The sequence below is a fragment of the Coregonus clupeaformis genome, chromosome 18, assembly GCF_020615455.1.
Source record: "Coregonus clupeaformis isolate EN_2021a chromosome 18, ASM2061545v1, whole genome shotgun sequence".
Classification (NCBI taxonomy): Eukaryota; Metazoa; Chordata; class Actinopteri; order Salmoniformes; family Salmonidae; genus Coregonus; species Coregonus clupeaformis.
This window is the reverse complement of record NC_059209.1, coordinates 34,376,574-34,511,573: the sequence shown is the minus strand read 5'-3', so window position 1 is coordinate 34,511,573 and position 135,000 is coordinate 34,376,574. Positions and strand designations below refer to the sequence as shown.

At 44.6% G+C, this 135,000-nt stretch overlaps 3 protein-coding genes and 1 non-coding gene across 7 annotated transcripts; 1 reads left to right on the top strand and 3 right to left on the bottom strand.

The window, feature by feature from the left end:
* Positions 1–30,305: 30,305 nt before the first annotated feature.
* LOC121530726 (beta-1,3-galactosyl-O-glycosyl-glycoprotein beta-1,6-N-acetylglucosaminyltransferase 4-like) lies at positions 30,306–38,910 on the bottom strand. 2 transcript variants are annotated; one of them, XM_041835922.2, is made up of 7 exons: positions 38,805–38,910; positions 38,140–38,212; positions 33,161–33,383; positions 32,935–33,020; positions 32,589–32,754; positions 32,160–32,362; positions 30,306–31,745 (listed from the first exon to the last, which is right to left on the bottom strand). In XM_041835922.2, exons 3-7 carry the CDS (start codon positions 33,380–33,382, stop codon positions 31,121–31,123), a joined length of 1,302 nt encoding a protein of 433 aa, XP_041691856.1. In that variant the 5' UTR covers position 33,383; positions 38,140–38,212; positions 38,805–38,910; the 3' UTR covers positions 30,306–31,120. The 2 variants fall into 2 exon arrangements, with proteins under 2 accessions (XP_041691856.1, XP_041691857.1); XM_041835923.2 differs by lacking the exon at positions 38,140–38,212 and having other exon boundaries at positions 38,805–38,908.
* A 1,484-nt stretch (positions 38,911–40,394) lies between these two features.
* On the bottom strand, positions 40,395–103,636 carry LOC121530725 (ankyrin repeat domain-containing protein 31). 3 transcript variants are annotated; one of them, XM_041835919.2, is made up of 26 exons: positions 103,476–103,636; positions 102,950–103,029; positions 102,753–102,829; positions 101,222–101,244; positions 101,001–101,065; positions 98,991–99,280; positions 98,188–98,590; positions 86,004–86,183; positions 82,239–82,381; positions 81,990–82,134; positions 81,827–81,863; positions 79,057–79,268; positions 73,662–73,804; positions 72,361–72,505; positions 71,734–72,153; positions 65,075–67,633; positions 64,695–64,853; positions 63,774–63,916; positions 62,612–62,744; positions 60,444–60,703; positions 59,896–59,992; positions 56,809–56,905; positions 54,953–55,667; positions 54,604–54,747; positions 44,740–44,896; positions 40,395–40,911 (listed from the first exon to the last, which is right to left on the bottom strand). In XM_041835919.2, the coding sequence occupies exons 1-26, from the start codon at positions 103,568–103,570 to the stop codon at positions 40,772–40,774; spliced, it is 7,062 nt and encodes a 2,353-aa protein (XP_041691853.2). In that variant the 5' UTR covers positions 103,571–103,636; the 3' UTR covers positions 40,395–40,771. The 3 variants fall into 3 exon arrangements, with proteins under 3 accessions (XP_041691853.2, XP_041691854.2, XP_041691855.2); XM_041835920.2 differs by having other exon boundaries at positions 103,456–103,563; XM_041835921.2 differs by lacking the exons at positions 64,695–64,853; positions 65,075–67,633.
* On the bottom strand, positions 81,655–81,731 carry trnas-uga. The gene has a single exon. It is a non-coding gene; the product is annotated as a tRNA-Ser (tRNA).
* Positions 103,637–105,242: 1,606 nt separating the features above from the next.
* Positions 105,243–126,439, top strand: hmgcra (3-hydroxy-3-methylglutaryl-CoA reductase a). Its single transcript, XM_041835918.2, has 20 exons — positions 105,243–105,509; positions 109,790–109,985; positions 110,874–110,985; positions 111,530–111,617; positions 111,972–112,056; positions 112,576–112,681; positions 112,990–113,096; positions 113,785–113,904; positions 114,715–114,878; positions 115,085–115,359; positions 116,252–116,451; positions 117,710–117,904; positions 118,096–118,254; positions 118,458–118,615; positions 118,895–119,000; positions 120,488–120,658; positions 121,521–121,661; positions 122,029–122,187; positions 124,002–124,156; positions 124,332–126,439. Exons 2-20 carry the CDS (start codon positions 109,821–109,823, stop codon positions 124,387–124,389), a joined length of 2,724 nt encoding a protein of 907 aa, XP_041691852.2. The 5' UTR covers positions 105,243–105,509; positions 109,790–109,820; the 3' UTR covers positions 124,390–126,439.
* The last annotated feature ends 8,561 nt before the right edge of the window (positions 126,440–135,000 follow it).

The following is a 135,000-nucleotide window of genomic DNA, read 5'->3' as shown; positions in this document are numbered from 1 at the left end:
TACTGTCTGTTAGGATACTGTCTGTTAGGATACTGCCTGTTAGGATACTGCCTGTTAGGATACTGTCTGTTAGGATACTGCCTGTTAGGATACTGTCTGTTAGGATACTGCCTGTTAGGATACTGTCTGTTAGGATACGCCTGTAGGATACTGTCTGTTAGGATACTGTCTGTTAGGATACTGTCTGTTAGGATACTGCCTGTTAGGATACTGTCTGTTGGCTGCCTGTTAGGATACTGCCTGTTATGATACTGTCTGTTAGGATACTGTCTGTTAGGATACTGCCTGTTAGGATACTGTCTGTTAGGATACTGCCTGTTAGGATACTGTCTGTTAGGATACTGTCTGTTAGGATACTGCCTGTTAGGATACTGTCTGTTAGGATACTGCCTGTTAGGATACTGCCTGTTAGGATACTGTCTGTTAGGATACTGCCTGTTAGGATACTGTCTGTTAGGATACTGCCTGTTAGGATACTGCCTGTTAGGATACTGTCTGTTAGGATACTGTCTGTTAGGATACTGCCTGTTAGGATACTGCCTGTTAGGATACTGTCTGTTAGGATACTGCCTGTTAGGATACTGTCTGTTAGGATAGCTGCCTGTTAGGATACTGCCTGTTAGGATACTGCCTGTTAGGATACTGCCTGTTAGGATACTGTCTGTTAGGATACTGTCTGTTAGGATACTGCCTGTTAGGATACTGTCTGTTAGGATACTGCCTGTTAGGATACTGTCTGTTCTGCCTGTTAGGATACTGCCTGTTAGGATACTGCCTGTTAGGATACTGTCTGTTAGGATACTGTCTGTTAGGATACTGCCTGTTAGGATACTGCCTGTTAGGATACTGCCTGTTAGGATACTGTCTGTTAGGATACTGCCTGTTAGGATACTGTCTGTTAGGATACTGTCTGTTAGGATACTGCCTGTTAGGATACTGTCTGTTAGGATACTGTCTGTTAGGATACTGCCTGTTAGGATACTGTCTGTTAGGATACTGCCTGTTAGGATACTGCCTGTTAGGATACTGTCTGTTCTGCCTGTTAGGATACTGCCTGTTAGGATACTGCCTGTTAGGATACTGCCTGTTAGGATACTGTCTGTTAGGATACTGTCTGTTAGGATACTGTCTGTTAGGATACTGTCTGTTCTGCCTGTTAGGATACTGCCTGTTAGGATACTGTCTGTTCTGCCTGTTAGGATACTGCCTGTTAGGATACTGCCTGTTAGGATACTGCCTGTTAGGATACTGCCTGTTAGGATACTGCCTGTTAGGATACTGCCTGTTAGGATACTGCCTGTTAGGATACTGTCTGTTAGGATACTGCCTGTTAGGATACTGCCTGTTAGGATACTGCCTGTTAGGATACTGCCTGTTAGGATACTGTCTGTTAGGATACTGTCTGTTAGGATACTGTCTGTTAGGATACTAGGATACTGTCTGTTAGGATACTGTCTGTTAGGATACTGTCTGTTAGGATACTGCCTGTTAGGATACTGTCTGTTCTGCCTGTTAGGATACTGCCTGTTATGATACTGTCTGTTAGGATACTGCCTGTTAGGATACTGCCTGTTAGGATACTGTCTGTTAGGATACTGCCTGTTAGGATACTGCCTGTTAGGATACTGCCTGTTAGGATACTGTCTGTTAGGCTACTGCCTGTTAGGATACTGCCTGTTAGGCTACTGTCTGTTAGGATACTGCCTGTTAGGATACTGCCTGTTAGGATACTGCCTGTTAGGCTACTGCCTGTTAGGATACTGCCTGTTAGGATACTGCCTGTTAGGATACTGCCTGATAGGATACTGTCTGTTAGGATACTGCCTGTTAGGCTACTGCCTGTTAGGATACTGTCTGTTAGGATACTGCCTGTTAGGATACTGCCTGTTAGGATACTGTCTGTTAGGATACTGTCTGTTAGGATACTGTCTGTTAGGATACTGCCTGTTAGGATACTGCCTGTTAGGATACTGCCTGTTAGGATACTGTCTGTTAGGATACTGCCTGTTAGGATACTGTCTGTTCTGCCTGTTAGGATACTGCCTGTTAGGATACTGCCTGTTAGGATACTGTCTGTTAGGATACTGTCTGTTCTGCCTGTTAGGATACTGCCTGTTAGGATACTGTCTGTTAGGATACTGTCTGTTAGGATACTGCCTGTTAGGATACTGTCTGTTAGGATACTGTCTGTTAGGATACTGTCTGTTAGGATACTGTCTGTTAGGATACTGCCTGTTAGGCTACTGCCTGTTAGGATACTGTCTGTTAGGATACTGCCTGTTAGGATACTGTCTGTTAGGATACTGTCTGTTAGGATACTGCCTGTTAGGATACTGTCTGTTAGGATACTGTCTGTTAGGATACTGCCTGTTAGGCTACTGCCTGTTAGGATACTGCCTGTTAGGATACTGCCTGTTAGGATACTGTCTGTTAGGATACTGCCTGTTAGGATACTGCCTGTTAGGATACTGCCTGTTAGGATACTGCCTGTTAGGATACTGCCTGTTAGGATACTGTCTGTTAGGATACTGTCTGTTCTGCCTGTTAGGATACTGCCTGTTAGGATACTGTCTGTTAGGATACTGTCTGTTAGGATACTGTCTGTTCTGCCTGTTAGGATACTGTCTGTTAGGATACTGTCTGTTAGGATACTGCCTGTTAGGATACTGCCTGTTAGGATACTGCCTGTTAGGATACTGTCTGTTAGGATACTGCCTGTTAGGATACTGCCTGTTAGGATACTGTCTGTTAGGATACTGTCTGTTAGGATACTGCCTGTTAGGATACTGTCTGTTAGGATACTGCCTGTTAGGATACTGTCTGTTAGGATACTGCCTGTTAGGATACTGCCTGTTAGGATACTGCCTGTTAGGATACTGTCTGTTAGGATACTGTCTGTTAGGATACTGTCTGTTAGGATACTGCCTGTTAGGATACTGTCTGTTAGGATACTGCCTGTTAGGATACTGTCTGTTCTGCCTGTTAGGATACTGCCTGTTAGGATACTGCCTGTTAGGATACTGTCTGTTAGGATACTGTCTGTTAGGATACTGCCTGTTAGGATACTGTCTGTTAGGATACTGCCTGTTAGGATACTGCCTGTTAGGAACTGCCTGTTAGGATACTGTCTGTTAGGATACTGTCTGTTAGGATACTGCCTGTTAGGATACTGTCTGTTAGGATACTGTCTGTTAGGATACTGTCTGTTCTGCCTGTTAGGATACTGCCTGTTAGGATACTGTCTGTTCTGCCTGTTAGGATACTGCCTGTTAGGATACTGTCTGTTCTGCCTGTTAGGATACTGCCTGTTAGGATACTGCCTGTTAGGATACTGCCTGTTAGGATACTGTCTGTTAGGATACTGTCTGTTAGGATACTGTCTGTTAGGATACTGTCTGTTCTGCCTGTTAGGATACTGCCTGTTAGGATACTGTCTGTTCTGCCTGTTAGGATACTGCCTGTTAGGATACTGCCTGTTAGGATACTGCCTGTTAGGATACTGCCTGTTAGGATACTGCCTGTTAGGATACTGCCTGTTAGGATACTGTCTGTTAGGATACTGCCTGTTAGGATACTGCCTGTTAGGATACTGCCTGTTAGGATACTGCCTGTTAGGATACTGTCTGTTAGGATACTGCCTGTTAGGATACTGTCTGTTAGGATACTAGGATACTGTCTGTTAGGATACTGTCTGTTAGGATACTGTCTGTTAGGATACTGCCTGTTAGGATACTGTCTGTTCTGCCTGTTAGGATACTGCCTGTTATGATACTGTCTGTTAGGATACTGTCTGTTAGGATACTGCCTGTTAGGATACTGTCTGTTAGGATACTGCCTGTTAGGATACTGTCTGTTAGGATACTGTCTGTTAGGATACTGCCTGTTAGGATACTGTCTGTTAGGATACTGCCTGTTAGGATACTGCCTGTTAGGATACTGTCTGTTAGGATACTGCCTGTTAGGATACTGTCTGTTAGGATACTGCCTGTTAGGATACTGCCTGTTAGGATACTGTCTGTTAGGATACTGTCTGTTAGGATACTGCCTGTTAGGATACTGCCTGTTAGGATACTGTCTGTTAGGATACTGCCTGTTAGGATACTGTCTGTTAGGATACTGCCTGTTAGGATACTGCCTGTTAGGATACTGCCTGTTAGGATACTGCCTGTTAGGATACTGTCTGTTAGGATACTGTCTGTTAGGATACTGCCTGTTAGGATACTGTCTGTTAGGATACTGCCTGTTAGGATACTGTCTGTTCTGCCTGTTAGGATACTGCCTGTTAGGATACTGCCTGTTAGGATACTGCCTGTTAGGATACTGTCTGTTAGGATACTGCCTGTTAGGATACTGCCTGTTAGGATACTGCCTGTTAGGATACTGCCTGTTAGGATACTGCCTGTTAGGATACTGCCTGTTAGGATACTGTCTGTTAGGATACTGTCTGTTAGGATACTGCCTGTTAGGATACTGTCTGTTAGGATACTGTCTGTTAGGATACTGTCTGTTCTGCCTGTTAGGATACTGCCTGTTAGGATACTGTCTGTTCTGCCTGTTAGGATACTGCCTGTTAGGATACTGTCTGTTCTGCCTGTTAGGATACTGCCTGTTAGGATACTGCCTGTTAGGATACTGCCTGTTAGGATACTATCTGTTAGGATACTGTCTGTTAGGATACTGTCTGTTAGGATACTGTCTGTTCTGCCTGTTAGGATACTGCCTGTTAGGATACTGTCTGTTCTGCCTGTTAGGATACTGCCTGTTAGGATACTGCCTGTTAGGATACTGCCTGTTAGGATACTGCCTGTTAGGATACTGCCTGTTAGGATACTGCCTGTTAGGATACTGCCTGTTAGGATACTGTCTGTTCTGCCTGTTAGGATACTGCCTGTTATGATACTGTCTGTTAGGATACTGTCTGTTAGGATACTGCCTGTTAGGATACTGTCTGTTAGGATACTGCCTGTTAGGATACTGTCTGTTATGATACTGTCTGTTAGGATACTGCCTGTTAGGATACTGTCTGTTAGGATACTGCCTGTTAGGATACTGCCTGTTAGGATACTGTCTGTTAGGATACTGCCTGTTAGGATACTGTCTGTTAGGATACTGCCTGTTAGGATACTGCCTGTTAGGATACTGTCTGTTAGGATACTGCCTGTTAGGATACTAGGATACTGCCTGTTAGGATACTGTCTGTTAGGATACTGTCTGTTAGGATACTGTCTGTTAGGATACTGTCTGTTAGGATACTGCCTGTTAGGATACTGCCTGTTAGGATACTGTCTGTTAGGATACTGCCTGTTAGGATACTGCCTGTTAGGATACTGCCTGTTAGGATACTGTCTGTTAGGCTACTGCCTGTTAGGATACTGCCTGTTAGGCTACTGTCTGTTAGGATACTGCCTGTTAGGATACTGCCTGTTAGGATACTGCCTGTTAGGATACTGTCTGTTAGGATACTGCCTGTTAGGATACTGTCTGTTAGGATACTGCCTGTTAGGATACTGCCTGTTAGGATACTGCCTGTTAGGATACTGTCTGTTAGGATACTGCCTGTTAGGATACTGCCTGTTAGGATACTGCCTGTTAGGCTACTGTCTGTTAGGATACTGCCTGTTAGGATACTGCCTGTTAGGATACTGCCTGTTAGGATACTGTCTGTTAGGATACTGCCTGTTAGGATACTGTCTGTTCTGCCTGTTAGGATACTGCCTGTTAGGATACTGCCTGTTAGGATACTGTCTGTTAGGATACTGTCTGTTCTGCCTGTTAGGATACTGCCTGTTAGGATACTGTCTGTTAGGATACTGTCTGTTAGGATACTGCCTGTTAGGATACTGTCTGTTAGGATACTGTCTGTTAGGATACTGTCTGTTAGGATACTGTCTGTTAGGATACTGCCTGTTAGGCTACTGCCTGTTAGGATACTGTCTGTTAGGATACTGCCTGTTAGGATACTGTCTGTTAGGATACTGTCTGTTAGGATACTGCCTGTTAGGATACTGTCTGTTAGGATACTGTCTGTTAGGATACTGCCTGTTAGGCTACTGCCTGTTAGGATACTGCCTGTTAGGATACTGCCTGTTAGGATACTGTCTGTTAGGATACTGCCTGTTAGGATACTGCCTGTTAGGATACTGCCTGTTAGGATACTGCCTGTTAGGATACTGCCTGTTAGGATACTGTCTGTTAGGATACTGTCTGTTCTGCCTGTTAGGATACTGCCTGTTAGGATACTGTCTGTTAGGATACTGTCTGTTAGGATACTGTCTGTTCTGCCTGTTAGGATACTGTCTGTTAGGATACTGTCTGTTAGGATACTGCCTGTTAGGATACTGCCTGTTAGGATACTGTCTGTTAGGATACTGCCTGTTAGGATACTGCCTGTTAGGCTACTGCCTGTTAGGATACTGCCTGTTAGGATACTGCCTGTGCTCACGCCTCTCAACTCACACCGCCAGAGACAGACAAACAAACAGACAGACAGACAGACAGACAGACAGACAGGCACACAGACACACACTCACTGCTTTTGAATGGAACCCCCACATGAACATACTTAATTGGTTGGTGAGTGGGGGAAGCAGAGAGAGATAGGTAGATAGAGAGAGAGAGGGGGGGGGGGGGGGGGGGGGGGGGGACAGCACACAAGACTTACAATCAATTATTGAACTGAAACCCTGCCAGCCTGTTGAATAAATGAATGTAGTAAGTCGGCAGACAATATCCTATAATTACCCACTGGACTGACTACATAGAGAGACTGGGGATGCATCTCAAGTGGTACCCTATTCCCCATAGTGCACTACGTTCTGGTCAAAAGAAGGGCACCATGTAGGGAATATGGTGCCGTTTGGGACAGAGACATAATGAAAATGGAGAGTACGCTACTTTTCATCAACAATCGCTGCAGTGTGTTAGGGAGAGGAAGACAGGCTGCCCTCAGCGGCTCCTCAATGGTGGTATCAAGATGAATGGAGTTATAGCTTTGAAGTAGTGATGTATTGGCCCTCTTCAAACAATGCCCTTACTCAAAGTGTGTTTACCAACCATGACATGAGTGAATGGGATCCTTTCCCACCCTGGGCTGTGGTGTGTTACCACAATCCAGACATTCCAGACCTCCGGCGACATTCTTTGTGTTGCCTTTGCTAAGTTTTATCATAAAGAATGCCTCTCCCTGGCCATCAGTATGTCATGTTCATAATGCCGCACTGCAGTGGTCTTAACACAAGTATAACACAATGTAGATTATAAACTCAGCAATAACATTTTTACGAATTATCTTTGAAAAACAGGGTCCTGAAAAAGGGATGTTTCTTTTTTTTTGCTGAGTTTAGTATAACACAGTGTAGACTATATAGTATAATACAGTGTAGACTATATAGTATAATACAGTGTAGACTATATAGTATAATACAGTGTAGACCAGGGGTGTCAAACGTACGGCCCGCGGGCCGGATCAGGCCCGCAAACGGGTTTAATCCGGCCCGCGAGATGATTTAAAAATTGTAAAGTATAAAAATGCGCTGCAATTTTTCTATAAAATAAACTGCTGTTCCAATTGCGTCCACTGGATGGCGCAATAGCAATTGTGTTAAGCAAGCAAACTGTTTATACCGGGGCAGAGCAAGTAGGTCAAGCACGTGCAGCCAATGAGCTACTTTGTTTTGCCCGCGATATTTATTACGGCTTCTACTTTTAACATTATGTGCTTTGGCACCCTCATTGCCCCAATATGTCTCTGTCAAAAAAGAGAAAAGTGGACGCAGAGTGCAGAGTGTTCCAAGAAAAATGGTCATCCTATTTAATCACGGAATTGAATGGGAAAGCTGTATGTTTGGTGTGTTCAGAGCATGTTGCAGTGCTGAAAGAATATAACCTTCGTCGCCACTATGTGAGTCTTCATGCCGACAAATATGACAACTTTCAAGGACAGCGGAGATGAGAGAAGGTGAATGAACTGTTGGTGGGTCTGAAGAAACAGCAGTCTGTGTTTACTCACAGCCGAGTCATCAGTGACGCTGCAGTGAAAGCTAGCTACCTCATTGCTAATGAAATCGCAGTGGCTTCAAAACCATTTAGTGAGGGTGAATTTGTAAAAACATGCATGATGAAGGCAGCGGAGATTGTGTGCCCTGAAAAGCGGCAGGCTTTTGCAAATATCAGCCTGACAAGAAACACAGTTGCAGACAGGATTTCCGATATTTCAGTGGATTTGGACAGCCAGTTGAAGCAAAAAGTAAAGTCATTTATTGCGTTTTCGGTTGCAATTGATGAAAGCACGGACATTACAGATGTTGCACAACTGGCCATTTTTTCATCCGCGGAGTTGATGAAACATTGACCGTCACCGAGGAGTTCGTGGAGTTGGTGCCGATGACAGATACAACGACAGCAGCTGATATTTTTACCACACTCGTCGGCGCGCTGGACAGGGTCGGAGTGGACTGGTCCCGCGCTGTCAGCCTGGCTACAGATGGTGCGCCCTCAATGATTGGGAAAAAAGCAGGCGTTGTGACAAAGTTCAGAGAGAAAGTGCAATCTGCAAATGGAGGACGTGATTTTGTGACTTTTCACTGTATTTTGCACCAGGAGGCTTTGTGTTGCAAGTCATTAAAGATGGATAACGTCATGAAGGTGGTCATCCAAACTGTTAATTTCATCCGATCCAGAAGCCTGAATCACCGTCAGTTTGACAGCCTTCTCAGAGAGAAAGACCACATCTATGGCCTGCCATACCACACTGAGGTAAGATGGTTAAGCCGAGGTGCTGTGCTGAGGCGTTTCTTTGATTTACGAGAAGAAATTGAACAGTTCATGGAAGAAAAGGGCAAACCAGTGTTAGAATTTCATTCCGCAGAATGGATGCCGGACTTTGCATTTATGGTGGATGTTACAGAGCACCTGAATAACTTGAACAAACAGCTGCAAGGGCGCAACAAAGTTGTCACGCAGTATTATGACAGCATACGTTCTTTCAAGTTGAAGCTGTCATTGTGGGAGACGCAACTTGCCGGTGGTGATGCAGCTCACTTCCCCTGTCTGAAAAATGTGTGCGTGACCCAACATGTGGCAACATGTGAAGCGGTTCAAAGATAAAATAACGGGACTGTTACGGGAGTTTGAGCAACGCTTTCAGATTTATGTTTATATGTTTTTATGTTGATGTGCTATTGTTTTTAATTGATTTTATTTTATTTGTATATTTAACCTATTCTTGACTCTGTGGTTCTTGCACTTGTTTGGGGAACAGGATTTCATTATTTTTATCTACATTTCTGCCTGAGAAATGACACCCTGATATAGTTCTGTGATCTGTGATATACTTCTGTGAATCACTGAGGCATTGTGTGTTTGTGTGTTCTTTGTCCTCAGAACTTTCAAATAACTTGAGGTGTTTTATGATTAATAGTGATGTTGTGCTTTTGGACACTGTCCTCAGGCTCCAGCTTTATGTTTATATGTTTTTATGTTGATGTGCTATTGTTTTTAATTGATTTTATTTTATTTGTATATTTAACCTATTCTTGACTCTGTGGTTCTTGCACTTGTTTGGGGAACAGGATTTCATTATTTTTATCTACATTTCTGCCTGAGAAATGACACCCTGATATAGTTCTTTGATCTGTGAAACAGTTCTGTTAATCACTGAGGCATTGTGTGTTTGTGTGTTCTTTTTCTTTAGAATTTTCAAATAAACTTGACGTGTTTTATGATTAATAGTGATGTTGTGCTTGTACTATTTTGGACACACTGTCCTCAGGCTCCAGCTTTATGTTGTATGTTGATCGTATTAAAACAAAGAAAACAATCTGAAGTTGTTGTTTTTAAGTTATATATACCATGATTTTTCCGGTCCGGCCCACTTGGGAATAGATTTTCCTCCATGTGGCCCCTGAGCTAAAATGAGTTTGACACCCCTGGTGTAGACTATATCGTATAATACAGTGTAGACTATATAGTATAATACAGTGTAGACTATATAGTATAATACAGTGTAGACTATATAGTATAATACAGTGTAGACTATATAGTATAACACAGTGTAGACCATATAGTATAACACAGTGTAGACTATATAGTTTAACAGTGTAGACTATATAGTATAATACAGTGTAGACTATATAGTATAATACAGTGTAGACTATATAGTATAATACAGTGTAGACTATATAGTATAACACAGTGTAGACCATATAGTATAACACAGTGTAGACTATATAGTTTAACAGTGTAGACTATATAGTATAATACAGTGTAGACTATATAGTATAATACAGTGTAGACTATATAGTATAATACAGTGTAGACTATATAGTATAACACAGTGTAGACCATATAGTATAACACAGTGTAGACCATAACAGCATGTTAATGAGCACACAGAGCCATCAGGACAAATTAGAGATACATTACTATAGCAAGTTGAGGCTGAGAGTAGACACAGACAGACAGACAGACAGACAGACAGACAGACAGACAGACACACACACACACACACACACACACACACACACACACACACACACACACACACACACAGACACACACACACACAGACAGACACTCACACACACACACACAGACACACACACACACACACACAGACAGACAGACACACATACACACACACACACACACACACACACACACACTCACACACACACATACACACACAGAGAGAAGACAGATCCAGTCTCCTCCTTCCCCTCTTCCCCTCAGCCTTAAAGAAGAGCAGCGTAAGGCCCTCAGAGTGGGGAGTATATTTAATTCATGTATATTTAGATCTGGATGTACGCCCAGTGCATTAATGACAAAGGCACTAAGACAGGTTATTGAGGCCAGACAGTGTGGGAAACCAGAAAAGAGGATAGCTTCCCTGGGGTTAGAGCTAGATCACAAGTGGTAAAGCGAAGGAAGATGCTGATTGGCTGTGTGAGAACCAATCAGATGACGACTGTTTACTCCTGTACCTCCAACCCATGTGATCTAGCACACTAACCCTTTCCTATGGACATATGAATGGGGAAATTGACTAGCGGGAGAGGCATAATGGTAGGGTGGGGATAGACGGGGGGGGGCATAATCCTTTTGACTGTGTCGTTGAAATCCATTTGGGGAGATATGATATCACTAATACACCTTCTGTCATATCTGGCATTGGTTCATATAATACCACAACATCAGATCTGTCTGGATAAGGCTGTGTTATGTTTATTTGGTGAGGTGTGTGTGGCTGGTTATATAGTTGATTGAGCACGATCCTTCCTGTGTCTGTGTTGTTTTGCACCTTGAACCATCAAGTTAAGTACACATCAGCCAGTAAGACATCACTGAGATTTATTCTCTAATCTTTTCTAACCTTCATGTTGGATATGATGAAGGCAAATCATTGAGAAACACAAGGGCTTTTCAAACTACTAAGCTGAATTGGGGCAAGCCAAAAGACCTGAGCCAGCACAGTTTGGTTCAGGTTGGCCGAATAGTGTGAAATAGGTATAAAAGTCTCTGTCCCTGACGTGTCTCTCCATCTCTCCATCTCCCTCTCTGTCTGTCTCCGTCTCTGTTCTCAATTCAATTCAATGGGGCTTTATTGGCATGGGAAACGTGTTTACATTGCCAAAGCAAGTGAAATAAACAATAAACAAAAGTGAGAAGACACAAAACAACATAAACAAAAAACTATTAGAATTGAACAGTAAACACAGTAAACACAGTAAACATTGCACCAACAAAGGTTTCAAAATGATAGACATTTCAAGTGTTATATTATCAGCTATGTACAGTGTTTTAGCAATGAGCAAATAGTTGTAGTACGAATAGTAGGGGAAGATAAATAAACAGATAAATATTGGTGGTATTTACAATGTTGTTTGTGCTCCACTGGTTGCCCTTTTTTCATGGCAACGGGCCACAAATCTTGTTTGCTATGAATGCACACTGCGGTATTTCGCCTAACAGTTATGGGAGTTTTGTTTTCTAATTCTTTGTGGGTCTGTGTGAGCTACAGGAAATATGTGACTGGTTTCAGGAAACGATGTGATGAGGTGTGAATGACGGAGTCAGGCGCAGGAGGTAAAACACCGAAATCCAGAGTTTATTCAGTGTTACATTAATAAAGCGCAGCAAGCGTCAAAACGAAACTAGCACAAGGGGAAAAAAATCAAACCGAGCTACTTACTCTCACAATGAACAATCACTCACAAAGGACAAGGGGGCAGAGGGAACACTTATACACAGACTAATGAGGGAATGAGTACCAGGTGTGTGTGATTGACAAGACAAGACAAATGGAGTGATGGTAAATGGAGCGGTAGTGGCTAGTAAGCCGGTGACGACGAACACCGAAACCTGCCCGAGCAAGGAGGAGGGGCAGCCTCGGCTGAATTCGTGACAAACTAGGCGTGTGTCGCGCGTCACTACTTCACAGGAGAGATATTGGAATGTAAAACAATGTGCCTTAATCACAAACTTTTATGCCATCTGGAAATACGAAAAAAATTGTTATATTACGAGCCTAGTTGGTTTAGCCACGGGAAAAGAAAGGAACCTTCCCGCTAGCCATGATTGGCTGAGATAATGGGTGGGCTGAACATGCTGAGAGATGAGTTCAGATTGGTCTGCCATGTAGCACGCTTCTGTATATAACACGACCTGCTCAGTATGTGTAGGTAATCCTTTCTAACGCGGCTTTTTTGATATCACGAAGAACTGCAAAAGTGTTGCTAAGGCTCTCCACTTTCTGGAGGACCGCGTTTTGAAATCAGTGGAATGTCCGGTGGAAGCAGACTATGATAGCTAAGGAGATGGAGAAAATGCAGGCTTTTGATTGCAAAGATGCACAGAAGGCTGTTGAATAAAACACCTGTCTCCGGATTACATCTTCAAACTAAGGGCAACCATGGCATCCGTGACAGAGATATTATATGTTTTTAATTTGGTCAGAAAGTTAGCTAACTAGCTAATGTTAGCTGACTGGCTAGCTAACGTTACGTGTATGATTTGTGTATTAATGTTGTTAGTATCTCAGAGCAATTTGCTATGCTAGTTACAGCCTAATGTTAGCTAGCTAGCTAACATTGAACCTTGTTGGTTAGCTTTAGATTCATGCAGGGTGGTAACGTTATAAATTGGGGTTATGGTTAATTGTTTAGCTAGCTAGCTAGCTATATGTCTAAACAAAAGTCTCCACTATGCAAGTAATCATATCCTGTGCATGTGACAAATAAACTTTTATTTTATTTAGTGTGTGTTACCAAAGACAGTAATGTGAAGAACAACATGACCTGCACCAAAGTCAAATCAGGATATAACATTAGGCCAATGAGACAGAGTCCAAGTTCTAAAATTCTCCGGTAGAATTCCCTGCTTTTATTTAATCACACTCACAACCGTAAGCTATTGTCTGTAATTAGCTCACCATTAACTTGTAAATAATGATCTTGTTGTGAGTTTATTTTCCTGTAATAATGAATACAAATTAGCTAAAGCTAACAATGGAATGAAATGGAATGATAATGTAGGTTATACCAACTGAAGGGAACTAACAGTACATTGTCAGTGTAATATGTGTTGTTATTAGGCCTAATGACGGTTGCTACTGATAGTGGCTAATGTTTAACATGATAGAAATAGGAAACAGAGAAAGTCGGCATACCCTATAATTAAGATATTCTAGACTGCCCATGCCAGCAAGTGAAAAGGCCGTACAATTGAAATTCTGCACAATGGCACAGCATTTCATAAACAGCATTACCTAGCTCTTACCAATAACTCTTATCAAGTTGTAAATTACAGTACATGGAGAATGGTGTTGTTTCTATCAGAAAAAAATTAAGAAGATGCTTTTTCCACCTTATTCATGATTTCCTTGCGCGTGAAGATGGTGGAATTATGAGGGAATTAAGTCAAGGTCAGAATACTGCGTATCTGTAGACACACCTCCACCACACCTTCATTTATTTGATATCCACCCAAAATGAATCGGGCCCATACGGTCAGGTCTGAATCGGGCCCATACGGTCAGGTCTGAATCGGGCCCATACGGTCAGGTCTGAATCGGGCCCATACGGTCAGGTCTGAATCGGGCCCATACGGTCAGGTCTGAATCGGGCCCATACGGTCAGGTCTGAATCGGGCCCATACGGTCAGGTCTGAATCGGGCCCATACGGTCAGGTCTGAATCGGGCCCATACGGTCAGGTCTGAATCGGGCCCATACGGTCAGGTCTGAATCGGGCCCATACGGTCAGGTCTGAATCAGGCCCATACGGTCAGGTCTGAATCGGGCCCATACGGTCAGGTCTGAATCGGGCCCATACGGTCAGGTCTGAATCGGGCCCATATGGTCAGGTCTGAATCGGGCCCATACGGTCAGGTCTGAATCGGGCCCATACGGTCAGGTCTGAATCGGGCCCATATGGTCAGGTCTGAATCGGCCCATACAGTCAGGTCGGAATCGGCCCATACAGTCAGGTCGGAATCGGGTCATACAGCATAGCGGGCTAGTTGCCAGCTTGCCTGATATGTATTTATACCTATCCTAAAAGATACTAAACTAGGAAAAATACCAGAGTGTGGCAAATCAAAAAATATGGAAACAGGAATGTTCTTCAACAGAAGTTTCTGACTGGACCATAACCTTAGTAAAAACAACTTATACTGTGCTCTTAGGGAAGTTAGAAGAGAAACAGGCAAGACTCACGCTTTTCATGTTTTTGGCTACACCTCGTCTCATGTTGGTGGAGGGGTTGTTGTCTACTCCCCTCCTTTTAGACAAGTTGAACAGCTACAGAAATGACTACATGTAAATGGGTGATATATGACATTGTTGTAATGTAACATTTACAAAAGCATAACTGTCCATAACGTACTAAAATATGTATTTTCTGTATCATGTTCTCTGAGAGATTTTGGACTTTGAATTGAATCAGAGAATTATTAGAAGAACAGTGAGAGTGAGGCAGTTGGTTAGTAACGTCTCTCCTTATAAAGAGTTACTTCACATTCTGAGGTGTTGGTTTGAACGAGAGGCTGTCTGCTCACTCCGCTGCTCGGACAAGGCTCCCATTGTGCACAGAGAGAGGCTCGACTGCCAGCTTCTGAAAAGTGAGTAGTAATAAAACTGGCTTTTCAGCGAAGATGAAAACATGACGTTTACACCAGTCTGAGTCGGAGCAGTAGCTGTTAAAAGAGACTTCAGTCTGAGTAATGCACAATCACAGTTTCAAAGTGAACAGAGTCTCACAGGAACAGAGTCTCACTGGAACAGAGTCTTACTGGAACAGTCTCACTGGAACAGAGTCTCATTGGAACAGAGTCTCACTGGAACAGTCTCACTGGAACAGAGTCTCACTGGAACAGAGTCTCACTGGAACAGAGTCTCACTGGAACAGAGTCTCACTGGAACAGAGTCTCATTGGAACAGAGTCTCACTGGAACAGTCTCACTGGAACAGAGTCTCACTGGAACAGTCTCACTGGAACAGAGTCTCACTGGAACAGTCTCACTGGAACAGAGTCTCACTGGAACAGTCTCACTGGAACAGAGTCTCACTGGAACAGAGTCTCACTGGAACAGTCTCACAGGAACAGAGTCTCACAGGAACAGAGTCTCACTGGAACATAGTCTTAATGGAACAGAGTCTCACTGGAACAGTCTCACAGGAACAGAGTCTCACTGGAACAGTGTCTCACTGGAACAGAGTCTCACAGGAACAGAGTCTCACTGGAACAGAGTCTCACTGGAACAGAGTCTCACAGGAACAGAGTCTCACTGGAACAGAGTCTCACAGGAACAAAGTCTCACTGGAACAGAGTCTCACTGGAACAGAGTCTCACTGGAACAGTCTCACAGGAACAGAGTCTCACAGGAACAGAGTCTCACTGGAACAGAGTCTCACTGGAACAAAGTCTCACTGGAACAGAGTCTCACTGGAACAGAGTCTCACTGGAACAGAGTCTCACTGGAACAGAGTCTCACTGGAACAGTCTCACAGGAACAGAGTCTCACAGGAACAGAGTCTCACTGGAACAGAGTCTCACTGGAACAAAGTCTCACTGGAACAGAGTCTCACTGAAACAGTCTCACAGGAACAGAGTCTCACTGGAACAGTGTCTCACTGGAACAGAGTCTCACAGGAACAGAGTCTCACTGGAACAGAATCTCACTGGAACAGAGTCTCACAGGAACAAAGTCTCACTGGAACAGTCTCACAGGAACATAGTCTCACTGGAACAGAGTCTCACAGGAACAGAGTCTCACTGGAACAGAGTCTCACTGGAACAGTCTCATTGGAACAGAGTCTCACAGGAACAGAGTCTCACTGGAACAGAGTCTCACTGGAACAGTCTCACTGGAACAGAGTCTCACAGGAACAGAGTCTCACAGGAACAGAGTCTCACTGGAACAGAGTCTCACAGGAACAGAGTCTCACAGGAACAGAGTCTCACAGGAACAGAGTCTCACTGGAACAGAGTCTCACTGGAACAGAGTCTCATTGGAACAGAGTCTCACTGGAACAGTCTCACTGGAACAGAGTCTCACTGGAACAGTCTCACTGGAACAGAGTCTCACTGGAACAGAGTCTCACTGGAACAGAGTCTTACTGGAACAGTCTCACTGGAACAGAGTCTCATTGGAACAGAGTCTCACTGGAACAGTCTCACTGGAACAGAGTCTCACTGGAACAGAGTCTCACTGGAACAGAGTCTCACTGGAACAGAGTCTCACTGGAACAGAGTCTCACAGGAACAGAGTCTCACTTGAACAGTCTCAGAGTCTCAGGCAATTAAGAGGCAGAGCTGACTGGCAGAAAGAGAAGCGCTAGGGAGAGGAGGAGAAGTGATGAGAGAGAAAGAGAGAGAGAGACCAATTAGGATCTGCCAAAAAATACTTGAATCAGTTATAGAACCCATTGCCCTTTATGGTTGTGAGGTCTGGGGTCCGCTCACCAACCAAGAATTTACAGAATGGGACATACACCAAATTGAGACTGCATGCAGAATTCTGTTAAATTATCCTCTGTGTACAACATGAAACACCAAGTAATGCATGCAGAGCAGAGTTAGGCCAATATCTGCTAATTATCAAAATCCAGAAAAGAGCCGTCAAATTCTACAACCACCTAAATGGAAGCAATTCCCAAACCTTCCATAACAATCACCTAGAGAGACATGAACTTGGAGAAGAGTCCCCTAAGCAAGCTGTTCCTGGGGCTCTGTTCACAAACACAAACAGACCCCACAGAGCCCCATGACAGCAACAACAACACAATTAGACCCAACCAAATCATGAGAAAACAAAAAAGATAATTACTTGACGCATTGGAAAGAATAAAATAAAAAAAACTGCGCAAACTAGAATGCTATTTGTCCCTAAACAGATAGTACACAGTGGCACCGTGGTACACCCGACCACTGTGACTGAGCCAAAATTAAGGAAAGCTTTGACTGTGTACAGACTCAGTAAGCATAGCCTTGCTATTGAGAAAGGCCGCCGTAGGCAGACCTGGCTTTCAAGAGAAGACAGGCTATGTGCACTGCCCACAAAATGAGGTGGAAACTGAGCTGCACTTCCTAACCTCCTGCCAAATGTATGACCATATTAGAGACACATATTTCCCTCAGATTACACAGACCCGCAAAGATTTTGAAAACAAATCCAGTTTTGATAAACTCCCATATTTATTGGATGAAATACCACAGTGTGCAATCACAGCAGCAATATTTGTGACCTGTTGCCACAAGAAAAGGGCAACCAATGAAGAACAAACACCATTGTAAATACAACCGATATTTATGTTTATTTATTTTCCCTTTTGTACTTTAACTATTTGCACATCGTTATAACACTGTATATAGACATAATATGACATTTGAAATGTCTTTATTATTTTGGAACTTTTGTGTCATGTTTACTGTTAATTAGTTATTGTTTATTTCACTTTTGTTTATTATCTATTTCACTGGCTTTGGCAATGTAAACATATGTTTCCCATGCCAATAAAGCCAGTTGAATTGAATTGAGAGAGAGAGAGAGAGGGAGAAAAAATGGGTGAAACCAAGCATGAGCTAAGGTAAGATGAGGCTTATTACAAAACAGAAGCTTTGACCAGGATGTCAGAAGTAAAGGGAGGTGGTATAGTATGTTATGGCCGTCTAGGCCCTCTCCCCACTACCCACGTCCCCACTACCCACGTCCCCCTGCCCCCCCTCTCCCTGTCTCCACTACCCCTGCCCCCCTCTCCCTGTCTCCACTACCCTGCCCCCCTCTCCCTGTCTACACTACCCCTGCCCCCTCTCCCTGTCTCCACTACCCCTGCCCCCCTCTCCCTGTCTCCACTACCCCTGCCCCCCTCTCCCTGTCTCCACTACCCCTGCCCCCCTCTCCTGTCTCCACTACCCCTGCCCCCCCTCTCCCTGTCTCCACTACCCCTGCCCCCTCTCCCTGTCTCCACTACCCCTGCCCCCCTCTCCCTGTCTACACTACCCCTGCCCCCCTCTCCCTGTCTCCACTACCCCTGCCCCCCCTCTCCCTGTCTCCACTACCCCTGCCCCCCTCTCCCTGTCTCCACTACCCCTGCCCCCCTCTCCTGTCTACACTACCCCTGCCCCCCTCTCCCTGTCTCCACTACCCCTGCCCCCCTCTCCCTGTCTCCACTACCCCTGCCCCTCTCCCTGTCTCCACTACCCCTGCCCCCCTCTCCCTGTCTCCACTACCCCTGCCCCCCTCTCCCTGTCTCCACTACCCCCTGCCCCCCCTCTCCCTCTCTCCACTACCCCTGCCCCCTCTCCCTGTCTCCACTACCCCTGCCCCCCCTCTCCCTGTCTCCACTACCCCTGCCCCCCTCTCCCTGTCTCCACTACCCCTGCCCCCCTCTCCCTGTCTCCACTACCCCTGCCCCCCTCTCCCTGTCTCCACTACCCCTGCCCCCCCTCTCCCTGTCTCCACTACCCCTGCCCCCCTCTCCCTGTCTCCACTACCCCTGCCCCCCTCTCCCTGTCTCCACTACCCCTGCCCCCCTCTCCCTGTCTCCACTACCCCTGCCCCCCCTCTCCCTGTCTCCACTACCCCTGCCCCCCTCTCCTGTCTCCACTACCCCTGCCCCCCTCTCCCTGTCTCCACTACCCCTGCCCCCCTCTCCCTGTCTCCACTACCCCTGCCCCCCCCTCTCCCTGTCTCCACTACCCCTGCCCCCCTCTCCCTGTCTCCACTACCCCTGCCCCCCCCTCTCCCTGTCTCCACTCCCCCTGCCCCCCTCTCCCTGTCTCCACTACCCCTGCCCCCCTCTCCCTGTCTCCACTACCCCTGCCCCCCTCTCCCTGTCTCCACTACCCCTGCCCCCCTCTCCCTGTCTCCACTACCCCTGCCCCCCTCTCCCTGTCTCCACTACCCCCTGCCCCCTCTCCCTGTCTCCACTACCCCTGCCCCCTCTCCCTGTCTCCACTACCCCTGCCCCCCCTCTCCCTGTCTCCACTACCCCTGCCCCCCTCTCCCTGTCTCCACTACCCCCTGCCCCCCTCTCCCTGTCTCCACTACCCCCTGCCCCCTCTCCTGTCTCCACTACCCCTGCCCCCCCTCTCCCTGTCTCCACTACCCCTGCCCCCCTCTCCCTGTCTCCACTACCCCTGCCCCCCTCTCCCTGTCTCCACTACCCCTGCCCCCCTCTCCCTGTCTCCACTACCCCTGCCCCCCTCTCCCTGTCTCCACTACCCCTGCCCCCTCTCCTGTCTCCACTACCCCTGCCCCCCTCTCCCTGTCTCCACTACCCCTGCCCCCTCCCTGTCTCCACTACCCCTGCCCCCCCCTCTCCCTGTCTCCACTACCCCTGCCCCTCTCCTGTCTCCACTACCCCTGCCCCCCTCTCCCTGTCTCCACTACCCCTGCCCCCCTCTCCCTGTCTCCACTACCCCTGCCCCTCTCCCTGTCTCCACTACCCCTGCCCCCTCTCCCTGTCTCCACTACCCCTGCCCCCCTCTCCCTGTCTCCACTACCCCTGCCCCCCCCTCTCCCTGTCTCCACTACCCCTGCCCCCCTCTCCCTGTCTCCACTACCCCTGCCCCCCTCTCCCTGTCTCCACTACCCCTGCCCCCCTCTCCCTGTCTCCACTACCCCTGCCCCCCCTCTCCCTGTCTCCACTACCCCTGCCCCCCTCTCCCTGTCTCCACTACCCCTGCCCCCCTCTCCCTGTCTCCACTACCCCTGCCCCCCTCTCCCTGTCTCCACTACCCCTGCCCCCCTCTCCCTGTCTCCACTACCCCTGCCCCCCTCTCCCTGTCTCCACTACCCCTGCCCCCCTCTCCCTGTCTCCACTACCCCTGCCCCCCTCTCCCTGTCTCCACTACCCCTGCCCCCCTCTCCCTGTCTCCACTACCCCTGCCCCCCTCTCCCTGTCTCCACTACCCCTGCCCCCCTCTCCCTGTCTCCACTACCCCTGCCCCCCTCTCCCTGTCTCCACTACCCCTGCCCCCCCTCTCCTGTCTCCACTACCCCTGCCCCCCTCTCCCTGTCTCCACTACCCCTGCCCCCCTCTCCCTGTCTCCACTACCCCTGCCCCCCCTCTCCCTGTCTCCACTACCCCTGCCCCCCTCTCCCTGTCTCCACTACCCCTGCCCCCCCTCTCCCTGTCTCCACTACCCTGCCCCCCTCTCCCTGTCTCCACTACCCCTGCCCCCCCTCTCCCTGTCTCCACTACCCCTGCCCCCCCTCTCCCTGTCTCCACTACCCCTGCCCCCCTCTCCTGTCTCCACTACCCCTGCCCCCCTCTCCCTGTCTCCACTACCCCTGCCCCCCTCTCCCTGTCTCCACTACCCCTGCCCCCCTCTCCTGTCTCCACTACCCCTGCCCCCCCTCTCCCTGTCTCCACTACCCCTGCCCCCTCTCCCTGTCTCCACTACCCCTGCCCCCCTCTCCCTGTCTCCACTACCCCTGCCCCCCTCTCCCTGTCTCCACTACCCCCTGCCCCCTCTCCCTGTCTCCACTACCCCTGCCCCCCCCTCTCCCTGTCTCCACTACCCCTGCCCCCCTCTCCCTGTCTCCACTACCCCCTGCCCCCCTCTCCCTGTCTCCACTACCCCTGCCCCCCTCTCCCTGTCTCCACTACCCCTGCCCCCCTCTCCCTGTCTCCACTACCCCTGCCCCCCTCTCCCTGTCTCCACTACCCCTGCCCCCCTCTCCCTGTCTCCACTACCCCTGCCCCCCTCTCCCTGTCTCCACTCACCCCTGCCCCTCTCCCTGTCTCCACTACCCCTGCCCCCCTCTCCCTGTCTCCACTACCCCTGCCCCCCCCTCTCCTGTCTCCACTACCCCTGCCCCCCCTCTCCCTGTCTCCACTACCCCTGCCCCCCTCTCCTGTCTCTCACTACCCCCTGCCCCCTCTCCCTGTCTCCCACTACCCCTGCCCCCCTCTCCCTGTCTCCACTACCCCCTGCCCCCTCTCCCTCCTCCCCCTGCCCTCTCCCTGTCTCCACTACCCCTGCCCCCCTCTCCTGTCTCCCACTACCCTGCCCCCCCTCTCCCTGTCTCCACTACCCCCCTGCCCCCCTCTCCCCTGTCTCCACTACCCTGCCCCCCTCTCCCTGTCTCCACTACCCCTGCCCCCCCTCTCCCTGTCTCCACTACCCCTGCCCCCCTCTCCCTGTCTCCACTACCCCTGCCCCCCTCTCCCTGTCTCCACTAACCCTGCCTCTGGCCCCTCGTCTGGCCGAGACTTGGCACTCATCCCTGGAAATTAGGTGAAGGGGTGGAAGGGGACGGAGAGGGTGGAGGGGTGGAGGGGTGGAGGGACGGAGAGGGTGGAGGGGGTGGAGGGACGGAGAGGGTGGAGGGGTGGAGGGGTGGAGGGACGGAGAGGGTGGAGGGGTGGAGGGACGGAGAGGGTGGAAGGGTGGAGGGACGGCGAGGGTGGAGGGGTGGAGGGGTGGAGGGACGGAGAGGGTGAAGGGTGGAGGGACGGAGAGGGTGGAGGGGTGGAGGGACGGAGAGGGTGGAGGGGTGAAGGGGTGGAGGGACGGAGAGGGTGAAGGGGTGGAGGGACGGAGAGGGTGAAGGGGTGGAGGGACGGAGAGGGTGAAGGGGTGAAGGGGTGGAGAGACGGAGAGGGTGAAGGGGTGGAGGGACGGAGAGGGTGAAGGGGTGGAGGGACGGAGAGGGTGGAGGGTGCGGAGGGGGGTGAAAGGGTGGAGGGACGGAGAGGGTGGAGAGACGGAGCGGGTGAAGGGGTAGAGGGACAGAGAGGGTGGAAGTGGGGGAGGGACGGAGCGGGTGGAGAGAGGGAGAGGGTCGAGGGACGGAGCGGGTGGAGGGACGGAGAGGGTGGAGGGACGGAGCGGGTGGAGGGACGGAGCGGGTGAAGGGGTAGAGGGACAGAGAGGGTGGAGGGGTAGAGGGACAGAGAGGGTGGAGAGGGTGGAAGTGGGGGAGGGACGGAGCGGGTGGAGGGAAGAAAGGCTCTTTGTTGTTTCCGTGGCGAGGTGCTCCCGGGTCGCCATGGCGCTGCTCGTCTGTCAGGGGCCTCAGGACGAGCCTTCGTCACCACGGTAACCCAGTAGGGATGAAGATGATGGTAGCGCTGACAATACCAGTCATCCCAGGCCAGTGGGACCAGAGCCAGGTCTGACCAAGCAGAATCTGGCAATGCACGTGGCTCTGGGACCGTATTCACAAAGACTCTCAGAGTAGAAGTGCTGATCTAGGATCAGCTTTACTTTATAGATCATAATGAATCCGACTTTATGGACAGAGGGGACCTGATCCTAGATCAACTATTTTTTAATACGGGCTCTGGCCATGACTTGGCCTAACTTCTTCAGTGGCAATAGTTTATTCTGAGCTTGAATGTTCCCTGGTCAAAAGTGTAAAACATATAACACATACGTTTATTGGTTGGTGTATGTTGTGATAGTGATTAAACAAGGGAGGAAGAGTGAGAAAAGTGGAGAGCGGTAAAGAGGTAGATTAAGCCAGGTCTGAGAATCTCCAATGAAAGCACTTTTATATCCAGGACTAGGCTTAATTTGTGTCTGGTAAACTGGCCCTACATTTTCATAACAAGCTTCTAAAATGACGTTTAGGGTAACATGTTCACCCTGGCATGGAGCGTTAAACTGACTGTGGTGTAAATTAGATTCCCTGTGAACGACAGTCCATCTTTGAGACAGAGCACATGAGAGCATTTTACTAGAGTTAACACAAGACCAATCAACAGAATGGTACTTCTTAGTAATGTCCTCAGGAGTCTCTTTCCTCATGACTGGCTCTCAGCCCCAACCTCAAGCCATCTGCAACTGGCCTGTCTCCTGCAGCCTTTGCTGTGTGTCTCATCATAGCTCATAGTCTAACACACTGACAGCTTTATTACAACATGGACAGGCCAATGTCTATGGAACAGGCCCTCCAGATCTCACACCCTCTGGACACTTCTGAAATGGCACACTATTCCTTATACGGTGCACACTATTGGGGAATATAGGGTTCCATTTTGGATGTAGCCTCTGTCTTCTTAAAAGAGTCATATTGAGACAGTACAAACAAGTCAGCAAGATGTGAACTAAATGTCCTGTCCTCCTCAAGGACCAGATGTAATGTCCCGCCCCCCCGTCCCCCCTGTCCCCCGGACTGGTGACATCATGACATTCAGAAGGGAGGGCAGACAGGAACTTTTCAAGTGTTTAATATCAGTGTTGGTTGTCTTGTCAACTTCTATGGCCGTTGTCATACGGGTGTCAAAAAATCTCTTCAGCTGCTACACAATTTGGTGAAATCAGGATCGACAGATTGATTACCACTGTCGTCTACTGGTTAGATTTTGACTTGGTTACAGAATCTGACGTTGAAATGTAGGGTTGAAATGTTAAAAACTGTTGTTAGTTTCCCTCTCCTCAAGCCCTGCATTTAAAACCACTTTGTGCGCAGCATTCCAAATGGTACCCTATTCCCTATATAGTGCACTACTTTTGACCAGAGCCCTATATACCTTCGTCAGAATTAGTGCACTATCTAGGGAATAGGGTGCCATTTGGGAGGCAGCATTTGAGAGGTAACCCATAACTCCTGAGCTCACGCTGTCCCTATTAAAGCCAGTATAATGGCTCTCATATGACCAGTAGCATCCCCTTCCTCCAGATTGCATTAAGATACTGATTACATTAAGACACTGATTACATTAAGACACTGATTACATTAAGACACTGATTACATGAACACACTGATTGGATCAAACTGAAAGAAGCCGCATCACAGGGATTATCTATCTCCAACTCAGTACCTATTATGGGCTGGAGAGTCCATTCACCTACTCTACCCAGTACTATGTGGAGGACCTCAAGTAAGTGGTTGAAACATAATGCACACTTTAGCCAAACAGAATTGATTATTAAACAATGCCATGGTAAACATACTATGACAGTGATCTTCACTCCTTGGAGAGCACAAGAAAGCGACAGGGCTTTACTGTGGATCCTCTTCTCACAATACTGCTACTAATTTCAGTGGATCTCCCCCAGCTCCCTGAATGAATGACAAATGAGATTGGGGTCCACTCAGTCAAACCGCGTTCAGACCGACCTCGTCTTAACATGTGGCCCGGCCCTATGACCGGATCAGATGCTAATTCTGTATCACAGTTCACATTTGTTATAAAATGCGTTCCAACTTCATATTAAATATATTAATATAAAAACAGCAACAGACTGGTCAGAACAGAATAGGTCCTCTGGTGGGGCTTCTGTCTGGTCAGAACAGAATACAGCGCATTCGGAAAGTATTCAGACCCCTTCCCTTTTTCCACATTTTGTTACGTTACAGCCTTATTCTAAAATTGATTAAATAAATAAAAATTCTCATCAATCTACAGATTTTTTTGCAAATGTATTAAACATTAAAAACAGAAATACCTTATTTACATAAGTATTCAGACCCTTTGCTATGAGACTTGAAATTGAGCTTAGGTGCATCCTGTTTCCATTGATCATCCTTGAGATGTTTCTACAACTTGATTGGAGTCCACCTGTGGTAAATTCAGTTGATTGGACATGATTTGGAAAGGCACACACCTGTCTATATAAGGTCCCACAGTTGACAGTGCATGTCAGAGCAAAAACCAAGCTATGAGGTCGAAGGAATTATCCGTAGAGCTCAGAGACAGGATTGTGTTGAGGCACAGATCTGAGGAAGGGTACCCCAAGAACACAGTGGCCTCCAGCATTCTTAAATGGAAGAAGTTTGGAACCACCAAGACTCTTCCTAGAGCTGGCCGCCCGGCCAAACTGAGCAATCGGGGGAGAAGGGCCTTGGTCAGGGAGGTGACCAAGAACCCGATAGCCACTCTGACAGAGCTCCAGAGTTCCTCTGTGGAGATGGAAGAACCTTCCAGAAGGACAACCATCTTTGCAGCACTCCACCAATCAGGCCTTTATGGTTGAATGGCCAGACGGAAGCCACTCCTCAGTAAAAGGCACATGACAGCCCGCTTGGAGTTTGCCAAAAGGCACCGAAAGGACTCTCAGACCATGAGAACCAAGATTCTCTGGTCTGATGAAACCAATAATTGAACTCTTTGGCCTGAATGCCAAGCGTCACATCTGGAGGAAACCTGGCACCATCCCTACGGTGAAGCATGGTGGTGGCAGCATCATGCTGTGGGGATGTTTTTCAGCGGCTGGGACTGGGAAACTAGTCAGGTCGAGGGAAAGATGAACGGAGCAAAGTACAGAGAGATCCTTAATGAAAACCTGCTCCAGAGCGCTCAGGACCTCAGACTGGGGGCGAAGGTTCACCTTCCAACAGGACAACGACCCTAAGCACACAGCCAAGACAACGCAGGAGTGGCTCCGGGACAAGTCTCTGAATGTCCTTGAGTGGCCCAGCCAGAGCCCGGACTTGAACCCGATCTAACATCTCTGGAGAGAACTGAAAATAGCTGTGCAGCGACACTCCCCATCCAACCTGACAGAGCTTGAGAGGATCTGCAGAGAAGAATGGGAGAATTCCCCCAAATACAGGTGTGCCAAGCTTGTAGCGTCATACCAAGAAGACGAGGCTGTAATCGCTGCCAAAGGTGCTTCAACAAAGTACTGAGTAAAGGGTCTGAATACTTATGTAACTCGTTTTTTTGTGACTCGTTTCAGGAAACTAGGGGTATGTCGCGCGTCACTACTTCACATGAGAGCCATTTGAACGTAAACTTTTTTTAAAATCAAAATGCGTTTTTTGGCAGAAATGCCTTCTGGAACATGTGAACTTTCATGTGCCTTAATAACAAACGTGTATGCCATCTATAAATACGAATAAAATTGTAACATTACGTGCCTAGCTGGTTTCGCCACAGAAAAGGCAGCAACCTTCCCCGCTAGCCATTATTGGCTGAGATAATGAGTGGGCTGGACATGCTGAGAGATGAGTTCGGATTGGTCTGCCATGTAGCACGCTTCTGTCTATTTGAGCTGCTCCGTTTGTGTAGGTAATCCTGTCTAAAGCTGCTTTAAAAAAATATATATTGCGTAGTAGAACTGCACTTTCTGGAGGACCGAGTTTTGAAATCAGTGGAATTAGAGTATGATAGCTAAGGAGATGGAGAAAACACCGGTCTCCGGATTATATCTTCAAATTAAGGGCAACCATGGCATCCGTGACAGAGAGGGAGAAGCGTCCATCCATGTATACGGGTAAGATAGTCTAGCTAGCTAATTTGGTCAGAAAGTCGTTTTCATTTCAAGTTAAAGTGTACTGTTAGCTAGCTGGCTCACTAGCTAACGTTACGTGTATGAAAACAGCCTAACCAGCTCTGCTAGGGCGAGTAAAATGGTCAGAGTGAGCTGTTCCCTCATTTGTGTCTGGAAGTAGCTAGCAAGCTTGCCAACATTAGCCAGTTAGCTTGGGTGCTTGACTGCTGTTGTTAGGACAGAACGCTCGGATGAACCCTTAAAGAGATTGGTGGGGCTAAAGTTTAAGAGGGTGTGAACGATGCTGAATGGGTGTAGACAAAGAAGAGCTCTCCAGTAGGTACCAAAACATTCAAAAGCCATTTTCTCAAAAGTGAGGTTACAAGTTTATTAACTTTCAAAGCAGAATTACTTTCACATTGTTCCTCAACTGTAGTGTATGATATACCACTTTCTAGCTCTACTAGTCTCTACTTTTATCCGATGTAAAAAACACAATTTCAAATTTTGAATCGAGCCGGTCGGTCACATTTGCAAACATTTCAAAATACAGTGTTTTGCTTTGTCATTATGGGGTATTGTGTGTAGATTGATGAGGGGAAAAAAATATTTAATCAATTTTAGAATAAGGCTGTAACGTAACAAAATGTGTAAAAAGTCAAGGGGTCTGAAAACTTTCCGAAGGCGCTGTAGGACAGAACGTTTTTCATCCCTCTTCTTGTGACAAACAATCTTGGAACTGTGAGCCACAGTCTAGTCGATTAAATCAGGCAAGTCATTAGTGAATGGGGTGAGCGAGGTCGTACTCCCCGCCTTTAATTTGTACCACACAAACAGACAAAGCCACTGATAAAAACCACCCTGAAGGCTCTGATGGTCAAAAAGTAGTCATGATGACACAGCACCTCAGTAGTTGGAGAGCCAGTCTGTCATAAGGAGAGCCAGTCTGTCATGAAGAGAGCCAGTCTGTCAGGAAGAGAGCCAGTCTGTCATAAGGAGAGCCAGTCTGTCATAAGGAAAGCCAGTCTGTCATAAAGAGAGCCAGTCTGTCATAAAGAGAGCCAGTCTGTCAGGAAGAGAGCCAGTCTGTCATAAGGAGAGCCAGTCTGTCATAAAGAGAGCCAGTCTGTCAGGAAGAGAGCCAGTCTGTCAGGAAGAGAGCCAGTCTGTCATAAGGAGAGCCAGTCTGTCAGGAAGAGAGCCAGTCTGTCATAAGGAGAGCCAGTCTGTCATAAGGAGAGAAGAGGAAAAACAAAACTCAACTTGGGCCAGGTCCAACATACCAGCAGAGGGGAAAGATAATGATGCTTATTGTCCATTATGTGTGTGTACCTGCAGACAGACAGAGAGCAGGGGAGGAGGTTTCATGTTCATTTCACCCGTCCTCAACAACCCTAAATGCTGTAGAACAAGGATGAATTGAGGTCATTGTCAGGAGCTGACGTTCAATGGGCAAAATACCTGTCTTAGACGGGCTGTGATGCCACCTCTCCTCTCTTTTTCTTTCTCTTCCTATGCATGACACCTCTCTCGCTCCTCCCTCTCTCTCTGTCTATGCATTTGACACCTGCTGCACCTGAAACAGCTTAAAGGTGTTGTCTCTGTTGTTAACGGCAACCGTTCTTTTGTGCTGGTTCTACCGTCACCTTGGTAAACTAGCTACAGCTCAAATATTTTATGGTAGCCTGGTCCCAGATTTGTTTGTGCTGTTTTGCCAACTCCTATGGTCTGCACAGGATGTTTTTCTGGCTCATGGACCTTTACATTAGAGAAATTAGGGGAATCCCCCCATTATCAGACCAATCAGTGAGCTTCACTCCAGCTGTTTCCTGTCTGGTGATCGCCTGGGGGCCAATTAGAGACCTTTTAACGACCTGTGACTCCTCATTAATCAATACTCCAATGTACGGCTTATCTGGGCACCTGTGTGTGTGTGTGTGTGCGTGTGCGCTTGCCTTTACGTGTGTGTGTGTGTGTGTGTGTGCACATTAATCAATACTCTACTGTAATGTTAATGTTCAGTTTAACACCTGCCACAGAGACTGAAGGGAGATCAGAGAGACTGCAGGGAGATCAGAGACACTGCTGGGAGATCAGAGAGACTGCACTATAGTACGATCATTTAGAAGCAGATACAGTGCTTGTCTGTATTACTGTGTGTTAGTAGGACAGGAGGTTGGTGGCACCTTAATTGGGAAGGTCGGGTTCATAGTAATGGCTGGAACGGAATAGATGGAATGGTATCGAACTCATCAAATGCATGGTTTCCATGGTTTCCATGTGTTTTATCCCATTCCATTCACTCCATTCCAGCCATTACTATGAGCCGTCCTCCCCTCAGCAGCCTCCTGTGATTAGTAGTAATAATAGTAATATTCAGCTGTCACACACAACAAATAATGTAGCAGGTAGCCGTTTTAATTGCAGCCCATTAATAACATGGTTGGTTACACATCAGGTGAAATACTATATATTACATTATTGGAACTCAAAATTGGTCCATTATTAAATAATTATTTCTATAACCATGAAAGCCCAAATGGCCTTAACAACAGTTGAATAACTAGCTCTGTCACTGTGCACTGTGTGTAGAAATTATGTCCATTTGACACCCTCTCTACCATCACTCCATTAAGGTTACGTCCCAAATGGCACCCTATCCCCTATATAGTGCACTACTTTTGACCAGAGCCCTATGGGGGAACTGTATAGGGAAAAGGGGGCTTTTTGGGACGCAGGCTAAGAGTCCCACTATGAAAGACGACACCTGATTGACACAGTGGAGCTTAGCACCAGCCGGCCAACCAGCCGGCCCTGTCTGCAACACAAACCAACAACCTGTCCTGCTATCTGCTACATCATTTGTTGTGGTAACCTGGCACATTAAAATTCACAAGCTTCATAGCATCACAAACGATCACATTTCCGACTGCATCAGCATTGGCTTGGTAACAGCACCAGCAGCTGCTGAGTTGTGTCATCTGTTTAAAGCTGCAGGGTGGAGGGCGGAGGGGAGACATTACTTTCTTGGCTGTCAGTAGTAGGAGAGGCTCCCTCCTCTCCTTCTCTCTATCCCCCCTCCCTCCTTCCCCCCCCCCTCCATCCTTCCCTCTCTCCATCCTCATCTCCTCCTTCCCTCTCCTTCCTCCATCTCCTCCCTCCCTCCTTCCTGGCAGCACTCTGAGGACTGTGTCAGGGCCTGAGTCAGAGTGTGGACCAGAGACTAGGCAGCCTGACCTATAGTGGCTGGTCTCCGCCCGCTCGGCCAATGCACAGTTGATGTATAATATATTAGCGCTGCAGAGTCCTCAAGTCTTTAGAGCTCTGGGCTGTGGACTCGTCGTAGAGGAGATTAAAAACGTCAGTTTGTATCAACAAGTACAGGTAGATGGAGCAGCAGGTAGTGGGAGGGGAACACCAGCGTATAACAGTGTGTCTACCCCAAAAACACAACACTGAACTTACCCCCAATACAGTACAAAGCCTACTTATCATATTAAAATTCCTAACCTTCAGGTACTATATAGGCCTTAGCATAAGCCTTCTTGTGGATAGACAGTGGGCTAGGGTAGGGAACAAGATACACAGGTTTTATACTGACCAAGTAAAACCACTTCATGAATCATCCCTTAAGAAACTATTCAGAGTGATAGTTTTATTAAGAAATAAATCATTCATAATTAGAGATATCAACCTTGTTGCGTTACTGCTGTATCAAACTCCCCTCTCTACAAATATATACTATCATCTTGATGATAAATACTAAAATACTAATCCTAAATACTAAAATACTAATCGTAAATACTAAAATACTAATACAAAAAAAAGTGTTTCCATGAAAACGTATAAAAACCTGACATCCAGTTTTGATGTGCCGTTTTGTTACAGTTTAGTGTCTTTGGTATTGTTGGTTTGGTAAAGAGTTTAGCATTTTTACCCGCGTGAAAGAATCTCAGAGAATAACAAAAATGACTGTCAATTCAATCTAAATTCCTTTCTCATTGGATCTGGTATCAATATGAGACATTCCATTAGGTGTTATTGCAACATGTGACATTACCGTAACAAGTTCTTTGCGATATCCTTAACAGAACTAGTAGTGTAGATATTTAGGCCATCGATCGTCTTGTTTCACTATCCTCTAAAACGTCCATCTTGGACATCGTTAAAAAACAGTTGGGCGAAGCCTTTCATTCGAACAGTTCAACTGAACTTCAACACTTCATTTTCAATTGAAAAACAGTCAGGTTCAACTAGTTTGAACTAGTATTCAGTAGACATAAAAACATTTTTTTGTAAAACAAGAATATCCTGCCACTGCAGAATCGGACTTATTCCTTGCAGTTAGTTGCTAGTGGAGCAAAGTACCTCATCTGCAGGCTGGTTAATCTTCCAAATAAACCCACAAATGAAATGATTCTCCCATCCAATTTCATTTACAGTCGTTTTTCCTTTTCAATTCTGCACCGTGTTTTCCCATCGTCTACGTTTCTCTTCCAATTTCTCCTCCAAGCAGTTGATAAGCACCGGGTCCACTTTGGGGTCAAACTTGTTAGCAAACCAGTGGCCATAGTTCAGCAACCATCGCAGCTCTGCAGCCCCATAGATACAGACACTCCTCATGTGAGTCCCAGTGCAGGGAGGGTACAGAGACCCTTCCAGATAATTCCACTTCACCAGACGTGTCTTACTCTTCAAGTCTGTCACATCTGGGGCAGACCGGGAGATCTCTCCCGGTACACCGGGGATTCTCGTCAACGTCGCCCAGAAGTGTTCGTCCGGGGAGTACGTGTCAGCTGACCATTCCAGGAAGTCCCTCGCCACCCGGCTGGTTCCGACGTAACGGACAAAGTCACGGGACAAAACGAAGTAGGCGCTACCGATGAACATCTCGATGTCGTGCGGCGGCGGTGCCTTGGCGTGTGTGGTTCGGACAGGTAAGCGGCGGTACTCGTAGGGCACATCCTTCAGCTGGTGCTGGAAACGGAAGCGCTGTTTCTTCAGCTCACTGGGACGGGAGGTCTCCAGCATGTTGGCACCATTCAGCGCCTGCAGCTCCGACACCAGCTCACCGTTCGACCTAATGATAATAATAATCATTAGCATACATTTAATTTGTACAGTGCTTTTCAAGACTTTACAGATAAAGACTATGGCTGTGTCCAAAATAACCCCCTATTCCCCCTATATACTACTGACCTACTGTATATACTACTGACCAGAGAAGCTAGTGCTATAGGTGGGCCATTTCAGGAGTATATGACTATAAATACGATTTTTAAAAGACTACAGATAAGGACTAGGACTATAATCTGTCGATGTGCCCTTGAGCAAGGCACTTAACCTTAATTGGCTCCAGGGGCACCGTACTACTATGGCTGACCCTGTAAAACAACACATTTCACTGCAACTATCCGGTGTATGTGACAATAAAACATTATAAAAAACAATTACACTATGAGTAAAACAATCTGTAAAAGTGTTGTTTTCTTACCTGAGGGGGAAGTCCTGGCCGCAGAGGTTGATGACATACTTCCACTTGACCTCTGACCTTTCTAACAGGTCGTTGAGGCAGTTGAGGTCGGCGTTGAGCCGTGTGATGTGGGCGTACTGCACAGACTCCAGCTTGGAGGCTAGGAAGAGGTTGGGGAAGCAGTGAGCCAGGTTCCTCATGGCTGCTATGAAGCTCTGAGAGGACTAGAAGGAGACGATTATTAATAATAGTCCATATGAGACAGAAATGTTTCTGCAGCTGTACCTAACCCCTCCAATATACGCATGCACGTACATCACTAACAACCCTCAAGTAGTCAGCACAAATCCACTCAGATTTCTTTCCTACCCGGTCCAGGATTCAAACCGGCAACCTTCCGGTAGCGAGCCTGCCCCTCTAACCTCTAGGCTACCTGGCTGCCGGCCCTACCTTCTGGTCATAGTGGATGCAGTAGAGGTTGTGAGGGACGTAGGTGGCCCTGAAGATCCTCTCCACCATGGCAGCGTTCTTATGCACCACCAGGGAGTACGCCAGCGGGAACCTCCGCTCCTCTTCCGACACCGGGATGATGTCATATCCTCTTGTCTCGATGTACCTGAGATTAGATGAAATGAGAGATGAGATAGTACTTTATAAACCCCCAAGGGGAAATGAGGTTGTCATCCTTACAGCCATAGAAAAACCCAATACAAAATACTCACAACATTAAAAAACAATCACAGTCACTATAGATAACGAGGCAAGTTACAAAGTACCGTATAGAAAGCACAAGTACCTCTGACAGTCCGAGGTCAAAGACACAATGCTGTCATCCTCCAAGTCCACAATGACTTTGCGTCTGATCTCCAATGACTTCCCTACCTTTGACAAAAGGATCGTAAGGGAAAAAGTCAATTACTTTACTGTCTTATCCTTTATAGTTATTTTTAAATGTATATAGATAGATTTTTTTTTTTTTTTACATATTTAAATTGTCAAATAAATTCAATGTATCAATCTACCTCCACAGGGTCCAGTTGGTAGATGGCGGTGCAGTTGATGTTGTACTGGTGGTTGGGGTTCTGTGAGGAGCTGTCTGTGATTCCATAGGGCTCGATGTAGAAGCTGTTCCTCACCGTTACTTTAACATAGACCAGCTTCAGCAGACACACCACCAGCAGGACCAGGGACAACAGGAAGCACCTCTGTCTCAATTTATGTAACAGGACACATCTTATTTTCATTCTGCAGAAGAAGAAACACGAACAGTCTCAATGAACAATGCACTGTAACAGACATAAGAGTATTAACATAACTTTAATAACAACACGTTGTTCGGTTAACTCTCAACCCCAATCTCAGCCTTTGCCCAACGCTTTCAAATGTAAAAAATAAATAAAAAATGCATTCAGGTGTGAAGTTGTGGGTGGGAATTGCTCATAAATATACATTTTGGGAGTGGGTAAACGTACTTACCAGAAGTCTACTGGCACGCTCTGATAATAAAATAATGTCCATCGCAAGAAAATACTGCCTTGGACAGTTGGCTCACAGCGTTAGGCTGCGCGTTCCTGACATCTATTGCCACTTGCAGCGTAAATTCTAATCCCCCATGGGATGCTCCAAAAACGATTTGAAATGTGGACTCTTAACATTTCATGCGCTTTTGTGTTGGGAAGAAAAGTGCAATCATCACCTTGAAAATTAAGATTAGGGGCTCAATTCAATCCAACCCACATTGCAGTATTTACACAGTAGCTCTTTTCCCAATGGTCAAATTAACTCACAGATTGGTTTTGGGTCCTGTATAAAAACCTACAACTACTACAAGGGTAGCCTTTCACTTTTCAGAATTATAAGCGTGTGGGCACGGGATGTATATTGTAAATAAAGGATTTGGTGAAAAAATTATATCTGCCTCATGTGGGATTCAAACGCACAACCACTGACCTACGAGCCAACTGTTAGCGAGCTGCGCCCCAATCAACCATAGCGGTTGGGAAAGAAATACGAGTTAACATGACCACCGTTGTCATCGATTTCTTGTTAGGACGGATGTAGCTAAGAATATAAACGTACAATCCTCATAGCCTACATGTTTTTTTTTCTTCTTCGTAAAACCACATAGATGTGTATGAAACAGTAAGCAAAAAACGTTGAATTTGGTCAAATGCGGAAATGTGCCTTCGCCTACTGCCTTTTGAATTTTGTGTAACGTCAGTAGTCTAGTCAAGGAAGCATCATGCAAATATATATCGGCACACTCCACTTACCAAGACCAAATAAGGCACGCTGTCACCTGCTTTTACAGTATGCCTTGAGGTGATACCACCCAGCACATCTAGAAGCAGCGGTGGAAAAAGTACCCAATTGTCGTCCTTGAGTAAATGTAAAGATACCTTAATACAAATATACTTAAGTATCAAAAGTAAAAGTATAAATCATTTCTAATTCCTTATATTAAGCAAACCAGACGGCACCATTTTTTTGTTTTTAATTTACAGTTAGCCAGGGGCACACACCAACACTCAGACATAATTTACAAACAAAGCATGTGTGTTTAGTGAGTCCATCAGATCAGAGGTGACTCAAGTAAAAGTGAAAGTCACCCAGGAAAATACTACTTGAGTAAAAGTCTATAAGTATTTGGTTTTAAATATACTTAAGTATCAAAAGTAAATGTAATTGCTAAAATATACTTAAATATCACAGTAAAAGTATAAATAATTTCTAATTCCTTGTACTAAGCAAACCAGACTGCACCATTTTCTTGTTTTTTAAATTTACAGATAGCCAGGGGCACCCTCGAACACTCAGACATCATTTACAAAGGAAGCATGTGTGTTTAGTGAGTCCATCAAATCAGAGGCAGTAGGGAGGACCAGGGGTGTTCTCTTGATAAGTGTGTGAATTCGACCATTTTCCTGTCCTGCTAAGCATTCAAAATGCAACGAGTACTTTTGGGTGTCAGGGAAAATGTATGGAGTAAAAAGTACACTATTTTATTTAGGAATGTAGTGAAGTAAAAGTTGTCAAAAATATAAATAGTAAAGTACAGATACCCCTAAAAACTACTTAAGAGGTACTTTAAAGTATTTTTACTTAAGTACTTTACACCACTGTCTAGAAGGGAGTGTATTTCATACTGAACCGCTCCCTTGAGATGACGTAGAGGCCTTCTCAAGGTGCCTACATCACGATTTCAATGGTAGAGTTGAAGCACTAGGCCTGGGGTTCCCAAACTTTTTTGCCTTACGACCCCATTTTGATATCTGAAAATTCTGGCAACCCCAACCATGTGAAAAAAAAGTATGTAATTAACAGCCTATGTTTACTTTTTGAATTGGGGCTATGGCAGTCAATTGCAAAACATTCTGACAGTATTTTTGATTGTATTCTCAACTCACCATCACATACTCTTTTAATGTGGGGCTTTGACAGTCAACTGCAAATTAGTCTGACATCATGTATCTTATCTCACCACCACTAATGAGATGTGTGTGTGGCTTGATGCATGTCACGTCGGAGCTTCACAAAGTCAGGGGGTGTGGTCGACAGTGCGCACCTCATCTCTCCTGTCACATCCAACCTGGATCGATATTTGTTTTTAATGCAGATGAGAGCACTGAATCAGCGTACCATTCGTTTTAATGCTCGGAGGGAGACGGCACAGTATTCCCTCTGAGTCAGGAACCGAAATTCCTCCATAGTGACCCGTGAATGCGTTGTCTGCAGCATTTGGCCACGTGACAGCTCGACCAGATGGTCGATTTCACTTACCGGGATGTCAACTGAGCCAGGATCACAGTCAAACGGATTTCGCTGATTCGGTCACTCATCTGTGGAATTTTTTTGTATTTCCCCTGCATGCTTGCGTTCAGTTTCCCAAATATGTCTGTTACATAGGCAAGGAGACACATTTTCTTTTCATTACACAGAAAGTCAACAAAGTCTGTTTTTTACATCCATTGTGAATGACAGTTCCTATCTCAATTCAAAAAATATTTCCAACACTTCCCCTCGATAACCACCTCGGTGTGAAATAGAAGTCATGCTCTGATCCCATATCGCCACAGTTTTGCGAACAGGCGTGCGCAATGTAGTTTACAATTGAAGTTACCTGCTGCATATCTCAGAGTTCTGCGCTCAGCTCTTTTGCCACCAGTTGCTCTCAGTGAATCCATTACAGCTCAGTGGGTGTATCATACAATTTGCCCATATGGAAGAGTGCAGAGGCCTCCTATGATAGATGGAGCCCCATCTGTGCAAAAGCCCACCATTCGATCCCATGGAATCTGTTTTTCGTCAATATAGCAACACAGCACACTGAACATACCCCTGTGCTGTTTCATGCTCGGGAATCGTGAGACAGAACAATATGTCCTCGTGAATAGCATCTCCCGACATGTAGCGAACTAAAGTCAATGCATGGGCATCTCGGCCCACACAGCTAACGTCCATTTGGAGAACATAAGGTGGGAAGTTTTTGAGTCATTCAGTCAGTTTCCTCTGGATTGCTAGCTATAGCATCAATTCTTAGTTTCAAAGTATGATCTGACAAAGGTATTGATGTGAATTTCTGTGCCTCTGCCTCCCCACACATTGTTTTTACCATATCAATTGCGGCCGGTAATATCAAAGTCTCTGCAATAGTGTGTGGTTTCATACGGTAGTGGCTTAGCCATTCTCCGGGGGAATGATTCAAGTGCAATGGTCAAGTGCGGCCTTTTCCCACATTCTAAGGGCGCTCTGTAGTTGAATTGTAACTTTTAGATTTGAATAATTTTCATTTCGATTTTTAAGGTTAATCTTATTAGAATGATTTTGAGGGACAAAATATTTTATTTTGTATTTATTTTTTACCAGGATTTTGGAAATTCTCCCACCACCCATTTGAGAACTGATGGCTATGGGCAACAAGAGCTAGATTTACTACTCAAAAACAAAAATGTATAAGTTTTGCAACGAACTGTCAAAATGAAGACCAGAATTCACGTGTTTCACTATAACTAAACCTAAAACATCTGGTTTTCAATGATTTATTTTTTATTTATTTCATGAACGTTACTCTTTAAAGCTGCAATATGTAACTAATTGGGCGACCCGACCAAATTCACATAGAAATATGAGTTATAGATCTGTCAATGAGCACCAGCTTTATGTTTACGTTCCTAAGTTTCATTTTACATTTTAGTCATTTAGCAAGACGCTCTTATCCTGAGCGACTTACAGTTAGTGAGTACATACATTTTCATACCGGCCCCCCGTGGGAATCGAACCCACAACCCTGGCGTTGCAAGCGCCACGCTCTACCAACTGAGCTACAGGGGACTAGCAGCTTTTACTTTCGGTTTTGTACACCAGCTTCAAACAGCTGAAAGTACAATATTTTTGGTTATGGAAAATATATTTCACAGCGGTTTAGATGGTACAATGAATCTCTACACTATACTAACATGCTTGTTTTGTCACATAAACTGAAATTAGGCTAACTATTCTAATTTTAGCCACCAGGAAATTCCGGAGCGATTTCTGCATAGTGCACCTTTAAGCGTATTGTTTTCATTCTGCAGAGAGAGGGCGATAACATGACATAAATGACTATTAGCTGTGTGAGACATCTTATTTTCATTCTGCAGAGAGGAGACAAGACAATAACACAATGATAAATGACCATTAGCTGTGTGATAACATACAGGCATTATGGCCTCTCTCTACAGTCACATGATCTATAATAGCTGTGTGATAACATACAGGCGTTAACCTGTTCTTATGGGGGGGTGTCGTGTTCATGTAACAGGTCTGTGCCACGCAACAACTCGCGCACGTGCAGACACACACACACTCATGGAAAAATGTCCTTTAATGTACCATACTATCATGGAACAAGATATACTGTGTTCCCAAACTGTGGAGTTAGCCGGGGAGTCTGCCAGCCTAATATTTAAATAAACACAGCAGGTAAATAGACCAGTATTCATATCAAAGGAAAGGTACATACCTTGCACGCTAAAGACGCCTTTGAGTTTCTATTACATGCCATCAAAAAGTTTTCCAAAGTCTCACTAGACAGCCTACAGAGAGAAACAGTGTTTTAAATAAAAAATTCAAACTGTAACTCTACTCTTTCTTTTTTTAACTTAAATGTTTTCATGTTTTGGCACGGAGTACGCTACACTATACACTCACAAGTTTAAAGTCCTAAAAAAGTAATTGAATTACATTATAAGTTAAAGCACACAGCAGTAACGTGTATCTTTAATTATAACCTAGTAATACAGATATGAACATACATTCTCATTACAGGGATGTAGTCACATTAGCCTATAATTCAGTAAGCTAAACGCACGCTCATCACAAACCTGACTAACCTACACAGCGCTAGTAGTAATCAATGTTTTATCATTTAAAAAAAACAAGATAAAGTGGAAAAAGTCAGCATAAGGTGGAAATGAAGGTGGTTAAAAATTATCCCCACTCCTCACCGAAAAACTTTGTCAGTCAAAAAATATTATACATCTTTTGGTATATAACACTTTTAATAAAGCATCTGCTGTAGAGGAGATCTTAGTTTGCTCCGGGTGAAAAATTATCTGTCACTCACGGGCTATTGCTGTAAAGTACAACAAATACTTACAAAGGCAGAGGACACAGAAAAATACTTACCACATTTGTGAAGGAACTTGATTCGGAAAATTCAGCGCAGTCATGAGTGCCGTCTGTCTCTCTCTCTCTCCCCGGACCTCTGGCGCTCGATGGCTTGGAGGGTAGGTGTGGCAGAGAGCAAGAGAGAGAGAGAGGGGGGGGGGGAGAAAGACACACACACACACTGCAGGCAGTCACGGAGACACGAGCGAAAGACAAGTCCTTCTCCGCCCACTGCTGGTACTAACTCATAGCAGAGTGACTCACACACACACCGGGCCAACTACGGAAAAATGATGACATCACGTTTTATGTTTCACATCTTTCTCAGGTGCTTCAAATTAAGGCAGACCAGACACCACTCATAAATAATAAGCAAACAGACACATTCAACAATTTTCTTATTCAATAATTACTTAATTTTCTTTATTAAACACTTTACAGATTTTTAATTTTTTTACTGTCAATTAACAACAACATCATATCCAATTATGGTTTACTTAAGAAAATAAAACTTGCTGTCATTGTGGACGTCTAAATCAGGTCCAATAATAATGTAATTACAAAGAGCCTATTCCACATTTGGATTAACTTTACTTTATACAAAAACAATAACCAATAAGGCTTCACAATAACCAATTAGGCTTCACAATAACCAATAAGGCTTCACAATAACCAATTAGGCTTCACAATAACCAATAAGGCTTCACAATAACCAATTAGTCGTCACAATAACCAATTAGTCTTCACAATAACCAATAAGGCTTCACAATAACCAATAAGTCTTCACAATAACCAATTAGGCTTCACAATAACCAATTAGTCTTCACAATAACCAATTAGTCTTCACAATAAACTATTAGTCTTCACAATAACTAATTAGGATTCACAATAACCAATTAGTCATCACAATAACCAATTAGTCTTCACAATAACCAATAAGGCTTCACAATAACCAATACGTTTTCACAATAACCAATTAGGCTTCACAATAACCGATTAGTCTTCACAATAACCAATTAGGCTTCACAATAACCAATTAGTCGGCACATTAACCAATTAGTCTTCACAATAACCAATACGTTTTCACAATAACCAATTAGGCTTCACACTAACCGATTAGTCTTCACAATAACCAATTAGGCTTCACAGTAACCATTTAGTCGTCACATTAACCAATTAGTCTTCACAGTAACCAATAAGGCTTCACAATAACCAATTAGTCTTCACAATAACACTTGGGAGAAAAACACAAACATTGTGAGAAGAACAAATTAACCTATAAAAGGTGATATCATAGAACAACTTTGATAGGCTTGAATATCGATAAATCATAACATTGATAAGTGTTCAAATAACAGTCGTTTTTAAAACATTACATTATAACATTAGTGTAACATAAGAGTTATTATAAACTGGGTGGTTCGATCCCTGAATGCTGATTGGCTGACAGCCGTGGTATACCACGGGTATGACAAAACATTTATTTTTAATGCTCTAATTACGTTGGTAACCAGTTTATAATAGCAATAAGGCACCTCGGTGGTTTGTGGTATATGGCCAATATACCACGGCTAAGGGCTGGATCCAGGCACTCCGCATTGCGTCGTGTTAAGAATAGCCTTAGCCGTGGTATATTGGCCATATACCACACCCCCTCAGGCCTTATTGCTTAATTATAACATTAGTAGCCCTGGAGTCTCTAGTTCTCTTTGTGGGATAAAGAGTTAATTCTAAAACACCCACTTGTACATCTTGAATAATAACATTGATAACAGTGAATCATACATTAATATGACTAATATTAGTCTTCAGTCTCTCCATGGGGGATAAAAGGTTGATTTTAAAACATCCAGTTGCCAGTGTGTGTCTGAGTGAGATTGTCCCAGTAGCAGTCCATTACAACACTGATAACAGAGTTCAAGTAACGTTGATACAGTAACAATTATAACATGAATAACGTTCCGTCTTCAGTCTCTCCGGTCAGTTTAAAACAGCCAGTCGTCAGTGTGTGTCTGAGTGAGACTGTCCCAATAGCGGTCCATTATATGACGGGGCACTAACTCCTCATCACCAATCAATCTGATCGACTTGATTTGCATTATATTTCTGAGTACTGCCGATGACTCTGTAGAGAGTGAGACAAAAACATAATTGATTCAAAACTCTCTACATTCATGTTTATTCTCTATCTGCAACTCTGCAGTGAGAGTTAAGCAATAAATCATTCCCAGCCGTCAAATTCATATGGTGTAATGGTCATTTACATATTTATCCTACTCCCATAGCGTGTCTGTGTTTCTTTAGCAGGTGCACTATAGCCCAGGTGCACCTAAAGTCTAGCCTATTAATGATTGAAATATAGAAGACATGATTCAGCGGTCACACTCTCTATCTTTTGAACTGCTCACTCTCTCTTCATCCCTCTTTCCCTCCCTCCCCCCTCTCTCTCTCTCCATCCCCCTTTCCCTCCCTCCCTCTCTCCATTCCTCTTTCCCTCACTCACCCCCCCTCTCTCTCTCTCTCCCCCCCCTCTCTCTCCCTCCCTCCCCCACTCTCGTTCTCTCTATCCCTCTTGCCCGCCACATAGCAGGCTGTATAGGAGAATCAACCTGTCACACAGCAGGCTGTATAGGAGAATCAACCTGTCACATAGCAGGCTGTATAGGAGAATCAACCTGTCACATAGCAGGCTGTATAGGAGAATCAACCTGTCACATAGCAGGCTGTATAGGAGAATCAACCTGTCACACAGCAGGCTGTATAGGAGAATCAACCTGTCACATAGCAGGCTGGGGATCCGTACATAGCAGGCTGTATAGGAGAATCAACCTGTCACATAGCAGGCTGTATAGGAGAATCAACCTGTCACATAGCAGGCTGTATAGGAGAATCAACCTGTCACATAGCAGGCTGTATAGGAGAATCAACCTGTCACATAGCAGGCTGCCACATAGCAGGCTGTATAGGAGAATCAACCTGCCACATAGCAGGCTGTATAGGAGAATCAACCTGTCACAGAGCAGGCTGTATAGGAGAATCAACCTGCTACATAGCAGGCTGTATAGGAGAATCAACATGTCACATAGCAGGCTGTATAGGATAATCAACCTGTCACATAGCAGGCTGTATAGGAGAATCAACCTGCCACATAGCAGGCTGTATAGGAGAATCAACCTGTCACAGAGCAGGCTGTATAGGAGAATCAACCTGTCACATAGCAGGCTGTATAGGAGAATCAACCTGTCACATAGCAGGCTGTATAGGAGAATCAACCTGTCACAGAGCAGGCTGTATAGGAGAATCAACCTGTCACATAGCAGGCTGTATAGGAGAATCAACCTGTCACATAGCAGGCTGTATAGGAGAATCAACCTGTCACATAGCAGGCTGTATAGGAGAATCAACCTGTCACATAGCAGGCTGTATAGGAGAATCAACCTGTCACATAGCAGGCTGTATAGGAGAATCAACCTGCCACATAGCAGGCTGTATAGGAGAATCAACCTGTCACATAGCAGGCTGTATAGGAGAATCAACCTGTCACATAGCAGGCTGTATAGGAGAATCAACCTGTCACATAGCAGGCTGCCACATAGCAGGCTGTATAGGAGAATCAACCTGTCACATAGCAGGCTGTATAGGATAATCAACCTGTCACATAGCAGGCTGTATAGGAGAATCAACCTGCCACATAGCAGGCTGTATAGGAGAATCAACCTGTCACAGAGCAGGCTGTATAGGAGAATCAACCTGTCACAGAGCAGGCTGTATAGGAGAATCAACCTGTCACATAGCAGGCTGTATAGGAGAATAAACCTGTCACATAGCAGGCTGTATAGGAGAATCAACCTGTCACATAGCAGGCTGCCACATAGCAGGCTGTATAGGAGAATCAACCTGTCACATAGCAGGCTGTATAGGAGAATCAACCTGTCACATAGCAGGCTGTATAGGAGAATCAACCTGTCACATAGCAGGCTGTATAGGAGAATCAACCTGTCACATAGCAGGCTGCCACATAGCAGGCTGTATAGGATAATCAATCTGCCACATAGCAGGCTGTATAGGAGAATCAACCTGTCACATAGCAGGCTGTATAGGAGAATCAACCTGTCACATAGCAGGCTGTATAGGAGAATCAACCTGCCACATAGCAGGCTGTATAGGAGAATCAACCTGCCACATAGCAGGCTGTATAGGAGAATCAACCTGTCACATAGCAGGCTGTATAGGAGAATCAACCTGCCACATAGCAGGCTGTATAGGAGAATCAACCTGCCACATAGCAGGCTGTATAGGAGAATCAACCTGTCACAGAGCAGGCTGTATAGGAGAATCAACCTGTCACATAGCAGGCTGTATAGGAGAATCAACCTGTCACATAGCAGGCTGTATAGGAGAATCAACCTGTCACATAGCAGGCTGCCACATAGCAGGCTGTATAGGAGAATCAACCTGCCACATAGCAGGCTGTATAGGAGAATCAACCTGTCACATAGCAGGCTGTATAGGAGAATCAACCTGTCACATAGCAGGCTGTATAGGAGAATCAACCTGTCACATAGCAGGCTGTATAGGAGAATCAACCTGCCACATAGCAGGCTGTATAGGAGAATCAACCTGTCACGTAGCAGGCTGCCACATAGCAGGCTGTATAGGAGAATCAACCTGCCACATAGCAGGCTGTATAGGAGAATCAACCTGTCACATAGCAGGCTGTATAGGAGAATCAACCTGTCACATAGCAGGCTGTATAGGAGAATCAACCTGTCATATAGCAGGCTGTATAGGAGAATCAACCTGTCACATAGCAGGCTGTATAGGAGAATCAACCTGTCACATAGCAGGCTGTATAGGAGAATCAACCTGTCATATAGCAGGCTGTATAGGAGAATCAACCTGCCACATAGCAGGCTGTATAGGAGAATCAACCTGTCACATAGCAGGCTGTATAGGAGAATCAACCTGTCACATAGCAGGCTGTATAGGAGAATCAACCTGTCATATAGCAGGCTGTATAGGAGAATCAACCTGTCACATAGCAGGCTGTATAGGAGAATCAACCTGTCACATAGCAGGCTGTATAGGAGAATCAACCTGTCACATAGCAGGCTGTATAGGAGAATCAACCTGTCACATAGCAGGCTGTATAGGAGAATCAACCTGTCACATAGCAGGCTGTATAGGAGAATCAACCTGTCACATAGCAGGCTGTATAGGAGAATCAACCTGTCACATAGCAGGCTGTATAGGAGAATCAACCTGTCACATAGCAGGCTGTATAGGAGAATCAACCTGTCACATAGCAGGCTGTATAGGAGAATCAACCTGTCACATAGCAGGCTGTATAGGAGAATCAACCTGTCACATAGCAGGCTGTATAGGAGAATCAACCTGTCACATAGCAGGCTGTATAGGAGAATCAACCTGTCACATAGCAGGCTGTATAGGAGAATCAACCTGTCACATAGCAGGCTGTATAGGAGAATCAACCTGTCACATAGCAGGCTGTATAGGAGAATCAACCTGTCACATAGCAGGCTGTATAGGAGAATCAACCTGTCACATAGCAGGCTGTATAGGAGAATCAACCTGTCACATAGCAGGCTGTATAGGAGAATCAACCTGTCACATAGCAGGCTGTATAGGAGAATCAACCTGTCACATAGCAGGCTGTATAGAGAATCAACCTGTCACATAGCAGGCTGTATAGGAGAATCAACCTGTCACATAGCAGGCTGTATAGGAGAATCAACCTGTCACATAGCAGGCTGTATAGGAGAATCAACCTGTCACATAGCAGGCTGTATGGCCCTGTCATAGCAGGCTGATGGAGAATCAACCTGTCACATAGCAGGCTGTATAGGATAATCAACCTGTCACATAGCAGGCTGTATAGGAGAATCAACCTGTCACATTGCAGGCTGTATAGGAGAAGCATCAACGGACGGACCTGAGAGAGGTGCCCCTGCAGCTGGGACGTCCTGAGGCTGAGCAGAGGAGCCATCGTGGTGTGTGGATTCGGCAGGCTTCTGTGATGCTGCTGCTGGGGCCGTCATGTCCACTAGACCCAGTAAGTAACCAGACAGAGACCTGTGTCTGTACGTCACCTGTCAAAACAACAACAAGGGTTTCCAAACCATTCCAAGAATTAGATACTCTGTAATGCTATTTAGGAGATAATATTATTTTTTCTAATCTTGTATTGTATGTATGAATGTGTATGTGAGTATGTGTGTGTGTGTGTGTGTGTGTGTGTATGTGTGTGTGTACGTTATGTGTGTGTGTGTGTGTGTGTGTGTGTACGTGCTCCCACCACATTTAATGTGGCATATAGCCAGGCCACTGTGACCATGGCACACTGACAAGACAGCAGGGGGACAAAATCAATCTACAACCAATGGAGGCAACAACAATGGATTAATGTTTTATAGATGTAAACCATTGCATTATATATGTAGAGAGAGGCTGCTGTGGGTTACCTGAACCAATGATTGACAGTAGACCCCCCCCCCTTAACACTATCTAATCTATGACCATCCATCCATCCATCCAGGATAAAGCCCTTCCATCTTCCATAACCATTACATAGCTATTGTAAACATATCCGTGCCTTTACCCTCTGCAGCCTCACAGCAGGCCCAACGTGTGTGTGTAAGTGTTCTTGCTCTCCCTGTTTAGCTATTGTTTTAATTTTTAATTTTATTAACGAATGAGGAGTGCAAAGTGGTGGGTGTATCTTCTTAGACCCTAGCTGTCCTCTAGATCAGTGGTTCCCAACCTGGGGTCCCAGAGTTCACCGGGGGGGGTGATCTCATTTGCTTTGAGTTTTTTAATTTTTTGTCATTTAGCAGATGCTCTTATCCAGAGCGACTTACAGTTAGTAAGTGCATACATTCTTTTTTTTATTTTTCATATTGGCCCCCCGTGGGAATCGAACCCACAACCCTGGCGTTGCAAACGCCATGCTCTACCAACTGAGCTACATCCCTCCCGGCCATTCCCTCCCCTACCCTGGACGACGCTGGGCCAATTGTGCGTTCGCCCCATGGGTCTCCCGGACGCAGCCGGCTACGACAGAGCCTGGATTCGAACCAGGATCTCTAGTGGCACAGCTAGCACTGCGATCCTTAGACCACTGCGCCACTCGGGAGGATGCCAAGGCCAATCTAAAAAATACTAATAATGGTAGAGAAACGTAAAAGCGGTAATTCCCGTAAAAAAAATTGTGCACGTCAATGACCCGCGCTCAATCAGTTTCAGCTAGCGGCTCCTTTTACCTGCAGTCAGAGCATCGCTATTTTATGAATAAAACAACATGTCTAAGAAACCTAAAAGTGCGGACGACTCATCATCAAAAAATTAAGTAAGGCTATATCTCGAGAGTTATCTTTACTTCGGTTTTATTGAAGGACAGGACAGGACTCGGCCAGAATGTGTCATTTGTGGCGAGAAGCTAGCTAATGACAGCATGAAGCCAAGCAAAAATGCAACGACACCAGGAAACAAAACACCAGGAGACTATTGGTGAAGGTCAGGATTTTTCTGAGAGGAAGAAGCAGTTGTCACTATCAAAAAGATCCACAGACATCAGAAAAGCATTTGAAAGAGTAGGCAGTGATTTACACAGAGCCACGGAGGCGTCATTTGAGTGTTCGCTAATAATTGCCCAGGCTAAAAAGCTGCACAATATTGGAGAGCAGCTAATCAAACCCGCCTGCCTGAAAATTGTAGAGAGGCTGTGTGTCCCACAGGTGGTGGATAAAGTGAGAACCGTCCCACTCTCTGACAACACTGTCAAAGACAGAATTGAAAAAATGGCTGGAGATTGTCAAAACCAGCTGCACGAAAAGCTTGTTCCCGTTTGCCATTCAGTTGGATGAAACAACAACAGTGTCAGACAAATCCATGCTCATCGTTTATGTGCAATATATTGACGGTGATGACTTGAAACAAGACATTCTTATGTCTACCAATCTAGCCACAACAACAAACTGAGTTTACCCGGCACATGAACATGCTTCGGGAGGAAATTAAATCCAGTTTTGCCGATGTTGACGAATACTTATTTTACATTTTACATTTTTAGTCATTTAGCAGACGCTCTTATCCAGAGCGACTTACAGGAGCAATTAGGGTTAAGTGCCTTGCTCAAGGGCACATCGACAGATTTTTCACCTAGTCGGCTCGGGGATTAGAACCAGCGACCAAAGGAATCGTGGGTGATGGACCCTTACATTTGCAGTCTCAAGGACGTGGAATACCTCGGCTGTGAAGATGAGCTTGCTGACCTTCAAGCCGATTCTGTGTCAAATAAATATTTCCACGAGAACGGATACAAAAAGTTTTCTTAGATACAAGTAGGGGGGGCTCCAAGGAAAAAAGGTTGGGAACCACTGCTCTAGATGTCCTCTAGCTGTCCTCTAGCTGTCCCCTAGCTGTCCTCTAGCTGTCCTCTAGCTGTCCCCTAGATGTCCTCTAGCTGTCCCCTAGATGTCCTCTAGCTGTCCTCTAGCTGTCCCCTAGCTGTCCTCTAGCTGTCCCCTAGCTGTCCCCTAGATGTCCTCTAGCTGTCCCCTAGCTGTCCTCTAGCTGTCCCCTAGCTGTCCTCTAGCTGTGCTCTAGCTGTGCTCTAGCTATCATCTAGCTGTCCCCCCACCCCTGAAATCAATAATAAAGTGACTATAAATCTATAGATGGTTATGTCTATCCTATGAACCCTTTATAAATCCATTATAAATGAGCAATCCTCTTTCAATGTATCACAGAGCAGCATACAACCTCGGCCAAGACAGCATTCAGCTTTATGGTCCAAAATGCACCAACAAGCCCACGACATCAGAGAAGCCCTAGATTCAGATCAGAGTCAGCATGTTGACCATGACAGTTCTACAGTTTATTAAACATTGCTAGGAAGATGATATTCCGACGTCAATCGTCCTGGCAACTGTTTTTGTGTGTGTGTGTTTTTGTTCTTATGTAAGAGAGAGGGTTTTGATATGATCACACCTGTTCAAAGAGATCGAGATAATCCAACTTACTTGAGTAAAACTGGATCTGTACCGTAAGGTAAATATTTACACCAATCGAACAAGCACAGAACAAACTGAAACTCAGCCAGATCATTAGGAATGAGTTGACTTGATATTTTTCTCTTGGAAAAATAAATAAAGAGTTTTGCTCCTTTTCCAAAAGGGATAGGCTCTTGAGGTATTTTCAAAAATGTGATGTTTCCAACTCCAAATACATCACTTATGAAAAGAAACGTCACTATTCTAGATTAAGAGTTGGACTATTCTAGGTTAATGTTAGGCCTACTGCTGCTAGGTAGCTCTCTCTCTGCTCTCTCCCTCCCCTCTGTCTGTCCTTGATTGCAGGAGTGAAGTCTGGTGTGCGGGAGTCAGGGTTCCAGCTGCAGCTCATTCACCATAATCACCTCAGCCTTTAAGACCCGGTCAAACTTTCCACTCATCGTCAGATCATAGTCAAGACAACCATGTTAGTCTCGCTGCCGACTCAACCGGTCTGTTTTCGCTCTTGTGTTTTTTGGACTGTTTATTTACTTTTTCTCCTGTGCCACAGATATTTGGAACCTGACTCCTGCCTCCGCTTCACTCCTGCCACCACCATCCTGCTCTCCACTATCGGGCCTCTCCTTTGGACTCACCACGGACACTAGGACATTACGGTACCACACCTGCCCTGACCTGGATCTGTACCCTCCCTGTAACCTGGACTTGCTCTTCCCCATTTATTGGAAACCTGGACTATTGAACATTATAATAAACCTGTTAAAACTTCTCTGGCTTGGTGTACTTGTCTGCATTTGGGTTCTATCCAGTTAAATCATAACAGTATGATCTGACCAACATGAACCCAGCAGACAGTAGCTCGGATACCACCCCAGAGTGCACTCAAGTTTGGACTGCCATAGCCAATCAGGGCATTCTACTTGGCCAACATGATACCCTGTTTAAGACGATTGCTGAGGACAGTCAGGTGCTGCTTAATCAGGTTCAATTACTCACCAATCAAGTGTCTGCCCTTACTACCCCTTCAGCCCAGATCAGAGAGCCTTTTGTTCCTGCTCCAGAGCGCTATGACGGGAACATGGGAACCTGTGGCGATTTTTTGACTCAATGCTCGTTAGTGTTTGAACAACAGCCCCTCACCTACGCCTCAGAAAGAGCCCGTATTGCCTACCTTATCAACTCTACTAGCGGTTCCGCTCGTGCCTGGGGATCCGCGGTCTGGGAGAGTCAGTCGGACATTTGCAACGCTTACGTGGCCTTCACCACGGAGATGAGGAAGGTTTTTGACCACCCCGTACGAGGCAAGGAGGCTGCGAAACGGTTGTTTTCTCTTCGGCAGGGGGCTCGTAGTGTGGCGGAGATGGCAGTGGAGTTTCGGACTTTAGCAGCAGTGAGTGGTTGGAATGACGAGGCATTACAAGGAGTGTTCATCAATGCTTTGTCTGAGATTTTAAAAGATGAATTGGTGTCATATGATGAATCGCCTACGCTGGATAATCTTATTTCACTCACTATCAGGTTGGATAATCGGATTTGGGAGCGCCGCCGGGAGAGGAGTGTTAGTTCCAAGCAACCTGTCTGTCATCAACAAACTCCTCCCTGCATCGTCCCTACGGAGAGAGCCGGGTCTTCCCGAGTCGATACGAGGAGCACTGAACCCGAAGCCATGGAGGTGGGTCGTGCACGGTTGTCCTCAGAGGAGCGTGCACGTCGTATTCAGGCTCGGGTCTGCCTGTATTGTGGAGAAGCTGGTCATTTCGTTCCTTCCTGCCCAGTTCGTCCGGGGAAAAGGGCCGGCTCATCATTTATGGGAGAAGTTTTGGTGAGCCGAGCAGCGGATTCTTCCTCTTCTCCCCGCATTCTGCTCCAGGCATCCCTCCAGTGGCAGTCCCAGAATTTCTCTGTTAGTGCGCTGATTGACTCTGGTGCCGACGAAAGCTTTTTGGATAGAGAGTGGGCTCAACAAATGGATTTGGAGACTGTTCCTATGGACTGTCCGCTGCAGGCTAAGGGTCTAAATGGACAATTGTTGACCCGCATTACCCATCAGACTGTTCCTGTTTGTCTTAGAGTGTCGGGAAATCATCAGGAGAACATTCAATTCCATATTATCGACTGCCCACAGACTCCCCTGGTCCTTGGTATCCCCTGGCTCATAAAACACAATCCACACATTGATTGGGTGACAGGTAGCATTGTTTCATGGAGCACATTTTGTCATGTGAATTGTTTGTGTTCTGCTCAGACTCCTGCCAGTACTGTGCCTCAACCTCCACTGGAGTCCATGGATCTTTCTGCTGTTCCTGACGTGTATCATGACCTGGCATCCGTTTTCTGCAAACACAGAGCTACTTCTCTTCCTCCTCACCGGCCTTACGACTGCGCCATTGACCTCCAGCCAGGAGCCCCGCTCCCCAGCAGTCGCCTGTACAATCTCTCCCGGCCGGAGACGGAGGCTATGGAGAACTACATTCGGGACTCCTTGGCGGCAGGTATTATGCGTCCTTCCTCGTCACCTGTAGGAGCGGGATTCTTTTTTGTTGCTAAGAAGGATAAGACCCTCAGACCCTGTATTGATTACCGTGGACTTAACAACATCACCATTAAGAACAAGTATTCTCTGCCTTTGATTAATTCTGCTTTTCCCCTCCTTCATGGTGCTACCATCTTTACGAAACTGGATCTACGAAATGCGTATCACCTGGTGCGCATTCGTAAGGGTGATGAATGGAAGACTGCCTTCAACACACCCTTGGGACATTTTGAGTATCGGGTTATGCCTTTTGGGTTGTCTAATGCCCCTGCTGTTTTTCAGGCACTAGTCAATGATGTCCTTCGGGACATGTTGAATCGGTTTGTTTTTGTCTATCTGGATGATATCTTGATTTTCTCAGAGTCCTCCCAGGAACATGAACTGCATGTGCGCCAGGTGTTGCAAAGGTTGTTGGAGAACAAACTGTTTGTGAAGATGGAGAAATGTGAATTTCATGTGTCTGAGACCTCTTTTTGGGTTACATCATAGCTCAGGGGGAGCTGCGGATGGACCCAGCTAAGATCTCTGCTGTCACGGACTGGCCAGCTCCCTCTACCCGCAAACAACTTCAACGATGTCTGGGGTTTGCGAACTTCTATAGGAGGTTCATCAAGGACTACAGCCGCATTGCGGCGCCACTCACCGCTCTCACCTCCATCTCACGACCGTTCGCTTGGAATGAAGGGGCCGAATCAGCGTTCGAAGAACTGAAACATCGCTTCGCCTCGGCTCCCATTCTGATGCAGCCGGACCCCGACCGCCAGTTTGTCGTGGAGGTGGATGCATCCGACACTGGGGTAGGTGCAGTGTTGTCACAACGTTCTCCTGAAGATAACAAACTGCATCCCTGTGCTTTTCTCTCAAGGAAACTTTCTCAGGCAGAGAGGAATTATGATGTTGGAAATCGTGAACTGCTCGCCGTTAAGCTGGCTCTCGAGGAGTGGCGTCATTGGTTGGAGGGGCGGAACAACCCTTCATCGTTTGGACGGATCATAAGAATCTGGCTTACCTCCAGTCAGCGAAGCAGCTCAACCCCCGTCAAGCCAGGTGGGCACTATTTTTGGGAGATTCAATTTTTCTCTGTCTTACCGTCCTGGGTCACGCAACGTCAAGCCTGACGCCCTGTCTCGTGTTCATTCGGCTGTTGATACTGGTAGTAACCCTGAACCCATTTTGCCTCCTACCTGCAGTATTGCAGTCATCACATGTGACATCGAGGGGATTGTTAGACAGGCTCAACATCATCAAGCTGACCCTGGGAGGGGTCCTCCTAACCGGATGTTTGTCCCTGAGTCTGCTCGCTCCCAGGTACTTCAGTGGGCTCACTCGTCTCCCCTTACCTGTCACCCTGGAGTTTCGCGGACCCTTGACTTTGTGCGACGGAAGTTCTGGTGGGCCACGATGGAGGCGGACACTCGAGCCTTCATTGCTGCTTGTACGGTATGTGCACGAAGTAAAAACTCCACCCAGGCCAGCGCTGGTCATCTACGACCTCTACCTATACCCAGCCGGCCCTGGTCGCATATCGCTATGGATTTTGTCACTGGACTTCCCCCCTCATCTGGTAAGACTGTCATTCTTACGGTGATTGATCGTTTTTCTAAGTTCGCTCATTTTTTGGCCCTACCTAAACTGCCCACTGCCAGAGAGACGGCTGATATTTTGGTTGAACATGTGTTCCGCTCTCATGGTCTACCCACGGATATTGTCTCTGACAGGGGTCCCCAGTTTGTCTCCCAGGTGTGGAAAGCTTTCTGTAAAGCTTTGGGCATTACATCCAGCCTGTCCTCTGGATATCACCCCCAGACCAACGGGCAAGCCGAGAGAGCGAACCAGGAGATGGAGACCGCACTTCGGCTGTGTCACTGGGTCTAACCCTGGGTCATGGAGCTCCATGCTCCCCTGGGTGGAATATGCTCATAACACCTTGACTAACGCTTCCTCTGGTTTGTCCCCTTTTCTGTGTGCTCTGAGTTATCAACCTCCCCTGTTCCCTTCCCAAGAGAGGGAACTTGCGGTACCCTCGGTGCAGTCCCACATGCGCCGCTGCTGCAAGGTCTGGAGGAAGGCCAGGGTAGCTCTGTCCCGAGCTTCGGCGTACATGCAGAGGCAAGCCAACCGTCACCGGTCCCAGGCTCCCGGTTACTCTCCTGGTCAAGAGGTATGGCTGAAGTCACGGGACCTTCCATTGAAGGTGGAGTCGAAGAAGATGGCGCCTCGTTTTATAGGACCGTTCAAGATACTGTCTATTGTTAACCCCTGCGCGGTTAAGCTACAGCTTCCTGCCTCCCTACGGGTTCATTCCACCTTTCATGTTTCCCAGATTAAGCCTGTGTCGGTTAGCCCTTTGTGCCCGCCCTCTCGTCCCCCTCCTCCGCCCAAGATCGTGGGTGGGGGTCCGGTCTACACTGTCCGGCGACTTCTGGATGTTCGCCGCCGGGGTCGTGGTTTCCAGTACCTGGTGGATTGGGAGGGTTATGGTCCTGAGGAACGTTCCTGGGTGCCCAGGAGCTTCATTGTGGATCCTGCTCTGGTTCGTGAGTTTCATAGGTTACATCCTGATAAACCCTGTCGGCCGCCAGGTGGCGTCCGTAGAGGGGGGGGGTACTGTTAGGCCTACTGCTGCTAGGTAGCTCTCTCTCTGCTCTCTCCCTCCCCTCTGTCTGTCCTTGATTGCAGGAGTGAAGTCTGGTGTGCGGGAGTCAGGGTTCCAGCTGCAGCTCATTCACCATAATCACCTCAGCCTTTAAGACCCGGTCAAACTTTCCACTCATCGTCAGATCATAGTCAAGACAACCATGTTAGTCTCGCTGCCGACTCAACCGGTCTGTTTTCGCTCTTGTGTTTTTTGGACTGTTTATTTACTTTTTCTCCTGTGCCACAGATATTTGGAACCTGACTCCTGCCTCCGCTTCACTCCTGCCACCACCATCCTGCTCTCCACTATCGGGCCTCTCCTTTGGACTCACCACGGACACTAGGACATTACGGTACCACACCTGCCCTGACCTGGATCTGTACCCTCCCTGTAACCTGGACTTGCTCTTCCCCATTTATTGGAAACCTGGACTATTGAACATTATAATAAACCTGTTAAAACTTCTCTGGCTTGGTGTACTTGTCTGCATTTGGGTTCTATCAAGTTAAATCATAACAGTTAAGAGCTTTACTATTCTAGGTTAAGAGCTTTACTATTCTAGGTTAAGAGCTTTACTATTCTAGGTTAAGAGCTTTACTATTCTAGGCTAAGAGCTTTACTATTCTAGGTTAAGAGCTTTACTATTCTAGGCTAAGAGCTTTACTATTCTAGGCTAAGAGCTTTACTATTCTAGGTTAAGAGCTTTACTATTCTAGGTTAAGAGCTTTACTATTCTAGGCTAAGAGCTTTACTATTCTAGGTTAAGAGCTTTACTATTCTAGGCTAAGAGCTTTACTATTCTAGGCTAAGAGCTTTACTATTCTAGGTTAAGAGCTTTACTATTCTAGGTTAAGAGCTTTACTATTCTAGGCTAAGAGCTTTACTATTCTAGGCTAAGAGTTTTACTATTCTAGGTTAAGAGCGTCACTATTCTAGGTTAAGAGCGTCACTATTCTAGGTTAAGAGTTTCAGTATTCTAAAGAGGGTCCTAATGCAACCAGTCAGTCATTGATCACTTTAACAAGCCCACCCCCACACCTTTCATTGACTTAACCAACAAAACCAGTTTTACAGGATGTGATGATGCTGTTTGCTTTTTTCAAACAGTGAACATTTTGGGCTATTTTCCACTGTATCGCCTCTGGATAGTGTTTCCAAATGTATAAAGGGTGAAATATCCCTTTAACTCACAAACTAACTTTAGTAACAAAACAGTGTACCAGTTCTCCAGCATGTGATTATTTTTGCTATGTTCGACAGTGGGTTAACACCCCAAATGTGTACCGACACCTATTTCAATCCATTTCAAGCACTGGGGCAAACTTCTCTACCAGTTTGGGCTCAGGACAGCACAGTCTTTCCTAGATTATTTTCCAGACATGGGGGCAAAGGTCCCCAAAGCAACAAACACTTTTAGGTGGGGAGAAAGAGAGCTAACCTTTGGCTGCCTGAAAATTATTTTCAGCAAGGTATGCAGTCAAGGAATACAGTCCAAAATATTATAAGATTTGTCACATTAAATTATCTATGTGTTTGTACTCTTTGTGTAGCACTATGTGCGTTTTAGTGTATTTCCTAATAGAGGACTTAGGAAGACTGTAGTGTAGTGTTGACCTTGTCCCAGGCATAGGCTGAGGAGACAGGGATGTTGTTTCCCAGGATAGCTGCTACCCAGAGCTCTGGGGCCTGGAACACTCTGCCTGTGACCCCGTCTCTGATCCACCCCTCTGGGAGCAGAGATGCCTGGTGGACACAGCCCTGGAAGAGAACAGATACAGCCATATCATTTAAACCTTTCCATTGAAATATTAGGAAATATATGATTTTATATGAACGTTAAAATGACCTTTTCTATCGAAATATATACTGTATATGACATTCCTCATCGAAAGCAATGAGGAAAACGTGAATCTAAAATACCTTCCTGAATTGATTAAATTGAAATAGAATTGCCCTGCCTCACCCTCCACATCAGCTGTAGAACATCCTCTCCTGGTGTGATGATGCCTATCTTGATGAGCCTGATCAACTTCCTGTTCTCTTCTCCATCATCGTTTCCGTTTCCTTGTTGTGACACCTTGCTTCCCATGTCAAGGGTGTTTCCCTGTTGTGGTTCGCTGTTTCTTTGTTGTGATGGAAAGGTAGTGTTGTTTTTGTCATCCCGGTGTTGTGTTGGAATGTCCTTACTGATCTGATTGGTGCTGGTGGGTGGAGCCAGAGACAATGAGGGAGGAGCTGTGGGCATTGGTACCAGGAAATACCTGGTGGTGTGCTGAGGGGTAGTCGTGGTGGCGGTCCAAAGGAGTGTTGGAGGTTGTGCTGGAGGCGGCGCTACCTGAGATGTCTGGCTACTACCTTGTTGTTTGTCTCTGTTGTCGTGATTACCAGTAGAGCTGAACAAGGGGGAAGTGGGGCTCCCCTCCTGGCTGCCTGCGAGTCTCCTCTCTGAGGGAGCAGGGCTGGAGGTGGTGGTTGATGAGGGGGAGACGTTCTGATCTCTCCCCGCCTGGGAGTGCTGTGTCCTGGGGAGCTGAGTCAGGGTCGGGCCCCTCCGGGTGCGGAGCTGGAGCTTGAAGTCGCTTTGCTTCTGGAGGATACCCAGCAGCTTCTTCTGACGCGACGCCAACGAGGTCAGCTGACCACGCAGCACACCCTGCCGGAACGAGTCTGACGCTATCCTGCAGGAGAAGAAGAATAACTTTATTATCCATACAACAAAGTATTTTAGGAATGTATATACCCCCACGAGACACACCCAGGACACTCAACCCTTCCCAGTGTAACTCATCAAATCAAATCAAATCAAATTTGCCACATGCGCCGAATACAACAGGTGTAGACATTACCGTGAAATGCTTACTTACAGCCCTTAAGCAACAATGCATTTATTTTTTTTATAATAAAAGTAAAATAAAACAACAACAACAAAAAAGTTTTGAGAAAAAAAGATCAGAAGTAAAATAAAATAATACAAATGTACTGTACAGTGGCCCTAAATCATGTTGACCCCCATAGAGATACACTATATATACAAGAGTATGTGGACACCCATTCAAATTAGTGTATTCGGCAACTCCCCAATGGGCTCGGGAGAGGCGAAGGTCGAGTCATGCGTCCTCCGAAACATGACCCGCCAAGTCGCGCTTCTTAACACCAGCTCTCTTAACCGGGAAGCCAGCTGCACCAATGTGTCGGAGGAAACACTGTTCAACTGACGATCGCAGTCAGCCTGCAGACGCCCGGCCCGCCACAAGGAGTCGCTAGAGCGCGATGAGCCAAGTAAAGCCCCCCCCCCCGGCCAAACCCTCCCCTAACCCGGACGACACCAATTGTGCGCCGCCCTATGGGACTCCCGGTCACAGCTGGTTGTGACACAGCCTGGGATCGAACCCCAGGCTGTAGTGACGCCGCAACATATAATGAGGTTTTACAATGCGGTTTCATAATGAGGTTTTTATAATGAGGTTTTATAATGAGGTTTCATAATTAAGTTTTATAATGAGGTTTCATAATGAGGTTTTTATAATGAGGTTTAAGTTTTGCACAATGCTTTTGCACTACAAAAAGGTCACCCTTTCTGTTCTTTAATTCTATGCACTCCACTGTTTTCTTTAGTCACTGACTCACCAATAAGCGGAGTCACACAGCAGAGCTTGAAAAACATCCCACTCAGGATGCTGGAGTGTGTGTGTGTGTGTGTGTGTGTGTGGGTGGGGTGTGTTTTTGTGGGTGTGTGTGTGTGTATGTGTAAACAAAACGTGATGAACTTGACACTCAAGACGTTGTAACGCAATAGAGAGAGCAGTCTAGTTTACAGACCTGTACTTCCTGGTCAGATCATCTTTCTCCGCCTGCTGTTTTTCCAGCACAACATTCAGAACACTCTGGATCTCTGATAGCGCCACCGTCAATTTGTCTACAGGGAAATTCAAACAAATTAGCAGGTGAGGTTGTTCCTCTCACTCAGATATCTGGGCCCACAAAGCACCTCAGCAAGGGTCCTAGGAATCCTGTTAAAACCTGTTTTAATACCAACAACAACAAAAAAAACTCCCAGCTCAGAGTAGGTTTTGCGGTGAAAATTGTACATTTTCAGTTAAGACACTGCTCAGACAAACTCTGAGCCAGGAGTAAAATCAACTCATAAAAGTTTATCTCAGCTGGTAATCATGACAGTTTGAGGTACCGCAAAGGAAAGACAGTGATGACGCTCATTGACGTTGTTGCAAGTATGGGGAATAACCAATCACAATGAGGCATCTCAAACTGTGAACTCTACAATGCCTTGTAAAAGTATTCATCCCCCTTGGCGTTTTTTTCCTATTTTGTTCCATTACAACCTGTAATTTAAATGGATTTTTATTTGGATTTCATGTAATGAACATACACAAAATAGTTCAAATTGGTGAAGTGAAATGAAAAAAATTACTTGTTAAAAAAATTTGAACAAATAAATAACGGAAAAGTGGTGCGTGCATATGTATTCACCCTCTTTGCTATGAAGCCCCTAAATAAGATCTGATGCAACCAATTACCTTCAGAAGTCACATAATTAGTTACCTGTGTGCAATCTAAGTGTCACATGATCTGTCACATGATCTCAGTAAATATATACCTGTTCTGAAAGGCCCAAGAGTCTGCAACACCACTAAGCAAGGGGCACCACCAAGCAAGCGGCACCATGAAGACAAGGAGCTCTCCAAACAGGTCAGGGACAAAGTTGTGGAGAAGTACAGATCAGGGTTGGGTTATAAAAATATATCTGAAACTTTGAACATCCCACGGAGCACCATTAAATCCATTATTAAAAAATGGAAAGAATATGGCACCACAACAAACCTGCCAAGAGAGGGCCGCCCATCAAAACTCACGGACCAGGCAAGGAGGGCATTAATCAGAGAGGCAACAAAGAGACCAAAGATAACCCTGAAGGAGCTTTGAAGCTCCACAGCGGAGTTTGGAGTATCTGTCCATAGGACCACTTTAAGCCATACACTCCACAGAGCTGGGCTTTATGGAAGAGTGGCCAGAAAAAAGCCATCGCTTAAAGAAAAAAATAAGCAAACAAGTTTGGTGTTCGCCAAAAGGCATGTGGGAGACTCCCAAAACATATGGAAGAAGGTACTCTGGTCAGATGAGACTAAAATTGAGCTTTTTGGCCATCAAGGAAAACGCTATGTCTGGCGCAAACCCAACACCTCTCATCACTCCGAGAACACGGTGGTGGCAGCATCATGCTGTGGGGATGTTTTTCATCGGCAGGGACTGGGAAACTGGTCAGAATTGAAGGAATGATGGATGGCGCTAAATAAAGGAAACTTCTTGAGGGAAACCTGTTTCAGTCTTCCAGAGATTTGAGACTGGGACGGAGGTTCACCTTCCAGCAGGACAATGACCCTAAGCATACTGCTAAAGCAACACTGGAGTGGTTTAAGGGGAAACATTTAAATGTCTTGGAATGGCCTAGTCAAAGCCCAGACCTCAATCCAATTGAGAATCTGTGGTATGACTTAAAGATTGCTGTACACCAGCGGAACCCATCCAACTTGAAGGAGCTGGAGCAGTTTTGCCTTGAAGAATGGGCAAAAATCCCAGTGGCTAGATGTGCCAAGCTTATAGAGATATACCCCAAAAGACTTGCAGCTGTAATTGCTGCAAAAGGTGGCCCTACAAAGTATTGACTTTGGGGGGGGTGAATAGTTATGCACGCTCAAGTTTTCTGTTTTTTTTGTTTCACCCCAAAAAATATTTTGCATCTTCAAAGTGGTAGGCATGTTGTGTAAATCAAATGATACAGACCCTCCAAAAATGTTTAATTACAGGTTGTAAGGCAACAAAATAGGAAAAATGCCAAGGGGGGTGAATACTTTCACAAGCCACTTTATAGCACGCTTCAGACATCAAATGTTACAATGGTAAAACGTTTGATATAATTTTCGCCTGACACCATCACTTTGCCTACTCTTTAACTATTGCCTAATATGTTGGCATGCGTATTTATTAATTAATATTTTCGTAACCAATTCTGAAGTTTGTTCAAAGCGGAATTTTGACAATACTAACGTTCTATCAACACACTCGTCACTCCCGCTTAACAGCTCTAAATCGCGTTGGCAAAGCAGGCGTTAAGTCACTTGCTGATAATGTTGCGTACAACGTTTGAAAGGCCTATCATTTTCATCAACACAATCAAAGTTAACATAAGCCAGCTAGATGCCTTCAATTGCCCAATTTATAGGCATGCCCAATTTAGGCATATTTTTTAACAACGTGATGTTGCGCTCCAAAGGGATAACTTAAAATAAACATGCTGTAGGTAATTAAATAATCGAAAGAAAAACATTTTAATTTATTAGTCTAGTGGTTTTAAGTATTTAGGCATATCATGTGAAATAGGCCTCATGTGAAATCATTGTCAAAAGCGCAAGAGATACTGTTGCATGAAAGATTATTTACGGATTGATCAAAATCCAAATATCAAAACGTCATTTTTACAACTCAAAAGCAATTGCATGTGGAGCAGGAACCACTGACTGCATTGTTCTCTTATCAAGGCATGTGCTGGTAACTCTTAACTGGTTAAGACAGCTCTTGAGGTGTCCTAAATATCTGTTGACTATAGTGCTCTTATGACTAAAGAGGCTTCATGCATAGCTTTTGTTTTACCCATGAGAGTAGGAGTAAAACGTCTCTGTTATTATCACTTACGCCGCTTTGTGGATATGGGCCTTGTTTTCCCACCAGAACTGTTGTTGAATAAACATTACATAGACATATCCAGAGAGGTTTGTGTGAGAGAACATTTTGAAGGACTATTCAATCCTCGTGGTGTGTGATTTCAAGCCAATACTGAACGAAAGTGTCTGCATCAAGCCTCCTTAACAGTTTGCCTTCAGCTGTTTTTACCTGCGTCCTCTGACTTATTTAATTTCCAGGTTGACATTTCCTCCTGTTTTCTCTCCACTTCCTCCAGAGCTGTAGTGATAGCTTCAGAGCGATTCAGCTGGAGAAACAACATCAAAGGGATCTTATTTAACATATCAAATGTTCCAATATTTTCAAATGACTAATTTTAACCTGACTAAATTGCATTTGAATTATTGTTACAGTGCCACTTGGGTTAATTGGGATTCATTCTGACATTTGAAGATGTTTTATTTTTAATTTTGATTATTTGTGTATTTGTTGACATTTTACTGCATTGTTAGGAACTAGTAACATAAACATTTGGCTGCAAGCACTAACAAATCTGCCAAACTGTGTACACAACCAATCAACTTCGATTTGACTAGACACAGAATCCAACCCAATGCTAGATATCTTTACATTTAAACATGTTGTACTCGTTCAAATATTCTATTTTTTTTCTCTCTCAAATAAATTCCTAAAGAAGGAACTCTGGTTGATGTTGATGTTAGTATTTAGTCTACAACTTTCAGAGCTGTGTATTTTACTTTGACTGTCTCAGTGGTGCTGTCTTTCTGTCTGGGCTGAATGTCACCAGGCTGCCCGTCTCGTTCTTTGTCTCCTGGCTGTCCGTCTCCGTCTGTATCCCTGACACCTGTGCGTCTGGCTTTGTGTCTTTCCCTGTCGCCCTCACAGCAGAAACAGCTTGGGCCAGCTGGCTTCCTCCTGCAGCGACCCTCAGACCCAGACTCAGAGACACATTGCTTAGAGGGCCTCTCAGAGGGCCTCTCAGAAGGCGCAGCACTTCCTGAATGGATACATACCACATTCTCTCAAGTCATGGACAACTGAAATTGTTAGAGTTGCTACTAACTCTATGTTTCTTTATCAGGGTTGGGGACAATTCAAATTGAAGACAGTCAATTCAAGAAGTAAACTGACAATTTGACTTAATTATATATATTTTGTAAACATTTTCAATGACTTCTTAATAAACTGAAAAGGAGAACCTATTTATTTAAAAAGTTGTTAAAAAAATTTTTTTTATAACTTCCTGAATTAACTGACCTCGTTTGACCCCACTCCTGCTCTTTATTGTAAAACCTGTTGTGTGTCCACGTCTTATCTTAATCACAGTGATTATATTTATGATCAATAAAGTGATGTTGTCAAATTTGATAGTAACAGCCGAATAGGACTAAAAATGCACTACCGACCTGTCAATGAGCCCTAAAAATATCCCATTGAACTTTTGTCAACGTACCCTCTAATCAATATTGCAGCATCATGGCTTCTCTCAGTCTCACCTGTACTATATATATCTCAGAATAGGCAGGCTGGGAATGTGTCCGTTTCTTACCTTGCAACTACCATACATTGAGCTACCATACCGCGAGAGATTAGACTAATGTTTTGAAGCCAGAGAATGAGTCTGAGTCGTATTTCACTGTTCGTTTACACAAATAATTGTACATTTTCAGTTATAAAACTGAAGAGTTATTATATGTTTAAATTAAAAGTACTGATAATGGGTGTACAGTTGCTTCATGCACTGTATGCGTGTGCTTTCTGTGACCGTCACCCTGATACTAGGTAGCTACTTCCCATGCCGTTGCCGGACAGTAGCGCTTGTCAAGCAGGAGCAAAGGTCACTGTGTCCTGGTGTTGTTGCCGTTCATGCCCTCCCCATTGAGTAGACTGTATGTGCATGAATCAAAGTGACATCTAGATGGTTATCAATATTAATTATTTATTGTGTAGGCTGTAGGGGTGTAACGATCCATCTACTACATCGATGTATCGATTTATATTCCTATGATCCAACTACATCGATCTGTGCTCGGCGAGTTGGCCTTTTGGACAACATATATCAATCTAACATCGTTTTAAAATGTAATAAATCGATTGTATCGATACTAGGAAATAACCCATTGGATTTAAGCACGTCAGACTTTATATGGAGTTTTTTCTTAGAACTTTTAATGATAAAGGCTTTAAACATTACTCGATTCAGTCTGCCTATCCGTGACGTCATCGCCCCGCGCCAGCAGCAGCGCAAAGGTGCAAAGACAACAAAACATAGCATGGCGGACGACAGAGGAGAAGCCGACGAGCGAGAAATTATCAAGCCACCATTGCGGTCCTTACAAGAAACAGGAATCTAGGAAACTTCACCTGCACTGTCCAGTATCCAGGTATTTATTTCAGTCACACTGGTTGAATTTTTGGCTAAAAGGTTACTGAATCGATTTCAAGTCACTGAATCGTTTCGGATCGTATCGTTCTAAATGAACCAATATCGTCCTTGAATCGTATCGACAACCACGAATCGTGATACAAATCGAATCGTTGTTAAAACGAATCGTTACACCCCTAGTAGGCTGCTATCCTACTTTAAATAAAATCATGGGAGGGAAAAACATGGTCACGTTAGCTACTCCGGCGACACGACTGTGCTACCAGGTAGGAAGCTTCCTACTGGGTATCACGGTCAGGTCTCAGGTCGGCAGGCATGTCCATACAACACCGGTGCACTGGTCGCCGGCTTATCGACTCTTTGTGCAACCCAATCAGCAACGCAAAACAGTCTTGAGTGGCAACAAATCTGCCCAATTAGCTGAATCGCTTTCCACACACCCACTCGCCCATTATCCGGTCGCCATATTGGGCTGCAGCTAACCATGCTTGTGTTTAGGTGCTTCGCTGGGCTGCTCACGTTGGACAAAAGGGCCCTGGAATGTGGAAAGGAGTTGTTTGATGTCGTCGTGGCAGGCTAGGTCCACAGCGGTCTGGCCCAGAGCGTTCTTGTCTTGGGGGTTTGATCCATACTGGAGAAGGAGCTCCACTACCTGAGGGTCTCATCGGGATCAACATTTTAGCCTCACATTATCAAACAATATATGATAGAAATGTTGATGATGATGAAACACACAATTCACTAAAAATACATTCAGAAGGGCACTATATAGTCAGACATGAAGTTGGGAATAATACAGAGGCGAAAGAAACGCACACCTGTTTAGGAGAGGTGATGGCTAGCGGAGTAGAAAGTTTAGGAGAGGTGCTGGCTAGCAGAGTAGAACACCTGTTTAGGAGAGGTGCTGGGTAACAGAGTAGAACACCTGTTTAGGAGAGGTGCTGGCTAGCAGAGTAGAACACCTGTTTAGGAGAGGTGCTGGCTAGCAGAGTAGAACACCTGTTTAGGAGAGGTGCTGGCTAGCGGAGTAGAACACCTGTTTAGGAGAGGTGCTGGGTAGCAGAGTAGAACACCTGTTTAGGAGAGGTGCTGGCTAGCGGACGAGAGGTGCTGGCTGAGAGTAGAACACCTGTTTAGGAGAGGTGCTGACTAGCATAGTAGAACACCTGTTTAGGAGAGGTGCTGGCTAGCAGAGTAGAACACCTGTTTAGTAGAGGTGCTGGCTAGCAGAGTAGAACACCTGTTTAGGAGAGGTGCTGGCTAGCAGAGTAGAACACCTGTTTAGGAGAGGTGCTGGCTAGCAGAGTAGAACACCTGTTTAGGAGAGGTGCTGGCTAACGGAGTAGAACACCTGTTTAGGAGAGGTGCTGGCTAGCAGAGTAGAACACCTGTTTAGGAGAGGTGCTGGGTAGCAGAGTAGAACACTTGAAAAAGAATAGGAGAGCCTCACACTCTATTAGCTCAGATGCAATAATTTAATAACCTAATAACCAACGTTTTGACAGACAAGCTGTCTTCATCAGGGTATAGTTGAAGTTGGGAAGTTGGGAATAACTTGACGTCTGATTCTCAACGGGCATACACTACACACACCAGTGTCAGTTCATCGTACATAATCAACGTTAGTAAGCCACCCAGTCAGTCAATCCTATCAATCAGTGTGTGTGTGTGTGTAGCCTACCTCGTAGTGTCCTGAGGCAGCAGCATCATGCAGAGCAGAGAGGCCCTCCAGACCTCTACAGGTGACGTCAGCCCCAGCCTGCAGTAGCTCCTTGACCACAGCCTCGGAGCCTGCAGCACTGGCCTCATGCAGCGCCGTCCAGCCTGGCACACACACACAGGCAGGTTACGATGCATTATAAGCATTCATAAAGCATTCGTCGTCATTTACAAACAGTTATAAGGGGTTAAAAGGATTAATGAATATTAATTTAAAGTGTAACTCAGTGTATTAATGGACATAGAGAAAGACACAACACTAAAACAATAGTAAAGGAGCACTGGTTTAGAAAGAAAATAGGGACTATGTTGGGGATCAGTTAGATTTTACATGAAAAGAAGGTCGTCATTTTACTAGTACAGTACTGGCCAATTACATTTTAGTCATTTAGCAGACGCTCTTATTCAGAGCGACTTACAGTTAGTGAGTGGTCCTCTGTAGCTCAGCTGGTAGAGCACGGCGCTTGTAACGCCAAGGTAGTGGGTTCAATCCCCGGGACCACCCATACACAAAAAAAAATGTATGCACGCATGACTGTAAGTCGCTTTGGATAAAAGCGTCTGCTAAATGGCATATTAATATTAACATAATACAAAAATGTCCTTCATACTGGTCCCCCGTGGGAATCGAACCCACAACCCTGGAGTTACAAGCGCCATGCTCTACCAACTGAGCTACACGGGACTACCAATGAAAGCAACCATTTATCTGACCAGAGATGTTTTGTAATTTAATATTTTATTGCGTTTTAATAGTTTTGTATTGATGTGTGTTTTTATATTGTGCAGGGCTCGTTTGAAAAAGAGACTTGGTTTCAATGACACCCTGCTAGAATAAAGGTTGAACAAAATGAAATAGTTTAGAGTCTGGGCTGTTACAAACCTGCGTGATCTATCTGGTTGACATTTAAACCTGCTTCAATAAGGCCTCTCACTAGAGCCAGGTCTCCTTTCTTGCATGCCAGGTGAAGGTGGCTCTCTCCCATGCGGTTTCTCTTGTGGAGATTCCTCAAGGGAATCTTTGTGCCAGGCATGCTAACTACTGATAAAACATTGATAGAAAAATGAGGACATAAATAAAATATGTATGAAATATGAATAAAATATGATTGATCAAGGGGACAACAACGGGAAAACACTGAATTATCTAAGATGTTCTATTTGATGCAAGATTTTATTTTACTATCGGTTTGCCGTTATATCTATGAATCAATTAACAATGTTGAAAAAGTGAATCTATCCACAAATACAATATTCCAATACCTGAACTAGATGAGGTATCAGCACCATCGGTTGTGTAACTAGTGCGAGTGCTGGTGTTTTGCGACGCCCAAGGGTTTGGCTTTGGCTTTGGTTTCAACAACAGCTTGGCCTGCCTCTTGCCAGGTCTGGCTCTACTGCTCTTGGCTTTCCTCTTGTGTTGACTGGAGCTGTTGTGGTGTGTGGCGCTGCCCGCGTCACTTTGCATAGTGTTGATCTCTGGTTCATCTTCCCTCATGTCGTCTCTAGCTTGGCAGTCATCTATAGCGGGTAACAGGCCAGTGGAGCCCTCCATTACAGTAGTAGTAGATCCATCACCATTCATCTCACACGCCTCAGAGTCATCTATTACTGTACCTAAAGCCTGATCTTCAGTGTAATCTATTACTGTATCTAAAGCCTGATCTTTAGTGTAATCTATTACTGTATCTAAAGCCTGATCTTCAGTGTAATCTATTACTGTATCTAAAGCCTGATCTTTAGTGTAATCTATTACTGTATCTAAAGCCTGATCTTCAGTGTAATCTATTACTGTATCTAAAGCCTGATCTTCAGTGTAATATATTACTGTATCTAAAGCCTGATCTTCAGTGTAATCTATTACTGTATCTAAAGCCTGATCTTCAGTGTAATCTATTACTGTATCTAAAGCCTGATCTTCAGTGTAATATATTACTGTATCTAAAGCCTGATCTTCAGTGTAATATATTACTGTATCTAAAGCCTGATCTTCAGTGTAATCTATTACTGTATCTAAAGCCTGATCTTCAGTGTAATCTATTACTGTATCTAAAGCATCAGCAGTCTGCTCCTCTTCTACCTTGCCTCTACTCTCTAAAGCCTCATCTTCAGTCCCGGGGGTTTGGTTTTCTACTCCTCTCACTTGATCTTGAAAGGAACCAATTGTCGCTTCTGAATCAAGTTGAACATGAGCTTTCTCCACCTCCTCCTTTTCAACTTGTCCCAGATCATTGCTCTCTGTCTCTGCGCGGTCCAGTTCAGAGACCACGGTGCAGTCAGAGTCAGGGAAGCTGTCAGCGTCATCGTCTTTAGTCTTGTCAGTAGTAGAAGCATCAGGGTCTCCAGACTCTCTGTGTGTTACAAAGCGTCCCTCACGTTGTCCACCATCAATATGACACCTCTCACCGTCTCTACTAGTCACAGCAGCCGTGGTCTCTCTGTCCAGTCTGTTTCCAGTCAGCTGGAGATCGAGACCAGTGCGTCTAAGCAGGTTGGCTTTTAAACCAACATCTGATCCAATGGGAGAAGCTTTGGGGATTTGACTTGCTCTAGGCATAAACAGTGTATTGATATTGGTCTCTGTACATTCTGATATCCCCACAGGGCCGTGGAGCTCCTCAGCCACTAGGAGGGATGGAGAGCTGGTGTTGCAAGAGCCAAGATATTCATCATCATCCATCGCTGATGGCATCTCGACTGGTTGTGTCTGCTTCTCGTTACCGTCAACAACGGAAGCTTGTCTTGTGACATCCAGGTGTGTTGTTGTTGTAGGAAGAAGACTCACGCTACACTGCTCCTCCAAGTCTTCCTCGGACAGGAGAGCATTGTCTAGCTTACACTGATCACCAGTAAATGGAGATGAACTCCCAGCCACACAGACATTCACAGCGTCAGTGGTTTCCAAAGGGACAGGTGCTCTGGACAGGGACAGGTGTTCAACAGGTGAGAGGTTGTCTATAAGGGTACAGCGGGTGTCATCCTGGTCCATTAGGCTCAGGTCAATGGGGTCAATCACTGGCCTAGCAGGTCGGTGGGTGAGGGTGACCTTTGACCTATCGCTGGAAATGCTGTTTCTTGTGGCATCCTCACCAGCTAGCGGCACTAAGGCTTCAGGACATGTATTCTGGTCAGGGTTTTGACTGGTTTCCTCTGCACAGATTGTGTTGTGTTGGTATTTGTCAGTATTCTTTGTTGGGTTGAGATTTAGATATTCACCTAGATTGAACCCTGCTACGTCTATGTGGTGAGTATGCTGGGAGAGATGCCCATCTAGAGATAGAGTTAGCTCCTCTCTCTGGCTCTGGCAGTGGTCAGTATGCTGGGAGAGATGCCCATCTGGAGTTAGAATTAGCTCCTCTCTCTGGCGTTGTGAGGGTTTCATCACTTCCTGTTTTTCTGTTTTCCTTTCCCTTCCTCCCTCCTTTCCTCTGAAATCTGCTGTCCCCAGCAGGAAATCTGTGCTTCGACTTCTCAACACAACTGAATCAACAGAGTCATGATGACTTCCTGTTGTCGCCTGACCATTTCCTGTCTGGGCCGCCAGTAGAACACTGTCCAGGTCGAACGGGTTGCTCTGCAGGAGCAAATCAAATATATCCTTCCGTTTGGTGGTGATGCGTTTAATGACTTTTCTGGGTGTGGATATGTCTGATAAAATGGCGTGATTAGGCCTTGGGTCTTCTTCCCCTGCCTGGTCATCCAGGTTCCTCTTCATAGTTGGTGCTCTAGACTGCCTCCCATCCTGGACAGAAGGTAGTGGTTGGCTTGGACCAGTAGAGCCATCACCATGAGGCTCCTCTTTCTCTCTCAAGACCCCTGCAACTGAGCACAGAACACCTCATTAATGGAAAACTCCATATAGATGGTTTGGTAGAACCATAAACCCCTACTGGCTGGCCATCTGAAATGGTGCAGAACACTTTAATAAACAAGTCTGTCAATCAATCAGTCAATCAATTTATCACCGCCGTTCCAGAGTTAAAAAAGGGTTAAGCAATGTAGGTGTCAAGTGTTGTGTTTAATTGCAGAAAATTACCAACATTTGACAAAGGAGTATGTCAACTTTAATTGCAAAAAAGCACTTTATAATTTCAGGATGATCTCTGTTAACATGAACAAGTTTTATGATACAATAGAAGGAGCAACGTTGAACGTGAGCTTACAAATAAATAAGATACTTTGTCATACTTTTACAAAAAAGTATTTAATTGTAACAGCTACTACTGTAGCTTCTTTACAAAAAATACCGTAATTTTCGGACTATCAGCCGCGCCTTTTTTCCAATTTTTCGACCCTGCGGCTTATATAACGGTGCGGCTAATCTATGGATTTTTACAGCTAACGGCCACTAGAAGACCTCCTAAATCTATGGATTTTACAGGTTACAGTCCACCAACTTTAACTCTATGGGCTCTATGACCGGTCCGCGCCCCCCCACCTTTAAGCGGCGGGCTCCAGCAGGAAAAGCTGGAGCCCGGAAAAGAGTGAGACAGGTAGCGCGCAAAAGTAAAAGTGGAACCGAGAGTGGTACGAGAGACAGAACGAGAGACAGAACGAGAGCAAGACAGACAGACATTACGAGAGCGAGACAGTTTGTCTCTTTCCCGACAATCCCCTCTGTGCACGAACCCTTACATATGGTAATTAAACATTAAAACACCTGCGGCTTATAGTCCAGTGCGGCTTATATATGTACACATCATTCAATATCATTCAATTTAGCTGCTGCGGCTTATACTCCGGTGCGCCTTATAGTGCGGAAAATACGGTAATACAGTTTTTCTTTTATTGAGTACTATTAACAACAATTTACAAAACAACAAAACGAAACGTGAAGTCCTCGGTCATAAACACAAACCTACACGGAACAAGATCCCACAAAAGACAAGTCCACAACAGGCTGCCTAAGTATGGTTCCCAATCAGAGACAACGGGCCACAGCTGTCTAATTGGGAACCACCCCGGCCAACATAGAAACACATAAACTAGAACAAGAACATAGAAAACAAAACATAGAACCTAACACCCAGAAACTAACACATAGAAACTAACACCCTGGCTCAACATATAAAAGTCCCCAGAGCCAGGGCGTGACACTATAATTGTAATGGTAGGTTTATTTGAACAGTGAGAGACAGAATAACAAACAAATCCAGAAAAACGCATGTCAAAAATGTTATAAATTGATTTGCATTTTAATGAGGGAAATAAGTATTTGACCCCTCTGCAAAACATGACTTAGTACTTGGTGGCAAAACCCTTGTTGGCAATCACAGAGGTCAGACGTTTCTTGTAGTTGGCCACCAGGTTTGCACACATCTCAGGAGGGATTTTGTCCCACTCCTCTTTGCAGATCTTCTCCAAGTCATTAAGGTTTCGAGGCTGGCGTTTGGCAACTCGAACCTTCAGCTCCCCTCCACAGATTTTCTATGGGATTAAGGTCTGGAGACTGGCTAGGCCACTCCAGGACCTTAATGTGCTTCTTCTTGAGCCACTCCTTTGTTGCCTTGGCCGTGTGTTTTGGGTCATTGTCATGCTGGAATACCCATCCACGACCCATTTTCAATGCCCTGGCTGAGGGAAGGAGGTTCTCACCCAAGATTTGACGGTACATGGCCCCGTCCATCGTCCCTTTGATGCGCTGAAGTTGTCCTGTCCCCTTAGCAGAAAAACACCCCCAAAGCATAATGTTTCCACCTCCATGTTTGACGGTGGGAATGGTATTCTTGGGGTCATAGGCAGCATTCCTCCTCCTCCAAACACGGCGAGTTGAGTTGATGCCAAAGAGCTCGATTTTGGTCTCATCTGACCACAACACTTTCACCCAGTTCTCCTCTGAATCGTTCAGATGTTCATTGGCAAACTTCAGACGGGCCTGTGTATGTGCTTTCTTAAGTAGGGGGACCTTGTCGGCGCTGTAGGATTTCAGTCCTTCACGGCGTAGTGTGTTACCAATTGTTTTCTTGGTGACTATGGTCCCAGCTGCCTTGAGATCATTGACAAGATCCTCCCGTGTAGTTCTGGGCTGATTCCTCACCGTTCTCATGATCATTACAACTCCACGAGGTGAGATCTTGCATGGAGCCCCAGGCCGAGGGAGATTGACAGTTCTTTTGTGTTTCTTCCATTTGCGAATAATCGCACCAACTGTTGTCACCTTCTCACCAAGCTGCTTGGCGATGGTCTTGTAGCCCATTCCAGCCTTGTGTAGGTCTACAATCTTGTCCCTGACATCCTTGGAGAGCTCTTTGGTCTTGGCCATGGTGGAGAGTTTGGAATCTGATTGATTGATTGCTTCTGTGGACAGGTGTCTTTTATACAGGTAACAAACTGAGATTAGGAGCACTCCCTTTAAGAGTGTGCTCCTAATCTCAGCTCGTTACCTGTATAAAAGACACCTGGGAGACAGAAATCTTTCTGATTGAGAGGGGGTCAAATACTTATTTTCCTCATTAAAATGCAAATCAATTTATAACATTTTTGACATGCATTTTTCTGGATTTTGTTGTTGTTATTCTGTCTCTCACTGTTCAAATAAATCTACCATTACATTTATAGATTGATCATTTCTTTGTCAGTGGGCAAACGTACAAAATCAGCAGGGGATCAAATACTTTTTTCCCCTCACTGTACATATTATACAATATATTATCCCAATGTCACAAACATAATCCCTTCAATTAATGTTTAAAGGTATTCTTTGTGGAAAAATAACTCTGAGAGAAAATATACATTTACATTTACATTTTAGTCATTTAGCAGACACTCTTATCCAGAGCGACTTACAGATATACTCAACAAACATGTACATAATCTTTAAATACAAAACACAAGATAAAACTGAATTAATTTAAAAAAACTTTGAATTCAATATGATCAACATTGATCAGACTGAGAAAGATTTTCGTTACAGTTTCAACTGGGACAATAGATGAAACAAAACAACAAATTTGATGTCATAGACAAAACACAACAACAACAACAACAAGCTATAATCCAGCTCAAGCAGAGTCCTCCCTGCTCCTCACAGCTCCCTCTCTATAGTACTCCAGCGTGGTTTCATGAGTCCAGTCTTCTGTTTCATCCGATGAGAAGTTAAAAACCTCTCCTGTATAGTCAATGGTCTCGTCACTCTCGCTGTCACTAATAGCAACACTGTCCTCTCCTTGTACCTCTGGTTCGATGCGCTCGCTGTCACTAATAGCAACACTGTCCTCTCCTTGTACCTCTGGGTCAGGGTTGGGGACATAGAGCGGACTCCTTCTCCTCAGGACCTCTGGGATTGGTTGAGGGCGAGGAGGAGGAGGGGGAGGAGAGGTTATTCTGGTGGCCAGGTCTGTGTGAGGACCATATAAATCGAATCACTAGAAACTACAAAGCCCAATAGTGATTTGACTGGTTGGTACACTCATGAGTACACTCAATGGAGAATGGTAGAATGTCCGTCCTAGTAATGCTAGTTCTATGATGGGGACTAGTACAGGGCAGAATACATGACTATCCTAAATACAGACAGGAAATGTAACAGGAAAGGGTTGGCCTACATACAGACAGGAAAAGTAACAGGAAAGGGTTGGGTTGGCCTACATCTAGGGTCCCGTGTAGCTCAGTTGGTAGAGCATGGCGCTTGCAACGCCAGGGTTGTGGGTTCGATTCCCACGGGGGGCCAGTATGAAAACAAATGTATGCACTCACTAACTGTAAGTCGCTCTGGATAAGAGCGTCTGCTAAATGACTAAAATGTAAATGTAAATGACTGTAGTACAGGGGGCTGGGGTTTTAGTCTGCCTGAGGAGGAGAGATGTGAACCAGTCTTCAGTTGTATTGGACAGAGAGACAGGAGGAGATAGAAAGAGCACTACAGCCCATACATACACATTACTGTTTTTACAGACACACACACATACACCTGGTTCAAGTACCTTTAGGAGAGGTTGTTGTCTGTCTCTGCTGGTCAGTGTTGCTGGTTTCAGGCCTGGTTGTTGTGTGTCTCTCCTGGTCAGTGTTGCTGGTTTCAGGCCTGGTTGTTGTGTGTCTCTCCTGGTCAGTGTTGCTGGTTTCAGGCCTGGTTGTTGTGCGTCTCTGCTGGTCAGTGTTGCTGGTTTCAGACCTGGTTGTTGTACGTCTCTGCTGGTCAGTGTTGCTGGTTTCAGACCTGGTTGTTGTGCGTCTCTGCTGGTCAGTGTTGCTGGTTTCAGACCTGGTTGTTGTGCGTCTCTGCTGGTATCTCTCCTGGTCAGTGCTGGTCTGATCTGCCTGTGCTGCTAACCTCCTGAGCTTCCTCTCTGTTCCACTTTGGGACGGGCTGAGTTGGGACGAGTCTGCAGGTCGTCTTGTTGGAGCTAGGACAAACAGAACAGAACAGAACAGGACTAAGATCACCTTGTCAATGGACCAAAGATGACAGCGCTACGAAGCTTTTAGGAAACTCACCCAAGCCTAGAACAATATAGCTTTACCATGAAATAATATACACAATAGCAAAACATTTGGTAGAAACCTAAACCAAAGAAACAACAGAAGGTGTTAGTTTATGGAAAGGTCCAGACCTGCTAGTGCCTTTCTCTTGTTCTTGGGGATGTTGTTCTCCATGAGTTTGATCAGAGAGGGTTCTGTGGTGTTGCTATAGGCTGTCTGCCCGTTGTTGTTCTTCAGTAGAGGGTCTGCCCCGTGCTTCAACAGCAGCTCTGCTATCTGGGACACACACAGCAAAACCACAGCTGACCTAGTATGATATTTACAGAGGTAACGCTCACACTTGCAAACACACGCATGCATACTAGAGCTGGGACGATAAACTGAAATGTTTCGACACCGACCAACCTGACCACTTATCGTGAACATTTTGCTGATATCGTTCATTACGATAAATAACCTATTCATGGGTTGCATGTTCCGTCACAATACATTTTTTAAAATGTTAGTTTTGGACTAATGCCCGACTGAGCATTCTACTCAATGCATCGTCAACGAGCGCTGATGAATATTTCATAAAAAGTACATTACAGTGGCTTGGAAATACAACGACATTCAAAAGGAGGCAAATAATTAGTAGGAAAACCTTGTCATCATTTTGATGTTGCCAGATTGACTTTAGAGGTCGTATAACGATAGCTAGCTAGCTAAGATTGAGGGGTGGCCACCGGATTTTAGCTAGTAACCATTAGCATTGGTAGCTATTTTTTACGTACTTTGCTAGCTAATGACAACATTGCCATCTGTCTAAAGTAAATTTGACAACATGATAATGCTGGCAAAGTTGTTTCCTACAAAATATTTGACTATGTTAGCAATGCCATAGTATTTCCAGGTACTATAGTGTAATTTATACTAAACAGTCGTTAGCCTCCGTCCAGAACGACTGGGCTTTATCACGACTTTAGGACACCACTATTGCGCGGCTGGTAGAGGGAAGCTTGAGAACGTTCATAACAATGACGTGACACGACCGAGTGACTGAGCTGCAACCTATGAATAGGGTCCTAATAGAGAAATGTGAAGTTTGAAATGAAATAAGTTTGCTAATATGGATGATTGTTAAAAGGACAATTGATAGGTACAACATTCAAAGCAGTAATAGTCGTTTTATGAATCTTATCATTTAATTTATGTTTATCGTGATAATTCAGTCAATTTATCGCGATATGGATTTTTGTCAATATTGCCCAGCTCTAATACACACGCACACACATACAATTTCTCCGTCTTTCTCTCTCTCACACAAACATACACACATGCATACACACTGAAACTAAATCCGTCTGGGTGCTAAAGGACATTAGTGATTCTGTACTTTATTTGGATGTAGGTGTCCATGGTTTATAGCGACACGTACTGTATATGTACCTACCTGCAGGTGTCCCTGCACTACAGCATCATGTAAAGGCGTGGTTCCACTGTCTCCAATACAGTTGACCAGAGCTCCAGTCTGGATCAGGTCTTTACTGATCTCATAGTGACCGTGGGACACTGCCTCGTGAAGAGGAGTCCAACCTGCATGAGATAACAGACAAACATGAAAAAATACTATAGTATATATACAGTGGGGGAAAAAAGTATTTAGTCAGTCACCAATTGTGCAAGTTCTCCCACTTAAAAAGATGAGAGAGGCCTGTAATTTTCATCATAGGTACACGTCAACTATGACAGACAAAATGAGGGAAAAAAATCCAGAAAATCACATTGTAGGATTTTTAATGAATTTATTTGCAAATTATGGTGGAAAATAAGTATTTGGTCAATAACAAAAGTTTCTCAATACTTTGTTATATGCCCTTTGTTGGCAATGACACAGGTCAAACGTTTTCTGTAAGTCTTCACAAGGTTTTCACACACTGTTGCTGGTATTTTGGCCCATTCCTGCATGCAGATCTCCTCTAGAGCAGTGATGTTTTAGGGCTGTCGCTGGGCAACACGGACTTTCAACTCCCTCCAAAGATTTTCTATGGGGTTGAGATCTGGAGACTGGCTAGGCCACTCCAGGACCTTGAAATGCTTCTTAGGAAGCCACTCCTTCGTTTCCCGGGCGGTGTGTTTGGGATCATTGTCATGCTGAAAGACCTAGCCACGTTTCATCTTCAATGCCCTTGCTGATGGAAGGAGGTTTTCACTCAAAATCTCACGATACATGGCCCCATTCATTCTTTCCTTTCACGGATCAGTTGTCCTGGTCCCTTTGCAGAAAAACAGCCCCAAAGCATGATGTTTCCACCCCCATGCTTCACAGTAGGTATGGTGTTCTTTGGATGCAACTCAGCATTCTTTGTCCTCCAAACACGACGAGTTGAGTTTTTACCAAAAAGTTATATTTTGGTTTCATCTGACCATATGACATTCTACCAATCCTCTTCTGGATCATCCAAATGCACTCTAGCAAACTTCAGACGGGCCTGGACATGTACTGGCTTAAGCAGGGGGACACGTCTTGCACTGCAGGATTTGAGTCCCTGGCGGCATAGTGTGTTACTGATGGTAGGCTTTGTAACTTTGGTCCCAGCTCTCTGCAGGTCATTCACTAGGTCCCCCCGTGTGGTTCTGGGATTTTGCTCACCATTCTTGTGATCATTTTGACCCCACGGGGTGAGATCTTGCGTGGAGCCCCAGATCAAGGGAGATTATCAGTGGTCTTGTATGTCTTCCATTTCCTAATAATTGCTCCCACAGTTGATTTCTTCAAACCAAGCTGCTTACCTATTGCAGATTCAGTCTTCCCAGCCTGGTGCAGGTCTACAATTTTGTTTCTGGTGTCCTTTGACAGCTCTTTGGTCTTGGCCATAGTGGAGTTTGGAGTGTGACTGTTTGAGGTTGTGGACAGGTGTCTTTTATACTGATAACAAGTTCAAACAGGTGCCATTAATACAGGTAACGAGTGGAGGACAGAGGAGCCTCTTAAAGAAGAAGTTACAGGTCTGTGAGAGACAGAAATCTTGCTTGTTTGTAGGTGACCAAATACTTATTTTCCACCATAATTTGCAAATAAATTCATTAAAAATCCTACAATGTGATTTTCTGGAGAAAAAAATTCTCAATTTGTCTGTCATAGTTGACGTGTACCTATGATTAAAATGACAGGCCTCTCTCATCTTTTTAAGTGGGAGAACTTGCACAATTGGTGGCTGACTAAATACTTTTTTCCCCCACTGTATATTACAGTATAAATACTATAGTATTCACTGTAGTGTTTTTGCGGACTTTACTGTAGTATTCCGCAAAAACACTACAGTCCGCAAAAATACTGTAGTATTTACTGTACTATTTACAGTTAACTATAGTATAAATACTGTAGTAAAAGAAAACTAGTATATACTATAGTAATTACTGTAGTGTTTTTTCAGATTGTAGTATCCTGTAGTGTTTTTGCGGACTGTACTATATTTGCTGTAGTGTTTTTGCGGACTGCAGTATTCTGTAGTATTTACTGTAGAGTTTTTGCGGACTGCAGTATTCTGTAGTATTTACTGTAGTGTTTCTGCGGACTGTAGTACACTATAGTACTTACTGTAGTGTTTTATGAGGACTGTAGTAAATACTATAGTGTTTTTGTTTTATTATCTTTGACATAGAAGTGGAGGCTTTCTCCTTCAGGAAACCTACTGGAGAAATAATAAAAGACCAAATGTTCCATAACTGACAGACAGACAGACAGACAGACAGACAGACAGACAGACAGACAGACAGACAGACAGACAGACAGGTAGGTAGGACTGGGGTCTGATAGTTCAGAGCTTCTGCTCTTTTCTATAACCTGTAGGGAAAACAATATGGTCTATACATGGCATGTAGGTTTCCCAGTTATGGTTGGCACAAAACAATGATATGGGGGAGGAGAATGGGCAGGGTATATAGTTAAAAGTATAGTGTTTTGGTGGACTGCAGTGTTTTTGCTGAAATTACTGTAGTATTTACTAGTGTTTTTTTGTGCAGATAATACTATCGTATTCTACGGTATCCTACAACATTCTACAGTAAGTACTACACATGATCGAGGGATACAAGTGTGTAGTATAGTATTCTACAGTATACTACCATTTACTATAGAATTATATAGTAAGTACTGTAGTACTCTATAGTAAACTGTAGTATTTTCTTATGTGGGAAAACCTGGTCACTCCCAAGGACTCCATTCTTGTTGATTGAGCCTTCCTTTGTGAATAACTAATACTGTACACATAGAAAAATCATGAATAGAAAAGGAGTCCCCATTCAAGTCAATGATGGCATAATGGCTGGACTGGCGGCCACTGCAAGTGTACCCATAGGAGCAAAGCAGGAAGTAAAAGCAGGAAGTAAAAAAAACTATATTTTCATAATTGTTAACACGCCATAAATGTACAATATTATTAACTCTTAGCAGTGTAAAATCACTGTAATAGCTGGAATATTATTGATGTGTGTTGTGTGTGAGTATCTGTTAAGTATATTGAACTACATTTAAACTATACTGAACAAAAATATAAACGCAACATGTAAAGCATTGGCCCCATGCTTCATGAGCAGAAATAAAAGATCCCAGAAATGTTCCACATTCACAAAAATATTATTTCTCTCATATTTTGTGCAGAAATGTGTTTACATCCCTGTTAGTTAGCATTTCTCCTTTGCCAATATGATCCTGACAGGTGTGGCATATCAAGAAGCTGATTAAACAGCATGATCATTACACAGGTGCACCTTGTGCTGGGGACAATAAAAGGCCACTCTAAAATGTGCAGTTTTGTCACACAACACAATGCCACAGATGTCTCAAGTTTTGAGGGAGCATGCAATTGGCATGCTGACTGCAGGAATGTCCACAAGAGCTGTTGCCAGAGAACTTAATGTTAATTTCTCTACCATAAGCTGCCTCCCAACGTCGTTTTAGAGAATTTGGCAGTACGTCCAACCGGCATCACAACCGCAGACAACGTGTAACCACGCCAGCCCAGGACCTCCACATCTGTCTTCGTCACCTGCGGGATCATATGAGACCAGCCACCCGGACAGCTGATGAAATTTAGGAGTATTTCTGTCTGTAATAAAGCCCTTTTGTGGGGAAAAACGTATTCTGATTGGCTTTGGGTGGGCCTATGCCCTCCCAGGCCCACCCATGGCTGCGCCCCTGCCCAATCATGTGAAATCTATAGATTAGGGCCTAATTAATTTTTTTCAATTGACTGAGTTCCTTATGTGAACTGTAACTCAGTAAAATCATTGAAATTGTTGCAAGTTGCGTTTTTATTTTTGTTCAATATAAATGGCTGTTAAACTCAGCAAAAAAAAGAAACGTCCTCTCACTGTCAACTGCGTTTATTTTCAGCAAACATAAAATGTGTAAATATGTGTATAAACATAACAAGATTCAACAACTGAGACATAAACTGAACAAGTTCCACAGACATGTGACTAACAGAAATTGAATAATGTGTCCCTGAACAAAGGGGGGGGTCAAAAGTAACAGTCAGTATCTGGTGTGGCCACCAGCTGCATTAAGTACTGCAGTGCATCTCCTCCTCATGGACTGCACCAGATTTGCCAGTTCTTGCTGTGAGATGTTACCCCACTCTTCCACCAAGGCAACTGCAAGTTCCCAGACATTTCTAGGGGGAATGGCCCTAGCCCTCACCCGCCGATCCAACAGGTCCCAGACGTGCTCAATGGGATTGAGATCCGGGCTCTTCGCTGGCCATGGTAGAACACTGACATTCCTGTGTTGCAGGAAATAACGCACAGAACGAGCAGTATGGCTGGTGGCATTGTCATGCTGGAGGGTCATGTCAGGATGAGCCTGCAGGAAGGGTACCACATGAGGGAGGAGGATGTCTTCCCTGTAACGCACAGCGTTGAGATTACCTGCAATGACAACAAGCTCAGTCCGATGATGTTGTGACACACCGCCCCAGACCATGACGGACCCTCCACCTAAAAATCGATCCCACTCCAGAGTACAGGCCTCGGTGTAACGCTCATTCCTTCGACGATAAACGCGAATCCGACCATCACCCCTGGTGAGACAAAATCGCGACTCGTCAGTGAAGAGCACTTTTTGCCAGTCCTGTCTGGTCCAGCGACGGTGGGTTTGTGCCCATAGGTGACGTTGTTGCCGGTGATGTCTGGTGAGGACCTGCCTTACAACAGGCCTACAAGCCCTCAGTCCAGCATCTCTCAGCCTATTGCGGACAGCCTGAGCACTGATGGAGGGATTGTGCGTTCCTGGTGTAACTCGGGCAGTTGTTGTTGCCATCCTGTACCTGTCCCGCAGGTGTGATGTTCGGATGTACCGATCCTGTGCAGGTGTTGTTACACGTGGTCTGCCACTGCGAGGATGATCAGCTGTCCGTCCTGTCTCCCTGTAGCGCTGTCTTAGGCGTCTCACAGTACGGACATTGCAATTTATTGCCCTGGCCACTTCTGCAGTCCTCATGCCTCCTTGCAGCATGCCTAAGGCACATTCACGCAGATGAGCAGGGACCCTGGGCATCTTTCTTTTGGTGTTTTTCAGAGTCAGTAGAATGGCCTCTTTAGTGTCCTAAGTTTTCATAACTGTGACCTTAATTGCCTACCGTCTGTAAGCTGTTAGTGTCTTAACGACCGTTCCACAGGTGCATGTTCATTAATTGTTTATGGTTCATTGAACAAGCATGGGAAACAGTGATTAAACCCTTTACAATGAAGATCTGTGAAGTTATTTGGAATTTTACGAATTATCTTTGAAAGACATGGTCCTGAAAAAGGGACGTTTCTTTTTTTGCTGAGTTTATATGTCTTACCTGCGTTGTCGGCCATGTTGACGTCGAGCCCCTGTGACACCATGTCTCTGACCCTCTGGATGTCTCCCTGAATGGCTGCAACGTGGAGTAGAGTCTCCCCGTAACAGTTCTTCCGGTGGAGGATATTCAGAGGGGTGACGGTCCGCCCGCTCTGGGACCCCCCAGGGATGTTCCTGGACACAGTGCCCTTGGACACTGACCTCAACGCTCTCCTTTACAGACAACAGATATTAGCCTAATATACCCCAGACCAGGGCTCCCCAACCCTGTTCCTAGAGAGCTACAGTCCTGTAGGTTTTTACTCAAACCCTAATCTAGCACACCTGATTCTAGTAATTCACTTGTTGATATAATGGTGCCGGAGGGGATGGCTGCCGTTTTACGGGCTCCAAACCAACTGTGCTATTTTGTGTGTTTTTTCGCATTGCTTGTAACTTATTTTCTACATAATGTTGCTGCTACCGTCTCTTATGACCGAAAAGAGCTTCAGGACATCAGAACAGCGATTACTCACCTCGAACTGGACAAAGATGTATTATTTAATGAGTCCGACACAAAGGATATACTGCTTCTCCGAGACCAGGCCCAAATCCCCGTCATTCACGTGAAGAAAATACAGAAATACAGGGGGCGGAGATCGGGGTGCCTTGTGAGAATTCGTCGGCAAGTGGGTAACGCGCCACTTCCATCCGTTCTATTGGCCAACGTGCAATCACTGGAGAATAAACTGGATGAGCTCCGTTTGAGACTATCCTACCATCGGGACATTAAAAACTCTAATATCTTATGTTTCACCGAGTCATGACTGAACGACGACACGGATAATATACAGTTGGCTGGGTTTTCCGTGCATCGGCAGGACAGAACAGTCATGTCTGGTAAGACGAGGGGAGGGGGTGTGTGTCAATAACAGCTGGTGCGCGATGTCTAATATTAAGGAAGTAATAATAATAATAATAATATGCCATTTAGCAGACACTTTTATCCAAAGCGACTTACAGTCATGCGTGCATACATTTTTTTGTGTATGGGTGGTCCCGGGGATCGAACCCACTACCTTGGCGTTACAAGCGCCGTGCTCTACCAGCTGAGCTACAGAGGACCACAGAAGTCTACAGAAGTCTCGAGGTATTGTTCGCCTGATGTCACATGTGCAACCAGAGGGAAAACAACTCTAGACCACCTTTACTCCACACACAGAGACGCATACAAAGCTCTCCCTCGCCCTCCATTTGGCAAATCTGACCATAATTCTATCCTCCTGATTCCTGCTTAAAAGCAAAAACTAAAGCAGGAAGTACCAGGTCCTGGATGGCTTCCTGCCATCCAGGACCTATATACTAGGCGGTGTCAGAGGAAGGCCCAAAATGTTTTCTAAGACTCCAGCCACCTTAGTCATAGACTGTTCTCTCTGCTACCGCACGGCAAGCGGTACCGGAGCGCCAAGTCTAGGTCCAAAAGGCTCCTTAACAGCTTCTACCCCCAGCCATAAGACTGCTGAACAATTCATCAAATGGCCACCCAGACTATTTACATTGACTCCCCCCTGTTTATTATCTATGCAGTCACTTTACCCCTACCTACATGTACAAATTACTTTGACTAACCTGTACCCCCGCCACATTGACTCGGTACCGGTACCCCCTGTATATAGCCTCGTTATTGTTATTTTATTGTGTTACTTTTTATTTTATTTTTTACTTTATTTTATTTTATTTAGTAAATATTTTCTTAACTATTTTCTTGAACTGCATTGTTGGTTAAGGGCTTGTAAGTAAGCATTTCACGGTAAGGTCTACACTGGTTGTATTCGACGTATGTGACAAATAACATTTGATTTGATTTGAGAAGCTGAATCAAATCAAAAATCAAATCAAATCAAATGTATTGGTCACATACACATGGTTAGCAGATGTAATTGCGAGTGTAGCGAAATGCTTGTGCTTTTAGCTCCAACAGTGCAGTAATATTAATTAATTAATTAATATGCCATTTAGCAGACGCTTTTATCCAAAGCGACTTACAGTCATGCGTGCATAAATTTTTGTGTATGGGTGGTCCCGGGGATCGAACCCACTACCTTGGCGTTACAAGCGCCGTGCTCTACCAGCTGAGCTACAGAGGACCATCATAATTTTGTTGTATAGTCCAGAAAGGTTAGAAAAATCCAGAGGTTGGAATGCATTATTTAAATTTCTAGCAAGTAATATCTAACAGTTCCACAACAAATATCTAATACACACAAATCTAAGTAAAGGAATGGAATAAGAATATATAAATATATGGATGAGCAATGTCATTGTCAGGTTAGTTATAACTGGGGTTGGAGTGAAAACCTACAGAAGGGTAGCTCTCCAGGAACAGGGTTGGAGAGTCCTGTCTCAGACCTATTTAGACCTATAGTATTAACAAAGGGCTATAGCTCTTATATGACATTGTGTTGACTTAGTTTGTTGACTTAGTTTGTTGACTTAGACAAATGTTAATCAATCATCAACAATGTACTACAAGAATCACAGGGGTTTGTTGTGTAATATATAAAAATATGCTATTTAGCTAACGCAACTTAGTCATGCATGCATACAAATTTCGTATGTGTGGCCCCAGCAGGAATGGAACCTACGACCCTGGCGTTTCAAGCACCATGCTCTACCAACTGAGCCACATGTATAGCCTAGGTGATATGAAATGTGCCTATGACAATGGGGCTTTCTGGTTATGGTAGGCTAGATGTGTAAACCTCAGCCACTTTCCCCCACCGCCAACTTACATGGGTCCTCCAGCTCCTGACTGCTCCCCGCTTCTCCCTACAAGAGACATAGAGAGAACAACATGTTGGCCTATTTAATTTGGGACCTGGCCCAAAGTAGTGCACTCTAAAGGGAATAGGGTGCCATTTGGGACACACCCTTGGTTACGGAAAAGGTCCAGACCTGCTAGTGCCTTTCTCTTGTTCTTGGGGATGTTGTTCTCCATGAGTTTGATCAGAGAGGGTTCTGTGGTGTTGCTATAGGCTGTCTGCCCGTTGTTGTTCTTCAGTAGAGGGTCTGCCCCGTGCTTCAACAGCAGCTCTGCTATCTGGGACACACACACAAAACAAATATTATCTTATATGCAGCACAAACACACAAGTAAGCCTAGGGCGTCAGTGCCAAGGAGAAGACCATGTACGGCATATGTACCTGCAGGTGTCCCTGCACTACAGCATCATGTAAAGGCGTGGTTCCACTGTCTCCAATACAGTTGACCAGAGCTCCAGTCTGGATCAGGTCTTTACTGATCTCATAGTGACCGTGGGACACTGCCTCGTGAAGAGGAGTCCAACCTGTGAGAGACAATAAAGCAACAACTGATGGTCACAGCATAGAGATATGCTCTATTCATTTCATTCAAGTCTGTTCAGGATGACTGAATTAATTCCTGCATCACTATACACAGGAAATGACCCTACTCATAAAATAGACAAACAGCAAAAAAGGTAAATGTCAGTTTCAATGGACAAAACATTTATATTCTATTCAATCATTGTTTAAAGAAAAATATCAATAAAAGTATAAAAAGGAAACCATGTCCATAAATGTACCCCCTCCAGTCCAGTGTCTTTTCCTGCGTTGTGTGTGAGCAGGGCCTAAAATTAACTTTTTGGTGCACCAACCACTGTGGCAGTAGTTTTTTAGTGCTAAATTTACACCAACAAAACACACAACAAATGGATGAGCATGCTTTGTAATATTTCTAACACAATAAATGTATTACCAGTAAGAAGTAATGTGGTATATTGTTTAACCAAAATATCACAGATAAGACAACAATTTTCCCCTGACCCTTTAAGGGCGGGAGGTTACCTTGGTAACGCAACTCAGTGTCACGATCGTTGACAGATGAAGCGGACCAAGGCGCAGCGTGATAAGCGTACATTCTTTATTTAGTGTACACAACACGAACCAAAACAATAAACAAACGATACGTTTTTTTTATTTTTTTATTTCACCTTTATTTAACCAGGTAAGCCAGTTGAGAACAAGTTCTCATTTACAACTGCGACCTGGCCAAGATAAAGCAAAGCAGTGCGATAAAAACAACACAGAGTTACATATGGGGTAAAAAACATAAAGTCAAAAAAATACAACAGAAAATATATATACAGTGTGTGCAAATGTAGCAAGTTATGGAGGTAAGGCAATAAATAGGCTATAGTGCAAAATAATTACAATTAGTATTAACACTGGAATGCTAGATGTGAAGTCCTAGGTTACAACACAAACCTTCCGGAACAAGATCCCACAAAACTAACATGCCAAAAGGCTGCCTAAGTATGGTCCCCAATCAGAGACAACGAGCTACAGCTGTCTCTGATTGGGAACCACCCTGGCCAACATAGATATAAACGATCTAGAACGAAAAACATAGAAAACTAAACAATGAAAATCAACACCCTGGCTCAACATTTAAGAGTCCCCAGAGCCAGGGCTTGACAGTACCCCCAAAGACGCGGACTGCGACTGCGCCAACCAAACACAAGAGGGTAGGGGCCGGGTGGGCATTCCGCCTCGGAGGCGGATCCGGCTCCGGGCGTGACCACCACTCTCTCTCCACCCCCCCGTAGCGCCCCTGATCTGGTCCCGCTGGCCGGAGCTGGACTGGACACCGGTGGAGCGGATTGCTCTGGCTCCGGAGTGGAGCAGCTGCCCGGTGCCGGACCAGGCACCGGTGGAACAGGCACGGGCCGTGCCGGACTGACGACGCGCACCACTGGCTTGGTGCGGGGAGCAGGAACGGGCCGGACCGGGCTGGCGACGCGCACCACTGGCTTGGTGCGGGGAGCAGGAACAGGCCGGACCGGGCTGGCGACGCGCACCACAGGCTTGGTGCGGGGAGCAGGAACAGGCCGGACCGGGCTGGCGACGCGCACCACAGGCTTAGTGCGGGGAGCAGGAACAGGCCGGACCGGGCTGGCGATGCGCACCACAGGCTTGGTGCGAGTGACAGGAACAGGCCGGACCGGGCTGGCGACGCGCACCACAGGCTTGGTGCGAGTGACAGGCACAGGCCGGACCGGGCTGGCGACGCGCACCACTGGCTTGGTGCGGGGAGCAGGAACGGGCCGGACCGGGCTGGCGACGCGCACCACTGGTTTGGTGCGGGAAGCAGGAACAGGCCGGACCGGGCTGGCGACGCGCACCACTGGTTTTGTGCGAGGGACAAGAACAGGCCGGACCGGGCTGGCGACGCGCACTACAGGCTTGGTGCGAGGGACAGGAACAGGCCGGGCTGGACTGTGGAGACGGACTGGAGGTCTGGAGCGGAGAGCTGACACAACCCGTCCTGGCTGAATGCCTATTTCCACACAATCTGTGTGAGGCATCAGCACAGGACGTACAGGGCTGTGCACTCGTACTGGCACTACAGCACGTGGCACTGGCGCAGGATATCCGGGACCGAGGAGGGGTACTGGAGGCCACGAGCGTTGAGCCGGCACACTCCGTCCTGGCTGCATGCCCACCTTAGCACGACACGTGCGTGGTGCTAGCACAGGACGTACAGGACTGTGCCGGAACACTCGCGGCACAGCACGTGGCTCCGCATAACACGGAACCTGCCCAGTCTCACGCTGCCTAGCCTGAGTACGGGGAGTTGGCTCTGCTCTACCTCTAGGCTCCGCCAACCACCCTTCCAGCCCCCCAAACCTGGTGGCCTCCTCTCCTAGTCCGCCGATTCGCCCTGTAGCTGCCTCCAGCAGCCCCGTCGTCCACGCAGTGTGCCCCCCCAAAAAAATTACTTGGGGTTGCCTCTCGCGTGTCCATCGTCGGCACGGTTGGCGCCGTTTCTCCTCTCCTGCCTGGGCATTTACTTTTGCCCATTGCCCTCTGCCCGCGAATATATCCTCCCAAGACCACCATTTGCCCACCTGGGACATCGCCAACTTCTCCTCCTGGGCACGCTGCTTGGTCCTCTCTTGGTGGGATCTTCTGTCACAATCGTTGACAGATGAAGCGGACCAAGGCGCAGCATGATAAGCGTACATTCTTTATAGCGTACACAACACGAACCAAAACAATAAACAAACGATACGTGAAGTCCTAGGTTATACACAAAACCTTACGGAACAAGATCCCACAAAACTAACATGCCAAAAGGCTGCCTAAGTATGGTCCCCAATCAGAGACAACGAGCTACAGCTGTCTCTGATTGGGAACCACCCTGGCCAACACGATCTAGAACGAAAAACATAGAAAACTAAACAATGAAAATCCACACCCTGGCTCAACATTTAAGAGTCCCCAGAGCCAGGGCGTGACACTCAGTCATGTTTGTGCCTTTGAGATTGAGAGTCTGACTAGTACCAGCATTGTCTTCTCTTCCCTAGCAGTTGAAACTCAAGCAGTGAAAAACAGCCTAACTTGTGAACAAAACAAGGTAAATAGCCATAGAAACACAAGGACAAAGTCTCACTTCAGTAGACGTTCGTTTCAAGTAAATTAGACCAACTTTTATGTCTGTGCGCAGCGCTTCTAAAAATGAATCTTGAACTCAGCTCTTCACGTGTGCACAGCTCCCAGCCTGGCAGTGTTGCAGCTCGAGGTGGGATAGGGTATATAGGATTCATAGTTCTTTGACTTTGTGCGATTTAATTTATCAGTTGTGAAACAAAACAGCAGAATTACTTTGAAAACAGCTACTGCAGCATTTGTTTTACTATAAATGTGATCATACTTGACTATTTTTATTCACAAATGCGAGTGAAATGCTCACACTGTGGAGCCCTGACCACCCACCAACCAATGTGGCTGGTGGAATAGACATCTTACCCGCCAATGCCAGAATCTACCCGTAGGTGGCAGGTGGCGGGTTTAAATGTTAGGCCCTGTGTGTCAGTATCTATAAAAGTTTATTGAACCTAACTGAAGTGACAGATTGCAGCCCACCACCCTCCTCTGATATCTTACCTGCGTTGTCGGCCATGTTGACGTCGGGGCCCTGTGACAGCATGCCTCTGACCCTCTGGATGTCTCCTTGCATGACTGCAACGTGGAGAACAGTCTCCCCGTAAGGGTTCTTCCGGTGGAGGACATTCAGAGGGGGGACGGCCCGCCCACTCTGGGACCCCCCAGGGTTCTGCTTCACACCTGAGAAGAGCATAGGAATGGTGACGCGGTGAAAAAGCATTGTGTTTAGTGCAACATTTACCATAAACCTCATTGTAATCTGGCAGCGTGATTTAATTTGAAACTTTTCTTCAACGATGTGCGTTATAAGGAGGTGATTATTTAACTAGTGTAGTAAACTGAGCAATACATAAATAGTCAACTCTTTTTAATTGTTGAAGAAAAGCTTTTACACCACGTTAAATGTCTCCCTAATGGTATAGGTGGACCATAGAGATACTATTAAATTACTAGAGGGGCTAACCCTAACTCTAAATATATAGATAGACTCAGCTAACCCTAACTCTAAATATATAGATAGACTCAGCTAACCCTAACTCTAAATATATAGATAGACTCAGCTAACCCTAACTCTAAATATATAGATAGACTCAGCTAACCCTAACTCTAAATATATAGATAGACTCAGCTAACCCTAACTCTAAATATATAGACAGACTCAGCTAACCCCTAACTCTAAATATATAGACAGACTCAGCTAACCCTAACTCTAAATATATAGACAGACTCAGCTAACCCTAACTCTAAATATATAGATAGACTCAGCTAACCCTAACTCTAAATATATAGACAGACTCAGCTAACCCTAACTCTAAATATATAGACAGACTCAGCTAACCCTAACTCTAAATATATAGACAGACTCAGCTAACCCTAACTCTAAATATATAGACAGACTCAGCTAACCCTAACTCTAAATATATAGACAGACTCAGCTAACCCTAACTCTAAATATATAGACAGACTCAGCTAACCCTAACTCTAAATATATAGATAGACTCAGCTAACCCTAACTCTAAATATATAGACAGACTCAGCTAACCCTAACTCTAAATATCTAGACAGACTCAGCTAACCCTAACTCTAAATATCTAGACAGACTCAGCTAACCCTAACTCTAAATATATAGACAGACTCAGCTAACCCTAACTCTAAATATATAGACAGACTCAGCTAACCCTAACTCTAAATATATAGATAGACTCAGCTAACCCTAACTCTAAATATATAGACAGACTCAGCTAACCCTAACTCTAAATACAGTGGGGAAAAAAAGTATTTAGTCAGCCACCAATTGTGCAAGTTCTCCCACTTAAAAAGATGAGAGAGGCCTGTAATTTTCATCATAGGTACACGTAAACTATGACAGACAAAATGAGAAAAAAAATCCAGAAAATCACATTGTAGGATTTTTTATGAATTTATTTGCAAATTATGGTGGAAAAAAAGTATTTGGTCAATAACAAAAGTGTCTCAATACTTTGTTATATACCCTTTGTTGGCAATGACACAGGTCAAATGTTTTCTGTAAGTCTTCACAAGGTTTTCACACACTGTTGCTGGTATTTTGGCCCATTCCTCCATGCAGATCTCCTCTAGAGCAGTGATGTTTTGGGGCTGTCGCTGGGCAACACGGACTTTCAACTCCCTCCAAAGATTTTCTATGGGGTTGAGATCTGGAGACTGGCTAGGCCACTCCAGGACCTTGAAATGTTTCTTACGAAGCCACTCCTTCGTTGCCCGGGCGGTGTGTTTGGGATCATTGTCATGCTGAAAGACCCAGCCACGTTTCATCTTCAATGCCCTTGCTGATGGAAGGAGGTTTTCACTCAAAATCTCACGATACATGGCCCCATTCATTCTTTCCTTTACTCGGATCAGTCGTCCTGGTCCCTTTGCAGAAAAACAGCCCCAAAGCATGATGTTTCCACCCCCATGCTTCACAGTAGGTATGGTGTTCTTTGGATGCAACTCAGCATTCTTTGTCCTCCAAACACGACGAGTTGAGTTTTTACCAAAAAAGTTATATTTTGGTTTCATCTGACCATATGACATTCTCCCAATCCTCTTCTGGATCATCCAAATGCACTCTAGCAAACTTCAGACGGGCCTGGACATGTACTGGCTTAAGCAGGGGGGACACGTCTGGCACTGCAGGATTTGAGTCCCTGGCGGCGTAGTGTGTTCCTGATGGTAGGCTTTGTTACTTTGGTCCCAGCTCTCTGCAGGTCATTCACTAGGTCCCCCCGTGTGGTTCTGGGATTTTTGCTCACCGTTCTTGTGATCATTTTGACCCCACGGGGTGAGATCTTGCGTGGAGCCCCCAGATCGAGGGAGATTATCAGTGGTCTTGTATGTCTTCCATTTCCTAATAATTGCTCCCACAGTTGATTTCTTCAAACCAAGCTGCTTACCTATTGCAGATTCAGTCTTCCCAGCCTGGTGCAGGTCTACAATTTTGTTTCTGGTGTCCTTTGACAGCTCTTTGGTCTTGGCAATAGTGGAGTTTGGAGTGTGACTGTTTGAGGTTGTGGACAGGTGTCTTTTATACTGATAACAAGTTCTAACAGGTGCCATTAATACAGGTAACGAGTGGAGGACAGAGGAGCCTCTTAAAGAAGAAGTTACAGGTCTGTGAGAGCCAGAAATCTTGCTTGTTTGTAGGTGACCAGATACTTATTTTCCACCATAATTTGCAAATAGATTCATTAAAAATCCTACAATGTGATTTTCTGGAAAAAAATGTCTCAATTTGTCTGTCATAGTTGACGTGTACCTATGATGAAAATTACAGGCCTCTCTCATATTTTTAAGTGGGAGAACTTGCACAATTGGTGGCTGACTAAATACTTTTTTTCCCCACTGTATATAGATAGACTCAGCTAACCCTAACTCTAAATATATAGATAGACTCAGCTAACCCTAACTCTAAATATATAGACAGACTCAGCTAACCCTAACTCTAAATATATAGACAGACTCAGCTAACCCTAACTCTAAATATATAGACAGACTCAGCTAACCCTAACTCTAAATATATAGACAGACTCAGCTAACCCTAACTCTAAATTTATAGACAGACTCAGCTAACCCTAACTCTAAATATATAGATAGACTCAGCTAACCCTAACTCTAAATATATAGACAGACTCAGCTAACCCCTAACTCTAAATATATAGACAGACTCAGCTAACCCTAACTCTAAATATATAGACAGACTCAGCTAACCCTAACTCTAAATTTATAGACAGACTCAGCTAACCCTAACTCTAAATATATAGATAGACTCAGCTAACCCTAACTCTAAATATATAGACAGACTCAGCTAACCCTAACTCTAAATATATAGACAGACTCAGCTAACCCTAACTCTAAATATATAGATAGACTCAGCTAACCCTAACTCTAAATATATAGACAGACTCAGCTAACCCTAACTCTAAATATATAGACAGACTCAGCTAACCCTAACTCTAAATATATAGACAGACCCAGCTAACCCTAACTCTAAATATATAGACAGACTCAGCTAACCCTAACTCTAAATATATAGATAGACTCAGCTAACCCTAACTCTAAATATATAGATAGACTCAGCTAACCCTAACTCTAAATATATAGATAGACTCAGCTAACCCTAACTCTAAATATATAGACAGACTCAGCTAACCCTAACTCTAAATATATAGACAGACCCAGCTAACCCTAACTCTAAATATATAGACAGACTCAGCTAACCCTAACTCTAAATATATAGACAGACTCAGCTAACCCTAACTCTAAATATATAGATAGACTCAGCTAACCCTAACTCTAAATATATAGACAGACTCAGCTAACCCTAACTCTAAATATATAGACAGACTCAGCTAACCCTAACTCTAAATATATAGACAGACTCAGCTAACCCTAACTCTAAATATATAGATAGACTCAGCTAACCCTAACTCTAAATATATAGATAGACTCAGCTAACCCTAACTCTAAATATATAGACAGACCCAGCTAACCCTAACTCTAAATATATAGACAGACTCAGCTAACCCTAACTCTAAATATATAGACAGACTCAGCTAACCCTAACTCTAAATATATAGACAGACTCAGCTAACCCTAACTCTAAATATATAGACAGACTCAGCTAACTTAACTCTAAATATATAGACAGACTCAGCTAACCCTAACTCTAAATATATAGACAGACTCAGCTAACCCTAACTCTAAATATATAGATAGACTCAGCTAACCCTAACTCTAAATATATAGACAGACTCAGCTAACCCTAACTCTAAATATATAGATAGACTCAGCTAACCCTAACTCTAAATATATAGACAGACTCAGCTAACCCTAACTCTAAATATATAGACAGACTCAGCTAACCCTAACTCTAAATATATAGACAGACTCAGCTAACCCTAACTCTAAATATATAGACAGACTCAGCTAACCCTAACTCTAAATATATAGACAGACTCAGCTAACCCTAACTCTAAATATATAGATAGACTCAGCTAACCCTAACTCTAACCCTTAAGGTATAGGTAGACTCAGCTATTGACATAATCAAGGTGGACCCTCCTGTGGAGGCTACTCAGACAGCCAAGTCCTCCAAATCAACTTCCAAGGCCTCTTTAACCAAAACATTTAAATTGAAACCAATTATTTTAGATACGACACAAAGATCAAAGGGAACAGGGGCCTGTCCTGCCTATCCAATGATAAGGGAAACACTGCTACATTACATGTACATGTGTGTACACTGCTATCTGCACAGCTATCTGTACGTCAGTTTTATAGCCCCGCTTCCAGCCATGCTCAGCCATCCACACAATCAGAACCTTATTCAATAAGGTCAGTACAGCACGTACAAAACATGTACACTGGACTGGGGAGCTTGTGTTCATGCCAGTGTCTTCGTAACACGTCGGCCTAGGGGCTGGAAAAACACTGGTCATTGTATGTTACCGCTGAAGATACACACACAGCAAGGAATGTTTTATCATACACCGGAGCCCATAGGGCTCTGGGTGCGTCCCAAATGGTACCCTATTCCCTAAATAGTGTACTACATTTGACCAGAGCCCTATGGGCCTTCCTGGTCAACGGTTAAGTAGAGTACTATATAGGGAATAGGGTGCCATTTGGGACACATCCTCTGTCTCCATCTCACAGCTTCATAAACCTGAACAAATTATACCGCCATATCCAGAGTAACAATACCAGCCATTATGCTTGCTGGCTGTTGTTGTAGAATGGCTGTTGTAGAATGGCTCTGAGAGCTGTCAAACAGTTGATGGCGTCAGGCTGTAAAATAAGTGACTATGCAAATCAAATGCATGGTGTTCTGTGTGGTCTGTTGTGTACCATTGTGTGGTGTCTTGGCACCCCAACTGGAAAATATTACCCTCCCCTTTTCCACGATTGCAGAAATACGTTTATTACACCCCCGTTGGGAATGAACATCCCAGTTGGGAATGAATAGTAACCGAAAGGTCGCTGGTTCTAATCCCCGAGCCGACTAGGTGAAAAATCTGTCGATGTGCCCTCAAGCAAGGTACTTAACCCTAATTGCTCATGTAAGTCACTCTGGATAAGAGTGTCTGCTAAATGACCTAAAAATACAATAATTACATGACATCCCAGAAATTCTTTAACAATTGGGAACCCTGATGTGTCTCCCAGATGGCACCGTATTCCCTATACAGTGCACTACTTTTGACTAGACCCCTATGGGCCCCTGACCTGGCCTCCAATAAAGCCTTACTGTATATCTGGTTAGGCCCAGAAGACAGGCTTACTGTATATCTGGTTAGGCCCAGAAGACAGGCTTACTGTATATCTGGTTAGGCCCAGAAGACAGGCTTACTGTATATCTGGTTAGGCCCAGAAGACAGGCTTACTGTATATCTGGTTAGGCCCAGAAGACAGGCTTACTGTATATCTGGTTAGGCCCAGAAGACAAGTTTACTGTCTATCTGGTTAGGGCCAGAAAACAAGTGGATTGATTGCTGCTATACTGACTCCCTCTACTGTTCATCTCAAGAACTTCACCAAACATGCACCTTATTCATTCATCCAGCCATCCATCCGTGCATCTGTTATCCCATTCACGCATATTCCACCCTCTTTATACAATTTGCTTCACTGTCCCCCATCATGAAATCGGGGAGGGGACTGTGGATCTGTCTCTGTCCGTTCGTACTTTAGTCACATGCGCTATCTCAAGACAGCACTAGCCCGATTATGACGAAACTTGAGTGAATGATGTGTCTTGCCATAGCGATCAGGCATTTACACAATTACACTGATTGGCCAGATGGTGGCGCTATATTAAAAGACTGAAAATGCTAACTTTGAAAGGTCACGCCCATCAGCCCGTTTGATCTAAAGTCATAAAATTCGATACATAGGTCCCTCTTCTCACAAGGAACACATTTGCTTCAGGGACCCATAAGGTCCACCATGATGGATTTTCTGCCATTTTACATTTTGTGGAAAACACTTAAAACGCTACTCACCCCATTCTTTTGGAGAGATTAGAAACCCTAATTGGTCGACAGGGACAAGTTCTTGTCTGGTTTAGATCTTATATGTCGGAAAGATATCAGTTTGTCTCTGTGGATGGTTTGTCCTCTGACAAATCAATGGTAAGTTTCAGTGTTCCTCAAGGTTCCGTTCTAGGACCACTATTGTTTTTACTCTATATGCTACCTCTTGGTGATGTCATTTCACTGCTATTCAGACAACACACAGCTGTACATTTCTATGAAACATGGTGAAGCCCCAAAATTACGTACACTGGAAGCCTCTGTGACATAAGGATGTAGATGGCGGCAAATGTTTTACTTTTAAACTCGGACCAAACAGATATGCTAGTTCTAGGTCCCAAGAAAAAACGAGATCTGCTGTCGGATCTGACTATGAATCTCAATGGTTGTAAACAGGGTGGGAAATTAACACCCGCCACCCGCCAAATGCGGGTACATTTTGTCATTGGCGGGTAAGTATGATGTTAGGCGATTAGGCCTGGCTCCCAGTCGGCGTTCAAATCATCCCAAAGGTGTTCGATGGGGTTGAGGTCAGGACACTGTGCAGGCCAGTCAAGTTCTTCCAAACCGATCTCGACAAACCATTTCTGTATGGACCTCGCTTTGTGCACAGGGGCATTGTCATGCTGAAACAGTAAAGGGCCTTCCCCAAACTATTGCCACAAAGTTGGAAGCACAGAATCGTCTAGAATGTCATTGTATGCTGTAGCAATAAGATTTCCCTTCACTGGAACTAAGGGGCCTGAACCATGAAAAACAGCCCCAGACCATTATTCATCCTCCACAAACTTTACAGTCGGCACTATACATTGGGGCAGGTAGCGTTCTCCTGGCATCCACCAAACTCAGATTTGTCCGTCGGACTGCCAGATGGTGATGCGTGATTCATCACTCCAGAGAACGCGTTTCCACTGCTCCAGAGTCCAATGGCGGCAAGCTTTACACCACTCCAGCCGACGCTTGGCATTGCGCATGGTGATCTTAGGCTTGTGTGCGGGGGCAGAAATTTGACGAACTGACTTGTTGGAACGGTTTTATACACCTGTCAGCAACGGGTGTTGCTGAAATAGCCAAATCCACCAATTTGAAGGGGTGTATTGTCACGATCGTCGTATTGAATAGACCAAGGCGCAGCGTGATGAACGAACATGGTTAACTTTATTATCTTTAGTGATAATAGAAACAACAATCAACAAAACAACAAACGACTCGTGAAGTCCACGGTAACAATGACCAACACGGAACAAGAACCCACAAACACAAAGGGAAAACAGACAATTTAAATATGGCTCCCAATCAGAGACAACCAACGACAGCTGACACTCGTTGCCTCTGATTGGGAGTCACTCTAGCCAACATAGAAATAAACACAACAGAATGAACACACCCTGGCTCAACATATAGAGTCCCAGAGCCAGGGTGTGACAGTACCCCCTAAAGGCGCGGACTGCGACCGCGCCTCAACTTGAACAAAACAGGGAGGGCTGGGTGGGCATACCTCCTCGGCGGCGGTTCTGGCTCCGGCCTTGCCCACCACCCTCCAATAAACCCCCATAGCGCCCCTGGTCCAGTCTGGCCCCGCTGACTGGAGCTGAACTGGACTTAGCAGGAGCGGTTAGCTTCAGCTCCGTAGTGGAGCAGTTGACCGGGACCTTACCAGGCACCGGTGACCCAGGCACGGGTTGTGCTGGACTGACGACGCGCACCCCTGGCTTGGTGCGTGGAGGAGGAACGGGCCTTACCAGGCTGACGACGCGCACCCCTGGCTTGGTGCGTGGAGGAGGAACGGGCCTTACCAGGCTGACGACTCGCACCCCTGGCTTGGTGCGTGGAGGAGGAACGGGCCTTACCAGGCTGACGACGCACACCGTAGGCTTGGTGCGTGGAGCAGGGACAGGCCGGACTGGGCTGGCGACGCACACCGTAGGCTTGGTGTGTGGAGCAGGGACAGGCCGGACTGGGCTGGCGACGCACACCGTAGGCTTGGTGCGTGGAGCAGGGACAGGCCGGACTGGGCTGGCGACGCACACCGTAGGCTTGGTGCGTGGAGCAGGGACAGGCCGGACTGGGCTGGCGACGCACACCGTAGGCTTGGTGCGTAGAGCAGGGACAGGCCGGACTGGGCTGGCGACGCACACCGTAGGCTTGGTGCGTGGAGCAGGGACAGGCCGGACTGGGCTGGCGACGCACACCGTACACTTGGTGCGAGGGGCCGGAACAGGCCGGACCGTACTGGGGACACACACCACTGGCTCTACCTCGGGATCTGGAACGGGCCGGACCGGACTGGTTACACACCCCACTACCTCTCGCCGTGCCTCTACACCTTCCTTCCCCACTTTGACCAGTGGCCCCCGTAACCTGGTGGCCTTCTGAATCCGCCCCTTTTCTGCCTCCGTCAGCCCCGTCGTCCATGCCGTGTGCCCCCCCCTAAAAATCTTCTGGGGTTGCCTCTCGCCTGTCCGACGTTGACACTGCTGACGCCGCTGCTCCTCTCTCGCCAGGGCCTTAATCCTAGCCCATGGCCCTTTTCCCCCGAGCATGTCCTCCCAGGACCACACTTTGCCCACCTGGGCCATCGCCAACCTCTCCATCTCCTTTCCCGGCGCTTCCTCCCATGTCCAGTCCAAGATCTGCCCCTGGACACGCTGCTTGGTCCTTGTATGGTGGGTTCTTCTGTCACGATCGTCGTATTGAATAGACCAAGGCGCAGCGTGATGAACGAACATGGTTAACTTTATTATCTTTAGTGATAATAGAAACAACAATCAACAAAACAACAAACGACTCGTGTAGTCCACGGTAACAATGACCAACACGGAACAAGAACCCACAAACACAAAGGGAAAACAGACAATTTAAATATGGCTCCCAATCAGAGACAACCAACGACAGCTGACACTCGTTGCCTCTGATTGGGAGTCACTCTAGCCAACATAGAAATAAACACAACAGAATGAACACACCCTGGCTCAACATATAGAGTCCCAGAGCCAGGGTGTGACATGTATAGTATATGTGCTCCTAAATATCAATTTATTGAAGTAATCTATTTAAGTATTTAAGAGTAATCAACTTTTAATCCTTGTAAAAAATGTCAGCATTAGAGCCCTGAGCTATAATAACAAATAAGCTGTAATGTTGTGGCAGGGCAGGCAGTTTGTTGATTCTTGATGTTCAGTTGTACAACGGTTTATCTGTTTTACTTTTTACTATTGTATCTAAATGATTTTTTTTTTTTACATACATTGGTTAAAAGACTGTTCACAAAAATGAAATTGAATTGAGCAATATACCACATTTCTTTTTACTAGTAATACATTTCTTGTTTTTGTGAAATTATGGCAACAACAAAAAATGTGGTTGGTCAACAGTCTGAGTGGCTGGTAGATTTTTTAATCTACCTGCCACAGTGGCTGGTGGACCAAAAAGTTAATTTCCCACCCTGGTTGTACAGTCGTCTAAAATATAACTGTGAAGGACCTCAGCGTTACTCTGGACCCCGATCTCTCTTTTGACGAACATATCAAAAATATTCAAGAGCCGCTTTTTTCCATCTTAGTAACATTGCAAAAATCTGAAATTCTCGTTCCAAAAAAGATGCAGAAAAGCTAATCCATGCTTTTGTCACTTCAAGATTAGACTACTGCAATGTTCAATTCTCCAGCTACCAGGATAAGGCACTAAATAAACTTCAGCTAGTGCTAAAAACGGCTGCTAGAATCCTTAACTAGAACCCCAAAATGTTATCATATTACTCCAGCGCTAGCCTCTAACTGGCTTCCTGTTAAGGCTAGGACTGATTTCAATGTTTTACTGCTAACCTATAAAGCATTACATGGACTTGCTCATACCTATCTCTCCGATTTGGTCCTGCTGTACATACCTACACATACGCTACGGTCACAAGACGCAGGCCTCCTTATTGTCTCTATAATTTCTAAGTAAACAGCTGGAGGCAGGTTTTTCTCCTATAGAGTAACATTTTCATAGAATGGTCTGCTGATCCATGTGAAAGAAGCAGACTCAAGTCTCAACCTTTAAGTCATTACTGAAGACTCATCTCTTCAGTAGGTCCTATGATTGAGTGTGGTCTGGCCCAGCAGTGTGAAGGTGAACGGCAAGTCACTGGAGTGATGAACCACCCTTGCTGCTCCCCTCTCTCCACTGGGATTATTTGCCTCTGACCACATGCTTGCGCTCTCCCATGCCGTCCATATGAGTGGTGCATCACGTCGGGCCAGGCTTTTTTCCGCTAAACTCGACATGAGTGGGTTGAGTGACTGACGAGGTCTTCCTGTCCGGTTTTGCGCACCCTCGGGCTTGTGCGATGGGGGAGATCTTCATGGCTATACTTGGCCTTGTCTCAGGATAGTAAGTTAGTGGTCTGTTGATATCCCTCTCCCTCCCTCCCCTCCGGGAGGACCTGAGCCCTAGGACCACGCCTCAGGACTACCTTGCCTGATGACTCCTGGCTGTCCCCGCCCCCAGTCCACCTGGTCGTGCTGCTGATCCAGTTACTACTGTTCTGCCTGTGGCTATGGAACCCTGATCTGTTCACCGGTCGTGCTACCTTGTCCCAGACCTCCTGTTTCGACCCTCTCTCTCTCCCTTTCTCTCCCTCTCTCCCGCACCTGCTGTCTTGACCTCTGAATGCTCGGCTATGAAAAGCAAACTGACATTTACTCTTGAGGTGCTGACCTGTTGCACCCTCTATAACCACTACGATTATTATTTGACCCTGCTGGTCATCTATGAACGTTTGAACATCTTGAAGAACGATCTGGCCTTAATGGCCATGTACTCGTATAATCTCTACCCGGCACAGCCAGAAGGGGACTGGCCACCCCTCAGAGCCTGTTTCCTCTCTAGGTTTCTTCCTAGGTTCCTGCCTTTCTAGGGAGTTTTTCCTAGCCACTTTGCTTCTACATCGGCATTGCTTGCTCTTTGGGGTTTTAGGCTGGGTTTCTGTATAAGCATTTTGTGACAACTGCTGATGTAAAAAGGGCTTTATAAATACATTTCATTGATTTATTCTGGCACCGAATGACCGATCTGCACGAAACTTGATATGTGACATCTATGGACAAAGGTCTCTCAATGCAATATTTTCCAGACAAGTACCTAAAACAACATGGCTGCTACTGACCAATAAACATTAATGTGGGCGTGGTCTGGCACATAAAAGCATATAATTCAGTCAAGGATATTCGTATTGTAACACATTTTGGTACACGTTGCAAACACTGTCAAGACTCAAAATATGCAAGAACATTCATATCAACCACATGGTGGCGCTTTAACAGGCACATGTTTATATCTCTTGACATTTTTGACTCAAGAGTGATGAAATTTGGCAAACATGCTCAGGGATATGAGTCTAGCTAACCCACGCGATATCTCAGACACCACTGGCCCGAATTTCAGGACACTTGAGTGAATGATGCGTCTTGCCATAGAGATCCAGCATTTACAAAATTATACTGATTGGCCCAAGGGGGGCGCTGCATCATTGGTGTGGGACGGCATGTTTACTGTTGCCTTGTTTGAATTGTCTCAATACAACATTCATGTGACACTCAGATACATGTGAATATTATCCTATGCTCAGTGCTGAGTGTTAGTAAGCCTACCTCTCAGTGTCCCTGGCCTGTTCTGGCTGTCACTCTGCCTGGTCTGTCTGGTTGGTTCACTGGTCTCCTGCTTCTGGCTGTCAGTCTGCCTGGTCTGTCTGGTTGGTCCGCTGGTCTCCTGCTTCTGTCTGTCAGTCTGCCTGGTCTCTCTCGTTGGTCTGCTGGTCTCCTGCTTCTGGCTGTCACTCTGCCTGGTCTGTCTGGTTGGTTCGCTGGTCTCCTGCTTCTGGCTGTCAGTCAGCCTGGTCTGTCTGGTTGGTCCGCTGGTCTCCTGCTTCTGGCTGTCAGTCAGCCTGGTCTGTCTGGTTTGTCCGCTGGTCTCCTGCTTCTGTCTGTCAGTCTGCCTGGTTGGTCTGCTGGTCTCCTGGCTCTGACTGTCACTCTGCCTGGTCTGTCTGTTCTCCTAACAATGAAAAAAGTGTACCAGCAATCATTTGATGTAATGGCTATTGAAGTCTTTGTTTGTTCACTGTTGACTTCCAAGCCTCCTTTCACTGTTTTTATGGAAGTGGAGAGAGTTGAGCATGTTCCCCACAGAATTAGATCCTAATTGAATAGGATCTCTATGGTGTTCCCTTTAACTGTCTACTGGTCTCCTGATTCTGTCTGTTGTTGCCCCTGCTCTGTCTGGCCTGAAAACAGGGGACCAGCAATCACTTAATGTAGTTGCAACTGAAGTCTTTGTTTACTGTTGACTTCAAGCACCCTTTCACTAGACGGAGTGCCAGTCAATCTCCTTGTCACTCTTTGGCATGACATCACAAACAGACTGGCACAGTGTTGAGGATGTTCCCTCCCTTTACCGGTTTGTTCTCCTGTGCCTGGTTGTCATTCTGTTTGGTCCCTCTGGTCTGCCTGGTTGGTCTGCTTCCCTCCATTGGTCTGGTCTGTTTACTCCCCTGTGTCTGACTCTCAGTCAGCCTGGTCTGTCCCTTGGGCTCTGCACCTGTCTCCTTCTGTGAGAGGTCACAATCACCACCACCCCGGGAAAGTTTTGGGATTACGTCCCCGAGGGTCCGCTGTGTACCCTCCCTGTGTGAATGGGACACTGACCCCTCGGAGGTGTCTTCTTCTTTCATCCCCTTACTGTCTTCTGTAAAGCATAAATTAAAAAACAACATACGCTGGTAAATAGGTGTTGTTAGCCTTAACAGTATTAATCTGTGATGTACAATACAGCGGAAAAATAGCATACTGGCAGAAATAAATGATAGCAAACTCATGACTGGGAATACAGATATGCATCTGTTGGTCACAGATAGCTTTAAAACAAAGTATGGGTGTGGATCAGAAAACCAGTCGGTATCTGGTGTGATCACCATTTGCCTCATGCAGCGCGACACATCTCCTTTGCATAGAATAGATCAGGCTGTTGACTGTTGCCTGTGGAATGTTGTCCCACTGAATATTGGCTGGAACTGGAACACGCTGTCGTACACGTTGATCCAAAGCATCCCAAACATGCTCAATGGGTGACATGTCTGGTGAGTATGCAGGCCATGGAAGAACTGGGATATTTTCAGCTTCCAGGAAATGTGTACAGATCCTTGCGACATGGGGCTACGCATTATTATGCTGAAACATGAGGTGATGGCGGCAGATGAATGGCACGACAATGGGCCTCAGGATCTCGTCATGGTATCTCTCTGCATTCAAATTGCCATCGATAAAATGCAATTGTTCGTTATCCGTAGCTTATGCCTGTCCATACCATAACCCCACCGCCACCATGGTGGCACTCTGTTCACAACGTTGACATCAGCAAACCGCTCGCCCACACGATGCCATACATGTGGTCTGCGGTTGTGAGGCCGGTTGGACGTTCTGCCAAATTCTCTAAAACAATGTTTTACGGTAGAGAAATGAAAATTAAATTATCTGGCAACAGCTCTGGTGGACATTCCTGCAGTCAGCATGCCAATTGCACAAGCCCTCAAAACTTGAGATATCTGTGGCATTGTGTGACAAAACTGCACATTTTCGAGTGGCCTTTTATTGTCCCAAGCAAAGGTGCACATGTGTAATTATCATGCTGTTTAATCAGCTTCTTGATATGCCACACCTGTCAGGTGGATGGATTATCTTGACAAAGGAGAAATGCTCACTAAGAGGGATCTAAACTAATTTGTGCACAACATTTGAGAAAAATAAGCTTTTTGTGCGTATGGAACATTTCTGGGATCTTTATTTCAGCTCATGAAGCATGGGACCAACACTACATTTATATTTTTGTTCGGTGTAGTTTGCACGTACTGATTTACCAAATAGCACCACCAGGTGGAAGCAAATACACCATTTTGATTGAGTCTCTGGAAAGTGTCATACGAGCAATGATGGTGAAGAAAAATTATATTATTGACCTGTTATTGACCTTATCAGAGAAATAATAAGATAATCCCAAATACATATTGAGCAGGATAATATCCTAGAAACCTTGAGTGATAATAATTATAGTAGAGTTATATAACCTACATTGTTCCTTGGCTTGCAAGTGTACATGAGCTTCTACATGAGAAATTGCATTGCCTGCATCCCAAATGGATCCCTATTTCCTATATAGTGCACACAGAGCCCTATGCACCCTGGTTAAAATGAGTGTACTACATAGGGAATAGGGTACCATTTGGGATGCATCAATTGGGTTAAGTGCCATCAAAGCAGTTGCTTCACTCTACAACTGGTGATAAACTACCATCATTAATAGTCGTCAGTGGGACTAGCTAGATAGGGCAGGCATACATTCAGAGTGTAATCTGTCAAATGCCAGCTAGCAATGCGGCCTTGAAAACTCATACTCATACACACACACACACCTCCATCATGTCCTTGAGCGATAATACTATCCATTCCTTTCTCGTCATCTGGATTCCCAGAACTCCTAGCGTTGAAAAGGGGAGGAAATTAGTAAGTAATCAACAGAGAAGTAGAATGGTATTTTACTCATGATTAGATAAGTCTAACGTTACACAGTTAACCATAAACATGCACTGATTACTAAAACTTGATATGATATAGCTAAATGGATTATACACACCTTGACAAATATGGGGATTGGATCTGCAGAAGGAAAAAAATTGTCAAAACACATTCTAATCCGATAAATAGTTGTTGAAAAAAAGAGTGACAGAACATGTAAACTAGGACTTTATTTTGTGTAAAACACTACTGCTGCACTAACCCATTCACTTCCTAGGTTTCCATCCAATTGGCGACAGATTTTCATGCGAATAGTCTAGAATCCGCATAAATAAAATATGCCAATTTTTCCACCAGAGATGTTTCCATCAAATTTACTTTTGCGGATAAAAGTATGTGCGTTATGACGTACGATTAAATTCCCATGTACTGAATAAAAAACTACAAGTTAAATGGGTTTCCATCGCATTTTCAACTCTACTGATGGTTTTGTTACCAAAAAAATTTGCGTTATATAGCAAATGTGCCCACTCTGTTATTGGCACGTGCGCACTAGCCAACCACTCGCAGATACAGTGCGGGTATAGCCAATACATGATGAGATTATCATGGAGAAAATAGCTTTATTTTCAAATTTGTATTTGTCAATCGGCTGCCATCGACCATCATGTCACCAGAATAAGACCCTTGATATTTATTGGAAAGGAGCATCAAGCTCATCACTGTGCACTTTCACCACCCTGTGAAATTCATCATAACTTATTTCATCTGTAGCCTAATAAACTGCATGCTTTCCCGAGTTGTAGTGGGAGGACCACACACCATATCATCGCGTGACTCCAAGTTTACTTCGATATGATGGTTATTATATCAATGTTTGCACGTGGATATGATGGTTATTATATCAATGTTTGCGCTTAAAGGCATTTCCACAGGCAATTTGCCCATCATTTATTTTGCTGACACAAAGTTACCATGTCGAACAAACAAATTATCTGTTGCCATTTATAAAATTGTACCGAAACTTCCTGTTTCCTTCACATCTGTCGTGATTATTTTATTATACGGTATGACTTTACTCACATAAAAACTGTGGATGGAAACGTGGTTATAGACAGGAACTGCTTTAGTGCCTATTTACAATAGTATATTCTGGTCGGGGGATTTTATTAAGATCAAAGACCCTTGTTCTGATCGTTAAAACGCATCGCTTGCGGTATGGTTTTGGAAACATAATGAACGTATCTTTAATATCAGCGAGAAATAATTTTCAAAAAACAAAAGGTTAAATTACAACACATTTTTATATAGGGTTAGGGTTCCCACACTAGCGTGCTCCGAACACGTGTGTAAACTAGCTGGGGAGAAAGTGTAGTTCGTCAACTGGAGGCACACACAGCTTGTGGATCTGTGCAAAACTGCTACAGTAAGTGCATATGTTTTATTTGAAAGATTATTTTTCGCCAAACTGAAAGAGGGGGCATATCACCATATGTTTCAAAAACCTGTTTGAAAGCGATGATTGACGTTTCAAAATGTTAAAACACAGCATCTGAATTGTAGTTCACATGGAGCCAACCGTGGGCGAATGTCACCTCAGAAAACCCAAGAGAAAAAGGGGTTTTGAGAGCTACTGTTGCACAAGCTACCTTCTCAGGTGTGAGACGCACTTGGTCCATGCCATCCAAACGTCTACAAGTCAACATCGCTATCTGAGGAGAAAACCCTAGCGGACAGGCATGGTATCACATCAGAAACGGTGAACGGTGTCAAAGATATGGCAGTTTGTTCAAATTTGCTTTATTTCTCAAGGTAGCCCGAACCCTTGCTGGAAGGGCCAACTTACCGTCTGTACAGCCATTGATGGTGAGTGGTGTGGACAAATTACGTGTGTATGGCGAGTCTAACAAATCTGCAAGCATCAATCTGTAAAAAACAAAATGAAGAAAGTAACTAATGTTAGCTACCTAAATAGTAGCTAGCTGCTAACCAGACATAGTCGACCTAGCAGTCCCACAGCAGATCACTTTGGCACAAGAGAACACATTTCATAAAAATACTTTAGTCAGCTATTTCATCCACGAAAAATTTAAATTCGGCTGGAGAACTGGGTCGTCATTAGTTAACACAGCCACAAGGTCATAATTATGGCTAAATCCCGCCTAGTTCTACTATTTATTTTTTTTAAATCTGATTTTAAACCTAACATTAACCATACTGCTAACCTTATACAAAAAACTATTTTATGTTCATGGATTTTTATATGTTGCCAATTATGACTTTGTGGCTGTGGTAACTAGCGACAACCGGAGAACTGGGTTTGCTAGAAGTTATCTAACTAACGTTAGCTACCTAGCTAAAAGTGTCCAAACCTGTCCAGGTAAATATTTTTTTCTTCTTCTCCTTCAGAATCACCTACAATTGACGCCGACTCATTGTCGATATCAGAGAAACAACTTGTCTCCATAACATGTGTGTGATACAGTTACAAATTGTCAATATTTACATCTAGCTAGCCAGCCACGTCGTTACTAGTTTGGATGAGTAACGGCTGAGATTTGCGCGCGAAAAGAGAAAATGTCCGACTGCAGACTGCGTCTAGGGCGTTCCTGGAAAAGGTGGGCGTTCCTTGCTAATTCGGAGAAAAGTGGAAAGCCTTGTTTCTTCTTTTCTGCCACAAGAGGGCGTAGCAGACTGAGTAGGCTACAACAGTATCCCTTGTTTTCCCATGGCAGGGGGGAAGATTGAGCCAAATAGAATTGTAGGCCTACGTTTAAAAACTATGTGATTCATCCTTACTTGGCAGTGGCACTCACTCAGCCTCCACTCAAAACTAGTGGTCACCAAAAAATGTAATCTAAAAGCTGTGTTCACCAAAACCATTCCGGTTTTAGAGAGGTGAAAGTTCTTGTTCCAGCCCAGCATAGCAGCCTACACCTTCCTACCTCAGGCTAGGAAGAGCTAAATAAATATCAGTTGAACCAGATGTGTGTGTGTGTGTGTGTGTGTGTGTGTGTGTGTGTCATCACCCCATATTATATAATCTATGTCACCTGCTCTCCTGGACAAAGTTGGTGACAGCTGCTTATTATTAAATGTTCTAATCTGATACATTACTCCTTATACATAACAACAGAGTATGAGTGATAATACCACCAATTTATGTATAAACTCACATGAAAACTCAACTGAAATTAATAAAATAAGGCAAAACACTGGCAAATATTTATTTTGTTTAAATAAAATGTTACTATGCAGGTATAGTAGCCAAAGTTTTATTAATTTTGCTGGAAAATCACAGACACAATTTACCTAATGCAAATGAACGAAAAGATATAGGCCTATATTTGCAGAAATAAGTGAACAAATGATGTATCCGACTAGGTCCATGATGTGGGTTCGGAAATGTTTCAAATCCGTGACGATAGCACTGAAATACATAGGCTACAGGCTTTTTAACCATTCATTACTAATATATAATCTATTATGGCCTATTTGCCAGTGGCATTCAATGATCCACCCATAGACATTGCGAAGCGACCTAGATAAAAATCTGTCGATGTGTCCTTGAGCAAGGCACTTGACCCTAATTTGCTCCAGGGGCACCTTACTACTATGGCTGACCCTGTAAAACAACACATTTCACTGCACCTATCCGATGTATATGACAATAAAACATATATTTGTTTTTATTTTTAGATAGGAATAAAGAAGGACGAAGGACTAGGTTACAGCAGGTCAAGGCTTTTTACACAGATTTGACCTCGACATTTGCAAATAAAACAGTTCTTCAAAGTAAAAAAAAAACAAAACAACATATTTTAATGATTAACTTTAAACGAAAAACGTGTGTTCTTTCTTTGCATCACGTTTGAAATTGTAAAAAAAAAAATGCCACACCAATTCAAAAGGAACGTCCAATGATGCAGCATCGCACCGCCTGTACCCACTGCCTGTTTCCTATACCTCGCAGAAATTGGCCCGAGCGCCAGTGGTGAGATCACGCGTCCCCCCTCTGAACACGCCTCTAAGGACCGCCGCCTTGGAAACGAGGCGTGCCCAAAGCGCTCATGGACCAACTCTCCGATGCGATTGGCTAATGTATCGGATGACGCATTCCCGTGCCATCTCTCGAAGCTCATACAGAAGGATGCCTGCTCTCCATTGGTCTCAGCCCGAAAGCTGTCTCTCAAGCGAGCAGGACCATTTGGGAGCACTTGTGTGCATGTAACTTATTTATTGTATCAATAAAAATATGCACACTGTATAGGCTAATCTATACTCGGGCTCAAATTCATCTTCAGACAGAAACCGGCATTTAAAGCAAGGACGATCCGTTGCAAGCGAGGGCTGACACCGGCTATTAACGGTATCCATTTAGGCGTCTTTGACACTTTCTGACACAGGTAAGCAGTCTCCGATCCTATTGAACCTGCTTGTGTATTTACACCTTTGTGGACTTGTGCCCAATATTTCCGCTGGATCGTTGAATAGGCCTATTTATAAGGTTTGTTGTTGCAAATGCTGGGATTGCACACACAGGCAGTCAGTGACATAGATATGGCTGCCATCATCCTCTTTTAGCAGTAGAGACATGATGTAATATGGTAAAATAGACGCCGCTATTACTAAGCCTACAATATGTTTGCAATAAATGGTTTGTTGGTTAGAAAATGCATGCAAAGACTATTTAGGCTACAACATTCGGATTGGTGTGGTTGTTCCGGGTGCGTTATCTTGCATTTGTAGCAGCGCTCGCACACCCGTTTAGAAAGCTCGCTCTAGTACGGAATCCGATACAGTTTGTCGGATAGATAGAGCCGTCTCTTTGTAGCCTAGGCTATACTATAGTATAGCTAGATAGAGCCGTCTCCGTATAGCTTACTGTATTTGCTGTAGCTGGTGTTTCTTCCAGCTTTAGTTAGCAACGATAGACAGCGACTGTTCTCGCTATGGAGGTCGGATGATGTTTGAATTTCATCCATGATGATGCCTATGATGAGGCCATGATCGTCCCTTTTCTATTGGTTGATGCTGCCAGCTGGTGCCTATGGTGTCTGCCGCTGACTCATCCGTCGCTCTGGTGAAACTAGCTGTAAACCTGTGTGATACATTATAATAATCTGTTTATTTTGGTTAATGCTGTGTATTTTAAACTTGTTGATCAAGGTTGTGATATTTTTTTTTATATCTCCTTGAAAGCGTAAAGGCTTAATTAGTCATTTTTCTGCTTTGGACTTCAACATGTTGTTTCAGTCATAGCTTCCAGGGAATAGCCTATTTTTTAACTGAACTGTAAAGATGGACAAGTATTTCCTGAATTCCTCTTGCATCAGAAAGTGTAGATAGCCTAATCCCTGTCCCCTCCTATGCATCATGACACCACCCTTGTTCTACAGTCAGTACCCTATAGGTATAGAGGCAGTATATAGTACAGTCAGTACCCTATAGGTATATAGTACAGTCAGTACCCTATAGGTATAGAGGCAGTGTATAGTACAGTCAGTACCCTATAGGTATAGAGGCAGTATATAGTACAGTCAGTACCCTATAGGTATAGAGGCAGTATATAGTACAGTCAGTACCCTATAGGTATAGAGGCAGTGTATAGTACAGTCAGTACCCTATAGGTATAGAGGCAGTGTATAGTACAGTCAGTACCCTATAGGTATAGAGGCAGTATATAGTACAGTCAGTACCCTATAGGTATAGAGGTAGTATATAGTACAGTCAGTACCCTATAGGTATAGAGGCAGTATATAGTACAGTCAGTACCCTATAGGTATAGAGGCAGTATATAGTACAGTCAGTACCCTATAGGTATAGAGGCAGTATATAGTACAGTCAGTACCCTATAGGTATAGAGGCAGTATATAGTACAGTCAGTACCCTATCGGTATAGCGGCAGTATATGGTACAGTCAGTACCCTATAGGTATATAGTACAGTCAGTACCCTATAGGTATATAGTACAGTCAGTACCCTATCGGTATAGAGGCAGTATATAGTACAGTCAGTGCCCTATAGGTATAGAGGCAGTATATAGTACAGTCAGTACCCTATAGGTATAGAGGCAGTATATAGTACAGTCAGTACCCTATAGGTATAGAAGCAGTATATGGTACAGTCAGTACCCTATAGGTATAGAGGCAGTATATGGTACAGTCAGTACCCTATAGGTATAGAGGCAGTATATAGTACAGTCAGTACCCTATAGGTATAGAGGCAGTATATGGTACAGTCAGTACCCTATAGGTATAGAGGCAGTATATGGTACAGTCAGTACCCTATAGGTATAGAGGCAGTATATAGTACAGTCAGTACCCTATAGGTATAGAGGCAGTATATGGTACAGTCAGTACCCTATAGGTATAGAGGCAGTATATAGTACAGTCAGTACCCTATAGGTATAGAGGCAGTATATGGTACAGTCAGTACCCTATAGGTATAGAGGCAGTATATAGTACAGTCAGTACCCTATAGGTATAGAGGCAGTATATAGTACAGTCAGTACCCTATAGGTATAGAGGCAGTATATGGTACAGTCAGTACCCTATAGGTATATAGTACAGTCAGTACCCTATAGGTATAGAGGCAGTGTATAGTACAGTCAGTATCCTATAGGTATAGAGGCAGTATATAGTACAGTCAGTACCCTATAGGTATAGAGGCAGTATATGGTACAGTCAGTACCCTATAGGTATATAGTACAGTCAGTACCCTATAGGTATAGATGCAGTATATAGTACAGTCAGTACCCTATAGGTATAGAGGCAGTGTATAGTACAGTCAGTACCCTATAGGTATAGAGGCAGTATATGGTACAGTCAGTACCCTATAGGTATATAGTACAGTCAGTACCCTATAGGTATATAGTACAGTCAGTACCCTATAGGTATAGAGGCAGTGTATAGTACAGTCAGTATCCTATAGGTATAGAGGCAGTATATGGTACAGTCAGTACCCTATAGGTATATAGTACAGTCAGTACCCTATAGGTATAGAGGAAGTGTATAGTACAGTCAGTATCCTATAGGTATAGAGGCAGTATATAGTACAGTCAGTACCCTATAGGTATAGAGGCAGTATATAGTACAGTCAGTACCCTATAGGTATAGAGGCAGTATATGGTACAGTCAGTACCCTATAGGTATATAGTACAGTCAGTACCCTATAGGTATAGAGGAAGTGTATAGTACAGTCAGTATCCTATAGGTATAGAGGCAGTATATAGTACAGTCAGTACCCTATAGGTATAGAGGCAGTATATAGTACAGTCAGTACCCTATAGGTATAGAGGCAGTATATGGTAAAGTCAGTACCCTATAGGTATATAGTACAGTCAGTACCCTATAGGTATAGAGGCAGTGTATAGTACAGTCAGTACCCTATAGGTATAGAGGCAGTATATAGTACAGTCAGTACCCTATCGGTATAGAGGCAGTATATGCTACAGTCAGTACCCTATAGGTATATAGTACAGTCAGTACCCTATAGGTATAGAGGCAGTGTATAGTACAGTCAGTACCCTATAGGTATAGAGGCAGTGTATAGTACAGTCAGTACCCTATAGGTATAGAGGCAGTATATAGTACAGTCAGTACCCTATAGGTATAGAGGCAGTATATAGTACAGTCAGTACCCTATAGGTATATAGTAGAGTCAGTACCCTATAGGTATAGAGGCAGTATATGCTACAGTCAGTACCCTATAGGTATATAGTACAGTAAGTACCCTATAGGTATAGAGGCAGTGTATAGTACAGTCAGTACCCTATAGGTATAGAGGCAGTATATAGTACAGTCAGTACCCTATAGGTATAGAGGCAGTATATAGTACAGTCAGTACCCTATAGGTATAGAGGCAGTATATAGTACAGTCAGTACCCTATAGGTATATAGTACAGTCAGTACCCTATAGGTATAGAGGCAGTGTATAGTACACTATACACAAATTGTAAAGAAAGGTTTCGGTATATATGAGAATATTTGGGATAGTAAATAGAGTGACTGAAACGCAGCGAATGTTTTTTCCCGTGAACAAATGTCCAATCTGTCCAGTCAGTGTGTGTGATTTGAGATCCTACATCAGATACAGTATATTGTTCTATGGCCAATAAAGGCTAATAATAATTTGCTAATATAGGCTACTGTATTTGACTCACGTATGTAGTGTAACCACGTGTCTGACTCTGAAACTATCTCGGACTAAATTGCTTGTTCATGAGCTTGGGAAGTAGCACAGTTGTGTGATTTTGACAAATGGGCTCGGTCTGGTCTCCACCCTGGTTGGAGTCAGTGTTTCTGTATGGGTGACTGTACTCTCTACCTTCCAGGAAGTTTTCCTCCTCTGTTGACTTTGTCATCGTCACCACAGTAAAAAGATAAAAGAGCACATCAGTTTTAACTAATAGATGACTACGCTATAAAGTTGAAGGGACACTGCAGTCCAAAATGACAAATAATACAAGCTATTTTTCTGGTCATTTGTCAACCTAGCTGTTGGTGTTTCTATCCTCTCAGTGACTTTACTCATTTCAACACTAAACATTAGAACTGATAGTATTCTGATCTCGTACGCAGGTTGCCACAATACTGCTCTTCTCTTCTAGGATCCACTCTCTGTTGCCTCTGTCAGAGTTGGAGTGGGACTTTCAGTGTTTCCTTTCTTTTTGTATTTTTCTAAAGCACATTCACCGTCCCCAACCCCAGCTCCACCATGCTGACTGGTCTGTTCCGTATGCACGGCATGCTGGTGGCCTCCCACCCCTGGGAGGTGATCGTAGGCACCGTCACCCTCACCATCTGCATGATGTCCATGAACATGTTCACCGGCAACGACCAGATCTGCGGCTGGAACTACGACTGCCCCAAAATGGAGGAGGTACGGAACCTGGATAGATGGATAATACTGTGCGGGGGAGCTGGAGGGGATACCTAGTCAGTTGCACAACCAAATGTATTCAACCGAAATGTGTCTTCGACATTTAACCCAACTCCTCTGAATCAGAGACGGTGCAGGGGTCTGCCTTAATCGACGTCATCGGCGCCCGGGGAGCAGTTGTTGTTCAGGGTTAATTGCCTTGCTCAAGGGCAGAACGGCAGATTCTTTCACCTTGCCAGCTCAGGCATTCGAACCAGCAACCTTTCGGTTACTGGCCGAACGCTCTTTACCGCTAGGCTACCTGCCCGCCCCATAGAGCCATAGACTTATGTAAGAATGGCGGTATAGGGTTAGGAAGGTTGGATTAAAAAGGGAAAAGGGAGGGGTTTGAGGCATAGAGGGGAAAAAGGGGGGAGGGACTGAGGAAAAGAGGAGTTGGTCGATTGGGGCCGGGGGGAAGAGGAGGAGTGAAGGCCTTTGTCTTCTCTGCACCGTATCGTATCGGGACATTCTTAGACTAGAGCTTTCCAGTGTAATGTAAGACCTATAGGGGCTTCTAGCAACCTAGTTTAGGGGCCTATACTGTAGTGTACACTTTCACCTGGTACCATATATGGTTTGGAGGGTACATACACACTGTATTCTTCATTGAGTACAAGTAGGACACCTAACAAAAGGTAGCTTGTTCACAATACAAATCAATTGTATTTAAAGTGCATTTTGTCTATCAACTTGTCTATTTCATGACACACAGTAGTTAGGCATACTTTCTGTTCATAGTCGTTTTAGTTCCTTGAGTTAATCATCATTGTTTCCTCAGTGATTTTTTTAAATGACTTTTATGATTGACTTACTTCAGTGATTATGTTGTCTCTGCCTCCCTTCCAGCTGGTTCTAAGCAGTGACATCATCATTCTGACCATCACACGGTGCATAGCCATCGTGTACATCTACTTCCAGTTCCAGAATCTACGGCAACTAGGATCCAAATATATTCTAGGTGAGCATTTACTGTAATTATCCTGTAAATATACTGTAAAATACACAGTCAAATGAATCTTGCAAGTGACATAAAATATATTGTAGGTCAGCATTTTTTTATACTGTAAATACTATGTACTGTAAACCATACACTTATGTGACAGTGTAAAGTAAAAGTAGCGTGTTAATCTAAAGTGAAATATATTACAATATCAAAATATAGTCTAGGCAATCGTTGTCATTCAGGGTCAAGCAATATTCAGTTAAATATACTGTATTATAACCGGGTCGTTCAAGCCCTGGATGCTGATTGGCTGAAAGCCATGGTATATGAGACACTATACCACAGGTATGACGCAAAACGACTTGTTTACTGTTCTAATTAACCAGTTTATAATAGCAATAAGGCACCTCTGGGGTTTGTGGTATATGGCCAATATATCACGGCTAAGGGCTGTATCCAGGCAGAGTATAACACACCCCCTCGGGCCTTATTGCTTAAATATATCCTGTAAATTCAATCTAGCAAGTTGCAATTCTCACAATATCAACTTTGTTTTTAGGTATCGCTGGACTGTTCACCATATTCTCCAGCTTCGTATTCAGCACTGTCGTGATTCACTTCCTGGATAAAGAACTCACTGGCCTCAAGTAAGTAAACCCACAGTACAGTGCAACACACAACGTTTCTGTCAATATTGATGTCGTATGTTGAATGTTCCCAAGCATCCACACATTGCTCCAGGTTTAGACACAGTTAGACACAGTCACAGTAGGCTATATATTTTTTTCAGTGAATGTATGCTTTGGATAAAAGCATTTGATAGGATATATTAATAAACTCTGAGCCTCAATTTTCCTCTTTAGTGTTGAGATTAGTCGGCCTAATATCACCAAGATTTGTAATGGAGGTAATTTAACCATTTGTGTAATTACTATAGAGGAGAGCCTGTTGCGCTCCGTTCAGTGCTACTCTGACACACAGTCCTCCATGTTGTTCTCCAGTGAGGCCTTACCGTTCTTCCTGCTCCTCATCGACCTCTCCAAAGCATGCGCTCTCGCCAAGTACGCACTCAGTTCAAACTCACAGGTACATTTCACCTCCTACTCCTGTGGAAACACGTCAGTAGTAATAAACAATACCTTATTTGGTTATTATACAGTTGGTATATGCTATTATAAACTGGGTGGTTCGAACTCTCTATGCTGATTGGCTGACAGACGTGGTATATCAGACCGTATACCATGGGTATGACAAAACATATATTTTTACTGCTATAATTACGTTGGTAACCAGTTTATAATAGCAATAAGGCACCTCGGGGGTTTGTGGTATATGGCAAATATACCACGGCTAAGGGCTGTATCCAGGCACACCGCGTTACGTCGTGTTTAAGAACAGCCCTTAGCCGTGGTATATTGGCCATATACCACACCCCCTCGGGCCTTATTGCTTAAATATAACATATTTCTGTGATAGCGACATACTGTAGTAGTTGACCCATGTTGAAAAGGCTTAAAGGGTTTCATAAATACATGTGATTAATAAATTAATTGATTTATTTATTGATTGATTGGTTGATTGATTGGTTGATTACCTGTGTAACAGGACGAGGTGCGCGACAACATCGCCCGTGGCATGGCCGTCCTGGGGCCCACGTTCACTCTGGATGCCTTGGTGGAATGCCTGGTGATCGGGGTGGGCACCATGTCAGGTATGGAGGGGAGCATGGAGCACCCTATTCATATATAGTGCACTACTTTTGACCAGAGCTGGCTCCACAGAGAATATAATATCATTTTGGACGCAGTATTACTGGATCTTCCAGGTTTGATTGATTGATTGATGAACTGATTGATTGATTTTCCAGGTTTGATTGATTGATGAACTGATTGATTGATCTTCCAGGTTTGATTGATTGATGAACTGATTGATTGATCTTCCAGGTTTGATTGATTGATGAACTGATTGATTGATTTTCCAGGTTTGATTGATTGATGAACTGATTGATTGATGTTCCAGGTGTGCGTCAGCTGGAGATCATGTGTTGTTTTGGCTGCATGTCTGTCCTGGCCAACTACTTTGTCTTCATGACATTCTTCCCTGCCTGCGTCTCCCTGGTCCTAGAGGTAAGGGTTAACACGCACACACACACCACACACACACACACACACACACACACACACACACACACACACACACACACACACACACACACACACACACACACACACACCATACAGACACACACAGACACACACACACACAAATGTCAAATGAAATAGGTGTAAAGTGAGAGCTGTAGATGTGGAAGGAAAGGAGAGCCATAGCATGAGTGGAAATCTACACTAAATGCCTTTAAGCAACATTATGAGACAGACACTAAATGCCTTTAAGCAACATTATGAGACAGACACTAAATGACTTTAAGCAACATTATGAGACAGACACTAAATGACTTTAAGCAACATTATGAGACAGACACTAAATGCCTTTAAGCAACATTATGAGACAGACACTAAATGACTTTAAGCAACATTATGAGACAGACACTAATTGACTTTAAGCAACATTATGAGACAGACACTAAATGACTTTAAGCAACATTATGAGACAGACACTAAATGACTTTAAGCAACATTACGAGACAGACACTAAATGACTTTAAGCAACATTATGAGACAGACACTAAATGACTTTAAGCAACATTATGAGACAGACACTATATGCCTTTAAGCAACATGATGAGACAGACACAGCGTCTATGACAGGTTGAGTGTGTGTATATCCTGACTTGGTTGTGTGTTCTCTCTTCAGCTGTCCAGGGACAGTCAGGAGGGTCACCCCATCTGGCAGCTGAGCCACTTCTCCCGCGTGATGGAGGAAGAGGAGGATAACAAACCCAACCCTGTCAGCCAGAGAGTCAAGATGATCATGGTAAGACTACACTGCTGTGTGGTGTGTGGTGTGTGGTGTGTGTGTGTGTGTGTGTGTGTGTGTGTGTGTGTGTGTGTGTGTGTGTGTGTGTGTGTGTGTGTGTGTGTGTGTGTGTGTGTGTGTGTGTGTGTGTGTGTGTGTGTGTGTGTGTGTGTGGTGTGTTGTTAGCGTTGCTGTTAATGTCTCTCTGTTTGCTCTGTAGTCTCTGGGCCTGGTAATGTCTCTCTGTTTGCTCTGTAGTCTCTGGGCCTGTTAATGTCTCTCTGTTTGCTCTGTAGTCTCTGGGCCTGGTAATGTCTCTCTGTTTGCTCTGTAGTCTCTGGGCCTGGTAATGTCTCTCTGTTTGCTCTGTAGTCTCTGGGCCTGTTAATGTCTCTCTGTTTGCTCTGTAGTCTCTGGGCCTGGTAATGTCTCTCTGTTTGCTCTGTAGTCTCTGGGCCTGGTAATGTCTCTCTGTTTGCTCTGTAGTCTCTGGGCCTGTTAATGTCTCTCTGTTTGCTCTGTAGTCTCTGGGCCTGGTAATGTCTCTCTGTTTGCTCTGTAGTCTCTGGGCCTGTTAATGTCTCTCTGTTTGCTCTGTAGTCTCTGGGCCTGGTAATGTCTCTCTGTTTGCTCTGTAGTCTCTGGGCCTGGTAATGTCTCTCTGTTTGCTCTGTAGTCTCTGGGCCTGTTAATGTCTCTCTGTTTGCTCTGTAGTCTCTGGGCCTGTTAATGTCTCTCTGTTTGCTCTGTAGTCTCTGGGCCTGGTAATGTCTCTCTGTTTGCTCTGTAGTCTCTGGGCCTGTTAATGTCTCTCTGTTTGCTCTGTAGTCTCTGGGCCTGGTAATGGTGCACGCCCACAGCCGTTGGATTGCCGACCCTCTCTCCCTCAACTCCAACCTGGACGTCCCCCAGGTGGGCTCCATGTCCCTGGACGACCATGTACCCAAGAGGATCGACCCCGAGAGACCCCTCTGGCAGTTCTACATGTCAAGGTGAGTTCTACCTGGAATTTTAATTCACTTCTGGAACTGACTGAATTTAAATGGAATTGATCCCAACCCTGGACTGTAACTTGACCAATCAGTTTCAATAGTGAAACGTAAATGTATGTGACATTTTATTTGAAGTACAGTCCGTCTTCTCTTCTGTTATTTAATCCATTGTTCTCTTGTTCTCCCTCCATCTGTTCTGTCCCCAGGTTGGTCAGCATGGATATAGAACAGGTGATCTGTCTGGGCCTGGCCCTGCTGCTGGCCGTCAAGTACATCTTCTTCGAGCAAGTAGAGCTGGAGTCCACCCTGTCTCTGAAGAGCCCCATGTCCCTGTCCCAGGGGCCTGACCGTGCCCCCCGCTGGGGCACAGACCAGTGCTGCAGGAAGGAGGTTGCCCCCTGCCCCCCCAAGTCCCCCCTCAGGCCCGCCACCCCCACCACCACACCCCCCGCCCTGGCTGAGGCCACCAAGGAGGAGAGAGGTACGGCAGGGAGGAACAAGACGTGTTGTAGAGTGGTGTTATGGTGGTTTGGAAAGGACTGTGAGAAATGCATTGATGAGAAATGCGTTCACATAAGCTGGTAGCATAGCTAGCATACATAAATCGGTGGTGGAAGTCAGTCATTTTTAACTGTAATGCAGTTGATTGGTGACGATGACATGAACATATATTGGGGTTGACATCTTTATAAGCATTATACTCAGATTTTTACCTCAACATAGTGTGAAATACACATATAAACAATATCCTAAATCTAGGCTAATTTTGCTGGGGGGCAGTGAGGAGATTCGGGATCTTTCCCCTAGCCGTTTCCATGGCATTTCCATTGTTTTGGTCGAGTTCCATTGACGTCTTTACTGCATCTATTGTCCAATGTATCGATCAATACATTCCTTACAGCGCTGTCTGGCTCTAGAATGACCACTCTCTCCCGAGTGGCGCAGTGGTCTAAGGCACTGCATCGCAGTGCTAGCTGTGCCATTAGAGATCCTGGTTCGAATCCAGGCTCTGTCGTAGCCGGCCGCGACCGGGAGACCCATGGGGCGGCGCACAATTAGGGTAGGGGAGGGAATGGCCGGCAGGGATGTAGCTCAGTTGGTAGAGCATGGCGTTCGCAACGCCAGGGTTGTGGGTTTGATTCCCACAGGGGGCCAGTATAAAAAAAGAATGTATGCACTCACTAACTGTAAGTGGCTCTGGATAAGAGCGTCTGCTAAATGACTTAAATGTAGAATAGATTTAAACACGGTTCAACTCTTTTAGGGCTTTGCTCTGAACCCATTGGTTAACTTAATTATCGTTCCTTTCCGTCCCTCTTTCCCCCTCCTCCCCTCTCTCCCTCCTCTCCCTCCTCCTCCCCTCCCCTCCCTAGCCGAGGTGATCCGGCCGCTGCCTGCCCCGACCACCGAACCCCAGCCCACCAAGAGGGTCTTCCGTCTGGGCTCTGTGGAGGAGGAGAGGGAGAGCCAGGTGGAGACCCCCAGAGCAGACCCCTCTCAGCCCGCTCAGCCCAGCCGAACCTCAGACCCCAGACCACTGGAGGAGTGCCTGGCCATCCTAAAAAACCCTGAGGTATGGTGTGATGTGTACTTACATAGCTATGGTCCACATGCACGCTCACATAAATATTACATTGTAGAATAATAGTGAAGACATCAAAACTATGAAATAACACACATGGAATCATGCAGTAACCAAAAAAGTGTTAAACAAATCAAAATATATTTTATATTTGAGATTCCTCAAGTTGCCACCCTTTGCCTTAATGACAGCTTTGCACACTCTTGGCGTTCTCTCAACCAGCTTCACCTGGAATGATTTTCCAACAGTCTTGAAGTGTAATGCATTGAAATAGAACTGACCCTCAACCCTGTTTCACAATGACAATCCAACGACAGTTTCTATGGTGTCCATCTGTAGGAGTATTGGGTCTCTGTGCGGTAACCCGTTTCTTCAGTCTATGGGTTTAACTATATCCCTAACGAGCTTAACTCACTTTACTCTCTTATGCTGAACCCATTAGAGCAGGACAGTAATAGAGGACGTACCTTCAGTGACTCCATCGTCTGATAGTCACCTGATCTACCTCTGACCCAGTGGAGGCTGGTGGAGAGAGAACACGGAGGCCAGGCTTCTTTCCAGCCATTACAATGAGCCTGTCCTATTTAAAGTTGTGGGGGGCGATGAGGAGATTCGGGATCTTCACTCACGGCATCTTTCTCCCACGTGTTTCCAATGCATTTCCATTGTTTTGGTCGAGTTCCATAGACCTCTTTACCACATCTATCAAAGGTAGATCAGGTGACCGTCAGACGATAGGTCACAGGTAGATCAGGTGACCGTCAGACGATGGGTCACAGGTAGATCAGGTGACCGTCAGACGATAGGTCACAGGTAGATCAGGTGACCGGCAGACGATAGGTCACAGGTCGATAAGGTGACCGTCAGAAGATAGGTCACAGGTAGATCAGGTGACCGTCAGACGATAGGTCACAGGTAGATCAGGTGACCGTCAGACGATAGGTCACGGGTAGATCAGGTGACCGGCAGACGATAGGTCACAGGTAGATCAGGTGACCGTCAGACGATAGGTCACAGGTAGATCAGGTGACCGTCAGACGATAGGTCACAGGTAGATCAGGTGACCGTCAGACGATAGGTCACAGGTAGATCAGGTGACCTATTGGATATTTCAATGTTATTACATACATTTCTTATCACCAAGATCCATTGCATTGCATAATGCTCGAGACTGAGTGAAAAGTGCTTTATACATGCATGTGTGTGTGTTTGTATTTGAGTTAACAAAGTCTCTGCGTGTCCTCCACAGATGGGAGCCCGATTCCTGAGTGATGATGAGGTGGTGGTTCTGGTGAACTCTAAACACATCCCTTCCTACAAGCTGGAGGCCATGATGGAGAGACCAGAGAGAGGGGTAGCCATCCGTAGACACATGATCTCCTCCAAGCTCCCCAACACCTCCGCCCTCTCCGCTCTGCCCTACCTGGACTACGACTACTCTAAGGTGAGGCTTTCTAGGCTTCTGGCTGAAGTTGATGTGTGGTTGATACAGTATGTACACCCAAAGGGCATTAAAACATCAATGCTTGATGCACAAAACAGTAATTCAGTTCTTTGTTTTTAGTTACACAAACAGTACAGGATGTAACGTTGATGGAAACTGAAACCAATCTTTGTTGATGTTTTGGTTGCCAGGTGATGGGGACCTGCTGTGAGAATGTGATTGGATACATGCCCGTTCCAGTAGGTGTGGCTGGGCCTCTTCACCTCGACGGGAAGCAGTTTCAGGTCCCCATGGCGACCACAGAAGGCTGCCTGGTGGCCAGCACCAACCGGGGCTGTCGCGCTATCGCCGTGAGTTACAGATACAGTGTTGCATACTGCACTAGACAATGGCTGTCCAAGATAGAATTACTGTACTGTATACCAGTAACTACATATGGAAGTATATATTAAACAGTACTACTACAAATAATCCAGTGAAGTAGCTGTATCCAGTCTATGACCATCCTGACCTTTCCTTAACCTTTGCCCCCTCTCCTCTCCCCATCCCCCAGTTGGGTGGCGGTGCAAGCAGTCGTATCCTGGCGGACGGGATGACCAGGGGTCCTGTGATTAGGTGCCCGTCGGCCTGCTTGGCTGCAGAGGTCAAGGGCTGGCTGGAGAGCACCGACGGATTCCAGGCCATCAAGGACGCCTTCGACCACACCAGCAGGTCAGAGGTCAAACTGTCTGGAATATAAATACTTTAGATTTAGGGGATATTGAGGAGGAGTGTCTCAGTTATAGTCTCAGTTATAGAAATAGTATAGAAATATAATGTGGGTGGAGTCTGTTATAAAGAAATAGAATGTGGGTGGAGTCTGTTATAAAGAAATAGAATGGGCTTTTATAAATCGGTCCACTCTATATATTCTATTTCTATGGTCAACATTTGAAAGCAGATGTGAAGAGAGAAGACTGATGGCCTCTTGTCTTTTGGTTGTGTTTCCAGGTTTGCTCGTCTGCAGAAGCTCATGATCGGTCTCGCTGGTAGAAACCTTTACATCCGCTTCCAGTCCAGAACAGGAGACGCCATGGGAATGAACATGATCTCTAAGGTGTGTGTGCGTGCATACGTGTGTGTGTGTGTTAGACATTTAATGTGTGTGTGATTATCATGTGTCATGTTAATTAGCTGGTTATTGTCTCCCTGTATGTGTTGTTCTGTATATGTCCTGTATGTGTTTTTCTTTATATGTCCTGTATGTGTTGTTCTGTATATGTCCTGTATGTGTTGTTCTGTATATGTCCTGTATGTGTTGTTCTGTATATGTCCTGTATGTGTTGTTCTGTATATGTCCTGTACTGTATATGTCCTGTATGTGTTGTTCTGTATATGTCCTGTATGTGTTGTTCTGTATATGTCCTGTATGTGTTGTTCTGTATTTGTCCTGTATATGTCCTGTGTGTGTTGTCCTGTATATGTCCTGTATGTGTTGTTCTGTATATGTCCTGTATGTGTTGTTCTGTATATGTCCTGTGTGTGTTGTTCTGTATATGTCCTGTATGTGTTGTTCTGTATATGTCCTGTGTGTGTTGTTCTGTATATGTCCTGTATGTGTTGTTCTGTATATGTCCTGTATGTGTTGTTCTGTATATGTCCTGAATGTGTTGTTCTGTATATGTCCTGTATGTGTTGTTCTGTATATGTCCTGTGTGTGTTGTCCTGTATATGTCCTGTGTGTGTTGTTCTGTATATGTCCTGTGTGTGTTGTTCTGTATATGTCCTGTGTGTGTTGTTCTGTATATGTCCTGTGTGTGTTGTTCTGTATATGTCCTGTGTGTGTTGTTCTGTATATGTCCTGTATGTGTTGTTCTGTATATGTCCTGTGTGTGTTGTTCTGTATATGTCATGTATGTGTTGTTCTGTATATGTCCTGTGTGTGTTGTTCTGTATATGTCCTGTATGTGTTGTTCTGTATATGTCCTGTATGTGTTGTTCTGTATATGTCCTGTTCTGTATATGTCCTGTATGTGTTGTTCTGTATATGTCCTGTATGTGTTGTTCTGTATATGTCCTGTATGTGTTGTTCTGTATATGTCCTGTATGTGTTGTTCTGTATATGTCCTGTTCTGTATATGTCCTGTATGTGTTGTTCTGTATATGTCCTGTATGTGTTGTTCTGTATATGTCCAGTATGTGTTGTTCTGTATATGTCCTGTATGTGTTGTTCTGTATATGTCCTGTGTGTGTTGTTCTGTATATGTCCTGTATGTGTTGTTCTGTATATGTCCTGTGTGTGTTGTTCTGTATATGTCCTGTATGTGTTGTTCTGTATATGTCCTGTATGTGTTGTTCTGTATATGTCCTGTATGTGTTGTTCTGTATATGTCCTGTTCTGTATATGTCCTGTATGTGTTGTTCTGTATATGTCCTGTATGTGTTGTTCTGTATATGTCCAGTATGTGTTGTTCTGTATATGTCCTGTATGTGTTGTTCTGTATGTGTTGTTCTGTATATGTCCTGTATGTGTTGTTCTGTATATGTCCTGTGTGTGTTGTTCTGTATATGTGTGTAACCAGCATTGTGTCTCCACCTCCTCAGGGAACAGAGCAGGCTCTGGCCAGGTTACAGGAGCAGTATCCTGAGCTGGTGGTTCTAGCTGTCAGTGGGAACTACTGCACCGACAAGAAGCCTGCAGCCATCAACTGGATCGAGGGCCGGGGCAAGTCTGCTGTGTGCGAGGCCACCATCCCAGCTAAAGTGGTCAAAGAGGTACACCACAGTTCATACAGTTCGATCTTGTATTTACATTTACATTTTAGTCATTTAGCACACGCTCTTATCCAGAGCGACTTACAGGAGCAATTAGGGTTAAGTGCCTTGCTCAAGGGCACATCGACAGATTTTTTTTCAACTAGTCGGCTCGGAGATTAGAACCAGCGACCTTTCGGTTACTGGCATCTTTATTTTCATATTTTTTTATTCAAAATGTAATATTGATAGTCATTCCAGAACTAGGTCAAGTACATATGTCATATTTGAGGTGTGCTTAATTTGGCTAAGAGTTTGCACTTTTTTGACAATTCCATTGGTTCTATTGAACCAGTCAAACTACATCAAGCAAAGCTCAAGTATTTGACCCATGTCTTAGCTGATCTATGCACCATGTTTCTATGTCCGAGCCGATCTAAGCACCATGTTTCTATGTCCGAGGCGATCTAAGCACCATGTTTCTATGTCCGAGGCGATCTACGCACCATGTTTCTATGTCCGAGGCGATCTAAGCACCATGTTTCTATGTCCGAGGCGATCTAAGCACCATGTTTCTATGTCCGAGGCGATCTACGCACCATGTTTCTATGTCCGAGGCGATCTAAGCACCATGTTTCTATGTCCGAGGCGATCTAAGCACCATGTTTCTATGTCCGAGGCGATCTATGCACCATGTTTCTATGTCCGAGCCGATCTAAGCACCATGTTTCTATGTCCGAGGCGATCTAAGCACCATGTTTCTATGTCCGAGGCGATCTACGCACCATGTTTCTATGTCCGAGGCGATCTACGCACCATGTTTCTATGTCCGATGCTTTGTGTATTCATGTCTTGAGTGTATTTCCCCTGTCTATTCTACCAGGTGTTGAAGACCAGCACTGAAGCCCTGGTAGATGTCAACATTAACAAGAACCTGGTAGGTTCAGCCATGGCTGGAAGTATCGGCGGCTACAATGCACACGCAGCCAACCTAGTGGCAGCCATCTACATCGCCTGTGGACAGGTGAGGGAGCACTGGATTGGTCTTTTCAAAGGGGATATAGTTTCATTGGATAAATGTTTAGAGTGGGAAGAATTGTACATTTTATTTTGTTACATAGTGTACTGTACATGGAGATATTGAATTTGTAAGTCGCTCTGGATAAGAGCGTCTGCTAAATGACTTAAATGTAAATGTAAACATAGCTTTATAGTCCTGAACTAAAAAGCTATGTTTAATGTGCCAGGACTAGGCTTAATCTGTGTCCGGAATAACAGCCCTATAAAAGCTTTTTAAGTCCAGGAATATGAGTAATCTGGGTCCGGGAAACCAGCCCATAATGTAACAAACTTTGTGTTGGGCACTAACCGAGTCCACCTGTGTCTGCCAGGACCCAGCCCAGACGGTGGGCAGCAGTAACTGCATCACTCTGATGGAGGCGTCGGGTCCTACAGGAGAAGACCTCTACATCAGCTGTACCATGCCCTCCATAGAACTAGGGACCGTAGGAGGAGGAACCATCCTGGCACCACAGCAAGCCTGTCTGCAGGTAGGAACACACACACACACACACACACACATCAGTCATGGTAAACAGTATCTAGATTAGAATACAATGTTATATAGACTGGAACATCAATGTATTGTGTACATTAGAGTGCGTTTCATTCCATAAAATAACCTCATAGCAGACATACAGTTATCTATTAATAATGTGTGAAACGTATAAGCGAAACATTAAAAGCTCTACATAAATACACATATACAGTAAATATCTATATCTGCTGCAGAAGGTCACTGTCCATACAGTAAATATATATATCTGCTGCAGAAGACCACTGTCCATACAGTAAATATATATATCTGCTGCAGAAGACCACTGTCCATACAGTAAATATATATATCTGCTGCAGAAGACCACTGTCCATACAGTAAATATCTATATCTGCTGCAGAAGATCACTGTCCATACAGTAAATATATATATCTGCTGCAGAAGACCACTGTCCATACAGTAAATATATATATCTGCTGCAGAAGACCACTGTCCATACAGTAAATATCTATATCTGCTGCAGAAGATCACTGCCCATACAGTAAATATATATATAGGCTGCAGAAGACCACTGTCCATACAGTAAATATATATATCTGCTGCAGAAGACCACTGTCCATACAGTAAATATATATATCTGCTGCAGAAGACCACTGCCCATACAGTAAATATATATATCTGCTGCAGAAGACCACTGCCCATACAGTAAATATATATATATGCTGCAGAAGGCCACTGTCCATACAGTAAATATCTATATCTGCTGCAGAAGACCACTGCCCATACAGTAAATATCTATATCTGCTGCAGAAGACCACTGCCCATACAGTAAATATATCTATATCTGCTGCAGAAGACCACTGCCCATACAGTAAATATCTATATCTGCTGCAGAAGACCACTGCCCATACAGTAAATATCTATATCTGCTGCAGAAGACCACTTCCCATACAGTAAATATATATATCTGCTGCAGAAGACCACTGTCCATACAGTAAATATATATATCTGCTGCAGAAGACCACTGCCCATACAGTAAATATCTATATCTGCTGCAGAAGACCACTGTCCATACAGTAAATATATATATCTGCTGCAGAAGACCACTGCCCATACAGTAAATATATATATCTGCTGCAGAAGACCACTGCCCATACAGTAAATATCTATATCTGCTGCAGAAGACCACTGCCCATACAGTAAATATCTATATCTGCTGCAGAAGACCACTGCCCATACAGTAAATATCTATATCTGCTGCAGAAGACCACTGCCCATACAGTAAATATCTATATCTGCTGCAGAAGACCACTGTCCATACAGTAAATATCTATATCTGCTGCAGAAGACCACTGTCCATACAGTAAATATCTATATCTGCTGCAGAAGACCACTGCCCATACAGTAAATATCTATATCTGCTGCAGAAGACCACTGTCCATACAGTAAATATATATATCTGCTGCAGAAGACCACTGTCCATACAGTAAATATATATATCTGCTGCAGAAGATCACTGTCCATACAGTAAATATCTATATCTGCTGCAGAAGACCACTGCCCATACAGTAAATATATATATATGCTGCAGAAGACCACTGTCCATACAGTAAATATATATATCTGCTGCAGAAGACCACTGCCCATACAGTAAATATATATATCTGCTGCAGAAGGTCACTGTCCATACAGTAAATATCTATATCTGCTGCAGAAGGTCACTGTCCATACAGTAAATATCTATATCTGCTGCAGCCTAAACGGGCCTCATTGTCTTCATGTGATTCCTCTCCCACTGTGTTGCTGTAGATGCTGGGCGTGCAAGGTGCCAGTCAGGAGTGCCCTGGGGAGAACGCCAGGCAGCTGGCCAGGGTGGTGTGCGGCACGGTGCTGGCAGGAGAGCTGTCCCTCATGGCTGCCCTCGCCGCCGGGCACCTCGTCAAGAGTCACATGACCCACAACAGGTGAGGGTTCAGGGATAGTGTGACGAGCAGTGGAATATTTGTGGAAATGTAGGGATACAAATGGTTTTAATTGAAGAAGAAAAAAGCGACTCAGATCTCCACTCTATATAGCTTAAACGTATAGATAGATTCTTGTCGTGTTTATTCTGTCGTGTTTGTTCATTATTTTCTACAGGTCCAAGGTAAACCTGCAAGAAACAACCCCTGGCACCTGTACCAAGAAGGCATCTTGAGATGTTATGGATCATAATGGTTCTCTGGCTGTTGGGGTATAGAGTGGAGAGAGAGACCTTCCCTGGGACCAGCACAACACAACAGAACCGAGGACTGAGTCCCAACTGGCACCCTATTCTCATTATAGGGCTCTGGTCAAAAGAAGTGCACTATAAAGGGAATAGGACGCCATTTAGAACACAGCCAAGAACAAGGAGCATCACGTCTGGACAGAAACACAGATACATATTTCATATTTAACACTATTTCGTCATGTTTAAAAAAACACAAGGTGGTCATTCAAAGTGCTGTCCTTTTCCCAGATCAGTCTACTTATCATCATGCCTCATTGTGCTGGAAAGTGGAAAGGAAATTGAAACACAACGTCTGAAATCAGACAGATTCTCTCTCTCTGGAGTATTTTTGTATTGTGAATGAACTTTTATTTTTTATTTTAAAGCAGTTGACTATGAGCACTTAATAATCACTGACATGTACACGTTAGCACCAGGCTTTGTTTTTGATAGTGCTTGGGTTGATGGTTCGATGCCGAAGCTGTTTACTGAGTACCTAAGAGTTGAGTTTAGCCACAGCAGAACTGTGACAGAATGGTAGAGTTCTGTTAGCCTGGTCCCAGATCTGTTTGTGCTCTTGTCCACTCTATTGTCATTGCCAAGCCAAACATGTTTAGCATGACAATTCCATACGGAGTTGGCAAGAGAGCAGGAACAGATTGGCACCCAGGCTAGAGTTCTGTACCGTAACAGAACTCGAATTCTAGATTGTCTTCAAAGAAACAGTGACATTCAACGAAAGCTGGAGATTGTCATTCTGAAAAAGTATACCTTAACGTTTTTGATTAATGTACTTGCAAATTGTTTGAATTGCCAAATACAGTCTTCGTAACCTAAAAAAGTAATTCCCTAAAAACAAAGCTTTAGCCTTTTTCTCTTACAAGAACTTGAGTTGTATAAGGTGTGCAATGCTAGGGAGAAAATAGACATTTAGCACTTTTTTAAGGTTATAGAGACACAGGCATGTATGCAGATACAGGTGCTACAATAAGCTATCTAATAAGATATGACGCTGGCTTGAGTGGGTAGACTGACCAGTGTTACTGTGGAAAAGAACAGTGTGAACAAGTGGCACTGACTACACAAAAGACAACTAACCGGTTTGGCTTCAAATGTCTGCCACTTTTAAAATGGATGCCGCCTCCTGTGTAACTAGCTACAGTATGTGCACTATGTACTGTTTCAAAGCCATGTCTTTGGACGGTCAGAAACGGCTGTTTCAAACCCATGTCTTTGGACGGTCAGAAACGGCTGTTTCAAAGCCATGTCTTTGGATGGTCAGAAACGGCTGTTTCAAAGCCATGTCTTTGGACGGTCAGAAACGGCTGTTTCAAACCCATGTCTTTGGATGGTCAGAAACGGCTGTTTCAAAGCCATGTCTTTGGATGGTCAGAAACGGCTGTTTCAAACCCATGTCTTTGGACGGTCAGAAACGGCTGTTTCAAACCCATGTCTTTGGATGGTCAGAAACGGCTGTTTCAAACCTATGTCTTTGGATGGTCAGAAACGGCTGTTTCAAACCCATGTCTTTGGATGGTCAGAAACGGCTGTTTCAAACCCATGTCTTTGGACGGTCAGAAACGGCTGTTTCAAAGCCATGTCTTTGGACGGTCAGAAACGGCTGTTTCAAAGCCATGTCTTTGGACGGTCAGAAACGGCTGTTTCAAAGCCATGTCTTTGGACGGTCAGAAACGGCTGTTTCAAACCCATGTCTTTGGATGGTCAGAAACGGCTGTTTCAAAGCAATGTCTTTGGACGATTCAGAAACGGCTGTTTCAAACCCATGTCTTTGGACGGTCAGAAACGGTGGGGAAAGGGAAAACAGTCATGGTTGATTGATTGTGTGAGTCACAGACTGCTGGTTTGTACACATTTCTAATGGTGAATGTGTAGATCTGATCTGAGCATTATATTTCTTTAGTCAATGATGTATTTCTCATATATTTTGTAATAAAAAAAAATGAATTTACAATAAAAATGTACAATAGAAAACAAAGTTAGTTTTTATTGACTTCTTGTCTTGAACTGAAGTTATGATGTTCTTTAAATGTTGATGTAGTCGTGGTTTAACTAACTAAATAACTACTGTATTTTAGGTTTAACTATTCAATGATTATTGTCTTTGAGACTCAAAGGTATCAAGGTTTCTCTTTACAGTCATCACGATGTCCAACAACGGGACAAAGGGTGTTTAAGTGAGCCGTCAGTACTTCAAACTTTTCCAACCTCATGGGGATCCCCTGTTATTATCTAAGTCTAAGGGACCACCACTCAGTATCCTAGTTGAAGTCCACTTGAACAGGTTATTGCAGACTCAGTTCAATGTTGGGGGTCATAGCTGATAGCTCAATCAATGTCTTAGCATGTGAAAACTGTATGGGAACTTAATGACCAGGCTTGGTGACCACACACACACACACACACACACACACACACACACATAGTGAAGCTACTGTAAACTACTCTCATATACACAGGCAGTAAAAGTGACTCTTGAAACAGGATTAGAAAGCCATTATTTTTTCCCCTTGACCCTAAACCCTGAATAGGGGCCGTCTGTATATATGGCTTTGAGGGCCGTTGGATTTCCATAGGGTTAAGGTTTCAGAATTCATCCTGAGTGATGTCACAATGGGAAGCCCTCACCAGAGCGAGCGGCCAGCCAATCAGCTCCAGGCTCATCACATCTCACCAGCACAGGGCCTGCTTATTGGCTGATTCTTAAGTAGGATGGCCACGGAAGGTTCATGAATAATGTAGTACTTATTACCTGCTTATGGTGTCTCTGTCCCAAATGGTACCCTATTACCTACAGGGCTCTGATCAAAAGTAGTGCACTATATAGGGAATAGGGTGTCATTTGGGATGAAACCATGGAGTCTTCAGCACTAAGCAACAGGACAGAACAAGGAGTGTCCCTGTAGGTCTATGTTCACAACTACAGCTCTTTACTTGACAGTCCTTTGTGTAGATATATTTCGTCATGGCTCTCTAGTATGTTATGAGTACTACATTTTTACATTGACTGTCTTGTGTATGTTATTTTACTCTCACAAAACATATTACATATTCCTATGTATGTATTCCGATACCTACAAATGGCCAAATAAACTTGAACTTTGAACAGTAAATATGCATCACATGAAAATAAGTGTCTGCAGTGGCTCACTGTGAAATTTAAATAACATTTCAGCAGAGCACAATATACACTGAGTGTACAAAACATTAAGAACACCTGCTCTTTCCATGACATAGACTGACCAGGTGAATCCAGGGGAAAGCCATGATCCCTTATTGATGTACCTTGTTGAATCCACTTCAATCAGTGTAGATGAAGGGGAGGAGACAGGTTAAACAATCATTTTTAAGCCTTGAAACATGGATTGTGTATGTGTGCCATTCAGAGGGTGAAAGACAAAAGATTTAAGTGCCTTTGAACAGGGTATGGAAGTAGGTGTCAGGCGCACCGGTTTGTGTCAAGAACTGCAACGCTGCTGGGTTTTTCCACGCTCAACAGTTTCCTGTGTGCATCAAGAATGGTCCTAATGTTTGGTATACTCAGTGTAAGTAGTGACAACCCTTCCTGATGTCACTTTACAGACAGTATAACCGGGAGACATTTTCAATGCACACAATCCAATAAATTATTTTTCTTTCAAAGTTTCCATAGCCATAAGTAGTTTGAGCATGGTTGAAAACACCAGGATTCTTCAGATGTAGTCCAGGAGAGCTGGATGTGCAGGCTTCATTAACACACCTCAACAAACAATAATCATGGTCTTCATTCTGGAATGAAGACCCTGCACATACACATCCTCTTCACAGTTCACACTACTGAGCAAAGCTGAGCTGCACTGTGCTGGCTTGTCTACACACCCACCCTAGTTACTGGAACCATGCTGGAAAGGACAGTCTGAAAATACGTTTTTGTGGCAATGTTACAAGTAGTTATCCTGGACCCGTTTGAGAACCCTTCTCCATATACCCACTCTGTACTCGTTGACTATTTATGTGTGAATGAGGACCTCTGGTGGTGAATGAGTTATATTGCATGATTCTGACCCTACCGGGCACAAGCTTTGGGCGAGTGCACACTGATTGTTCGAATCACACGTGTCTTCTTCGCACAACCAAAACAAACATGGATGGAGCCATTCATAGAAATAAGAATAAATATTCATTATTTTTTATAATGGGCCAGTGGCACATAACACAAGTGGCACATGACACAAGTTTGATCTACCAAACGTGGATGTCTCTATGTAGTTTGCTGGCGGAAAGTTATCCACAAAAATGGCTGAAGAATCCAATCTTGTTGTTTGTCATTTGAAATTGACAATGGAAGATCAAGTAGCATTTTTAAATCACTGCTGCATGCGTTGGCCACGGCCACCCAGAGATGAATGGAATAATTGCCAATGGGAAATTCACCTTTGTGTTTGGGTCGTCAGAGTTTGTCCAACGATTATGCCATCTGGAGAGTCCTTTGTATGGACAGCGACTGGTTGGAATGGTCGTGGACGGACGGGGTCTATACAGTAGTCCGACGGTGAATCGGTTAGATAGCTATGAAAACTATTAACATTTTTGGATGAGGATGTTTGATATATACCTGGCTATATTAAAGGTAGACTCTGCAATATGAATATGATAATGCCCACATTGGGAATAGCAAGTTGTGGCTGTCTTTAGTTATGGCTGTTAAGTCAGTCTAGTATGGGTGAAATTAATTACTTATTCATTATGATAGATTATGCTGTACATCTTTCATTGGTGACCTCAATTCCTTTAATCTGACCATTGTGATTTAATCTTTTTTGTAACAGATGCAAGGAACACCAAAATGATGCTCCGTTCCAGAGGTGGTGTAAACTAGCGGGTGAGCTAAGATGTATACTGCCCTGGCAGGTGCCACTCCTCGCCCTCACCTCCACAGCATCACAGACCACCAGGAAGTGTGTGAGGAAGTACACTATATATACAAAAGTATGTGGACACACCTTCAAATTAGTGGATTCGGCTATTTCAGCCACACCCTTTGCTGACAGGTGTATAAAATCGAGCACACAGCCATGCGATCTCCATAGACAAACATTGGAAGTAGAATGGCCTTACTGAAGAGCTTAGTGACGTTCAACGTGGCAATGTCATGGGATACCACCTTTCCAACAAGTCAGTTCATCACAGTGGAAACGTCTAGGAGCAACAATGTCTCAGCTGCGAAGTGGTAGGCCACACAAGCTCACAGAACAGGACCGCCAAGTGCTGAAGTGCGTAGCACGTAAAAATCGTCTGTCCTCGGTTGCAACACTCATTACCAAGTTCCAAACTGCCTCTGGAAGCAACGTCAGCACAATAGCTGTTCGTCGGGAGCTTCATGAAATGGGTTTCCATGGCCGAGCAGCCGCACACAAGCCTAAGATCACCATGTGCAATACCAAGCGTCGGCTGGAGTGGTGTAAAGCTCGCCGCCATTGGACTCTGGAGCAGGGGAAACGCGTTCTCTGGAGTGATGAATCACGCTTCACCATCTGGCAGTCCGACAGACGAATCTGAGTTTGGCGGATGCCAGGAGAATGCTACCTGCCCCAATGCATAGTGCCAACTGTAAAGTTTGGTGGAGGAGGAATAATGGTCTGGGGCTGTTTTTCATGGTTCGGGCTAGACCCTTAGTTCCAGTGAAGGGAAATCTTAACACTACAGCATACAATTACATTCTAGACGATTCTGTGCTTCCAAGTTTGTGGCAACAGTTTGGGGAAGGCCCTTTCTTGTTTCAGCATGACAATGCCCCCGTGCACAAAGCGAGGTCCATACAGAAATGGTTTGTCGAGATCGACTGGCCTGCACAGAGCCCTGACCTCAACCCCATCAAACACCTTTGGCATGAATTGGAACGCCGACTGCGAGCCAGGCCTAATCGCCCAACATCAGTGCCCGACCTCACTAATGCTCTTGTGGCTGAATGGAAGCAAGTCCCCGCAGCAATGTTCCAACATCTAGTGGAAAGCCTTCCCAGAAGAGTGGAGGCTGTTATAGCAGCAAAGGGGGTACCAACTCCATATTAATGCCCATGATTTTGTCCATTCATGTACACTGGAGAACATCCGACAGAGCATCATCAGCTCCCTGAACGACCCCTCGTCCATCCTCCGGGTCATCATAGCAACAGCGGTGCTGGGGCAGGGGGTGGACTACGGGTGAACTACGACCCGCCGCAGGAGATGGAGGCCTAGGCACAGCAGGGAGTGACGGCTCCCCGTCTCACTCACTCATCCTCTACCATGGAATACAGATACCCTGCCTTTCGGACAAGACGAGGCACAGTGGTGGAAAAAGTACCCAATTGTCATACTTGAGTAAAAGTAAAGATACCTTAATAGAAAATGACTCAAGTAAAAGTGAAAGTCACCCAGTAAAATACTACTTGAGTAGAAGTCTAAAAGTATTTGGTTTTAAATAAACTTAAGTATCAAAAGTAAATGTAATTGCTAAAATATACTTAAGTATATCAAAATGTCTTATATTAAGCAAACCAGAGGACACAATTTTCTTGTATTTTTATTTATTTATGGATAGCCAGGGGCACAATCCAACACTCAGACATCATTTACAAACGAAGCATGTGTGTTTAGTGAGTCCATCAGATCAGAGGCAGTAGAGATGACCAGGAATGTTCTCTTGATAAGTGTGTGAATTGGACCATTTTCTGTCCTGCTAAGCATTCAAAATGTAACGAGTACTTTTGGGTGTCAGGGAAAATGTATGGAGTAAAAAGTATACAATTTTCTTAAGGAATGTAGTGAAGTAAAAGTAAAAGTTGGCAAAAATATATAAATAGTAAAGTAAAATACAGATACCCCCAAAAACTACTTAAGTAGTACTTTAAAGTATTTTTACTTAAGTACTTCACACCACTGACGAGGCAGTACGTCTCTGACAGCGGCACCTGCAGAAGGGTGAAGGTACAGCAAACAGAGCCGGTTTCACCTAAACTCAACTGCTGTGACAACTGTGCTGCGTCCTGAGGCTGCCACGAGGCCATGCAAGGGTAACACGAGTCCGCTGGAGGAGCAGAAGAAGAAGAGGTCGCTCCAGGACCACGAGTCCGCTGGAGGAGCAGGAGAAGAAGAGGTCGCTCCGGGACAAAGACTGGTCAGTGAAGAGAGAGAGGGCTACATGGGGAATCAATTCATAGACATTATACACGACAGGCTTTACGGCACTGTGGACTACGGAGCATCAAAACCAAGCAGAGAACAACACCCCTGTCAATGAAGTACTGAGAGCCCGCCTCATCCTCTTCACGTTTGAGGACCTTCTCCGCAACGTGACCGGGATGAGGATGGTACCACAACGTTTACATAGTTCTACCAGAGGTGTTCAACCTTGAGGACCCGGACTTTGAACATGGATGTGAAGATGACGACGTTGAGAAGTACGACGTTGATGCTCTCTCTGGGAGGGTTCTGAAGCATGGAGCAAGCAGGACACTGAGATCTGAGGACTTATGTCGTATCGAGTGAGTGGTGGCAATTATTGCTGATAAACAAAGGAGTCCGCTCATACTGAATCCTTGATCATAAGTTTATTCAGATCACAAACTTCAGCATAAGTGACAGGTGACATGACACCCGGAGAGCGACGCCTCAGATTGGAATGGCCGTTCTGCCTCTCTTCTTCGTTTACCCCTACTTATAAACAATGCAAAAAGATGGGCTCCCTCTTCTGGCCAATCACCAGTCTCTCCTGTCTACAACACACTTCCTGTCTGTTGTATGTGGCGTTACACTAAAACAGTCATAATGTTAATACACCACACTTATTCAGAAAGTATTCAGACCCCTTCCCTTTTTCCACATTTTCTTACTTTACAGCCTTATTCTAAAATGGATTAAATAAATAAAAATGATCATCAATCTACACACAATACCCCATAATGACAAGGCAAAAAATAAATTGAGCTCAGGTGCATCTTGTTTCTATTGATCATCCTTGAGATGTTTCTGCAACTTGATTGGAGTCCACCTGTGGTAAATTCAATTGATTGGACATGATTTGGAAAGGCACACACCTGTCTATATATGGTCCCACAGTTGACAGTGCATGTCAGAGCAAAAGAGCTGGCCACCCAACCAAACTGAGCAATCGGGGGAGAAGGGCCTTGGTCAGGGAGGTGACCAAGAACTCGATGGTCCCTCTGACAGAGCTCCAGAGTTCCTCTGTGGAGATGGGAGAACCTTCCAGAAGGACAACCATCTCTGCAGCACTCCACCAATCAGGCCTTTATGGTAGAATGGCCAGACGGAAGCCACTCCTCTGTAAAAGGCACATGACAGCCCGCTTGGAGTTTGCCAAAAGGCACCTAAAGGACTCTCAGACCATGAGAAACCAGATTCTCTGGTCTGATGAAACCAAGATTGAACGCTTTGGCCTGAATGCCAAGCGTCACGTCTGGAGGAAACCTGTCACCATCCCTACGGTGCAGCATTGTGGTGGCAGCATCATGCTGTGGGGATGTTTTTCAGCGGCAGGGACTGGGAGACTTGTCAGGATCGAGGGAAATATGAATGGAGCAAAGTACAGAGAGATCCTTGATGAAAACCTGCTCCAGATCGCTCAGGACCTCAGACTGGGGTGAAGGTTCACCTTCCAACATGACAACAACCCTAAGCACACAGCCAAGACTACGCAGGAGTGGCATCAGGACAAGTCTCTTAATGTCCTTGAGTGGCCCAGCCAGAGCCCGGACTTGAACCCGATCGAACATCTCTGGAGACACTTAAAAATAGCTGTGCAGAGCCGCTCTCCATCCAACCTGACAGAGTTTGAGTGGATCTGCAGATTAGAATGGGAGAAACTTCCCAAATACAGGTGTGCCAAGCTTGTAGGGTCATACCCAAGAAGACTTGAGGCTGTAATCGCTGTCAAAGGTGCTTCAACAAAGTACTGAGTAAAGGGTCTGAATACTTATGTAAATGTTATATTTCTAAAAACCTGTTTTTGCTTTGTCATTATGTGGTATTGTGTGTAGATTGATGAGGGGAGAAAACTATTTAATCAATTTTAAAATAAGGCTGTAACGTAACAGAATGTGGAAAAAGTCAAGGGGTCTGAATACTTCCTGAATGCACTGTAGTGTGCTGTAGCCTAACGGTTGATAATACAGTACTGTAACATGTTGATAATACAGTACTGTAACATGTTCATAATACAGTACTGTAACATGTTCATAATACAGTACTGTAACATGTTGATAATACAGTACTGTAACATGTTGATAATACAGTACTGTAACATGTTCATAATACAGTACTGTAACATGTTGATAATACAGTACTGTAACATGTTGATAATACAGTACTGTAACATGTTGATAATACAGTACTGTAACATGTTCATAATACAGTACTGTAACATGTTCATAATACAGTACTGTAACATGTTGATAATACAGTACTGTAACATGTTGATAATACAGTACTGTAACATGTTGATAATACAGTACTGTAACATGTTGATAATACAGTACTGTAACATGTTGATAATACAGTACTGTAACATGTTCATAATACAGTACTGTAACATGTTGATAATACAGTACTGTAACATGTTCATAATACAGTACTGTAACATGTTCATAATACAGTACTGTAACATGTTCATAATACAGTACTGTAACATGTTCATAATACAGTACTGTAACATGTTCATAATACAGTACTGTAACATGTTCATAATACAGTACTGTAACATGTTGATAATACAGTACTGTAACATGTTGATAATACAGTACTGTAACATGTTCATAATACAGTACTGTAACATGTTGATAATACAGTACTGTAACATGTTGATAATACAGTACTGTAACATGTTGATAATACAGTACTGTAACATGTTGATAATACAGTACTGTAACATGTTGATAATACAGTACTGTAACATGTTCATAATACAGTACTGTAACATGTTCATAATACAGTACTGTAACATGTTGATAATACAGTACTGTAACATGTTCATAATACAGTACTGTAACATGTTCATAATACAGTACTGTAACATGTTGATAATACAGTACTGTAACATGTTGATAATACAGTACTGTAACATGTTGATAATACAGTACTGTAACATGTTCATAATACAGTACTGTAACATGTTGATAATACAGTACTGTAACATGTTGATAATACAGTACTGTAACATGTTCATAATACAGTACTGTAACATGTTGATAATACAGTACTGTAACATGTTCATAATACAGTACTGTAACATGTTCATAATACAGTACTGTAACATGTTCATTTGTACATCTTATCTACAAGTTTATTCAGACATTTGATTTGCACAATATTTAGTTTAGGTCACAAAAACCACAAGTTCAGACAAGTTTTGGGGAGAACTCGTTGTAGGCCTACTTTAGTTCTCACCTGAACATAATAAAAATGAATAAAAGACTAGGAGACTGAGAACTCATCGCTGTTGATAAACAGTAAAAAGACATTTATTTGTGAAATATGTTATGTAAAGCTTTATCTACTGTTCAAG

Excerpts from the sequence above, each read along its gene's own strand:
- LOC121530726 (XM_041835922.2), bottom strand. The coding sequence starts at position 33,382 with ATGAAAATAAGATGTGTCCTGTTACATAAATTGAGACAGAGGTGCTTC. Across the intron at positions 32,755-32,934 it reads TTGACCTCGGACTGTCAGAG|GTACATCGAGACAAGAGGAT; the intron begins GTACTTGTGCTT and ends ATCTAATCTCAG. Across the intron at positions 32,363-32,588 it reads GCATCCACTATGACCAGAAG|TCCTCTCAGAGCTTCATAGC; the intron begins GTAGGGCCGGCA and ends GTCTCCTTCTAG.
- LOC121530725 (XM_041835919.2), bottom strand. The coding sequence starts at position 103,570 with ATGGAGACAAGTTGTTTCTCTGATATCGACAATGAGTCGGCGTCAATT. Across the intron at positions 103,030-103,475 it reads AAAAATATTTACCTGGACAG|ATTGATGCTTGCAGATTTGT; the intron begins GTTTGGACACTT and ends TGTTTTTTACAG. Across the intron at positions 72,154-72,360 it reads CAAGAGAAAGGCACTAGCAG|CTCCAACAAGACGACCTGCA; the intron begins GTCTGGACCTTT and ends TGTTTGTCCTAG.
- hmgcra (XM_041835918.2), top strand. The coding sequence starts at position 109,821 with ATGCTGACTGGTCTGTTCCGTATGCACGGCATGCTGGTGGCCTCCCAC. Across the intron at positions 111,618-111,971 it reads AAAGAACTCACTGGCCTCAA|TGAGGCCTTACCGTTCTTCC; the intron begins GTAAGTAAACCC and ends GTTGTTCTCCAG. Across the intron at positions 118,616-118,894 it reads GCCTTCGACCACACCAGCAG|GTTTGCTCGTCTGCAGAAGC; the intron begins GTCAGAGGTCAA and ends TTGTGTTTCCAG.